A 102,866-nucleotide genomic window follows, 5' to 3' on the forward strand; every position below is an offset into this window, starting at 1 on the left:
ATATACGCGAAAACGCGAGACTTCCTCGTGAAAATCATCGCTTAGAATTATTTACAAGCGGGTGCAGTTGGTCGGCGACCTGGTGCAATCATATACGCGAAAACGCGAGACTTCCTCGTGAAAATCATCGTCTGGAATTATTTACCAGCGGGTGCAGTTGGTCGGCGACTTGGTGCAGCAATATACTCGAAAATTTTCATACTTCCTCACGAGTAGCATTGTCTGGAACAATTTATAAGCTGGGGCCACGAGGCAGCGACCTTCCGTGATATTTTAATTAAAAGTATTAGAAGAAATCTTTCCCACGCTCGCTGTAGCGATAATTTAATATATAATTTTAATAATTTATTTTTTTGACATAACTAAACCATATTCTTATACATCAATGTTTTCTATCTATTAAAACCTTTATTTTGTGTATATTTCAAATAGTCGATTTTAAATCAAATTTCAAATTTCGCGCGCGTTTCCGTTCGCAGCGTTCCGTTCTGCAGTCACTTTTGTGAACCCTGGTGTGCATCACATCGGTCGCGCGCGCTCCAGAGTGCGTATACGGCTCGACGCTGGCGGTGGCGGCAAACAGGTAAGCGAGCGAGCGAGCAGCTCCGCACGCTTCTCTCTCTCTCTCTCTCTCTGAGTCGCGCGCGAAGGTGAGCGAGAAAGAGAAAGAGCCCGAAAGAGGTAGAGAGAAAACGAACGGTGGCTCGCTCGCTCGGGCTTATACATACACACGCGCACGTATCCATATACATGTATACGCGTAGGTAAGCGCATATAAGCGTGGACGCGCGTGCCGCGGCACGTGTCGCGCGCGTGTCCGGTTTCTCCTACTCTGCAGCTACCTTTTGGACTCTACGGACTCGCCGAGTCGATACACACAACCGAACTGCGTGCGAGTGCATATTAGCGATCGAGCTTTTTCAATCGGACCGCGGCTCGAAAGAGAGAGAGAGAGAGAGAGAGAGAGAGAGAGGTGCATTTCGAGTACTATCGAAAGCTCGAGCCGTTAATATTCCTCTTGGCTCGCCGTTCGATACGGTACGGCTAGTCTAATTGCACTTGGCCCTTGTACACGCACTCGATACTCGGGCACGTTCCACAGGTTGTAGCGCGGCTCGCGTCGAGTGGTCGCGCGACTGCAGCGTGCTTCGAGCCGAGCAAAAAGTCAATCTCGATCGCTCGCTCGAGTCGGGAATCACCTGCGAACGAGAAGAGCGAATGTAAGAGAGAAACGGGAACGAAGCAAGAGCTGCCGAAAAACACAGCTGCCACCTGTGGAAAAATCGGAGCTCTTCGGTCCGACGCATGTTACGTTATGTTATATCGCAAGCCGCTGCTGCTGCTGCTGTTGTATGCAAGCAACACATGCTGCGCGCCTGCACACTCTTATACGCGTTGCATATAGCGGGGCTCGAGTCAAAAAGTACATTACGACGTTGAGGTGTTTGGAGGAAAACGAGCGAGGCTGCCTGGGACTTGTGTACTTTCGGCATCGAGCCTGCGTATGTTTCGCGATCGGTCGTGCAGCAGCGCCATCGCACTGGAACTCGTGCTATGCCTCGCAGCCCTCGCGGCAACGACGACGATTTAGAGGCGTTATGTGGAAGAAGAAGAGGAGACGCTCGTCGTGTTAAAGTCTCGTTTTCGGCCGACGTGCTCCAAGTTCGTCCAGATGTCTGCGTGGCAAAGCCTATAATAATAATCATGACGACGACGATGATAATAATAATAATAATCGAGCCTGGGCAAGGGCTGAGTCGACGCGTGATGCATACATAGGATATATAGAGGATATAATATGCGGCGCACACTAGGTTCCTATAGCAGCTCGAGTTGGCCACGCGAATCCGCACGCGCTGCGATTCTTCGGCTCGTGCAGCACAGGTGGTGGTGCTGGTGCTGGTGGCGGCTTTTCGTGTCGACAATCGACGTGTGGCTCGTGTGCGACATCTGCGCGCAGCTCATTGTGAGAGCTCTGCTCTCTTTTTCTCTTTCTTTCTCTCTCTCTCTCTCTCTCTCTCTCTCTCGTGCACACCTATGCTCCTATATATTCATTCCTGCACACATACGCGTGCGTCCATGAATAAGTCTACCTGCTCTCTTGCACTATGCTTTATATACAAGCGCTATGATTGTACCTGCCGAAACTATGAGCGAGCCGGAGCTCTGGCGCTTATCGAACTCTGGCGATAAAATTACTCCGGTTTACGCGCTATGACGCGTATTTTATAATGTACACGATCTCGCGTCGACGGGAGGTCAAGTTCTTGGCTCTTCGGGCCCGCTCCGCGTTACTCGCAGCTTGTGTTGTTGTCGGTCGCGTTGCGGCCAAAGACTCGACGTCGTTTAAAAATGTCCGCGAGGCATCGACATCTGCCGCAGCAACGACCGACGACTACCTGTGTCGCGCGCGCGCGTAATTTTTGGCTCTTTTTTTCGACCAACGAGCCATATGCCGCTGCGGTCTCTCCGCTGTACCGATAATTTGTCAAGACCGTCCTGCCAAAGCAATCGCAATCGCATCCCGAGTTCGTCGCCCCTGCCTACGTGCGCCATTCTCTCGGTAAGAAAATCTTGCGCCATCGTATAAAAAATCTAATACAGTTTGGCAAAATAACAACACTAATGTAGAGCATTTTTTGACAATTTTAAACTAGAAACATCGATCGATCCTCTGAATTTGAGCCAAGTGGAAAATTGGTGAATTCGTCTAAGAGTGAATTATTGCTGTAAAATAAAGTATTCAACATATGATCAATGTTAAAATTCCAAGTCGCTTCAGAGAAGAAGGCGTAAGTTCGCGAGTGCCATTATTCCGAAAAAGTTATTTTAAGCCCACGACATCAAAGCCTGCAAAGAAAGAAAGACAGAGAAAGAGAGCCTACAGTTACATTTACTCATATCGTATAAACGATACATATATTTTCGACTTGGGCCAATGGCAGTATTAGATATATCGTGACGTAGAACAGCTCTCAAGAGCCTATACGGGCTTTTAGGGTGCGCGTGAGCGGCTTCGTCTCGACGTTCAAGGCCGATTTCTTTGTTGATGAATGTGTGAGAGAGTAATTTCGTCGGATGAAATTTTGGTCAGTTACATAAATGCGATACGATAGCAGGATAGATTGCTGCGTGTATAAAGATAACTGCATTGGAATAGGACTCTATGCATTTAGTATGTCTGTGCAAGTACATAAAATGCGTCGAGAATTATGTAGAGCTCTTCAATGATTTCACCATATGTTCTGAAGAATGCGACTAACGCAATGTCTGCTCTTTTCTCATTTTTCATGTAAAAAAATATCAGTAGCAATAAAAATAAAAACATCATTTTGACTGTTTTCTATTTTTTAAAAGAAATATTGCTTCATAAAAGCTGAGTGGCATTTAAAGAAATAATTTCTTTGACGATTAATGCATTTAATATTGAATCGTGCCATGTCCACTGTTAAATATTCAAAATATAATTTAGAATAAGGAATACACGGATAAGTGGAGTTTGAAACTTCGAACAAGTGGTTGCATGTAGTATGACACATTTTCATCAACAAATGATATTTTTCGAATAAAATGAACGAAATCGAGAATAGCAAAGCATAGTCGCTCGACACGATTCTCGACTACGCTAGAGTTTTAAAAAGTGCGTGTATACGTGCGTGCGCCTTTGGCAGCGAGCGTCGAGTGATGGAGCACAAAATGTCTTACAGCATGTATAATATATGAATAAAAGAGTGAGCTAGCGAGAAAATCATGCAGCAGCAGCAGCAGCAGCGAGCGTAAGCTACGAAAAAGGATCCTCTTTTATATATTATAGAGAGATAGACTTTTTATACATAAAGATACGGTGGTGGTTGTGTATAGCTGGTAGCTCTCTTGCTCCTTGTCTCTCGCTACTTTACTCGTCCGTATTTAGCGGAACGAGAGGGAGAGAGAGAGAGAGAGAGAGAGAGAGAGAGAAAGAAGGGATCCGGCGAACGAGGGGAAGCAAAGGAAAAAAAGAGAGAAGTGGCGAGAACGAGAACGTTATACGGAGGCTGGTCTGTATAGTGTATACTACGCTCGAGACTCGGATCGAGAGAAAGAGAGAGAGAGAAAGAGAAGCAAGCCTGAGTGAGAGAGGCGAGAGGGGGCAAAGGGGGTGGAAGCAGATGCTCGTCGGACTTGTATGTTAGGATATAAGATAAATACAAACAGACACGTATGCTCTTTCTTTTGCTTTTATAAGTGATGCGTATGTATATAGCTATAGAGCCGGCAAGTTTCTGTGTATTATATACATACACACACGCGCGCGCACACATCGGAAACTCGAGGCCCTGTAGCAGCTCTCGCGCACGATATTATACATCGTATATATGGTAGGCCTCTGCCTGCGTGCAGCTCGTACACGTATACACGCACTCGTATAACATATAATATGTTTGTGTGTAATATACACATACACATGCACAGCAGCAACGAAACGAGGCCCGCAGTACAAAAATATTTACTGCGAGCCTATATAGCAGCGTATGTACGAAGAACGTGAACTTGCTGCTGCTGTTGCGCACCAAGTGCATGAATTTCTCCACAGTCCACACACACGCTTTGGATTCACTGCACCGCTGCTGCTGCTGCTACCACTGCACTTCTTCTTCCGCAATTTCCTTGGTAAGCTGCCAAAAGATGATATATCTCCGAGCCAGAGGAAGGAGGCACATTTTGCCCATAGCGAGGAGATAATAAAATATTTCGATTTGAAATATCTTTGTTTTATTCGCTGTTCGTTGTCCGACAGAGAACGAAACCTCTCGATGCTGCACAACGCGGGGCCTAGCTCGTCGAGGGAAATATGTCATAATCACGTATTTGGGCTTTGGATTTTGAACGACGATGCCTATGTATGTATGCGCATCGTTGCTCGAGGCATTGTTCGGGTATATGATTTGTCGCGCGGGCGGACAAAAAAAATGAAATATATAACGAGAGAGTCGCGAACGAGTCCATCATAATTAAGTGGGTAAAATTAAAAGGCGAACGATCGATGGGTTGCGTTATAGTATAGTAGTGGTAGTAGGGCTTCGTTAACGCCACGGCCCAATATAAACGAATCAAGGCAATTAATCTTTTTTTGCTCTCGCGAGAGAGCAGCGAAAGATGAATTATTGCCTCGTGTATATTATACTATAGGTACATTAAGGTAGCAGCCCCGGTCCACGGAGCGATCTCGATTCATTCGTTTTTTTTTATTATTGCCTGTTTGCCTCTCTCGCTCGCGAGTAATTGTATTTTTCTCGAGGCGCACGCTGTATTATATATAAAAATGACTCGGCTCGAAGCACAATGTAATATCTACATACACGAGTATATAGAGCAGAGTGTGCGTGTGCGCCCCGCGCATATATATACCTATACACAAGCTCGACAAAGGCAGTTAGCTGAAAAGGAGCCGAGGTGCTGCAGAAGAGAGCAGCAGCAGAAAAGCATCGGTCTTGGATGCAGCAGCAGCAGCAGCAGCAGGCCCAAAGTCGAGAATCCGTGCAAATACGCTGCCTGACTGGCCTGCGAGCCGAGGTGCACCTGATACGACGCACCTGCTCTTTCTGTCTCTCGCTCCAGCTCCTTCTCTCTCTCGCGCATAGCGGTATAATACGAACTAGCGGACTGTGCACTCGCAGCAGCAGCAGCAGCAGCTCTGCTTTAATCACTGCAACGCATATGAGCCGCAGTGCCGATCGAGCGTGATGCGCTTCGCAGGTACAAGATATGTAACGTGAAATTCAAGTAAATTAACTTTTAGGGGTCTTAGCTGTATTAGCTGCTGACTCAACGAAAGCTCCCTATATCCTTTTCTCTATGCATTTTTTGTACCAAGTTTGAGTTTCTCAACATCAAAACAGAATTCAAAAATTATGAATTCTCACGGATGACGGACTCGAGCAGGTTGTTGTAGTCTTTCTTACGGGATATAAGAAAAAGGATGCCATCGTATGATTGTTGAACACTTTGAGTCAAAACTAATTGAATTCCTGAAAAACGCTGAAAAGCGAGTCAAAAAAATCTATATCTATATAATAAAGCGGTATGTATGTGTGAAGGTGCAGCATTAATTCGGAGTCTCGTCTTGTCGTTTCGAATTGTTTCGCTGCTTTGGTATAGCAGCAGCATCAGCGAGCTGATGTCTCGATATCTGCACGAGCTATAAAGCAGAGGAGGCCCCAAGAAGCTCGAGTTTGGAGTTCGAGAAAGAGAGAGAGAGAGAGAGAGAGAGACAGCGCGAAACGAGGCAGGTGTGCGCCGCGGCTCGATGCAATGACACTCCCTCGGGCTCCCTCGATTCCTGCCAAGCTACACACATATATACGCTCGCTTATAAACAGAGAGGAAGAGAGAGAAAGCCTCGCTCGCATCTCGTCTTCGCACGATGCCACTGCTACTCGGACACGACTCGCATTAATTCCGAGTCGACTTTCGGCCAGTGGCAGTTCTGGCAAGAAAATCAAGCAGCACAGGCCGGCGCATCTTTCGCTTGGCTCGTTCATTGTCATCGTCGTTCGTAATACTCATAAGAATTGCATGGCGTAACTGGTTTCGCGCCTCCTCTTCGATTCGAGGTTACGTTTTCCTATTTTACTGCAAATATGAGTATGCGAATGTATTGACGCGCGCGTGCATAGTGCAGGAGCGAGTTCATCGACACAATTCACCAGCCAATTGTCACAAATCTATGCGATGCATCTTCATTTTTTAGCGTGTCCATATTAAAGTACTACATGTATTCATGCACTACTATAAAAACAATCAATGGAAACAGAAAATAAAGGCGTTGCTTATTACAAAAACGTTTAAATAACAAATCCGAGTCAAATTTCGTAGCTGATAGTCATTCATCGATTTAAATCGCTTTTAATTACGCTCCTATAATTATTGGATACACGCAGCTTTTGGCTTCGACGGCGAGTTTTCATTCACTTGTAACAAATGTCAACGAGGCAATGCCAAGATACACTTTTCACTGTGACATCGACACACCCCAGTCGTGCAAGCCCCGAAAAGTCAGTCGCTGCCGACGTTACGCAGCGAGCTAGGTTAGAAACCGTCGAGAGTCGCGGAAAATTTTAATGATCCTGACTCGAAGAGGTTGTCCGGTGTCAAGTGCGTTACAGGCTGCGAACCTGTTTACAATCATAAATAGAGAATAAGGAGCAGCAGCCACGAGAAGCTCTATGTAAAGCAGCAGATGTCAAACAAACATTGGCTTTACTTATATATAGTGGAGCAGCTGAGCCGAATGAAACATCGTTGCGGCACAACAGAGACTAGTTAAAGAAAACTCGGATCGGTTTGATTCGAACGAAAGACGAGATCCGTCAGTTTTGACACATTAATCAAGCCGTGCATTACATCATAGACAGTTGTATCGGCTCGTGGGCGCGAAAGCTCATGATCGTGTGTGCAGAAAAGCACGCGATGCTTGTCACTCGGAGAGCTCGAGCGAGAGGCAGCACCGTCCAAGCTCGAACGAAGCGACTGGTGCCAACGAACCAAAACACACGGGGGGCTGTGACGAAGAGCTTCAAAGCTCTCTCCGACCATCGGACTTTCGGCAGCGGTGAACTTTGCCCCGTTGTATAAAAGCCCAAGCCGTCTGTCGCGTCAAAATAGTAAACACACGAGCGCGCCGAACAACGAACAAAGTAGTAGGAGAGAGAGCGCGAAAAAGAGCGCGCGGAGAGAGAGACAGAAAGAGAAAGCTCGGTCGTGTTGCAGAAACGCCGCTGCACTGCAGAACACACGCGACTCGCGGGACAAGTCGTCGACGGTCGTCCGTCTTCGCGTCGCGCCTTCTAGTCTACTGATCAGTGTAATGCTCTGGGCCATGACTTACCGCTCTGCTTATTGGCGATTTTGTTGAAGCAGTTCTGAAAGACCTCGTAGAGATGCAGCGGCTCGTCGTCACTAGCCGCCATGTTTCCCCGACCGAAGCTTCCAACTGTTCGAGTCGAGGCTCTGGCACACTGCGTGCGGGAAATATAATCGGCCGCCTGCAATTCTACAATTCAAGTACACACTGACACTGCTGCTGCTGCTGCTGCTGCGGCCTCGTGTGCTTCAGCGAGTCGACCGCTCCGGGCTCGCGAGAGCAGCACCGACCAACAAAGACGCGCTATATGCGATGCGAGCAACCCCAAATAATAGCAGTCCTTGCGACGCTTGCGAGAACTGCAGACTGCACCCTGCAGCCTCCCCATTTGGTACGCAGCATCAGCAGCAGTGTAGAAGTAGTAGTAGTAGTAGTAGTAGTAGTTTATCTGAGCGATTTTGCACGTTGCAGCCGCTCAAAGCGCTTGTTCTCCTCGTGCGCGGCTAATATAGCCTGGTATTTACCAATTTCCATTTTATTGGCATTGGCCTTTCGGCTCTCGCTCGCGCACTGGCCACCTAACGACATCTTACGTCATAATTGACAATTATCGGCTCACTCGCACTTCTAAGCCGAATGGCGAGCACTGAACTCACTAAATAGTCGGGACAACATCAATTACGCTCCTTATAAATATTTTTAATAAAAACATTCATGTACAATTCGGTAACAAAACCATTTTATATTATTACAAATTTTTACGTGAGTGTATTGTTCGCGTACAAAACCATACAATTGAAACGTACAATCATTTTTCTGTGACGACAATTTTTTCATTACAATATCTACAATTAGCTCAAAAATGTGATTTCAATGTGTTTTTTAAGCACATATCTTTTTAAAAATTCCAATCGTGAAGTAGAGTACTTTTTTCTTCATTTTTGTACATTCTATTCTCTATGAAAAATATAAATAGTGTATTTTTTCTGTGAAATATATAAATTCATTGGTTTTTATTATAATATAATATATTATAAAAATTTATAAACAGCATGAAAACATATGCAGACTTTAATTTGTGAAATATTTTAATGATTGATAAAAATATTTCATATTTGCAGTAAAAATTGAATACAGCAAAAATTAAGTACAGCTTATTTTTGCCACTATAAGTTGATTTGTCATTGTGTCATTCGATACACGCTAATTATCACGTGACACTCTAATTAATAAGTATATACTATATTTCTACATAACAACAAAATAAATTACAAATTTAATATTCTGAACTACTTTTAAAAGTACAAAATAATATTGAGTATAGTTGGCAATGTTAAAAATTATTATACTTTCAGTATTAATCTTGAGAAAAATGTTTGAAAGTCTTAAAGCTTTTTTGTAACACAAAATTCATATCGAAATGGAAAATTTAGTAAAAAATTGATTCGTTTGTTGCATTTGGAAAATTATATAGACTGTTACTCATAAAAAGCTCATAAATTAAAAAAAAAGCTAAGTAATGCTCTTTTATATTAAAAGCAACGAGTGACAGAATCTGATAAAACTTCAAGCTCTAGCGAAATCTGAATTTTGTGGAACTGGATGTGAAATGTCTTCATAATCTTGTCTTCCAAGACCTAATACATTAAATTAATTTAGTAAATTAATAAATAATCCCATTATATTTATATTATACATATTATTTTTGAGTTTCTGTACCCATTGGTGAACTGGTGAAGATTGTAGAAAGAGCTCCACCTCTAGCTTGACCAATTCGAAGCAAATATATAGTTGTTAAAACACGTGCAATCATGTTAATTATGACCATGCTGGCGCTAAACTTGATATATGAAGCTGTAAGATATAAAAGTCATATAATTAATCAGAAATTGATTTAAATGTAATAATTGAAAAAGTATTTACAGCCGCTAAAAGGTGAGTGAACAATCAAATTGATAAAGTCCAAAAACTCTGAAGTCACACTAATGAACAGAGCCTGCAAATAAAATAAATAAAATTTTTAATAACTTGAATGAGGTATTTTGTTTTCTAAAACTATAGATCTTAACATGAGTATCACAATCAAAAAGTGAAATATCACTTGTACTTACAAATTGAATAGGCTCATCTGACTCAGCACTATGGACTGCCCACAATAAACATAGGAAGTATAACAAGTTATAAAATATCATGGACTCTGAGTAGTATGTACTGTCTATGGACCTGTGAAAAAAAATTGCCACTTGATTAGTAATGCTATAAAATTGTTTGACATAAAGACATTTAAAATAGTCTTACCATGCAACAAGTAGAAAATGTATTGCAAAAATGGCCTGAAAAATAATCAAATAGTTATTATAAAATGAAAAGATGAATAAAAATATAAAATAGCGTTAATTTTCATCAAGTTTAAGGTGAGTTTGTAACAGTAAACATAGTGCATATAAAATCCCCACAAGTGGAATTTCTGATGCAAAGTAGCTAGGATGTGTTATGTAAAAAGTTGTTCATCTCGTGAACTAGTCATGCAACTTGTAACATGATGCTAGATATGTGGTTTGATATTATTATGGTCGCACAATAAGTTGGAGTGTCCACACGGAGAAAACCGATATAAATACTCAAATTTCAAAGGACGAAAAAAGTATTTATTTGTCAATAATATGAGCTGAACAGAAGGAGCGTAGCGTAAAATATTTGTAGCAATAATAATTTAGAATTGCTATGGATAAAAAGAATGAGTAAGACGCGACGATCGCGCGCTCGAATATCAGCGAAACGAGCGAGTTTTGTTTTTGAATCACGTAGCCGAGGTTGGCGTGTTCAAGGCATTCATTACATCGTTAAGTAGGCGTGTTGTATTTGCCTTTATTAAGTCTCTATCGGGTGGGCTATTAATATATAAGAGGTGCGAATGGTGCCTTACCTTTAAAGAAAAGTGCGAGACATTTCGCGTTACGTCCCTCATGGCGATTTCTGGATAAGACGCCGTCGTTGTTGCAGTCTAACTAAGACGAGATTGAAATATAGGCAAAAGGAGGCGATCAGCGCTCTGGACACACGATCGCAACTGCGGCGCAGGAGTGCACGTACTACGTATACGATATCGTGTTATTGTCGCGCGCTGCAGCAGCACGGGAGCACTGAAGGCAAATTATTCGCAGCAGTCAGTCGTTGGTCGTGCGCACATATAGACGTACAAGCCTACCTACTTGCAGTCTGCAACGCGGCGGAGCTGGAGCGGTGTCGTCGTGCGTGTGCGATCGGCTTCTGCTCGCGCGAGGTGTGTAGGTATATTAAACACGCACACATGCATGTAAACACATAAGAAACAACAACAACGAGCGGCTCACCGCGTGAACGTCACTTGCAGCGCAGCACGCATAATATCGGATATACGAGTCTATGGGCGCTCAGCTATACGTCCAGTGTCCAGTGTGTGAGACTGGGGCTGCTGCACTTGTATAGTCTCTTTCGTCGTCGCATTTAGCTATACCCACACCATACATATACTTACGTATATCGCACGTTGATGTGCAGCAGAGCTATAATACGTAACGCGCCGCGAGAGACTCTATGCAGCAGCGTTGCAGGCGGATTCGCATTTCGTCTATACCTATACTTGACCGCTACCTATGGATGTATGTATATGTGCTTGCGGAAAGCAAAGCCGTGTATGTATGGGAAATGCATAGGTGTGCGTTGGTGAACTACAAGTTGTATTTACCGACCGGCGACTGTAGCCGACTGATATATAGGGTTCCGCGCGCGCGTTCGCTTTGCATTGGCCGAGACTGCTGCCATCTGCAGACACGCTAATTCAATTATAATTACGATAAAACCTCACCTGCTCGAGCTGAACTCGCGTCAAGTTCACCTGTGTGTTGAACTTTGCTGTTTACGATATGTGCGCATCTTCCGACGAGCAGTAAGGGCGCAGCGACAAGTCTTCGGTCATCGTACGCTTAAGCGGCATGGCTTTATCTGCAGATTATACGAATGACGGGGCTGTTCGGAGCTATATTCCTACCTATAGCTCGCTTGCTTTATTTCATTTTCCTTTTTCTATCCAACTTTCGCCTATCGTGTTTCGCATTCGTCCAAGTTGATGAAAAAAGAAAATCAAAGTGACGTGCGAGCGACTGAACGAGTATAAAAGCAACTTTCGATCTCGCAATTGCGGTTCGTTTCCGTCTGAGAAAAATAGAGTAGGCGGAGAAAAGTTGCTGCTTGCGAATGAAATATAGGGACCACTTGAAAACTGTAAAAAGCTCGCGATTATGTATAAAAAAAGTTCAAACTTCTAGTCTCGGATCGCACCAAAAAATTTGATTGCCGGCAAATTTTTCAGCGCGCGACAATTGACCATCGAAACTATGGATTTGTGATAAACGTCAAAAAAGTTCATTAAATCGCAGTTAAAAAACGCGTAGGCTTGCAGTATCGTATAATTTATAAATAAATCGGTGTTCCAGCCAACTCGAGACGAAATGCGAATTCGTAACTCGATCCTCGAAGGTGTCTGTGTGCAAGCGCGCGTTCGAGTATACCTACAAACGTTACGGATCGTGTATGGGAGGTGTACGATATACAGTATACACGGGAGTACTTCGTCCTTGCGGCTTGGCGGCCTTGGCTCCTCGGCGCGTCCTCTCGCACAGGCCTCTGCCCTCTCGACTTGGCAGACGGCAATTCGGCGCGCGACTCGACTCTCTACGCCGCGCATCTGTGCAGTGCTTCTCATGACATGCTGCGTATTGCAGTTGGCTGTTGGGTGCGCGTCGCGTTGCACTGCACGCTGCATCGCCGGTGGCCCATCGTTTAGGCTCCTATACGTCTACGTCTCCTGCGACTCGGTGAAACGCGGCATAAACAAAGAATCTAATTCGAGCATGAACGCGCGTCGATCGACTATTATTCAAAGTATTCTACCAACCGGGCAGAAATTAATGGCTAGAGGATTTATCGCAGCTGCAGCGGACCGAGTGAGCCTGCATTACTGCTGCCTGTTGACAAGTGTCAGTTGATTGTCAAAGAGCTCACCGGCGAGTGCCATTTAAAGCTCATCGTGGCTTCGGTCAAATTTCTCGAACGAACTACCTCGAAGTAATCCAAAACGACTATTCAGACAAGCCCCGGCGTTTACTATACCAGAGTGCAGTGCAGAACAGCAAGTTCAGTCTGTAGCAGTTCGCAGTGGATGATCGAAGAGCGACTGCCACTAGCAGAGACGCGCCGACATAACCCTAAATTGGCATTTCGGAGTCGCCGAGGCCAAAGACGAATCGCGTACGAGGTCAGCCGCGGAGAGTCGGCTTTCACTGCAGGGATACTGAGGAGGTGTGCGGTGCAGCGAGTAAAATTACCGAAAAATTGCTTGACAGCGGCGTGTCGCGGTGTCGACTCGTTATCGTGTGTCGCGCGCATGTATGCAGGCCGATTACAGTGAACTCTCGGTGACGAGTGATGCGTCGCACGGATTTGTTTTTCGCTCGCATAGAGGGAAAACTAATACGAAAGAGACAAGGACTGCGCAGATAAGAAAGGAGTCGGGCAGTCCTCGAATCCAAGCCGCTGCTGGCCCGACTGCGTTCAGCGGGTCACATTTGCAGTTGGCCGCGCGCAGACAGACAACTAGACGAGTCAGTCTCTCTCTTTCTCTCTCTCTCTCTCTCTGGCTGGCTATGGAACGGAGCATTAGCCTACGCCTGCCGACTGCTAAACTCGATACTCTCGGCAGCGTGTCGTCGTTCGCGCCTATAACGTGCAGGGGCCGCGCAGCCGACGAATAGAATAGTCGCAGCCAGCCGCCGCCGAGGCAGTCGAGCAGCGAACCTCTCGCTGAATATACACGCACGCATAGTACAAGTTGTTGGTGTCGTAGCCGCCGCCACCACCGCCACTGCCCCCCGTGTGAGAGTGTGATTGTTGTATTTTGTGTGTTTATACGGTATGTAACTAGTTAGGCTGCACTTGTCCGCTCGGCAGCCCTGCTACGCATCCATCGAATTTGGCAGCTCGTCGCCGAGTGCTCCGTACGTATATATTTTATACGCACCCACGCATCGAGTCGGACAGACAGCGCACAAACGAGCATCTCGAGATCGCGACCGAGGAAGATTTTACACGCAGGCGATTGCGATATATTATCTAGTAGACGGAGAGTCGTGCGCGGGCCCCGATCCGCATCGAGCATGTGGAGCTCCGAGGCAGGTCTGCTCTGCTGTCTGTGTCTGGCGACGCTGCTGCTGACGCCCAGCACTCTCGGTGATGGTGAGTATTTTTATTATTATACGAGATCTCGTCTGTCCGCGACTCCGACTCCTTCGTCTGCTATATGCCAGTAAGCGCACTCTGTTTACCCTTATACGCCGCGTCCAGTCTCCCTTATTCTCCGTCTCGTTCGAGTGTGCAATTTGAACATTCGACATTTTAACGTTTCCGACTCGTTTTCTTATTCACTGCTTCGTTCGTCTGCATTTTTACGAGGCAGACTCGTCATTGGCACAGAGTCATCAATCAAGTATAATAAACATTAGCTGCATGCACGCACTTCGCACGACGCTATAATAAACTTTGGAGCGTATCTCGCGTTGCGACGAAGCTGATGCTGCACATTGACAGACACGTCGCACATCGTGCGCCTCGACCATTTCCATGTCTGGAGAATTTCGTGTTTTTCCAGTTTACCGGATAAATGCGGATAAATGCGAGAGAAGCAGTAGTGGCGAGAGTCCATTAAGAATGCGGGCCGTTGCTGCTGCTGCTGCTGTTGCTGCTCGTGATTTTCTATTATTGCCCGCGCTGGCAGCAGCAGACTGACTCTCCGACACTTTTTATATATTATACATCCTATATACACGCGATGCTTGCCATGGATAATATAATATAGCACTCGATCACCGAGAACGCGCCGTGCGCGGCTGTCGACGAGAATTTCTGATTTTTCAATACATTCATTGTATTGCTGCTGCCTGGCTCCGTGTACTTTTTTTCCAGTCATTTTCGTCTAGAAATGTCCCCATTTTGTACCGACACTTTATTGCCTCCATATATTTCTGGCGTTGGCTGTTTTTGTTGTTGTCCTATCCACCGAGTTTTCGCATGTATACTCGCAAATACATTATATCTAGAGCATTGCGGCCTGCGTATTATTTACCAAGCGAATTGCATCGAGTCATTGAGTTAAAAATAACGTTCACGGCAAGTTTGATTATTATCTATATGAAATCGATCTCGTCCTAGTCTCTCTCAATTTTTTTCACTCTCTCTCTCTCTCTCCGCGCAAATGATATTTTCCACGAGGTGTATCATAACGAAAAAAAACTCGAGCTTCATCACTCGGCGATAACAGCTGCTTTTGAAATTATACACGAACGTCGTTGTTTGAAGCGATGTCGTGCTTTTAGTTTTTTTTCTTGTTTTTTTTACCGCGAGAATCAAATTGGACACCTTAGAAAGCGTTGACAATGGAAAATAGCGCGTGTCATCGAGCTGATACTCTTTGATTCGAAAAAAAATGTACAATATAATTGATCACTATCGTCGCATCAACTTAGAACTGTCTTTGCTGTCGAACGGCGAACGAGTTGCAGCGCAGCGACGGATCGAGTAGTCCCTTTTCCGTTGCGAACGACGTACATTTATCATTATCGCGCGTGCATATAACAGCGCACAGAGGGAACACGATTGCGCGTCTCGCCATGCGTTGCTCGGATACTCCGAACTGTATTACTGCCTCGAGAATTAAGCTGGCGCGCAATCGTGTACGGGCCGTCGTCGTCGTTGATGAGTCGCGCGATTGCCTCGATTCGCCCAACAACGGACTGCTTATACGTTACTATCCAGTCCAGCTATATCGTCCATGCGTAGCCGAGCGTGTGTAAAATGTGCCGCTGTATAGCTGCACTCGAAGAGCTGTGCTGGACGTCGATGCTGGACACAAACACGAACTGCACACAGACACGCGTCAAACAGAGACGAGTCTCAAGTGACGCCAATGGCCCGCTTCCGTTTCGTCGCTCTTCTCCGAGCTGTTTTCCCATTGATCGCCCAACAGCAGTAGCGGCAGCGGTTCGATTTTCGTCTCCCTTGTATACATTTGTCCATGCGACCATTGGGCTGCTGCTAATGTAATTGATTGCATCAACGATGAAGCGCGGCTGCTGCTGCTGCTCTTTCAAAATATCTGCTGCACTGCTCCGTCTTTTATCGCAGCCCAATTAACGCAATAAACACACACTTATCGAGAACGATAGGAACGGTGTATTCTCAGAGAGCGGCTGATAAGTTTTGAGTAAACACTGCCATGTACTTTCGTGTGCGAGTCTTCTCTCGCTCGTGTGATTATTTAGCCTTTTTACTCTGAATTTTCTGTTTGCTCTGTGCTATTCGCGTTGCATTGTATTTTCTATCTCTCTCTCTCTCTCTCTCTCTCTCTTGATCTTTGAGACCCGCGAGCATAAAGTGTCCACAATCGCGATCGATTGATTGTACTTTGAAGTAAACTCGTGTGTCTCGAAATGAATTAATTATTCGCTCGACTTACGTCACGGAAAATTTGCTTAACTGCACGCACACGAACGAACGCGCAACTCTACTATATATTACTAGCGATATTTATTTGGTGTAGCAAAAAAACACGATGCAGTCATTAAATAAGTCAATGCTCAGACTATAATACTTCTTTTCCATGCACAATTATTGCGTTTATCGCATTATTTGCGTTGAATCGGTTTAATCTGCCGTCCTTCGTGGATGAAAAAATATGCTTCGATGCAGCTCCAATTATCATCGTCATCGTCGTCGCGCTCGTAAACTTCATCAAATATTGTACGTATTTATTTCACGTGCGGAGCTTTGTCGAAGCGATCAATCGCTGATTTTGCCAATTTCTTTTTCTGCCAACAAAGAGCACATTTTTTCGCTTATCTTCGCACAAATATATAAATTATATACAACAGCCAGCATCGAGCACGACAAACTGATAAATTATTACGTGGAACTTATTCATCGCATTAAATATCGTCGCGCAAATCCTCTTGAATCATCAGCGCGTACTATCGCTCGTTGCTCGTCTCATCGGCGATGTAGCAGCATATTTATGCGCTCTCTTGCAATGTGTATGTGTATGCGTATGTTTTTTGTTGATAAATCGAGGTTCTCAATTGACTGATTGACAACAGCCGCTCTTCCTGGCTTTCTTTCTCTTATCTTGACCCACGCGTTGCCGCCGCTGCTGCTGCTGCTCGTTGCAAACGTAGTCATAATAATGAAGTAACTTTTACCCGCATCTCTTGCAACTATTTTTTATTTTTCGCCAATTCTATTGTCTAGTCTCTATTATGTTTGCGACGCAGCGACGAGTCACTGTAATTTGACTATATTTGAATACATAGTATATACATGGCAACGCTTACTTTTGCTTATATTGGCCATTCGTTGCATTCGCAGGTGCAGTACGACAGACTTACGGACAAAGCTGCGAGCTCGAAGTTTTCCCATCCAATTGCGGCGAGAACGAGAGATGCCACAAGACAAATCAGACCGACGGCGTCTTTCGCTGCGACTGCGAGTTGGAGTATGAATTCGACGGCAAGAAGTGCGTCGAGAGGCCTCGGGTCGTTCCGCCCACACCCAATTCCTCGCCAGTCAAGCCGGAGGCGGATCAGCGCAGAGCGGGAGGTAAGCATGTCTAACGAATGGAATTTTATTTGGTTCCGTCGCCCACCGCAGGAACAAAATCTGATCGCTCGTCTCGTTGGTTTTTTTCAGGCGGCTCCGTGACGGCTCTGCTGCTCGTGCCCACGGTCCTGGTGCTGCTGAGCGCCGCCCTGTACATAGGCGCGAGGCGATACAAGTGGCTGCAGCGCTTCCGCCAGTTCCGCCAGAATCGCTACGGCAGCGTCCTGGTGACGCGCGACGACACCGACGACGACGACCCGCCGATCGCGTAGAATTACCGGGTGCACTACATCGAGAACGTACACTGACCCCACCTGCACCTCTGATGCTATCCCGGCAAGAGGGCCGTGTACGTGCGCCAGCTCGATGGGTGCCCCTCCACATGTGTTCCCATATTCGCCATCAGAGACGCCGTCGATCTGACGGAATCCGAACTTGGCTCGCTGCTCTGACTTACTATGTGTAAAGCGCACAACGATACTAGATATTTCGTCGAATGTCTCGATAACCTTCGATATACCTGCGACGCCGCATATGTCTGCCATATCACAAATTTTCAACCTTAGTCTGGTTGTGCTTTTCATTTCGTATCAGTCGACGCGGCTGCAAAACACCGAGTGCGTGCGAAACTGTAACGAATCGAAGCCAAATGAGACCGAGTCACACACACACAAACACTGTACAGGAGACCAATTTTTTCTTGTTGTTGAGGCTGATATACATAGACACTGTAAAGTTTAGCTATAGTAAATAGGATAATTTCGTAATTAATTTTTAACCAATTCTCGACGCACAGCGACATTTTTGTCTATAGAGATATGTCTATAATGTTTAACGCGGAAAAAAGTTTCGAGCGTAGAGCAAAAAGTTTCGTATCGGTGTAAAAATTAACGAGTCGAATCTGTTTCGCTCGTATAGTCACACTTTATTCACTTTCTATAGAAACTTTTACAGATATAAGCAATGAGTATCGATAGAGACTAATGTTACGAACGTGAGTTTTTTATAAGGTGTACATTTTTTACGAATACTTGAAGCGGTCAGTGATTGTGACGAAACAACACTACCGCAACTAACTAATAATGCTAAGATGATTGCTAAACTTTTTAGGCATTTTTCAAAATGAAAGTTGTATTATAAGTACGCTACGAAGGAATAATATGAGAATTGCTCTTTTTGTCGGTTTATTTCTAAGATGGCCTCTCATTGTTATTTGTGATTGCACTTTTGATACCGTTTTGTGAGACAACGGTTTTTATTTTTTGTTAAAAAAAAACATTTTATTTCTAAACGGTTACTTTATTATCTGTAAGATTCTAGTTACCGTTTGATTGATATTTTTACAATCACAATTCAAAATGTTGCCGTTTTTATATTACATTAATTAATACAATGTAAATGTTATTTTACAATGTAAAACTAAGTATCCGATGAAAAATAGTGGTTATTTTAAAAAAAATTCGCACAATTAATCAACTTTTTTATAGTTCTTTATTTTAATTTTGAACTAAACTATTTGAGATACTGAAGAGTTAGTTAATGTCGAAAAATAAGTTTGAAATTCATTACGCCATTGAATATGACTCGATGAGTAGTTGTTTTATTTTATTATTAAGTATAGAATTTGATTACGGATTCTTCCTAATGGCCAAAGAAAGTAGATTTCTCATCAATACCTAATAAACAATGGGTTTTCTGCATATTTCGATGATTACATCATTGAATATAGACTATAAATGTAAAAATAATCCGGTCAGATGAAATTGATATTCAAGCGGTTTTATAAAAATAATTGTCTAGTGATTCGTTTATTTCAAACTCATCGGAAATATTGCGATCACAAAGCATATTTTACCAGGTACTATACAAATTGATGCCTTTCGCAATGCTATCGTGGCAAAGAATGTAACTTACTTGAACTAAGCATTATTCAGAGTACAAGTACGCAGGAGTGTACAAATAAGTAGCCACATTATAAGTTAACTTTACATATCAGTGTAAGAGGATCGAATATAAAAGCAAGTTGTTGTTTGAATAACTGCTTAATTATAATGTTTTATAACCTATTTTACTCTGTGATGTATACAATTTTTTAATCAATCAATACTAGTAGTGGACTTGGCTAAAATTAAGACTCGAATAACGAATTTACTAACTAATGATTGGTGCGATTTTAAAGCATATTTTAATGTAACTTCTTGAATTTTCATAGTGCCAGATGAATTTGACTATACAAGGCCATTTTTCGATTATAAGTTTTTTCGTACTAATTTGTTTTAATAAATACGATTTATTTTCATTTAAAGAAGATTTGTGAATAATTTATTGTGAGATTTACGTATGTTTTATTTGAAGACTACAATATTCATATTTTAACATTGAATCATAAAAAAATTCACTCATACTGTATTCAATGGATTTGAGATTTTTCGCATTGAGTTTGTAAATTTAAGTATACAATTTTTTGTAATTGAAAATAAGTTGTTTATAATAATTTCATGTAAGTCGATTCATGATCCGGTGAGAATTATATTGTTATGAAAAAAGTTTTTTCTTTACACTCGTTATGTACTAACTGTAAAATAAATGTTTTCCGAGCGTTATGATGAAATCCTGAATATTCAATTCACATTTTCCACTGACATTCAAGCTTTTATTTTGAAGTATTTGACCGTTCACTACTTGTAACGTACAAATTACACCTACATGTATCTGATCCTTCATATTTGAAAAAACCGCTCTTATTGGCCAATGAAACGTGAGATGAAACAATAGGACCTGTACCACACTTCAGATTTAACCGGTTTTTCGGGACCCCCTTTGTAGTGAGGTCGCAACCGCCAAATGCACCGCCTCCTATAATAGACTCTTTTATCGTGAATACTTTTTGTGTGTAACAGTTTTATTATTTTGTATTCTTTCAAGTTTTTGCGTGCGCTGTTGTAATTCAATGGAAAATATTTTCGTTTGATCTCAGTTAAAAAACCAGTTGAAAATGTTTTTATTCAAAAGAAGGGTCAGCGATAACCAGGATTCTTTGTCTGCTGGGCCATCGATAAAAAGCTGGTATAATGGTAAGTAATCTTAAAAAAAATATAATGACTCAATTTACACTGATATTGAATAAAAAGAGTCTTACGTTGATTAAGAAAATTAACTAGGAAAATGAAAAAATGAAACTCAAAATTTGACTTTATACTATTTATATTGATAAAATTGTCATGAAGTAAACATACAAATCGTGTACATTTTATGCAGAGAGATGTTACATTAATTTTACTAACTACTTTTTTGCTGAATCGATATCGTTCCTTCGAACAAAAAATTAAAATCACATGGACGGCTTTGAATAGTTTGTAAGTTAAATGATGTTTACAAAATATTTTAATTTAACAAAAAGTATTTTCAACATATTTACAGGTTCTCTTACGTAGAGCTTAACTTCATACGCTTTTCAATTACAACTCGATTAACTTTAATTTTGTCACCTATCGTAAGAATTATCGTCATACAAGTAGTCAAAAGAATTTTTAGGAGTAAAAACATTAATTATTGCACATATAAACCTAATGCGAACCTTAAACATTATTTAATTTTTTTTGTATTACGTCAAGTAGGCTCGACTGTTTTTTTTTCAATTTTTTTTATGAATGACATACAAGCTAAAATATTTCATAATTTTTTTTCGCAAGATTTTTTTCTTTTATCAAATAAATATTTCGAAATTAATTCCAAATCTACTTAATTCATACTTTATTTATACACACGAACATTTTTGTTATCTTAATCTGCACCATCGTCATTGGAAAAAAAGTAATAAAACTTAAAACGGTTTTATGCTATATTTATTAAATTGAAGAATGTACATTTAACGAGTAAGCTATTTCTCATATTGAGAGAAAGTTGAAACATGAGTAAAAATGAAAATTTTCAAACACGTTTTCGCTCAATGTCCACTGAATATTTTTTTCTTCAATTCGCTGCGCAGAGAATCACTATTATCATGATATCTACCGAAAATTGTTCTGAAAAAAATATTCAAAGGAGACGAGAGAAAAGTCGGTTTGAAATTGTTAGCGTATTCTCTGACTCTCCATATCAATAGCATTCGTTCTAGCATCGACATAATTATATTTATCATTTTTCGGTCCTAAGCCACGCCAGTTGCTTTTTCTCTTGTCAGTCATAGTACCCCGACAAGAGACACATTCTTACAAATCCAAACACTGACAAAGACATTCTTCACGAGCATAATAATCAGGAAAATAATCTTCTGTCATGAAATTATAAATCGCATGGATAGTATCTCGTGCAAACAGCGTCTTAAACGTAGAAGATTTATTATGAGTATTTTTAGAGTATTCCTTGATAACAAAGTCTTTACTAATTTACATAATCGATAGTAAGGAGGTTGTTTTTAAAAGCACACGAGAATCCGATCGATGCTTCCAACGCGGACGAAGCGAACAATTTTAGTCGAACGTAAGCGAGCGCGGAATGCAGCTATATATCGTGCGTTACAGCAAGATGTTGTCGTTGGCCTCGCACGAAAAGCTGCGCGGGGTAAGTGTCGACTCGATTGCGCGAATTCGTCAATCGGGTCTCTCTCTATAGCAGATTTGTAAAAGCAGTGAATCGCTATAATTGTAGAGCTCAGTAGGCCGTGTAGTCGGTCCAATGGGCGCGTTGAGGACGATATTGGCTGCCGCTTATCTGAATGGTTTCGGGAGCCCTGTAGTACACGGTCTTGCCCCTGTCGACGCTTCTGGCGATGCTCTGTGGCTGATGATGTTGCTGCTGCTGCTGCTGCTGGGGTGGCTGAGGTGCCACCTGGACCGTGGCAAAGGGTTGGTGCTGAGGTGGAACAGGCTGTGCCTGCGGCTTCTGCAGCTGCAATTGTAGAGCTTGCTGTTGCATCGGTAGCTGTTGCTGCTGAGGTCTGGAAAATTTGTAAGTGTTCTCAGATGGTTGCAGGGCTGCATCGCGTCCCCCGAGCTGTCGATGCAGCGGCAAGGCGAATCCAGCCGGTAGGCTCGTCTCCTGCGGCAAGTTGTTGGGCGCCAGAGCCTCGTTGAGGGTCACGTCGTACTCGCTCTCGGGTATGTCGTGCAAATTGTGATGGGTGACCTCGTTGATGCGATCCTTCTTGTAGGTCGCGCTGTACAGGTTGCTGTGGACGTTCTGGCCCTCCCTCAGCTGTTGCTGCTGTTGCTGCATCTCCTGCTGCTGCTGCTGGCGATGATGGAGCTGGGCCTCGTTGGGCTCGCCGCGCGCCCCTTGAAAGTCCAAAGGGCTCCACTCGGCCTTCGGGGACTGCTGATGCTGAAAAGTCTGCTGTTCGCTGCGTCGCTTGTTGTGCTGCTCCTGCATCGGAGCCGCCTCCTCGTAGTTCTTGCCGGACTTGCTTCTGTAATCCTCCGACTGCTGCTGAATAGGCTTGAGAGGCGCATTGTCTACGGGACCGCTGGTCAGCTTGATGTACTGCTTGATGGGTATCTCGTCGCGACGATAGTTGGGCAGGGCCTTGGAACCCACTGGCAGCAGACCCCTCGGGTTGGGACTTCCACCTCGGGACGGCAAAAACGGCCGTTTGGTCGTCGGTCGAGGCGTCGTCGTCGTCGTCGTGCTCGTCGTCGTCGTGGTCGTTCGTGCCGGAGGCGCAGGTGGTATCGGCACTACGGCCGGCTCCTCGACGTCGTCGTAATACTCGGACGAGTCGTAGTCAACGACCGCGGCTTCCTTCTCGCCTCGTCCTTGACTCGCGGTTTGCTGCTGCGGTTCCTCTTGCTGCTGCTGCTCCGAGCTCTTCCAGTACTTTCCGGCCGTCGAGTAGTCGTCCTCGTAAGACTCGGACTCTTTGTGCTGCTGCTGCGGCCGATGATCCAAGGCCGATTGCGGTTGTATGGCTACGAGGGATATCTTCGGTCTCGGCTCTTCGGGAGTCTGCGAGACCGAAGAGGGGCCCAGATTTTTCGAGCTCGTCATCGAGGTGATGACCGTGGTAGTGGTGGGTCTCTCGCTGGTCGTGCTGCTGGTGGTCGCGACGCTCGTCGCCGGTGTCGTTATCGTCGTCGCCGCCGTTGTCGTAGTCGTGCTGCTGGGTGTAGTCGTCGCTCGCTCGTAAAACTGCGCCGTCTTCTTCGTCGTCTTGTCCTCGAGGAAATCCTGCTGCGAGTCCTTGGAACGCGTCGGGTGGCGCGCTCGATCCGGTTCCCGTTCGGTCTCGCGGTCTCGTTCTCGCTCCTGCGCACGGACTCGCTCCTTGGCCCGATCCAGAGATCGATCCCGGGTGCGCTCTCGTTCTCGCTCGTAGCGATCGCGAGGCCGGCTCGGCAGCTTGCGCGGCCTTGTCTCCTCTTCCTCGTCCCGGTATCTCGATCTGCAAGAATTATTAGCTTCGATACACGTATCCTTCGAGTTTATTAGAGAATGATTATGTAAGCTCTGTCCGAAACCAGTCCACGTCGTTAAAGGAAATGCACTGAGAAACCAGTTTATAGTGAAGATAATTGAAAATTGAAGAAAAAAAAACATCTTCTTTTCAATTCGGGCGTTGAGATCAGAAAGTCAATGAAAAATATAGATGAGTTTGATTCAAAGGAAGAATGAATTGACGCTATGCTCGGATGCAGCATAAAGTAACCACTCGTCCAACTTTCGGATGAGTTCACGAATCGCCATCTGGCGTTGTAAATTGTAAAAATTTGAACAAGCGTGTCGATAGCGTAGAAATGTATGCGAAAGTAACGATTACGTCAGCAATTAATAGTTATCGATCTCGCGTCAACCTACTTATTCAGTTGCTTACACTTATAGACAGAATAAAAAATGATAAATTTCACGTAGAAAAAAAAAGGAAAGAATTGTTGGTCAAATCGTGGAGCTGCTCGAAATGGGGGGTACGCATTACCTTACCTGTAAGGTCGATCGCGATATCGCTTATCGAGATATTCGCGCTCTCTGAGGGGCCTCGTTCGCACGAGCCAACGCGGCTTGACCTCCTCGAGCTCATCGACGTAGTAGTCGTCGTCCTCGTAGATGTCCACGGGCGGCGGTGGTCTTCGAGCCCGTGGGCTATCCTCGACGTCGTCGATCGCGGCGACCGGACGACGACGCGCCGGTGGTGCTGCTGCTGGCTGCTCGTCCAGCTCGTCGACTATGGCGGCCGACGGTCTTCGGCGAGGCTCGTCGAGTTCGTCGACGAGAGGTCGTCTTCGAGGCTCGTCCACGATCTCTATCAAGGGTCGTCGTCGGGGTTCGTCCACGACCTCGCTGACAACCGGACGCCTGTTACGTGGCTCGTCGAAAACGTCCGCGGCGGGTCGTCGACGCGGTTCGTCGGCGATCTCCGGTACCGCCGCGGGTCTTCTCCGTGGTTCGTCATCGATGTTGTCGCTTAGCGGCCTCTTACGAGGCTCGGAGTCGGCGTAAGGTTTGCGGCGAGGTGGTAGCTCGACGTCCTCGTCCTGCGGCCCGACTGGTCTCGATCGGGGTTCGTCGACATCTTCGGCGATCGGCCTTCGATGAGAGTCGTCTAGAAAACGAAGGTTTGTCATGTTAAAGGTCAAATCTTACAGGTAGAATCGACGTTAATAGGCAAATAAACTCACCAGCAGTCTGCGGACGTACGGTCGTACTCGTGGAGTAGGCATACTTGTTTTTCTCGGACAGCGGCACCGGCCTGCGGAGCTTGGGCGGTGCTCGGGGTCTCGAGTACAGAGATGTAGGCGGCGCCGCGGGTTTCACCAGACCTTCACTGCTGACGGGATCAGAAAGAGATCCATAAGCGTATTCATCATCATCATCATTATAATACCTAAATCTACGTTGTAAAATTATTAATTAACGAAAATTCACTGCAACGATTGTGAAATGAAAGCAATTGTTCTTGCGATGAAAAGCATTAGTACGAGCTGGTTTTTCCCAACTCGGATCGTTCCCGGACTCGGAGGACACGTATTATGTCTCGGGCAGATTTTGTCGCATGTAAATGAAGTATTTTGAGAGCAGCTGATGGAAAATTATTATAATCAGTCAGTCGGTCATTACCTCTTGCGATCGTCGGTATCTTTGGCTCGTTCCTCGACGTCCTTGGACCTGGACGAGTCCTGATCCCGGAGGCGCGATCGAGGAGGCCCGTCGGCGTCGTCCCTCGGCCTCACGGGATCTCGGCGACTGGCCCGCGACGGCCCGTAGCGATCTCTGTCGCGATGCCGGAAATTGTCGGTTCTGTCGCGGTCTCTGCGCGAGTACTTGCGATCGTCGTAGTCGTCGTACTGGTCGCGTCTAGCGTAACCGCCGCCGCCACCACCGGCTCTGGGTCGCACCGGCTCGTAATCGTCGTCGTAGTACTCGTCGTCGTAGTAGTCGTAAGCGGGCCGCCTGTGAATAGGCCTCCTTCGTCTCAGCGGCGGATCTCTGTCTCTGCCTCGATCGTTCTTGTTGCCGTCGTGACTAGCGGGAGAGGGTGTCGTCGTCGTGGTGGTGCTCGTCGTCGTGGTGGTGGTCGACGTGGTGGAGCTGCTCGCGGCCTGGTACAGGGCGTCGTTGCGGTGCCAGTACTTCTTCGAGTTGGCGCAGTCCACCTCCGAGACGAAGTGGCAGATGAAGGTCTTCTGGTCGAAGGCGGTGAAATTGGCGCAGAGGAAGTCGTAGCGCGTGCCGTACAGACAGTGATGGTAGACCTGCGTAGATATATAGAGAGAGAAAGTCAGTCCGTGCTTAATCGGTTACGAGCAAAATTGCGCGACTTGTGCACGCGGCGCACATCGTGTGTGTGTGCGTATATCGCGCCTACGCCGTTCGGTGCCAAGAGATCGGCCGCGCGTTACTCAACAACGGGCCCGATGCGCGACTCGATGGACATGGAAATTTCTTCGCGATTGTGTAATTTTAGTCTGTTTTGACTACTTTGGGAGAAAGTTTGATTGATGCACGCTCGTCAAAAACCAGTTGGGATTTGAATCCAAGTCGCAATTGTAAGTTTGTGCCGATCTGTACGCCCGCGTGAGTGAATCGACGTATTAGTTTGTGTGCTTGTTTGTGTGTGGCTATTTCAATTATGTAAGGTAATGTTGCCTCGATCTATTCGATAATCCATTATCACCTACCGAACGATTCCAATTCGTTAGTTATAACGACCTTACGCGTACACTCGAAAATCGAATACCCATTAGAAAATTAACTAATACCCATTAGATTCATAACGTTAATCGGCCTTTTGTTTTTTGCGTCCTATACCTTCAAAAGACGGCCGACGGTATCTCAGAAAATGACAGAAAATTTGTAATACTCAAAAGCTGGAAAGCTTTCGACGACGTACGAGCGTGCTACAGCCGATCTACCGAACCGCAATGGTGGTGATGACCCATACGCGGAGCGAACGGACAAAGTCCGTGGAAGGATCGTTTCGACACGCAACGAGCTCCCTCGTCCGTATGCAGAGCGACGCATGTCAGCGGTATACGTAAGAAAGGCACATACACACGAGACACTCGTGGCGAATAAAAATTTTCCCAGTACAATACACGATGCTGCAGCGGCGGCGGCGGCGGCGGCGATTGCACATATTATATGCGGCGAGGCCCATGCGATGCCGAGGCACGTAACCGTATACCCGCGTAACGCTGCGAATAAACGGCGGTGGCTAGCGCGACTCATGGGCCTCGCGCTGCTCTTGATAACCGAGAATTCGTATGCACGTCATTTTCTCGCGTTATGTGCCCCCCCGCGTCCACTCCGGAGTGACTCCGCGGACTTTCAGAGCGAGTAAACAGCGTGAAATTCATCAGTTGATATATGTACTCTCTTGAAATGTTTACCTAAAGCCATGCCACCGTATCGCGAGGAAAATATATTTTACTTGCTCCGTGTCTATTGCTTTTATTCTCTCTCTCGCAAAAAATTTCGAATAATTTTAAAGGATTACGTAACGATTATAATCTCTAGAGATCACGTGCAAAACTCGAGAGAAATTTGCGCCGAAAATTGCCGCGTGAGCTCGCTTATAATACAGTAAAAGTGGGCCGAAGGTGTAATCAAATTACCCGATTCGATCGTCACTTCGAGCGCACTTTTACCGTCTATGGTAATTTTGACATGAAATTTCTCTCACTTTTAATCGGATAACATTCGAGCGATGAAAGGCTGACAATCGCTTATAGACGAGTTAAAATCTCTTGAAGCCACTTGAGGAAATATTTTCACTCGTTATTGACGAACGTCTATGTATTCAACGGCAAAAACATATATTGCGATTTGAGCATCGGTCGATGCCTTTCCTGAACGGATTACTTCATTTATTTATCATTTATATGTACGACTTCTCTCGTGAGAAATTTCATCTCCATCGCCTTAATCCATGAGTTGAGTTTTGCGAGTCAATAGCGCGCTACACATAGCTATAACGTAATCGCTGAACTGCATGTTTTAATCGCTATACACGAGACGCGGAGATCGATTTATTTATGGAGTGAGAGAGAAAAAGAGAGACCAAAGGTATAAACGTGTTGTGCAGTTTGTATATGTATAGACGACTCTTTGTATAAACGAAAGATCTGTCGTGTCCTGTTCCGAAGGTTCGAGCACATAGATTTTGCCGCGCGACGAGATCATTGGCCTCTTTCCCTTTCGCTCTCTCGAGGAGCCTCGCGGCGCAATTTCAAGAACATATAATACGTCTCGCGATATTTTTCCTTTTTTTACGCCCTTCGAAAATGAGCAATGGGTTTGCATGACCGACGGGTGATCTGCTCGCACACGCGAGTACAACGACGCACGAGTGGAATCTTCTCTTTTTTTTTCGTAACGCGAAAGATGCTTTATGAACACAAGAGGTGTCTCGATTGCTTGGGCTTCGATGTAGATTCTCGTCCGTGGGATGCGCAATCGTAAAGTTTCCATGAGAAAACGAGTTTTTTCTGCCTCCAAATCACTGAGAACTTTTTTTACTTCGTGTTTCGTTTGAATATTTCATCTTTTTTATAAGTTCATTGACTTGGAATTCTCTTTCTTTCAAGTGCGAGCCGTATGTATACACAAATATTGTAAATTTTTAAAGCAAAATTTCAAGGGCTTTTCCCCCCAAAAAAAAATCAAAATTGATTGTACACTGCTCTTGAGCCGACGGAGTCGAAGAAGCGCTCGCAACCGTCATTTTATATAAATCTTCTACTCGGCTGCTGCGTTATTTTTTCTAAGCTGCCTCATCCGCTTTCGAGCCGCGCACTCGATATAAGTCATCTGCGTGCGCGAATACACTCGAGATTGCGTAATATTTACATCTCGAGCTCGAGGGAGCGCATAAAGACTCGCTCGCACACAACATTTAATTTGAATAGACGATTTACTCGGGAGAGAATCAACAACGCTCTCGACGCCTACGGAGATGATCGAGCGAGCCAAATATTGATATACACTGGAGCTCGAGCAAAGGCAGAACTTAGATGCGTAGGCTCGGGCATTATGATACACGGTAAGTGTCAACGACAATAATGAGAATCGTCGCTCTTTTCTAGCGCTGGAAATTAACCACGAGTTCGTTTGACATGTAGCGCGGCGGCGGCGGCGGCGATTGTCAGGGATAACGCGCGTAGTAAGGAAAAATAACTTTTTCCCGACTTCTGCGGAAAGGCTGCGTGACTTCGCAGAAAGAAAGTTTTCTCTCTCTCTCTCACTTCTCTCTATCGGCGCGAAGCCTTTGGAAATTTGCATGACAATGATCAGAGTCGCGGACTGCTTGGCTGCTCATCTCGCCCGCGCGCGAGCCGCGAGAAAGGATATCGGCCAGAATCCATTTCTACCGGAAGTAAAGCATATTGCGCTGCAGCTGCGAAACGTTATATAGCTTTCACGCACGCCTATGTACATATAGCTCGGTGAGTCCTAATTTTTTGTCGATCGCGCGCGGCCTAACAATTAATGGCGCTCGAGCGCTCCGCATGCAGAAAACTGCACGAGGATATTGCCAGGAGTGAAACTTCGATCCGTCGATTAGACGAACCGTCGTAGATTTGGTTCGGAGCAATAACTCGAAAGGGTTAGCATGTAGAATTGCCAAGAAGAAGAGAAGCACTTGTCATCCGAGGTTCGGTGTTTATTTGGCAAATATTGAGGTAGACGCAGCTATATATACTACGAACCCGAGGGAAATGACTGTGTATACAGAGAGTGTGAAAGTAAGGGGACGCAAAGCAGAATCTTATTAGCTCGGCGATGCTATCGAGCAAATGATCGAATCCACCAGTGATGCTGTGTGCTTGCGTAATCGCGCGCGGCGCTAAAAGCGACAGATCTCGCGCGCGGCCCGCCCCCTCGGGAACATTAGATTAATTGACCGCACGCATGTTGTGATTCGTGCTGCAGCCCATTTATATAAAGTCAGCTGGATGTACGAGAATACAAATTGGATTTTAATCCCGATGCTCGCTTGTTTTTCGAGTTGAGCTTCGTATGAATGCGCTCGACAATCGACCCCGTGCGAATACGCGCTTTTTTGACAATATTTCCCAGTGGCAGCTACCCTGAGTTTATGCAATCATCTTAAAAGTCTCGAGTGCTTCGCAACGGCGGTCAAATGCACACGGATCGCTATTAACCAATAAATTTATGTCGCGCTAATGAATACGCGCGACGCATGTTCGTGGAAGCCACTTTCAATATTCGATCGTTTGATGAATTTGTCAGTTCATAATCTTCGAGATTCCGTAATATTGCGCGAGAAATGTAATGCGCTAGGATGAGCCAACGCGCGTCTATATGTGCGCGAATAGCATCGAATCGGCTTTTAGCCCTGGGGGATAATTCATCGGCGTTTCCATCGAGTAGCCTATAGCCGGGGCATTACGTTGTCCCATAAGACGTCGTTGGCGATTACGTATATGGAAAATAAATTGCAACTCGTGCGTATAAGTGCACTTACACGCGTGACTCGATGGCTAATGTCATAACTAATTTCAAGCGAATGTATAGATAAATTTCAGACGTTGGAAGCTCCATGAAAGCAAAAAAATTAAATGTCGCGTATCGAAACGTTGATTAGCAAAAATAACCAACGAAAATTATGACTTTGGGGCCAAGTATTACCGCGCGTTTATTAATTCTGCGCTCGTGTGCATGCCCATTTCGTTTTGATCGCACGACACACAACTGGCACGAATTTATACATTTCAATTTCGACCGATGCGAACAATAAAAAAGCAATAGCACACGATATTGCCTCCATTACGATTCATTTTTCAATATTTTCCCGCATACGAACAAAATCGTTTAATTAAACAAATTTTATTTTTACCTGACACTTGTGCGGCACACTCGCGTAAAATCCGTCATGAAGTCCGTCGCATTTGAAATCGATGTCCTTTGGCATGCTCTCGTAGAATGGATAATCGCTCAAGTTGTAGCCGTTTAGCTCGCGCGGCAGATTGGGATCAAAAATGTAATCGATCTGCGGGATCCCCGTGAGCGTGTGCGCCGTCGTCCCATTGGTTTCGCTGCCGGATGTCGTCGTTGCCTGAAAATTTGGTCAAATATCGTTAGCAAATAAATTACTTATGAAAATTTTCATTGACTCTCATTGATTCGTCTATTTTTTGCAAAAATTTTATAAACATTTTACAAGTACTAAATGAATGAGCCTAAATAAAAGTAGCGCGATTCTAAAAGTATTCGAAAAACTACTACCATTACATTGACAAAAAATTTCTTCATAAAAATAGAATTATTTCTATAATTATCTATGAATATCAACCTTGAAACCTATGAAAACTATTGAATGCGATACCAAATAACTTCGTTTTAATATATTTTAATGTAGCTTAATTTTGCATCTGTCTGTATCACTTAGCTTATTATCTGCTTATTTTCTTTGTAAATATGTATTATTGTAACTTTTACTGCTAATTGTATTGAATACATTTGGAGGATGTGTCTCTAATCTTCTCATGATATGTGTAGGCCTTCACATGTCGTTAAAACTACACTGAAATTGTAATGAAAATGTCATTCATGTAGGCGCAAACTTTTCTGAATCATACGAGCAATTTATATGCGGAAAAACATTCACACATACGAATATATCTCTGAACCTACATTCATAAATTACATAATGGTATTATACATGAGATGTGAAAAATAAAGCTCAATTTGTCATTGGAGCAACAAGTGGTAGTAAAATATCTATACAACAGCTGTGTTAATAATTCAACAAAACGTGTATTTTGCTAAAGTTGTTTTCGTAAAGAATTAAAATAAAGAAAAAATGAAAATGTTAAGTCTCCTCCCAAGCTCTAAGCTTAGTTCAGAGTGACACAAGAAAAAAAATTCGAGAGAGTTTTTTTAATGGAAACTTATCCAGACTATCGTCGCCAAAAATTCGTGAAGCTTTTTTACTACGTCAACTTATACTATCTAAATTTTTATAATGGGCTTTCAAATTTAAAGGTCACGAACAAAAATTGAAAGTATTGAAAAAGTGAAGAGATTGAAAAAACTAGGAGACCAAACGAGCTCTGTAATTGAGGTCTATTTTTAGAATCATTTTTGCTTATTAGGTATTAGGTAAAAGCAAGTACAATAATTATCGATTTTTAGCCACAGGGATGACTATTTACGCGATGCAATTGGTCGGCGCTCGGCAGGGTCAAAAGTCCGCTCAGTTTACAGTTTAGCCGCTAGATGGCTATCAGACCGTTTTGAAAGTTGTTCCCACAAGTGACTTTTCCTTGCCAATGTAGAAATTTCCCTAAACTTAAATGACTTTTTCATGAACGGTCGTTCAATCGGTTCTTTATAGATGAACATGGTTATATCGAAGCTCAATTAAATACAAATCACGCCAACGTTCTGCTGCAGAGCAGCGTGGATTTTCATATTATGAATTTTTTGCATAAGCTTATGGACTGTGGGAAAAAACGTTTGGTCATCCACCTACAACCATAATTGACAAAGTCGAGAAGTTTTTTTTTCATCCACTCTCGTTCGAGTGGATTATTATGTTTTGCATTTCGCTTCATCAGCGTCAACTCTCTGGGATAATCTCATGCGAGTATATATAACTTATAAAGCGTGAAAACACTCTACACTGGAAACCCTCTTGATGAACAGCAGCTCAACCAAATTTAGCTAATTGTATTGAGCTGTATGAGCCCAAAAATACAGTCCTCACAACTAAATGTTATATCGTTGCTGATCGTTGAACTGTCAGATGTTGCTATGTTCATTTTAATGAACATTCTGGTTATGTTCACTTACAAACGCGTGATATTGACGTGACGTGGCTCAGTTCACGTTTGTTGACATTGAAAAATATGAATTGAGCTGTATCAACTCAAAAAATTGCGTTGGCAGAGCTACACATCGAATCGAGCTCGTATAACCCGAGATTGAGCTCTGCCAACTCAACATGGTTTCCAGTGTACACCTCAATCTTGATACGCGAAGAAACGAGCCACTTGAGAGGCGCAAATCTAAACGCGGGTAAGAAGGAAAAAAGTTGGGCCACTCGGTTCGTCGAGTATATAAAAAAATAAAAAAAATAAAAAATTAAAACTCACCTCGGTGTCATCGTCGGAAGCATCTGCTGAGGCGGGCTCTCCGGTGGTGGACGTGGTCGATGACGTTGCTATCTTAAATTTCGCCCTCGACGCCTTGAGCGCATCCGAGACGGCAACCGCTATGAAAAGTCCTGCAATTGTACAATTTCATCAATAAACGTACGAAAAACCGTTCTGCTGAATACATTAATATACTGTCCACGTGTTTTGTAATTTTTCTTGTTTGTTTTTCAAAAGCAGCGTTAATCTTGGATGTTTTTAAAACTTGGGCATAGCATTGCGACAGTTATATACATACGAAACTCGTTTGTATGTCTCGGGAGATAAAGTTTTGATGTATATAAATAGCAGTTAAAATTGAAAAATCGGCAGGAAAGATCGCTATACATACATAAAACAGCAGCATATCTTAGCTCGTGTCGCATATTGCGAGTTGCGCCAAAAGCGTTTGCCGAGAGCAGCGATCGCTCCACGAATTGCGTATAAATAATATCGATTTAGAAACAACTGCAGCAATATTTTCAAGTGTATGCATAGACTCGCTCGGAGTGCTCGACGAGCTCTCGACGAGCGATCTCTCATAGTCGAGGGAAATGAGGAGAAGAAGAAGAAGAAGCCGAGTGGAGCCGTGTGGCGCTGCGGATTGCGAAAAGAGCAGCAGAAAGCGAGAGCAGCTCTCCGGTCGTGCGCGGTAATTTCCTTCTCTTTTTCTCAGCTTTTTGCTCGATGACGACTCATAAAATGCATCTCTCAGGTTGGGTAATTGCATTTGAATCGGATCAAGGCTGCTGCTGCTGCTGCTGCTGCTGCTGCTCTTTTCGCACAATCGTTTGCAGTTGTCGTTGGCAGACCCCGACACCACTCGACTTTTCGATAATTTTTGATAAATTTCTCGTTCGCGCCAATCGTACGAGTACACTCTCTCGCTGTATCACTCGTTCGGTCGATCGCGTTGCGAAAGCTTCGCATTTTTTGCCCAATCGAAAGTGTTGTTACAGCAGAGTAGCCCTTCGTCGCAGCGAATCGAATCGGCGTCCTCGCGGCGCGTAGAAAGTCTAGCCGCGGCCCCGCGCGCGCGTCGATCAGCGACTCAAAATTCGGACAAAAGAAAGTGGGCGCAATTATAAGTGCCTCACCGGGGGGGCCGTCGATCGGCCGCGGCGGACGAATGGAAAGGTGCTTATGTATCGCAATTCTCTGTGCTCAAGTGCCTCTGCGCTGTTGTACCGATCGTTTCGGTGTATATCGGCGAATAATTCGCATAGTTGGCCGGTTCGATCGATGTGTACATATTACGTCGATGCAATCAGTCGCGAAAGCATCGCGAAAGTTCAGATAGAGAGAGAGAGAGAGAGGCGAGCGAGCGAGCGAGCGATCGGCCGCGTAGTATAATGCACATCTACAGCTGCCCATACATACGACAAATGTTGCGGCGACGTATACTCGCGGAGGGTAGCTATGTGAATATTTATAGTAGTATGAGAATATTTATATAGAAGCTCGGGTGCACTCGTCTCGTTTCGCTCGCTCGTCTGTATAAGCGTGTCGCAAAAGATTTTCATGAAATATTTCTCAAGCCGATGCCTGCCTGGCACTGCCTGCACTGCATCACGATCACACGTACGTGTCGGCGGCGGCCGCAGCTCATTACATTCACCTCTCGGTGCAGTCGAACTGCCACGGTAAATATAATACGCAAGAGCCCACGAGAATGGGGCAACTTGCGCCACTACGCGCTTACATATTGTAGCGCGGATCTAGGGGAGCCGAATCGTTGTTGTTTGGCCGATCTCTCCTCGCCGCGGAGTATACGCGGTGAATTACTCGCTGCCAATATCATCTGCCGCGATCGACGCTACTCGTAGCGTCTGGGCCGTGAGGATTTTCACCCGAGATCGTATCTGCCTCGGTGTGTATACTTTTGTAGCACCGACAACAACAACGAGAGAACACGTAACAGCCGAAAAAAGTGCGAACCTTGCGAAATAGCCAGTACAGCGGGCGCTCGCTCGACCGGAAAGCTCTTATAGCTCGGCTGGTAATGCTTCCTTGCGTGCGCGGGGGAGGTGGAGCTCCCCGATATTGTACCATAAAACCAAAGCTACGAGACAAGTTTTCCTCGAGCCGGTCCTGCACGCACCGAAAGCCGCCGCGCATATCTAACTGGATATAACTAGAAAACGAACGCGCTTGTGCGCTATTTTGGCCCGGCTGAGCTAATAACTCCCGTGCCTGCCGCCGGCGATTTATGACTGCGATCGACGCCCCGACACATTGTCTGCGTGTAATAAGTGACGCGAGCTCGCCCGAACAACGCGTCCATTTGACGACTATATCATTACGTACTCGGCCCTCGCACAAATGCCGAGAGAATGTTTCGACACGTTTTTTGGCCTTTTGTTGCAATCGACCTGGCTGCTTTATGCATCAAAAGTTCTTTTTTTTCTCGACTAGCTTCGCACTGAGCTAATTGTCGTGTATTCGAATTACAATAGCCGAAAATGTCACGAGTAGGCAACCATCATAAGCGTTGACGTTATATTCGAGAAATGACGTGTTATTGCACCCATTCTGCATTCTGTTAACTGAGGCTCGCGTATTGGATAATTTTTTTGCCAATATGTTGAAATGCTAAGTATAAGACTTTTGCTGCATTCTCTGGGCGTGTGTACAGGCATATATTATTATCGTTTATTTATTCAAGAATATAATTGCGGCTGCATAATGTATGCAATTCGCAAGCAAAGAAAATCGATGGAGCTCTCGATGAGCGCGCGTCGATGAACGATTAGACCCAAGTGCCATGTAACAACGACTCGTCGTTCGCACTGAGTCCCGGCAGCTCTCGAGTTTTTTTTTATCTTACTATATTATACTTGTCGACTGCTCAATAAAAGCTCCTTTAGGTGTAAATGCATCAGTTATTAGGGCGACTTTAATATATATGAGCTATTTTTCCGGCTGTATCGTTGAATGCTCCGACTGTACGAGAGAGTAATCGATTCAAGGGTAGTGCAAATACTCGAATTTTTAATATTTTATTCTCGTTAAAAGTTTTTGTATAGTGCAGAAAAACGCTAATCGTGTACGTATTTGGAAAAAGTTATTATACTATTTTGTCAGCGTTTTTCTTAAAGTTTCATCGATTTTAACGATAAACGATCGAATTTTCAATTTTTTTCGATGATAAAACTAATACTCTCGTTCAATTCTACCGTTTTATTTGTTTAGAAAAATAAACTTTATCATAAGTTCGTTTGCAAGCGACTATTTGACGATTATGGGTGATTTTTAGTGAATATGGCTTGCAAATTGCACCGCATTTTTTAATAGAAATGCAAGTCCTGTTCCATATATAATAAGATATTTTTTGATAGAAAAAAAATGTAAGACACGGCATATATTTGGTAGAAAGCTAATGCTAATGACTAATGGTATGGTAGCCTTACTAATAACTGAAATAATATTTACTTCGTAGTCTGAAGTTTATAATAAAAAATATATACGTCGTAAATATAAAATTACTAAAAGCATGATTCTAGACTTTGACTTCGATCAGCGCATTATATCTTCAACTAGCCTCGTACATTCGTAACAAGCGATCGACATTTTTTGCAATAAATCATATTCCCCACACTACTCGTCGTCACTTGCGCGTGTTTTACAACAGATGATGAATATCGATATCGCGAGCTAAATGCTAAGCTCTTGGGACTCGCGCGCAAGTTGTCTGTCGATGCAATGCAGCGGTGCGTTAAATCCAACAGCTCACTCGAGCATTCCGGCATATATAAGTAAAGAGAGTATTAGAGAGAAACAATAGGAGCTCGGGCGAGGGAATTGAAATTCCTCACCTTCGAACGAGCTGCTGCAGCTCGTCAACGAAAAATGCCATCCCGTGACTCGTTCGCTCGCAAGTATGTAAGTATACTGTGCACGGGCGCAAAAAATCGAGCGCGAGACATAATAGCGAGCGGCGCTAATTGCCAAGTTCTCTAGGATGTTTGTGTACTCCTCGAGCTCTCGTCACTGTACGTCGCGGGAGCTATATAAGGCAGCCGAGCTTGTAAGTACTTATAACGATTCGCGCGGCTGAAATCTTCGATATCGATCCGCGTTTTGTCGCGTACGACGCGAGGGGGAGATCCCTTTAGGCCGATCTAGTCCGTTGACGTATCGAGCTTTATGCTCGGGTATCACGAGCAGCAGCTGTTTGTGCACAACTAATCGCTTGAGAGCATCGCGATTTCTCCCGTTTCCGAGGATGGCTTTGCACTCTATCCGCGCGGCTTATAAACGTAATAGCTTATGCACGATCTCAGCACAGTCAACAGCTTGCGTGCATACATCGATATACGTGGCTGTGCATTTTGCCTCATGCTTGAGATCGTCTTTCGTCCGATGATCTGCGCAGCTCACGAGCTACCCATGTATACGTGCCGATAATTGCGATGACCAGAAGCCGCTAATTGGCTCCAGCTCCATAGCGACGAAAATACGGCACATTCGGATCGCGACTCGTCGAGGCCGTGGAGGATCCGCTGCCGCGAAAAGAGGCGCTAACAGTATATTACGGAGTCGTGCTCCGATTTCGCGGGCCTCGCGTATATGTATACGTAACGTACCCCCGCGCGCGCGCGAGTTGCACGACTCGACGACGACGACGACGAGACCTTTTTGGTATTCCATAGTCGACTGTTGCTGCTGCTGTTGCCGAGGACTCTGTTGCGAGGAGCTCACACCGCTATAAGCGTACGGGATTTTCGACGGTATTGTAGCTCAATTTTTTCTTTTTATGCCTTCTTTAAAAGCCCTGGATCCTACTTATTTGTAACGGTAAAGCGACGAAACGGCGCAGGAAGCTGAAGTACCGCATATTATATGCAATGCGGCCCGATGCATTTATCTCGATCAAATATATAATACACATGCGTGCGGTGTCGCTGTCGAACAATTTTAGTTCGCGACGTCTCTTTTTGGGGCCTCGCAAATTCGAGTTCTTGGAATTTATTTGTACACGCGTCGAGCCTTGCCACTTACTAGCAATGGATATGTTCTTTATACAGGTCGCAAAGTGTCTGCTTGCACGTGTTTTTCTTCCTAAAACTTCTTTTGACACTCGATATTGATCTTTCAATCGTTGCAGACGCGTGCTGCGGTATACGTTTTACATACGCATGTGCACGTTTTGTAATCGAAATTAAATACGCGTAATTATTTTTGTGCTTTTTTTCGTCACACGCTGTCACAAGAAATAATGTCAATGTCAAATGTATAAACTTTTACGTACCATATAGAGCAACTAGCAGCCATCTCCTCTCCCGCATATTGGCTCTTCTGAAAGTTGAAAATAATAAAATTGCAATCATTATTATTCAATGGCGCATGATGTTTGCGTAATTCTATACATGTATATTAATGCGGTGTTGATAGCTGGGTTAAAAAGGCGGACTGGTATAATAAACAGCTCGAAAAGCCAAAAGTAGCTTCGTATAATTTGACGAGTTTTTAACCGCGATCATGAATTACATGCTTGCACAATCGGTCCCCGCGACGACGATCGATTAACGTAAATTTCGTTAATCTCGTCGGCGTATTAGCGATGTTTTCGTGCCGCGAACGTTCAACTGCTCGCGGACAATCGCGATGACAGCCGAGCGACTCGCGTGCACAGCGCTTATACCGCGCGAGAGCTGCACTAGTGCGCGATATCAATGTCAAATATCGCGGAGCAAACAGAATGCACGGCTTTTGCGAGGGGGGCCCACTCGAGCGCAGCGAGCTGGCGGCTTTTTCACCGCACCGGCACGATTACTTTCACGTGTCGATCGCGTATGCGCGGATAATTTTCGATTTCGAGGAGCTTTTGATCGATATACGTATTCGCTGAAGTGACTCGCGGCTCGCGACGACGTTGCCAAGCACGAGCTACGTACATACGCCGCTTAAATACGATTTCTCCCGGGCGCGCGCGCGGAAAAAGTTTTGTATACGCCGCCGAGGCGCGAATAGCGATTACCACTTCCCGCGGATAATACACATACAAAGTCGCTCGCGGTCGAGCCAGAGAATTACGCTTCTTACGTGGATCTCTATATACGCGGCTGTACGCGCCGAGCATACGTATATAGCTATATGTGGATGTGTGTACGCACCGACTGCGTAATCTCGGACGGATGGGCTCTCTTCGATCGACGCGTAGTCAGCTGAGAGCTTGAGAGACGACGACCGACGCCTTTCGCAACGTCGTTTTCAATGTGCCTCTCTCTCTCTCTGGATTTTTGCAGCGCGAACAAAATGGTACGTCGTGAGCCCGACGTACGAAGCGCGAGGATTGATATATAATAAGTTGAATCGTCGTGTCGTGTGTGTGTGTGTGTGTGCAGCATAAGGCAAAATTAGGTCAGATCGACGCCATTTTCTCATTGTACATAGAATTCAATAGAAAGGTAATAACAGGCCTGTGATGTATCGCACATGCTAGACAATCACTGCCGATTACGCCTAGCGCGCGAGCGAGGAGAGAGAAAAAGAGAGAGAGAGAGAGAGACCATCAGCGATTAGCTTTTTCTCGGGCGCGAGCTCGCTCGCTCGCAAGGCCGTACCCGTTAATTAGTATTGTTTTCTCGTGGAAAGAGCGCCGTGGCGAGTGCGCGCGTATATTTCTATTATTATTTGCAGTGAAGAACTACGTGTATATCTGCTCTCGTGGGCAACGAGAGGAAGAAAAAAAAATGAAACGAGCAGACGGAAAAAAGTGTCCACTGGCTTTGGACAGCCAACGAAGCTTTTGTCTTTTTTCGTCGATCATTTGCATTTCAGTTTGCGCACTACGTAGAGCTTGAAAATGTCGCGTTGGCGCGTAGCACTGCGAGACTCGAAACGAGGATCCGGAGTCGGGTCGCGCGAGCAGCAAATTAGCCGCCGATCTCTCGAGCCCCGGCTGCAATTTGCCTATACAGTACGACACATAATAATAATCGGCGCAGGCTGAAGTCTAGCTCTCGAGTTTGGCCGGGCGTATGTATGTACGCGGATAAAGGCGCAGCTCTTTCGATCGGTACGGCAGGCTGTATATAAAAGATAGTCGAGCACTTTCTCCGCCGTCGTATCCGTCGCATTTGCACGCTCGAGTGCTGTCACCGGTGCCGCGGCCAGGTAGACCTGCACCATATACCATATCGTACGTGTGTGTGTGTGTGTGTGTGTGTGTGTGTGTGTCTGTGTGCGCCCGCACCGCCTGCCTGCCTGACTGCAACGCAGTTATATAAAGTACGCGCTCGCGACCTCTCGTCTCACGTAATCTTTCGACTCGACGTTAACGGCGCTTTTTCGTACGTACTGCACGTACGTACTACGTATAACGTAGGCGCAAGCGATTCTCTCTGCCGCAAAAAGCCGATCGCGACCTGCGTGGAGCTTATATAGGGCTGCGAATATCGCGATCGGTCTGCGCCGAAACGACTGCGTCGAGAGAGAGAAGAGAGGAAATTTACATCTCTTCGTGTGTGCTCGAGTCGACGTAAGTTACGTCTCTGCAGCGAGCAACGATGCAATCGCGAGCGCGTACTTATGTACTCGCGCGGCTTTTTCACGCGCGCGAGCGATCGGCTTTTTCGACGAGACTACTTTGCTATTTCAATACCGAAGTAGCAGTGGCTGTCGAGCTATGAATCAAACGCAGCGGAATAAGGACGATCCGCCGTCGATTCTGCCGCGCGATCGTGTTCGCGAGCTCGAGCGATTCCCGTAACGCGCCGCACACGAGCTGCTCTGATATAACACGGCGCGCGTATACGCTTACTTCGTAGTAGCATCTAGTTTGCGCACCGAATCCTATCCTATCGATTACCGATCGACCATTAGCTCGTGTGGATTTCGGCAGAAGATCAAAACGCTTTATATTAGGAACTTTAGGCAATTCGCAACGATCTTGTATACGAATATAACAATTTCTCGCCGCGTGTAATTGACTGGTTTTTCAGTGCGCGCGTTCATTTTTTTTTAATTTAAAAATTTTTGCTTTCTAAACTCCTCATCGTGAGTTCGATATGAACCCATGTATAACGCACCATGCACACCCACTTTTGTGCGCATTATATATATTATATATACGCACATATATACCTACTACGATAATAAAAATATACATACGTATAGTAATTTCCATTCTGTATAGTTCTCACTTTCGCGCAATGACTTAATTACTTCCGTTTTATCCTCGATTCGCTGAATAAAGTTATGTTTATTAGATCCTACATCATACCTATTTATTTGCTCCGCGCGCCCAGTGAAAGTGAGCGCGATATTGAGATTAAAAAGTCATTCTCCATTCAAGAATTGTGTGCCGATGTGTGTGTTTTTCGCCCAGACGATCGCATCTTGTGTTGCTCTATCTACCGCAGTGCGCTCGACACAGAGTTACGATTTAATCTTTTATACAAAAATTATTTATTCTGGAAAATGTACCACGAAGATCGGAGATGATGTCATGTAACATTTTTTCTTGCGACTGTTACATATTGCAGTTAATGTAGTTGTAGTGCACTCGAAGGACACAAAGCTATTTAATTCAACGACACGTATAATGAACGTTGGAGTTTGTTCGGTAATATGCCACTGCTCTCGCGAATGTAGTTTTCGAAGAAAAGAAAACGCTGCCGCGAGGAAGTCGGTTGGTATTATATGCGGCGCATTTTCACCTCTTATAAGCGCGCGTCGGTGGAAGAAGCTCATCATCATTGGCAGGATAGGAGCTAAAGCGAGAGAGAGAAAAGTTTTGCGGCGGATCGCCGCGTGAAAATATGGAGTATTCCGCGCTCTGATTCGCGAGCTGCTGCTGCGCTCCGAGGCGCGCACGGATGTAAAGCGCCGGTGAAAAGTCTCGACGGCGAGGGCCCGTGGCACTTATTTAACGAGCTTTTTCTCTCGTCACCCAGACAAAAGTGCTGTGCCTCGATCCGCGTAATACCGAGGACTTGGCTAAATGCTGCTGCTGCTGCTGAGGTATGCTGATACTTTCGCGACGACGTCTTGTGCTCTCGAGTCCTCGAACGTATATCGCCGAGTGCTCTACACACGCACAGACACATACATTGTGGACGTATTTATGAAATTATAAACTCGGGAAAAACGATATACTTGCTCTCTCGGTCTGTGAGTGTGTGTGTGTGTGTCTACTCGAGCGCAAGCCTCGATACGTCGATTGTGTAAGAGCGCGAGAAGTGAAAGCATGATTAGCTGCCTCGGCGATCGCGCGCTGCGCTGCCCCGTGCCGCGCGCGTGTATCGTAATACACAGCAGCAACAGCAGCACATAAAATGATAGATTCGGCGGCGAAAACACGCATATGGCCGAAAATCTCGACCGAATAGTCGACTTCAAAGAAGCGCGAAATTTTATGTCTCTATTGCCGCTCGGAACGATAACGCCAACTTCAAATATGTACACTCGTCGCATTAGCGAGTCTATTTAAACGGTGCAAATAGTAATGTAGCTGCTACAGAGAGTAAGGGTAACGAAAGTTATACATTTGCATACATGTTAATCGTGCCGCGAGCGCAGCTATTTCTCCGACTTTAACTCGTTGAAAATTTTATCCTCCATCGAGAGCTAAATTTCTGCTCAGCAGCATGCGTGGCGTACGTATTTTCAATACGAAAATTGCTCAACGTCAAAATTACAATCAACAGATGCAACTCGATATTTATTGGTCTAAAAAAAAAAGAAGTAATTTTACACATTTAGAGCGACGATCCGGAATGCCGACTATGCGCATAATGACACGCACGCTCCATAGAGCTTACATAAAAATTAGTCACAATTATGAGCATCGATAAGAGCCTGTACGACGCATGTGTGACGTCGCGCTATTGCAGCACTGCGCCTGCTCGGAGCATACCGTAACGCGTACTTGTAATTCGCAAGCACCAGAGGTCACAGGAAGTCACAGCTTCGGTGTCACATACCGAATGCACAACACGTGCGCCGCGCGGATCGCTCGGTGCCGTATAGTAAGGGAGCGCGGCGGGTTGTCTATTGTTCCGATCGTGTATATGTACGCACGCAGCTACTGCGGCTCCGCTCCTCGAACTTGGTCGATTTTTTGTACACGATATAACCAAGCCGCGAGTGGATCTTCGGTCTACTTTCATGCTGGCTGCGTCGATGTTCGCTTGTCTCGTTTCTTTTGTACCTTGCTGTTCTTAACAAAAACAGTGCAAATTTTTTCATACTTTGGTATAGTTTTCTCGTTATGGGCTCGGCTCGGCTACTTTGTATCAAAGTCAATTTAACGAATTGGATTTTTTTCTCACACAGACAATATTTTCCACACATCGTAAAGATTTATTGCAACGACTATCTTTATAAGTACACCACATCGTTGATTATTAAAAGCCGAACGGCGAACGTTCGTTAATTCTGTATCCTTATCTTTGCTGCCTGTAGCAGTCAACGGTTGTAAAAAAATATTTGCTCCCGTGACTAGAATGAAAAATCATAACAATTCTATTTTGACATTGGCTTGTTTTGTGTGCTTTTTTAATCTATATAGTTGCGGGAATGTATTCAAAGTAATATATTGGCACAGTTTTGAAATCAAGTGTAAAACTCAACGTAGCGTGTGGAACAGCGCGGGTTCATACATCAATTTTGCTTTATTATTACACTTTCGATTTTCATATATAAGTGAGATTATAAGAGAATGTATAGTACACAGCGAATAAGTGCAACGTGTCTTTTTTCTTTTTTTGACCGAATAAGAAAATTCCTATCGTCGTCCATGGGCGCTGACTAGACCATTGAAATTATGCGCACAATAGCGTACGGCATGAGAACACAATAACAAATAGTGGCTCGTATGGAGGGCCGGGCGTATATTGCACAAAGCTCTCAAACTCTTCGCACATACATGCATACATATTTAAGTACGGTGCGAGCTGCGAGTCGAATAGAGAAAAAGAGAGAGAGAGACGACGACGAAAAAAGACCCGGCGAAGATAAATGGGCCTCGGCATTAGGTATTCAGCATTCACAGCTATTTGCGCGTATGCATAGAGAACTCGTTTATATACACAATATAGAAGGCACGCAATATCAAATTGGCGCTCGTGAAAAGTCGACAATCGGCATTCAGCGAACCGAGCGACTGCACAACTCGAGAGACACGCTCGGAAACGATTGACAATCGTGACTATACATAAACTAGCCGACACAGTGAAATAATTAATCAAATTCTAGTTTAAATTTTCAGCAGATTTAAGCTCTCTTTTATGTGGGTAAGAACGTCGCTAACGCGTTCAAGACCGTACCGATCGTGATGAAATCAGCGAGCAAAAGATCGAAATTTTTGCAACACAATTATAGCATAACTCGAAGTATATCTCGGAAGGGTCGTAGATCAATGGAGGAGATTTTCGTAGTATTTCGCGCCCCGAGGCCCATGCAACGAAATCCCAAGCACGAGAATAAAAGCCACTAGCATTAAAACCGAGATAACGGCACGGATTATAATGCCACCGAGCGTCAAGCGAGAGCAGCTTGGAAAAGAAAAAGGACCTGCAGCAGTAGCGGCGGCGCACGTGACGGCTTCGCCTTACACATTATGTGTATTGCAGGTATTACATTTGCGCGGCAGCGCAGGTTCAAAAGGATATACGCGTCCAGGTGAAGGCGTGGTTGTCTCTCTTACACACAGCGTATAACGCGTACAACACTCGATAGCCTTCAACGTTATACGCGTAGCGATCGCTCGGACTGTTGCTCAAGAACAAAGTGTATACAAGCTGCAATGCTGCCGCGAGAATATAATATATAACGATCGCGTGGCCTATACCTTCGGCGCGTGGTATATCGAGCGCGGCTTTCATTTCCTTGTCTCCTTTTTAAACAGTCCGCGCGGCGGCAATTAATTTATCGCGCGAGCGCGCGCCGTATTTTCGACCGAGGAAAAGTCGAGCTGTGCGCGCGATCTCGCGCTGCAATAACAACGGCTTCGCGCACAGCTGATATATAAATCGAGAGCCGACTTATCGCCCAGGAGACGAAGATGGTTCCCGAGCGTGCAGTCGAGCGCGCCGCTGCAAGCTGGGCCCAGAGGAACACTTGGACGAAGCTCTCTCTCTTTTTTCCTTTTTTTCGTACAATTTATGAATTTGGTCGTCGCGGTGTTACGTGAACGTGCGCGGGAGAGATAGCCAACGCGATCGCGAGGTTTACGACCGCGAGACTTTTTGCCATGTGGTCTGGATGCGCTTTAGTCGTTTTAAGCAAAAATGCATTACGTATATAATTCTTTTTATCGTTGAGCAATGTTGTAATTATTACGAGGCTCGCGCGCGCGCGCCTCTACCGCCGCCGCCAACATTCCGTATATAAATACTCGACGGGGTATTAAAATATTTCTGTAAAAGACAACGCGCATTAGCTCGGCAAGCATGGCCGTTGTTTAAGTTCTCGTTGTTGCGACAGCAAGAGATTCTCGAATAACGAGTGCACAAAGGAGCAGAATGACCATGTAAAAGCGTCGCGATTGGCCTAGGATTATAATTGGCGATGCCGAACGATCGATGCTCCCACAGGGTCGATTTTAAATTTGAATCTCGATTGGCGAGTCGGTGCAGGGCGCGCGAAACTAGATGCGTGCGGAGTTCCGCTGAGCTCGACGATCGGTCCAAGGCATATGTTGTGGGCTGCAAAGTCGCTTGGAGCACTCGTACGCGTTGAGCGAGCCGCTGCACTGTACAACGTTTTTGAAAGTAAATTTCCGAAACGATCGGCGTATAGGATAACGAGCTGCGACACACACATACACACACACACACACACACACACAGGCCATTATACGCTCACATTGTCATTGCGATATAGGCGAGAGCTGCAGCGGTGTCGCGCGCTGCTGCGTGTATACCGACTGAGTTTCGGTCAGCACAAATGAGCGTATAAGCGTATGATATACTCGGCACACTGGCAGTGCTGCAGTGCAACGCTGTGTGCATGTGTTGTTGGCGCGTTGTTGGTACGCGTCGAGGCTCGCGAGCGAGAGATTGGCTTTGGCGCTGCGCTAGAAAGTCTCTCTGATTGTACTTGCGTATATACCTGCAATGCCGCGGCGATACTTATATACTTACACGCGGGCTCGCACTCTCGCGAACGTCGCTCGACGCGATCGTATTATACATATAGCACGCGTACGAGCACGCCACATGCAACATAACATTCATTTTTTTTATACCAAACTCCATTTGGCTTATGCAGTACAATTTTCGTACGGTACACGTTTTGTTGCACGCGTATGGACGCATTGGTAATACCTCTCCTGCTGTACCATACGATTGTATGCATGACGTTCGCGAAGGACCTTTTTTCTCTTCGATCAACGCGATTGTTTTTATAGCAACAATCGGTGGTCATTGACTTTAATTTCGGACAAACTATCGAGGCAACTGTTGCTTCGAGCATTTTTTCAAATGAAACTCAATGTTTTCGTTTTTCAATTTGCCTAGTTTTTAAATTCTCGACCGTCGAATATAATCACGCAAGAAACACGTTTTTCTTCTGATACCTCGAAAAATCGGCATGAATCGAAAACGTTTTACAAAATACGTGTCAGTGTTATGATTCTAGAGTATACATACGATACATATGCTGGCAAGCCATTTAAATAGCCGACTAGACTGCTTTTACTTTTCATTTTGCACTTGCCGAGCGAGCAGGCGAACCATATTAATGTTCGTAATGCGCGACATAAGGCGCCTTAATGAATTTCTAAAGGCGAAGTCAACGTATGAGAAAGTGATCAAAAATCCAATACTTGTGTATATGAATAACCAACTTTTATTTTGGTCGCAGTTACTTCGGGCTTTTGGGGCCTCTACAAAAATATATGTGTAACAAATGTTTGTACTGTAACGTAGAAAAATATTGTCATATATCGATTCGTCCTTTTGATGACATACAAATACATTTTTTAATGAATGAAAGTAATACATAAACTTAATTTAACTTACGCGTGTAAATGTGCGTGAAGGGAACAATAAAGTGAGCTTAAAGTAGCTTGCCGTTGAGCGGAAACAAAAAATTATCGATACAATCTAACGTTGAATGATATGCTTTACATGATGCTTTTACAAGTTTGTGTTTCCTCATAGAATTACGTATTTTAAAAATTAACTCGGTGTAAAAAATGAAATTCAACATTTAATTAAATAAGATGTCAAACAAATTAACTTAAATAAGATCACGATTTTGATCTTAATCGTACAGTATAAAAAGTCACAGTAAAACGTTCATGTGTAGCTTAGTAAAAAGTGCTGTATAGTAATTTATACTTCGTTGTTGATCATTCGTTAATAATTATTTTATATACTTTAATTTAAAAATAATCAAGTATGAATATTTACTTGATGCAGCACAAAATTTTATTATTAAAAAACTATTATATTTTAATAACGATTCTTGATGAAATTAAAAGTTCAATGTTGGCTGATTTGTTATAATTATAATGAATTATAATATTTCCAAATTAAAATTTAATTTTTTGGAGCACACTCAAGGCCAATTAATTGCTTCATCATAAATTTAAAATAGCACTCAATATAACTAATAGTTTAGTTTTAAAGTTAAGCCTAAAAAATTTAAATAGGCTAAAAATTTTTGAGATTTCAACGTTTTAACAAAAAAAAAGAAAAAAAATTAACGGTAAAATGAGGGATAGATTAGGAACATTTTTCTTCACTCGCTATTACTCGCCAGGCACACAAAGAAGGATCTTATGAGGACAATTTGAAACACTGATCGAGGAATTTGCCCATCGAGTGATACAAATGAGTGCGGCTTCGAGCGATGTCGTGGGTCTCGTCGGTGTAAGTCTGCTGCTGGAACAGAATGTCCTGCTCCTCGAGCAACTTGGCGAGGAAGAGCGACTGCTGATAGTGCACGTTGTCGTCGAGGGTGCCGTGAATCAGGTAATAGTCCTTGTTGCGTATGTTGGCCACCTTGTTCAGCAGCAGGCTACGATTGTAGCCGAGCAGATTGTCGTCGCTGTTGGGCAGGCCCATGAATCGCTCGGTGTAGATGGAGTCGTAGAGGGTCCAGTCGGTGACGGGCGCCACCGAGATGCCGCACTTGAAGGTGCCGCGCAGATCCATGGCCAGCGCCATGCCCGTGGCGTAGCCGCCGTAGCTCCAGCCCCAGATGCCGGTGCGCTGGCTGTCGATGTAGGCGAAATTGTTCTGCAGGTAGGCGGTGACGTTGAGCTGGTCCTCGATCTCCACCGTGCCGAGGCTGCGATAGACGGCGAACATCATGCGGTTGCCCTTCAAACCGGTGCCGCGGCCGTCGATCGACGCGTAGATGATGCTCTTGTTCGTCACCAGGTACGTGCCCCAGTCGATGTTGAATTTGTCGGTGACCTCGTTGGTATCGGGCCCGCCGTACACGTAGACCAGCATGGGGTACTTGGTCCTGCCCGAGAGATCGGCGTTAGGCGGCAGCAGCATCTTCACGCGAGCCTCGAAGCCACCGGGCACGGGCACTCGCAGCTTCTTCTGGATGGGCAGCGACTTTTTGCCTATTCGTTTCGCGATGGCGCGGTTGCTCTCCCAGGTGACGATTCTCTTGGAGTCGCGGTCGTGAATGGTGACCTCGGGCACTCCCGGCCCGGCACAAGTCAGGGCGTAGTACGAGCTGTCCTGGGAGAACTCGGCCGAATTGTAGGTGCAGTCGCGGCGACTCTCGAGATCGTCGTCGTCGTCGTTGCCGCCGCTCGTGATATTGCAGCTGAGGCAACGAGGCACGGCGTTGAGTCCCTCGGCGCTCGACACCCGGTACAGATGCTTCTGAGCCGGATCCTTCTCGGTGTTGGCCAGGTAGTAGACTTGATTGTTGGCCTCGTCCCAGGAGACGATCTCGAGCACGACGAACAGGCCCGACGTGAGGGCGGTGGTCTTGGGAGCCGGACTCGTCGCTTCGGACACGAGGGTCACGTGTCGCCAGTAGTCGTTGTCGTTTTGCTTCTGCGGCAGGATCAGCAGGAAGGACTTGCCGTCTTTGCTGAACAGAGGCGGAATGAACTGCTCGACCCAGCCGTGCTTCTCTCTGTACTCGAGGGCTGTGGAGCAATTGTGATTGGCGACGCTGCACATGCGGAAGTAGGCCTGATTCTGGACTCGATTCATCCAGGTGACCGAGACCAGGTCCTCCGTGGGGAAGGCCACAGTGGCCAGAATGGCCTCCTGATTGGCTAGCGGCGCCGGGGGCTTGATCTCGACGAGTTCTACGTTGCTGCCTTTGGCCACAGCCTCCAGGTCCACGTGGAACAGCTTGACCGTGGGATTACGCACGCCGCTCTTGGGATAGTGCACGGGAATGACCGAGGGATACTGATTCCTCGGGCCCGGCAGGCCGTAGTAGGGTATGCTCATGATGGGCGTGAAGGTGTCGTCGAAGTAGCCGAAAGCCAACTTGTTGCCCGAGGGCGAGAACCACATGGCCTTGTTGGAGGCGAAGATCTCCTCCTCGTAGACCCAGTCGGGCACGCCGTTGTAGACGCGGCCGAATTCGCCCGTGTGCGTGATCTGATAGTCCTTGTCGATCTCGGCCTCGGGCCTGTAGTAGATGTTGCTCTGGTAGACGTAGACGAGGCCGTTGCCCTCGGGGGCCCACAGAGCCAGCTGCAGGGCTCCCAGGCCGTTGCTGCGCAGCAGCGTCTCCTCCCGCGTCTCCAAATTGACGATCTTGTACTGGGCCAGGTAGGTGTGACGGAAGAGCCTCTGATAGTTGAAGGCCAGCAGCAGGTACTTGCGATCGGCCGAGAACTGCTGGTCGAAGCTGGCCATGTTGGCGGTCCTGCTGATGTTGAAGACGCTGCGCGATCGCCTCGCCTGCACGTCGAAGATGACGATGTCGCCGTTGTCGTCCTCGTAGAGTATCTCGCGGCCGCTGAGCCAGGTGCCGTTGAAGCTGCGCGCGTTGAACGAGCCGTTGAGCCACTCGCGGAGCGTCACGCCGGGATAGGCCAGCGCCGGCTGATCGCTCTTCAGGGCGTCCACGTCGCTGGCCTTGTGGTTGCCCAGTAGGGGCACGGCCGCGCCGGTCACCACGAGCACCAGCACGAACAACAGTATCATGCCGATGATCCAATTGCGCCGCGAAGCCGTGTAATTCCGTGTCGTCATGTCACTTATATCGAACACAGAGTCCTTCATTCTACGATAACGCGCGGCCTTTTAAAGCTGCTGCTACTGCTGCTGCGGCTGCTGCGCAGCTGATCGTAGACTCGCACAACAACACAACACGCAGACAGCTGCTGCCAGTCTCGGATCGCGAGGCTCGCACTCTCGCCACTACGGACGGTACGACACTAAGCCGCGTAGTCGCGAGCGCGACTATGGCTTATCGAGCGTGTAGTGCCGCGCGCCCGCCGTGTAGTCTCTTAGAGAAACCTCTCGCTGCTCGTGCGTCGCTGCAGGCCCACAGGTAGAGAGAGAGAGAGAGTGAGAGAGAAAGAGAGATAGAGAGAGAGTGTTAATTTTTTTTTATCTTGCTTCTCTATATAGCTGATTACAGGCTGTGTGTGTGCGTGGTGCGCCTCGGCCTGGCTCTGGCCTGCCTCTCTTAGGTACACAGCGCCGCACGAGACTGAAAGAGGAAAATTAAAACGATTGGGTGCCAGGAGCAAAGTCAGATATAGACAGAGAATAGCTAGCTTCGCATACACATTATAATACTCAAATAGCACTCGTATTCACACACATGCTCATGCCACACACGTTCGGAGCATCGTAACGTTCTTTATTTTTATTATTTTTTTTCTATATGTGAAAACAAACAGTAGTCGTATTAAAACTTTAATGGCGCATGGAAAAGTACGATTATCGGTGCGTAAGTGATTATAAATTATTAGAAACGAGAGTGTATATACGGCGCAGAGTTTCGAAACAACTATATACATATGCAGCAAACATTGCGCAGAATTATTGAACGATTTGTGCTTATACGAATGTGAATTATTACGCGCGACCGTGATGACTTTACGACGCTCTCGGTGGCATGTGATTCGAGTTTGACGTTAAAGAGAAGTATTATTTAAGTCTCTATTAGAATTACAAGCTTTGTTTTGAATGTGTCAATTACACCGGTGTTACACCTATCGTACAATGACAGTGGTCTTCACATTGAACTGATAAGTACGGATCGGATTCGAGTCCACTTTTTTAGCACATTTTCCAGCACTCTGTGCGATCGATAATTAGAATTCAGATCAGCGCGAGTTTGAATGAATTAATATTCAAAGGACAGCGTAGCGCAAAAAATAAATGCCACGCTCGAGAGCTAGGAATTTTAATCGCTCGATGAATCACTTCCAGAACGAATTATACTTTTATTATAGCAAATTGATGCAGTTTAAAATGTAAGAAAATTAATTGCCTTCGTGCTTTACATGCAAGCGTAAAAAAGTTGCTGCGAAATGGGAACGAAATAAGTTAAATCATATAAGAAGTACTAAGCAAAGTCTTTTGTCGACGGTGTATATTATCACGGCGGATGCGACCTGGCACGATAAGGATACGCGTCTATACACGAAGGCTCCGAAAAGTCGGATATACGCCCAAACGAGTGCCGAGAAAAGAGTTTGAGGTACACACGAGGTGCGAGCGTAATTCGAGATAAACGTAAGGCACACAACACAACGAGAGAAGCAGACTCAACTGAGAAATATAGAAGAAGCTAGCTAAGAATAAAGCCGTACCTTACACAATAATCTCCATCCTGCCGAGATGGATCGGCGCGGGCAAATGCGGCGCTACTAGCTAGCTAGTGCTGGCGAAGAGACTCTGCAGCAGATCGGCGCATTGCCGCCGACAGCCGAACGGCTTTTCGGGTCAAGGTGCTGGCGGCGCGGCACTGCTTATTTGTACTTGCAGGCAGCGGCTCGCAGTCGCTCAAGCAGGACGTTTACCAGATATATACCTATATTTTCTTTGTCTTGCACTTTGCAGTAGTAGAAGAAGAAGCAGAAGAAAAAGAAGAAAAGCGTCGAGTTGTGCGCGAGGCTAGCGAGCGCAGGGCCGGAAACGCAGTGGTAGTCGCGTCGAGAAGTTATAGCTGCAGCTTTCGGGTAAAAGCGAGCGGCGCGAACACATCCGCGAGAGACAATTCGACATCCGCGACGTCGATCGAGCTCCGAAAATCTCTCGCACAGGCCGCTGCACAGTCCCACGCGCTGCAGCAGCTGCAACTGAAGGACACCTCCGCGGCTACTATCGATGCTGCAGCAGGAGAACTCCTGGGTCAGCCAGTCGCGCTGGGCTGCGGCGCAGGTACTTTCGAGCGGCGGCACTGATATATCGTGACTGCGGCGTGGCTGGTCGCTGCTCGCAGCTCGGCTCTGCAGTACTACCGACATGTCGGCTGTAGCACCTTTTACGTAATGGACTTTCGCATGTTGTTGGAATAATACCACCTACTTATGTGTGTGTGCGACTCTTCGTCGTATTATATATTGTGCGTAAAACGTTACACGTTACACACACACATACACATGGTACGACTCGTATGTCAAGGTATATATTATAATATGAGCATTGAATCCTTCCCTTCTCTTGTTGTACAGTTTTTCCCATATGGCGATCCTCGTTTACGCACGTTTATACATTACGTGCGTATTATTATGATACACACCTCGACATAAGCTCACGCGCGCGCCTCTACCCACGCGCACAGCACACACGGACACACACGCACACTCTTCCAATATATTATGATAGCTTACTCGTGTGCATATAAATCAGTGTCGGTACTTTTGTACGTATGTGTGTGCCGTGTGTGAGTGTGAGCGCACGAGCCGATCGCTACGCGCTAGATAACGAGTCAGACATCGAGGTCAATTTACTTGCAAGCTCTCCTATTTGAGCCGCTGCTGCTTTTTCTCTTTCTCTCTCTCGTTCCTTTGCTGCACATATATATATAGCCGTCAAGCGCGCGATTGCAGCCGCGATTTGAACCTTTGTGCGGTATAGTGCAGTTTCGTCGACGTTAAAAATAGCCAGCTCTTGCGCATTACGGGCCGCTCGCTGCTATTATAATGAGCACGTGTATGCGCGCGCGCGTCTCCAGCGCCAGTCCAGGCGCGAGCTTTTTCCGCGTACACGGGACATCGTATACGTAGATCCCGACTCCCGAGTAATCGCAAATATACAATTACAAACATGGACGAACGAGTTGTGTCGTCGTGTGCCGGAGAGCGCAGGAGCGAAAAATTTCTTTTCCAAGAACCGTATCGATGACTCGTGGACGAGAATCGATTATATTTAGTACAGCAGCAGAGAGATACGAAGAAAATGACGGGACAGGCGAAAATCGCTGACTGTAGCGCCGCTGGCTGCAGTGATTGAATCTATCAGAAAATCTTGCCGATGTGTGTATGTACGTGACAAGCGTCTGGCGCTGACGTGACTCGTAAAGCTCTAGACTGAAATTACATCTGCCAATAAACGTATTCAACGCGCCTGCAGGATGAACATAGTGTCACAATGAAATTTTCGACTCTGTCAAAAGGGGCAACGTCGAAGATTGAACTGTCGTAAAAATAAGGATATAAAGATGGTGTTTCAAACTTTTAAATAATTTTATACGCTAACTATAAATTAACCGGTCAACAAAAGTCGACTCGGTCGACATTGCAAAAACTTCCCTCTCTGCAGTGGCCTTTATACGGACATTGTGTCGAGATCGCTATCTGAGGCACCTCGGAAAATTCAGTCGCATCGAAGCGGTTTTTAATGCACATTTGCGGGATGAGAAAACCGGTATTCTCTCTCTCTCTCTCTCTTTTCTCTCTCTTATGGAGCAGGCGATATATTTCGTCGACAAAATTTAACCAAGCGTTAAGAAAATTCGCGCTCGTTTCTTCGCCTCTTATTAGTTTATTGTGTAAGTTGGCTGTGTACAGCGCATGCAGCAGACACAGCTAGCTCTATTATAAGGTAAAAGTGTCGGTGCGGTGGTTTTTATCCTTGGTACTCTTGGTATAACCGACTGACTCTTGCCATGCTATTTTTCCTCGTCACTGCTGAGATCTCCCTTTCGAGACAATTTATGCGAAATATAATTTTATGCATGGAGAAAACTTCTTGCGCTCAAAGTTTTAGCATGACTACTTCGACGTGTGTATGTGTGTGTGTGTGTGTATGTATCTCTTATAATGTATGTACAATGAATGATTGGCATTTTTACTTGCGCGCACACACACTATTCTTAATGTTTCGTTTTCTAAATACGTCTGTGGTGAGAGACATTTCACGCTCATTACACTCGCCTTCGCGTTATTATTTTTGTGAAAATCAAAGGTACGAGTTTGATTATTAATTTATCTGCATGACCTACATCAGTGCTTCGCCAATGATGCGAGGATTTTTTTTTCAAAAATGATTTTTGCAGAGAGCGCGTGGGAACATTTAGCATTACTACAGATATAAGTTAATCGTTAACTGCGAATTTGAAAATCATACTTTTCAAACAAATTACATCATACGCTAAACAGAAATTTTATAAAAATAGATTATGATTTGACAAAGCTGGTATTATGAAGAAGTAAATAATAATTTATGCAATTTTTTCGTGTAGATGCTATTGATTTTGCCACTACAACCGAAGTAAACTTTCATATTATTAGTTATTTTTTTTTTGTAAATTCTCAGAAAAATGTATCGATGCATAAATTTTGATCAAAATCTTATCCGAAAGTTGCAAATATTCATTAAAAAAAATGAACTATAAAGTTTGTCTACCCAAATGAGATTTTTCAAAGATTAGCATCGTGCGCTAATGATCACGCGACAATTGGGTAATTAGTTTCAAAAATTGAATAATTTAGCCGCGGCTACCGACACAAGAAGGTCGAGCCGGGAACATTGAAGTCTTGACGAAACAAGTTATTACAGTTGCTCGCTGAGTCAGTGTTGAGTGAAAAATTTGCCTGGAGCATTCGGCGCAAGGCTGCTGCCTCTTACCTGAGACGCGCGAGCATCTGTCAAAAGAAGCACTTGCTATTCTACTCGCGTACCAAATATTTAGTCGAAACCAATACAATAGCGTCGAGTGCATTGCTCTATTGCGTGTTTGTTAGGATTTCAAATTTCTAGGATCATAACTATCAGCTCTGCCATCTATACCCAACGTATTGCGACTCGAGAGTTCACTTGTCACGATACCCGATTGGAGCCTGCCTGTCCGTGGCTTTTGAATGACCTTAGTTATAAATGTATGTCCACGCACATATATTTTATATTCATAAATATTTATGAACGATTTTTTTTCGGCACTTGCATAGCCGCCAGTTTGGCAGCATCGGAATCCAAGAATACATTATAATGAAGCTTTAAAAATTCGCCTGACGTTCGTCTCAAGACCAATGCCATGTATCGAATACCTGTATGCTTTGTTATTTGCGACGAATCGATTTTACGAATCGGGGAATTTGCCACTTTCTTCATTTGTTGAACGAATGGACATTGAAAAACTGTTTCTAAAGTTATTTAAGTCCATGAGGTTTTTTCATTATCATATTTTCATGAATCTTCACGCCTCTGCGTCCATTTTTGCTCGTTTAAAAAAAAGAAAGAACCTAAGATGTATACTGATACCAGACATCGATGTAGTTGCGGTGAATTTAACTACAGAAACTATTGTCAATGATACGGACGAGAAAGTTTGACGCATATCATATACGAAATCGAAATCGTAGCTCGATACATTTTTACAATGAAATAAACTCTGGTTCAATAAACTCTGTATTAACAATGAATTTTAATGATAGACAAAGACACTACATGTCACTGAAGAAAGGCAATTTATATCATAACAATATTTTTTAACACTTCATTCATTATTGTAACGAATATAAGGTATTAAAAATTGTTGCTATGTACGAACTGTTGATAATTTTAATTTTAACGTGATGATTTAATTAGTTCCCCGTAAATCAGTAATACGCATGGTATTTTTTAGATATTTAATTCAACGGAATAAAAGAAATGTATCGAGATTAAAATTTTATTTCAAAATTTTCTGATTTAATTTTGTATTTTCGTCCAATTTAAAATTGGACGAGTATTTTATTTATAAAAGTCGAATCGGTGCAATGGAGAACGAAAAGTTTCATCATTGACATCTGAAAACTCGTTACCCTTTAAATAAAGCAATCGAAACCTTGAAGTCGTCGACACTAACGAACGCGCGACGAACACGACGATACTTTTGATAGCATCATTTTGCTTTTCGTCGTCCAAAGCAACGCAAACACGCCAAGTTGCGATATATTATATACATTTATCCGTTTAAATCCTACAGGCTGTAATATATATTTCTTTTTTTCGATTTTTTGCTCCGATCATATTCGAGCCCGATACTTTCATTTTCAACGGGAGCGCGAGCACAAGTTTGTATAACGTAGTAGTAGTAGCAGCAGCAGCGTGTTTCAACGAATGAAAAACGCAAAGTAACTGCTGCAGACTTAGCGCATTGATTAGAAGCGAGCGAGTTTTTCGTTAGAAAGCGCGATTTTTTCGCGTCGAATTGTCTGCGAGGAGAAAATATTGTGTATCGTTGTCGAGCACGGCAAAGAAACTATACGAGGATGCACAGACGCGAAAAAGTACCTGGCAAGCTGATCAAATAATAATAGCGACTCCGTGTTATAAAGCCAATACATATGTGTCTTGGGTGCACGAATGCACTTGGAAGGATAGTAGATGGTACGTTGAATCAAGGATGTGTCACTAACCTTTTCGTGTTAATCCCTCATGAAAAAGTGAGTCTAGGATGCTGCTCCGTGCACGGCTCTTGTCGTGAGCAGCGGTCAGCGAGACGCGTCTTTCTTTGCTGCGGAAATTTCCTTTTGTCCCAGGGTGCGAAGAGATATCACACTCGCGAATGAACACCGTGTGTGGATGTGTATTTATGCGCTGTGGCAAACTCGTGTACCTGCAAGGATATGCGTGTCTGTCCGTCTGTCTGTGTGTGTATGTGTGTGGTGCAAGTGTGAGTGAGTGAGTGAGTGAGCGCGAGCGTATGCGTAAGCGCGCAGTTACACCAAGAACGAGGGAGCGAACACCGATTGGCGAGTTGCACTGCACTCGGTTACTTTCGCGGGGAAAACTTTCAAGGCTGCTGCTACTGCTTCTGCTGCTGTCGCTGTCGCTGGTGCTGTTGCCGTTGCTGTTGCTGCTGCTGCTGGCGTCGTTGGCTGCGAGGAACGATATCCTCGCGCAAAAACACGTCTGCAGTTTCGAAAGAAGCACAACGGGGAGCAACGCGATCAGCTGAGTTTCGGGGCCTTGCGTCGCGGGCACGAAAAAAAAAAAGAGAGAGAGAGTATACTGTAGCGGATCGCTGCTTGCGAACTGCGGCTTGCTGCTGCTGCTGTAATTCACGTGTTCGTGCGGTGCGGCGCGTCTTAGTCCGGCTTCGAGACTGACGAGGCGAGCGCGAAAAACAAGAGACTCGAGTCGAGCTATAGAGGTAAAGGCGACTTATCCGCGGCCCACGGCAGCAGCGAAGCTTTCTACGAGTCGAAAGGGGCCCCTCCGCGAGCGGCTACGCCAGGAGGGGGACCCCAAGTGTGGGCCCATGCTGTACACGCGCTCCTGTATACGCGCTGCACGCGGAGCTTCGATAACAGGTGACTCTCGGCTGTTCGGCTTAAATTTGCCTCGCGTAAACACGGAGAGACGTTTCGCGGACGGGCCAGCGAAAGGCCCACCTGACTCTCTGCTGCTATAGGCGAAACGATTTAGCAGTTCGTTGCAGAAATTGCAGCGTTGACCTTATGCGATTCGCAGCTTTAAACAGTTTAACGCGAGCTTTGAGAAAAGGCTACTTATTCCAAGAGATAATTAAAATGACTTAATGAAAGGATTAATAGTGTCGACATTTCGGGCGTGATTGAGAAAGCCTTTAAAAATAACATGACGATTCAGACAAGAGATATTAATCCTTAGAAAATCCATCGCCTGGAGCAATATATCTGGAGATGGCGCAGTCTGAGATTTTTGAACCATGATAACGTCAGTCATTTCGACCAAGCTATGAGTCTAAATTTTATAAAGATTTTATTTTTAAATGTTTTTTTTTACGTGGATTCATATTGACAAAATAAATTAGTAAAGTTCCCGAATTTTTTGTCCCATTTGTAAAAACCCGCTTAGCTATAAATAAGAAGAGTTTTTGAGCGAGAAAAGGTTAATTTAATTTGAAGCCAATGTCATACAAATTTTCAACAAGCTGAAATATGTAGGTTTGGTATATATTTTGGTTCAATTCGCAGAAAATGATTTTTACTTAGCGGCGTTACTCGCCAGTATGAAATTTCGCAATTACTCCATTTTTCTCTCGATATTAATTAAAGATAAGAGTTTAGAAACAGGGTTAAGCTTAAAAAATTTTAGCCCTATACAATTATGCTTAAATAAAATATTTTTTTTTTCATCAAACCGATAATGCGTAATGTAAAAATAACATGTGTCAAATACCGATCTTATACTAGTGCTATGCGTGAAAGTAGACAGTTTTTCGATGGTCGATTTAATTAAATGATTTCATGGGCTAGGTTACTTTCACATCAGTTAGCACTTGTTTCCAAATTGTTTTGATAAATTCAACTTGTTTCAATTTTAGTAATATTTTTCATTGAAGAATAGAAACCCATATTTTTGGATATACTTTTATAAGTATATAGAATTTAGAAAATCTAGCATATTTTACTCATTACGATTTTTTCTTTTATTAACAAAAATTCAATTTATAAATGTTAAGACAATCAAGAATAAATCATTTTTCAAACATTTATATAACTTTAAAATCATCTTCAATTTAAATTACAGAAAACGTGTATGAGTATTTTAATTCCTTATTAATGCTAAAACCTTTATAATAAGAATTTTACCTATTATACAGGGGGTTTTCGAATAAAACAATTATGTATGAAGAAATCATTTTCTTTATATAAAGATTATCCTTTAAATTTTCAAAACTCACGACGAGCAAGCAATAATTTTTGCTTCCGGAATAAGCTCAATCACGCGTCGTAAAAAATGTCTTCAAATTTAATTTAATATTTTCGTTGTGCATTTCGAAAAATCTATTTATCGAACATCCCACAGAACTATATCTTTGGGGCTTTGGGCTCTTTGGAGTTGCTACCTAAAAGTGCCACAACATCAACAACAACAATAACAACAACTGAAGCTATGTACCGGATTAGAAAAATATTAGCTTTACGTATTAAAACCCTTTTTTCAAAATGTTCAATTTTGGCTCAATCGAACCTGATAGTCACTATCTAATAAATTTTTATTTTACAATTTTTTCATCTTGAAAATGTATGAAACTTCGGCTTGAAGTTTGATTACATTGAAAATTTGTTTATTGTCTCATTAAAAAATCTTCATTTTGTTTTTAAATATAAATTTATATTTTTCCTTTTTTATATTCAAGGTCGAAGTCCCGAAAACATTCTCGTTCTTACACATAATTATTGACGGCACAAAACGCTACGTTTTTTATTTTTTACTTGATGATTCTCGTTTTTCAAGTCTTCAAAAGTTTTATCGGCATTGCTTTTAGGATGATGTTTTAACGCAAATTTTATTCGATTGCCTACGTTTTGCAAATATTTCTTCTTCATATAATAATAATTTATATATATAATAATACTAGTATCAATAAATTGATTTATAATTTATAAAAAGCATTTTTATTATGACTTTTTGAGTTCTTTGTGAGTTCTTGAAAAATTTCCAGTAAAAATTGTATAGGACTTTTTCTTAAGTCACTCGGGACTGAGTCAAAACTATTTGAACTGTACAGAAATTCAAAGAATAAAAAAAATATTTCCAATGGCAAACACTAAACCATTTAATCATTTTAATACTTCACAAACATAATTTATGCAAATCATAATTTTTGTTTATTTATCAAAGCAACCGTAGATATTTTACCATTAATTAAAACTCCTATGACTAATTGAATTTAATTTTTAAGATCACATTTGTAATAACGTTATGCACTGTTCGGTGTGGGTTTTTATACTTCTTTTTTGTATAAATGTTTCTCTGCATATACAGCGCTTGTGTGTAAGATAATTTTGCGTCAGTATGAGTGAAATTTTTATTCCAATTTTGGTGTATATTTAATTATAATTAACATCGATATCGTCATCGATGTTATCGATGACGGTATCATTTTTGAGTACAGAGATGTTAAATTGGAATCAAAACCTTCATTGAAAACCACTGTAAAATCAGGAAATCAAACAAATGACTTGAATGAAAAAAGGCTGATAATTTTAATAAGAAAAGGATTCGATTACGATAATAACTGTCGATTTTGGGAAAAGTCTCAATTGCAGCTTGACGAATCTCAGAAGGTGAAAATATTCGAAAAAAGAACTCGAAAAAGTGTATAAGGTATCAAAAAAATAATCAGGGGAGAATCTAACTTATAAAAAAGAGATGGACCTAAAAGTGAAGCCAATCTATTCGGCCTCTGATTGGTCGACTGACTTTTGACTCGAGTCGAAACGTAATAAAGTGACATCTACGGTCAAAATAGCAACTTTTTCGAAACTGACTGAAAGATGTACGCGCGCGAAGCGCGCCTGAAAGTCACTATAACCTCAAAAAACGAGTGAAAAAATTAACACGCGCGGAGCGCGTTTGAAACATACTAGTCGAATTTAAAAAGGAATATCAAAAGGGCGTTAGATGACTCGAATGTGAAGTTTGCAACAAGTAATTTGCAAACAGAAAAAACCTAAATCATCACATGAATTTAGTACATGATCAGAATAAACCCTTCGAATGTGATATATATCACTAGTTATATAGCCAAATGAATTACCTCAAAAAACACATAAATGCAGTACATGATGGAAACAAACCCTTCGAATGTGACAAATGTCACAAATCCTATGGTGACAAGAGTGACCTCAAACGTCACGTCAATACAGTACATCTTCGGAGCAAACCTTTTGAATGTGAGATTTGTCGAAAATCATTTCGACCAAAAGGTCACCTTAAAATTCACATAAATACAGTAAATAATCAAAGCAACTCTTTTGATTGTGATATTTGTCATAAATTCTTTGGACAAAAACAAACGCTTGCAATGCACACAAGTATAGTAAATATTGGGAGCAAACCCTTTGAATGTGAAATTTTTCACCAATCATTTTCAGACATGTGTAATCTCAGTATACACATAAATACAGTACATAGTCGGAGTAAGACCTTCGGGCGAAAATATACTCTCAAACGTCATGTGAACTTAGTACATGATCGTAGCAAACCCTTAGAATGTAAAATTTGTCATATCATTTGGGTGGAAGAGTGGCTTCAAAAGACATACCAGTACAGTACATACCAGTATATAATCGGAGTAAGCCCTTTGAATGTGAGATTTTTCATAAATGGTTTGGACGAAAAGAAATGCTTGAAAGGCACATAAGTACAGTACTCGATACTTATACGAATGCAGTAAAAATTATTTGGATATCACAGTCGACTTGAGCGTTCCGTCAACGTTGAATATAAAGTGATGCCAGATAATTTTCGATAAATGATTCTAAAAATTTTTACTGATAAGACCTTTTGGGATTTTAATTAATTTTGTATTTCTGCATTATTCATTTAAAGAGAAATCACTTCAGGTTTTCTGATACAATACAACGTTTGAAAATATTTTTCAAACTAACAAAAATCATTTATTTTTGTAAAAATAAAGTAAAAATAACTGTTTATATTTCAAAGATAATTAAATTTATTGTCAATTTTCATACTGGTAATTTACAACGACGTCTGATAATAATAATGTATAAGTATAGCAAGCTATACCATACATTGGTTGAAAATTTTAGTAGTATATCTTATGCAGGTAATGCTGGTAAGGATGGTATCATTACTTTTTAACGATTCCGTCAGATGTCAGTGATACATAAATTCATGGGCCTTATCTTCATTTCTGCATAAAAAGGATATGACAGAGTTTTCATATTTTGGCGCATCACTTGACACTTTGGGAAGTTCATAAAAATATTTATACATTTTATATTTTTTGTTACAAATATTATTTTAAAAATCAACTAAATTCTATTTCCCCTCGCATCTTTGTACAAATCCTCATTTATTCCATATAAACGCGGAGAATCTTGACAATCAACCTGTATCAAAAATAAAAAAATGTAACAAATTTATTTATTTTATATTGTAACATAGATTAATTTAAAAATGTATACCTTGAACCACCAATCGCAGACACGAGTTGTTTGACTGAACACCGTACCATTGGGACAAAGAAAACTGAATTTTTGTCCACCGGGCACGCACCAATGCCATACCTAAATATTTAGTACATTATAATTGTTAGATCATTTAACAAAAATATTATTATTTCATAAAAAAACATTGTGCTTACTTGACATCTAGTATCAGGATCGGCATAATAGCCTGGTATTTTATTTCTACAGGTGAAACTCAAACCGAATGGAACAGTGTTGTAAATAGGGTAGTCTACTCCAGGCGTATATCCATCTACTTGCTGTAATATAAAATATCGTTATTTCTAGTTCAAAATGAGAAGTTTCTTCACATTAAATCATTAGTATTTTTTTTAAGTAATAGTAATCTCTAATTATATAATGTTTATAGATCATTTTGTTTGAATTAAAACAGAAAATAATAATGAAGTTATTAACATCGATGAATGTAAGTGAAGCCCATTAAGCCATTCAGCTTAAGGGGGGGGGGGGGGGNGTATTTTTCGCAAAAATTTTCGATACTTTTTTTATTGTCTTATTCGATTCTATATACATTCAAGAGTATTCAGTTAAAATTTTAAGCCAATCGGAGCAAAATTAACCAAGATATGGCCATTTTAAAGCACGTGCAAAAAGGAAGAAGGACTGTACCTCAAAATCTTTAAACGCGTTTCCTGAACAACAGCATTTTCAAATACGGTGTACATCATATCTCAAAAACTTATTGACCGATTTTTTTGAAATTTTACACCGTTATTTATTAACTATTTTATTAGGTAGTGACGTTGAGATATTTTCATTTTTGGGAAAATTTTCATTTTTTTCCAACAATTTTCCGAAAAAAAAGTGTTTGATTTTTCCCATTTTTTCAACTTCAAAATCACGCCAAATTTTCAAAAATGAAAATATTTTAAAAAACTCGACGTCTGTACCTTCAGAATCCTCTAAACTAATAAAAAAATGTGATTAGGCTTGTTTCTGATGATTCTGCGAGGAGTTATCGTGTACACCGCATTTTTCGACGTGTTTTCTTCAAACCGATGCTCCAGGCTCATTTTTCAATATTTTTCAACAAAAATTTAGCTGAGTACTCTTAAAGTGATGCTTTTTAGTGTACAAATCGATATTACGACATTTTCATTACTAGATTTCAAAAAATAAATCTCAAAAATGAGCAAAAATAACTAAAAATTAACTATACCCCCCCCCCCCTTAAAGTTAAAAAAGGAGTCCCAATAATTGATAGAAAAATAAATTAAGTAGATTATATCATGCAAAATAGGTCCGTATTTCTTGTACACCATTTGTTCATAGATTTTTGAAACATGAGAATATGTCGATTAAATTATTGTCTATTGTTTATTGTCTCTATTTATCACGAAAAATTTAGTAAAAGATTATTTTATTTTGCTAAAGTTCATTTTCAAGGATATTGCTTCCGGTGAATGGTCAGTCGACATTGACTAGTTTCTTGTTATGTTTTTGTATTCAACTCTTGTTAAAGATTATTTATCATGAGAAAGAAAGGATAATTTTTTAAAATCAAAAAATAAAACTTGATCTTGATAAAGACTTCAAATTAGAATTACGTTATCTCATTGTAAATATTATTGTTGAATGCGACGGAATAATTCTCGAAGACTTTTTTAGGATTTATAGTAACATGTATGCTCAAATGTACTACTGATATAAAAATACTAATTTTCGTAAAAAGAACTTACTAATGCAAGGTGAATATTCAGTTAAGTATTTGTTAGAAAATTAAATTTATAATAATTTTTTGGATTATCCTATCAAATAAAATGTCTTACGTTATTTTTTACGTAATTTCTATGTCATAATTTACTAGAAATTGAATTAAATATTTTCGAAATTCCAAATTTGATATAAAGTCTAATAATTATGAAGATCTAGATTTTTCAAAAAGATACTCAATAATGCAAAAATAATTTGCATTAGCATTGATTGCATACATTGAAACTATAAATTTTTATCAATGAAAAGTAGATTAATTAATTAATGAGCTTGAGAGCACAAGAAACTATGTGAAAATTACAAGACACGTTCACGCGTTCACTTGCCATAGTTACGCGGTAACTCGTGAGAATAAGGCGGGCGAAAAATGATGCACTTCTCGACACCCACGTTTCAAATTCACAGTTTCGTAAAGGATTTCATTCATCGGTTCATTTTTTATGTGTAAATCAACTGTTGCATAAGTAAATTTCTGCATTTCTCATAGAGCGAAATAATTTTAGTAATTGGTTTAGCGTTATGCTTCTTCTTGTAATTAATAAGTTTATGGAGAAGAAAAATTTGAGTATAGAGTAAGGAAGTATATTTTTCTCCGATAATTTTAATGGCGTAATTCAAATAATTTTTTTGGCCGATCGAAAGTAATAATTTTTTCAAGCTTTAAATAAATTAGTCTAAATTATAAAAATGTAATACTTACTGCTAAGGTAGTACGATACACCAGAAATAACCCAATGATAAAGATGATGCTTGCTGAGCAAAATCTTGAAATCATCTGAAAAGTAATGTTTCCTTTGTTACGTTCTAATTGAATCATTTTTTACTCTGCAGTTTTATTTTATAATTTTTTTTGGATTTTTCAGAATAGGAATGAATTGATACACAAATTATTTTTTGATTGACTTTGGTTTCCTCATAACTTTTACCGCTCTTTAGTTTTCCTATCGTAATAATACAAAGAAATTATTACTTGCAAATTATAACTTGCAAATGCTCGTTTTTCAACCAATTGAGTTTTTAACTAATTATTAAAATTGACCATTGAACTTTATGTACATTTATAATGTTATTGGATAATATTCCTAGTCTTTATTTCGAAATTCCCAATAATAAGGTACATATGACATTCATCTTAAACTTTACTATGAAAAATTTTAAAATCATATGATATCAACTCCTTTTTACAAAAAAATTAAAGATTGAAAATATGGCACTTTAGCTGTAAAAATTTAAACTAATTGAACAATTCACCTTTATTAATTTTTAGATTTCCAAATCTTAATTCTTCAACCAGTATCCTTGCTAATTACTTTCATTTATTATCATATTATTAATCGAACACTTTTATCACTAAAAAACATGCACTCGTAAACTACAACGATGAGAATGACAAAACTCAACTATTCCGATATAAACTGTTTTAACGAAGTTGACTCGGCATGCCTTGCGGCGCAAAGTATCACCGATAATGGGAATTCGGTACACGGTAGCAGCGAGTTTTATACATTCAACGGGTAGAAGAAAAAGAGGTGAGAAAGAGGGAGGGTTACATCTTCTTCAGAGAGCTCTTCTTTCTGATATATCCCACGCACACACACAGTCGTACAAAAACAGACGCATCTCCCCGCCTGCATAGGCCATAGCATGATGCACATGGGCGAATCGAAGTCTGTGTGTGTGCGCGGCTCTGTGCTGCAGCAGGTATTGCCTCGCGATAAATAGCCTTGCAATAAAGCCTCCCACCTAAAAAAGCATGTGTATATCAGTGGCGGAGTTGCAGTAGCCGAGCTGTGATTCTTGAAAAGGTGGAAGACGAAAAGGTGGAAAGACGCAATCTAATGACGATGAACCAACACACACCCGTCGTTGTTGTTGTTCCTGAAGACAATAAAGCAGTAGAGGCAGCATACACTGGGTGGGGGATCAGCCCGCCAAAGGACCAAGAGGCTACGGATGCGTATGTGTATACGTGCGTCTGTGTATGTCGGGACTACTTCAATGCACTTATGCAATGAGATACGGCGCGATGCGCGCGAACAGTGTTAAGAGGCGGACTGGTACACACTCGAGTATATGCTTTCTTACGGCTTTGGAGCTCGGCTATGGGCCAAGGGTTCCCCATGCTTCGTACGTACGCCTATGGTACCACCGATCAGCCTCATCCAAGCGTGACGAGAAACGCTCGATCCTTATTATGCTAATGCGGCGCGATTCGATGCTGCTGCGCGAGGCTGGGCCACACGTGCCCCATGTATAATATATAAGAAGCGGCAATCTGGTGCGTTTTCGTAATTGCTCCCTTCGTTATGCGTGTGGTGAACAAGCCTGTGGCGTAATATACAATACCCAGACTATGTACAACAACATATTTTCACGATGTTCCGCGCGCAGACAATGAAGATCCAGCCATCCAGATTATTTCGCGCGCCGCGAACGAATTCTCATCTCTGCACGGGCTTTCGAGTACCGCAAAATGTCTGTCTGACTCTTTTTTTAATCAGAGTAAATAAGATTGTCTCTCTCTCTCTCATCGTCCCATTTATCCGAGAGTTGGATAATTTTCTTTCTCGCCTATTGCTAAACGCTGCTGTACTTTTAAATAAATCGTAATGAGATATCCGAGTGTGGTCATTTTTATGTAATTCAAGAGGGATGTAAATCGAGTATTATATTTGTTGATGCAATTTAAAACGAGACATGAGTGCATTTGAATGAGACGAGTCGTGGTTATATTTTGCTGTAACTTTGGAACACGGCGATCTGATTGATGCACGGCGTCATGTATCGTTTCACTTAATTATCACTCGATACCATCTTCTTGACATAATTATCAAATAATATCTGTATAATATTGACTTATATAATTCGACATTTATATCTACTTGCGAATGTCATTTGAAAAACGATGAAATAAATCTCTGGTACTAATTATATTCTTTTTACTATTTTATGGAAATATAGATAAAGTTCTGTTTTTTAATAATTGTTTAAAGAGTAATTTAAAGACCCTGTTAGCGTTGGTTTTAGTGGATTCTATACTCAGTAGTCTATGACCTAAATATACCATGGCAGCAGTGGTGGTGTGGCTGTGATTATTTTTTGTTGAAGTATAAGTAATTACGAATATCAATTAATTGTAATAATATCTATTTATTTTCACAATATCTCATAATGAATTTCGATCTCATATATATGAGGCATTTTATGCCAAGTATTCTAGTACGGCGGCTGCATTGTACTTTGAAGCGAAATTGCTTATTTTCTATCTAACCAGAAAACCCACAAATTTCCTTAGCTTTCTGATGGTGTATTCCGATTTTTCGGAAAATTGAATGCTCTCCAGAATATGTTACAAACAAACTTCAACTTTAAATATCTCAGAAAAACTTTTTTTAAGATTTTTTAAAATAGTTTATAGATTGAAAGCTGAGGAAATTTCTTATTCAAATACATCTTTTTCAGAAAGTACATTTTATTACTAGCTATTCATATTGCAAATATGAATTTTTTCCTAAAACCATGCTTTGACTAATACAATTAATTTTGCTCAGCCACTTGCAGATTTACGGATATAGAAACTCGCCATCTAGCGGTGGAAGTTTAAAATGTTATATAGTTTAAAATGGTATTATAAGCAATTGAAAATTGATCCAAGTTTTTTGAAACAGTCAAGTTGTCAGGCCATTCAAAATGCTTTTAATATTTTAGACAAAATAGTTACAGAAAAGCAAGTCACTCAATGTTAATGTATTTCCGACCACCCATTTTTGCTCATTAGGTCATTATTAATGTTGAGCTTTTTTACCAGGGTAAGAATTAGATTGAATTCGAGTGTCTGTCGTGTGAAATTGTTGAAGTATAGTATTTGTAGTAACTTTAAATAATGCATTTATTAAATTGATATGAGGAGGAATCATGATTACGTACTCTTTGTTTCAATAAAATTGTAATAATCCGTAATTTAAATGTCTTTATGCATCTAACTGGGTATCTAGTCACTAGAGTCGGCTTATATTTTCGTACAAAGATTGATCAGACTAATTTGCAGAAAAAATTTTATCGAAAAATACTCGAGGAGGATTGCACGTTAGAAAGGAGGCACAGGATGTTTCGATTTCCTTGTTCTTCCGCGCAGTTAAATTTACGTAAAGCTCGGGCCAGCTCGGCAAAAATTAGAGAGGCACACAGGCGGACGGACGGACGGACGAGCGACTCAGCAGTGGTTTCTCAGCAAGTGGGCCCAAGTATGTATACATAGCTAGATATAGAAGCAAGTAGCGAACGCGCGCCTGGCACGGAGCAACAAACGGTCGCTCGGCGGTGGCGGCTGCAGCAGCAGCGGCGGCGGTTTAAACGCGCCGCGTCGGTCGAGGCCAGGCTACTCTGCACAGCTTTATTATCAGTAGACCGCGACACGGCACGAGCTGCATCGCGCTCGCTCGCTTGCCCGGGACATATACACACATATATATGTAATATACAGCTGCAGTGCATCGCGGCTCGTGCGCCGCAGTCCTACACACGAGCGAAGCAGTTGCTTTGGTTCGGTCTCTCTCTCTACTCGCTGTGCTGCACTCTGCGATCGCGTCCCACATTGTCTCGTGCGGGGGCTACATACGTACGTATACACAGCAGGTATACATAGAACAGACGTTGCCGCGCGATTATGTGCATGTGCAAGTGCGTGTCGTGCCGTGTATTATAAATACGGACTAATCGCGTGCAGCGGCAAGCATGGGCTCTGTTGGCCGTGCCGTGCCTGCGCCGTCGTCGTCGTCGTCGTCGTTGCATGTGTCCTACTACTACCTCGGCGGCGGTCTCTTGGGCCTGCTGCTGCAGCTCGTCTAGTCAAATCGCTTCCTTCCTGGACTGCAGTCCACGCGGCGCTCTGCTCTCTCTGTGTCTGTGTTTGTGTTGCCGACACTGCGCATTTATATTTTTTGGCGTTCCGCCGTTCTGGATAGCAAAGTTAGTACTTGGCTCTCTCTCTTACCAAGCTCCTTATACCTCTTTCCGTTATACACACCTCTATTCTAGAGATTTAAACTGCTGCTGCTGCTGCTTCCAACGATCGGATGCCGGAGCCTGTGTGAAATTATATACTCGGATGTTTATTCCTACATTTCCTGCATCGAATGGCAATTTTTTGAGAGAAAATATCCTTAGCTCCGGCATTGCTTTCATCGTTTGATTATTCATTTTCCAGCTTTGATTTACGTTTACGTACTTATGTTACATTGATATACTGTACTGACACTGCTGCTGATGCTATATTTCGTTGCTGCAGCATCGCGAGGCAAACACACAGTTTTCGTGTGCCACTTTCATAGCTCCGTTTTTGTCGCAACGAGCCAATTATTTTTTCAGGTTTGACCTTTATTTTTCTTTTAACACTGTCACGTTCGGTAACGGTCTCTCGGCTGCGATTCTCACTGATGCGCGCGGACGATGTGCATACACATACACACGTATACACGTGCTGCACATGCACACTATACATTCGTGTATTTTCAATGTCACGTCGAATTTGTTCAAATTCAGCCGTTATAATCGGTTAGCGCGAACGGATTGTATTACGATCCAGCCGTGCACACATTGCACTCGGGTCTTTCTTTTGTTTCGTTATATCTCGGCTCGCGATCGGTTTACATAATACGTAAATACACCGGATATAAGTAACTTTTAAACCTCTGCTGTAGCAGCAGCAACAGCTACAGCAGCAGTGCCCAATAGTTTATTATTTATAATTTGAAAGTGCGATTGCTGATCTGGCCTAAATATTTCTCTTCTCTCTAGGATATATTCATAAATGCCCGCAAGAAAGTTGCTCGAGCGTGCGTAAGCTTATATGAATGAAAAAAGGTCAGCCAATATATTTCACCGATCTCATTTTTGCATACATTCAAAAAAACATTTCTCTATTTAAGAAAAAAGTAATAGTAATGAAGGAAATGCACGAGCAGCCTTACTTAGCTGTGGTATTCATCATTTGATTCGGAGTTGCATTGTACGCAAAAAGTCTATTATCCGTCAATCAGTAATGCAGCAAAAAAATGGTGACGCTTGCCGAGCGCGAGAGACACCTGCACCTGCTGCAGAGAGTGGCTAATCTCGATCGTTTTTTCACCCTCCCCATTTTACTGCATAATTTTACTACGGCTCTGCGGTCTGCGTCGGCTCAGGTGCACACATTTACACACGTACACATGGTAACGATATAACACAAGCTTACTTTAACTGTATATAGCACGTAACGCGAAATGTACCAACAAAAGTGCGTTAAAACTGCTTCTTTTTTCCAAACGTAACAACGTCGACCAATGGCGTTAATAAATCATTCGTAGCTTCGAGTACATGCGCTATATCTAAGAGCACCACCCGTGTAATTTATAAATATAATACCCAGCAATGATACGTAGAGCTCGATTAGCACCTGATTACACTCTCGTATGCTTTGCCGCGCGCGCCAAGATAAGAGAGCTCGCTGCGCTATAATAGCGATCGGGTAGGCTCGGAGTCGCAGTCGCTGTTCTGCTCTTCGCTGCTGTATAGTGATATAGACTCAACGACGACGAATATATATAACACACACATTGTGTGTACTACATGACTGTTTACTGATTTCGCTCGAACTTGACGCGTAGTAATTTACCTTTTTCAAGATTCCACGCACACAATGAGTACGTAAACGCTTATTTATCATTTCTTGCCGATACACTCATGCATTGACATTTCATTTTTTTTTCACATCTACTATCGTTATTTTTGACGGAATAGTAATTATTATAATTATAATTGAAATGCTATAGGCGTGCCAAATAATTTCCATCCAGTTTCTTACTTTGTTTATTTTTTAATTCTATCGATTCTTTATATAAAATTTCATTTCATCTGATAACAATTATATCTCATTCTCTCAATCAATCGTTTTCTCAGTCGAGATTTGATTATAATTTATGCAAACAATTTCGACAACAACTTGCGGTTAATCGAGAACATTCATTCAATTACAGTACTAAAATCCATTAAAGTACTTTAGGGTTTAATAGCAATAGTACCCAAGTACTCAGCTGCTTAACATATATTTCGCTCTTGCATGTCAAAAAAATATTAAATGTAAGTCTTGGCATTAAAGCCAAGTCTGTTGCTCGCGGGTCAGTGCGGATGTACTATGATCGTTACGTGCCCATGCGTAACAGGGGGACAATGCTTTCCGTTGGTAAAGGGGACTATGTATGGTTTTTTTTTTGGAACCGATCGCAATGCGCTCGTAAGCAGAAGTAATAAGCTGTGCATATGTAGCTTTTTTCGAAGTAATCATTGGTCTTATTACAGTAAAAAATAGTAAATTATATATTCTTGAGTTGGGGGAACTGGGCTGGGTTAAGGAAAAACATGTAACATTTATTTATCACTTGAAGTCTAAGGAAAGTTAGAGAATCGAAATTACAACATTTCTAGGATTTTTACTCGGGCTAAAACAGGAAATTAAATGTGTAGAAATGTATCATGATTTTGTTTCCCTGCACGTTCCTCCTTTATCAAATAAATAGAATGACTCAAGTATAAATCAAGTGTATCAACTGTAGTAGACTGCAAACTCCAGAAATGAATGATACTAATTTTAACAATTATAGCGAAATCTCAATAAAATCACCAAATTAAATTACCAAAGAACTTTTTCTTTTCAATAACATTTTATTAAAATTACGAAAATAAAATTATTTTCTTTGTCTTTAAAGTAGGTAATATTAATGCTTCATACTGTTGTTGCTACGATCGTTGTCAATGAAACTGAATCCTGGATAAAATGCTTAGTTGTGCGATAGAACGAACTAAAAGCACGACCCTGTAACGCCGGTGCTATTTACATTAATGAATCTCTCCCTACTAGTAACTCTCTTACCTGACTCATTTCCTGTAGTTTCAAGAGCCTTTTCAAGAGTCGGAGATAAAAATTTCTATTTTCAAATAATGATTCTTTTAACGTTTTAAATGCCCTATAGAAAATTCCACTTGGGTATTGAAATTTTGTGTTTTTAATATGTATTTCTTCAATCATATTCGAATGGATTGCATCATTCACATTTTACAAGAGTGCAAGTCTGGGTTTTTAAATTTTTTAATACCTCATCCATCTGTTTTGGGCTAATTGCGAGTTCGTGTATAGTGGGTTCGAACGGACCAGTCAGGTGCAAGATGTTACACGTGCCACTACACAACAGCTGTTTTCCTGTGTTCCTTCGGAGACGTTAAAAAACTTTTACACATCCTCTCTAATTTCGCGGTTCAATGATCTCGATACAATAATAGTCGTTACGACTTGAACATTGTTTTGGAAACAATCGCTCGAGTTTTATAAATCGCATGGTAACACTTGAAGTATTGAATTTTTTGTTTCTTTGCTTCTTCATATCTTTTCACACAAAAAAAATGCCATCATATTCATCATATATTTCATACATAATTCTCAAGTGAATAAGTAAATTATACGGAATAGAAAATGAGCATGACATTGATTAGTGCAGAAATTATAATGTTAAATTGAGATTCTTAAAAATTTTTTAAATTTATAAAAAAGAAATGTATGAAAACAAATCAAAACTTAAATATGTATAACTGCTCTTAGTTAATAGCAATTTTTAACCCGAAAATCAATTACACCAATGCCTTTATGAAAAAGCACGTTAAAAAAGGACTTTCTTTTTATCGTAGACTTTATGGAAAAAGTCAGCGGACTCGGGCGAGCAGCAACAGGTGCAGTGATCTCGAAAAGGAACGTCGACGATGACACCCCCGAGATCGGGGGCGTGGCCTCGACTGAAAACGAATCGGCAACGACGACGACGGCAGCGGCGGCGGCAGCCGCAGCACCGGAAACCGGAAACGTCACGACTGGTAGTAGTGGCAACGGCGGCAACAGCAGCAACGCAGAGCCTCCAGCCGGCTCGAGTACCGCGGAATCAGGCCCGAGCGCCAGTCCAAGTCAGAAGTCAGAAGAAGCAGTCGACGGCGACACGCCCGACATACCGAACGTGGTAGAGTATCATCTGAAAGTGACGCCGCGCAATAACAACAATAGCAAGAAATCTGCAGAAAAGCAAGTGCAAGTGCACGAGTCTACTGATACTTCCTCCTCGCTAGCCGGAAATAATGTGAGTTGACACCTTACAGTCATGTTTCATGCATTTTTCGCTTTTTTAATGTTAATTTGTTGCTTATCATATTGTTAAATCACTTTCAAGTTTCATATACAGCTTAAGCTTTATTATTAAATAATTGTAATTAAAAATCATCGATTACCAACAAAATAGAGGTGTAACGGTTAATACAAGCGTAAAATCATTGCTAAAATGGCACGCACTTCCACCTTTCATGTTTATAATCAGTGTTATTGTTAGATTCAAAAAATTATAATGCTTCGCAAGAGCAGGTTGCGTAGCGATTGTGAACTGCTTTAATGCATATTATGCAGGTGGTATAGAAACCTGCGCCAAGTAGAGGCAATTTGTTTGTCTGTCATAAATTATTAGTTAAAGTTATCACATCAAACAAGTGCTTTATGTAAAAAGGAAATGATGCTGAGTTGATACCGATCACACTCGTGTGTTCTATAGACGTATATATCTATATCTGTAAAGAGAGAGAGCTCACTTTTGCGTAATTAATTTTTGTAACATTATTATTGATCTAATGACTGAAAAATTACCCTGTTTTGTTTTAAAAGAAATTTCTTTTTGTTCACTTGTTTAGCGATTTTCTGTTACGATTACATTAAAAATATTAAAAGAATTTTGTATGATCTGAGAATTTAACCTTTTGAAAAGACTAAGACCAGTTTTCAACCTTTTTAAATACGATAATATATTGGGGCCAGATAAGGTTATACCTAAAGGTCTCTAATAAAGATCAATCAATCAATATTACTTTAAAGCTCCACCGTTAGATGTCGAGTACCTACATATCTGTAAATCTGCAAGTGACAAAGTCAAAATAATTGTATAAGTAAAAGCATTTGAAATTATTATTCCTGTGTAATTATTTATAATAAAATTGATTCTAATTACGGAAACCGTGTTAAATTATATTTTCAGTTCTAAAGGTCTTTTCAGTCCAAGAAAAATTTTCGTTGAACTAAAACTAGCTATGAAACGTTAACCATTACCACCGGAGTATTTTTTTTTAAATGATCAAACGTTGATTGTATGCGTGAAATGGGCAGATGGCATTTAAAACCCCATACACTTTTTATAGCTAAACACTGCGTTTCCGTACTAAGTACTATAGGAAGCGTTTGCATGATGATCGAAAATAGACATTGATGACGAATTTATAATTTTCAGATGACTCTAGGAAACGGTAACGGCACGATGAAAGACAAACCAACGATCACAGAGGAGCAGCGCAAAGAATTAACGTTGCGCCTGTCGAAGCTCTCGATCGATAGTAATGTTTTCGAGGGCTCCAGCGATTTGCCTCAAGTTTTCCAGGTCAAATATTTAGGGTCACACGACGCCCGAGGACTCTGGGGCATCAGACACACGAGAAAACCAACAGACAATATGGTAGCAGCGGCCAAAGCTCTTCCGAGCGGCACCATTCTTCCGTTCCAAAAGCTCGTCGTCAGCGAAGATGGTATTGGCCTGCTGCCATTTGGTCAGCGTGGAAAATCAGAGAGCAAGATCTATCCGATCGAAACTATATCGTATGGAGTTCAAGACCTCGTTTACACACGTGTTTTTTCGATGATACTCGTGCGAGAAACCGACAACTTCCGAAGGCTGACTCCGTTCGAATGTCACGCGTTTGTCTGCGAATCCAAGCACCATGCACGCCAGATCACCTATGCTCTTGGAGCAGCCTTTAAAATTTATTCGCAATACGTTAAGGAACGGTCGGACGAATCGGAAACTAAAAATCGGAGTAGAGAATTCGCATTAGAACTCAGAAATCCTAATGAAGTTCAAATTGATGATACTTTGAAGGTTGATCGATAATATTAAAAATATTATCAATCATAGTTTATTGATGATACATACGATTCATATAATTTAGTGATTATATGTTCAAAAAGTGAATATTTATTTTGGTGTTTATAGTTTGTTGTTTTTTTAACTAAATTAACAAAGTAGAAATTATGTCAAAGTGTATAATACATGTATTATAATTTAAATACTTTAAAAATAGCTTGTATATTTATCAAGGATAAGGATTCTTTTCAACATTTTCTTTACGCCGAAAAAAATTTGTCTACTGCATCAAGAACGTCACATTTTATTCTGACTTTCATGTTGCATAATTCACATTCACATTCTGCATGTTTTAAGGCATTTTTTTCATGAGACGTAAGTTGTTGATTATCATGTTTCATACAAGGCAGTTCTCTGTATTAAACGAATTTTTTTCAAAGGTTCAATGAAATTTTCCAAGCCTTGAGTATAGTTAGAATGAGAACAAGCGAAATATATAAAATTACTTATAAAAATAATTTTAAAAATTAACTTCTCCTCTATCAAAAAATGTGCAATACGGATGAATTCTCGTTTTTTTTATTATAAATCTAATTTTATAAACGTATCCTTTTTGTTAATTACGATGTAACAATTTGTATTACACGGCAAAATGTTCAATTGTAAAAAATGAGTTTAAAAGAGTATAACAGTATAACGCATAATTTCAATTCGTCGAATGATTTGTCTTGACAAACTTAAAACTCAAAACAGCCTGTTGAATGCATATGCAGCTGTTGAAGATGGCTAGCTATCCAAAGAGTCTCTTTTTAAAGTATCAAGTAAATTTTGACTTGCTATAATTCTTATGCACAAATTTTGGGTGTTGATTGTCTTTATTATTGCACAAATTCATACATCGATTCATACAAATTTTTGTGACCGTATGTTTACTGTATTTAAGTAGTTTCAATAATATTAAGGATTAAGCCAGTACTTTTTTAATTTTAGAAAGAAAGAGTTTCTATTATATGTAAAATATTGTAAATAATTGTAAACTAAATAATGTAAAAAGTATTTTTACTAAAAACGTTATTATTCAATATATTTTAACTCGGATAATCTGTAACATGAATTAAAAGAAAACAGTCATATTCTCAAAACTACTTAGATAAGATTATATTAAAAGTATGAAATTGCATTTTACGAATTTACAAAAATAACGTAGAGAATTAGAATTTTTGGATTGATTATGATTATATTCATTTGTGTGTGTGTGTGCGTGTGTGTAATTTTAAGAATCGAATTTGAATGATATATTATGATATGATATATTACATGTAAAAAAGTATGCAAATCTAAATAAATATAGTAATTCAAAAATTAATAAATCTCGTTGTCTTTTTTAATAAAGAATATTATTTAGGAGGCTTATGTTTGTTCATTTATGTTCAACTTACAAATTAATAATAAAAAAATTTCAGACAAGATTTTAAAATAATGAAGTTCCTAGTTTTTTTAATTGATACTTGAAAATAATTAAATTTACAATAATATAATAGCAGGAGTTTATTTAATTATAATTTCTTTAGATGCCCTTTAAGGTTTAGTCCAAAATTAAATTGATTTATGTTCAATATAATGTCAACTGTACAACCTAAAAATGTTGTCTGAAGTAATTAGACGCTTTGATAGGATGAGGAATTCAACAAGGAACTCAAATTTACAAAAGGGTAGAAAGTTCTTAAATGCAGAAATTAGGAGACCCAAAAAAAAAAATTTGGAGCAAATGCATGGCTCAGAGTTCAGTTTGTCTTTTTGTTACTTTTAGAAGGTCAAAAAAATCCCCCGAAGAAATCGCTGCCACTTTGGAATTTTAAATTGTTTCAAATATTGTAAGGATAATGTATGAACGGATAAATTCGTAACTCAATTGTAAACAATATAATCATAAACGATTTTGACATTGTCCTTCGACACACTGATCATGTTAATAGTGAAAATGAATTAGTTTAGATGTTGTCTTCTTCGATGAAACAAGCCATAGTACTTAAAGATAAATTTTACTCATTTAATTTCTGGTACATTAAATCGACAGATTTATCGTTCAATTTAGGCCCCAAAATGAATGAAAGTGAGAAAAAATCCGAGCAAATCATTTCAAAATATAATTTAAGTGAACACGACATTGTTGTTTCTGACGACAAGAAATACGTTTGTGACATTTGTCAAGGGGCATGTACACTAGAATCAAGCATGATAACACATCGAGACACAATTCACAATAAACGAAAAGATTACGCATGTGACAAGTGTGAAAAGAAATTTGAGTTTCGAAGTCATTTGAGTAGACACCAAATATCAGAACACAAAAGCCGCAAAGATTTTGCATGCGACCAGTGCGAAAAGAAATTTGAGTTTCGAAGTCATTTGAGTAGACACCAAATATCAGAACACAAAAGCCGCAAAGATTTTGCATGCGACAGCTGTGAGAAAAAATTTGTGAAAAAATTGAGTTTACTTACGCACCAGAAATTGGTACACAAAGATCGTAAAGATTTTACGTGCCACAAGTGTGAGAGGAAATTTGAAAATAAATCAACTTTACTGAAGCACAAAACAATTTTCCACGAAGTTTTCAAAAATTACTTATGTGAATTGTGCGCGAAGAGATTTGGAAATAAACAGAATTTGCTCATGCACATAAAGGCCGTCCATGAGCATCGTAAACATTTTAACTGTGATGAGAGCGAAGAGAAATTTGGAATAAAATTAGAATTGATCAAAAACAAAAATACAGTCCATGATGGTTTTAAAAATTACACATGTGAAAAATGCGAGAGAAAATTTGGAAGTACATCAGATTTTTTAAAGCACCAAAGGGCAGTACACGAAGGTCAAAAAGATTTTGCATGTAACAGGTGCGTGAAAAAATTTGCACGAAAATCAGATTTGTTGAGGCACCAAAAGACAGTGCACGAGGGTCGTAAAGACTACGCATGCGACAAGTGCGAAAGGAAATTTGGATTAAAATCACATTTGCTTACCCACCAAAAGACAATACATGAAAAGCGTAAAGATTTCGCATGTGACAAGTGCGAGAAAATATTTGGACGTAACTTTTATTTGCTCCACCATCAAAAAATAGTACACGATGGTCGGAAAAATTACGAATGCGACAATTGCGAGAAGAAATTTGGGGATCAAAGCCATTTGAGAAGACACCAAAAAATAGCTCATCAAGGTCGCAAAGATTACTCATGTAACAGTTGTGAAAAGAAATTTGGACATAAATACCACTTGATCAGTCACCAAAAGCTAATACACGAAGGTTTGAGAGATTACTCATGCAACAAGTGCGAGAAAAAATTTGGACGAGAATCGCATTTGCTAATTCACCAAATGATGGTTCACGAAGGTCGCAAAGATTATGAATGCCTAAATTGCGAGAAAAAATTTGGAAAGAAATCAGATTTGTTGAGGCACCAAAAGATTGTACACGAAAATCGCAAAGATTATGCTTGCGACAAGTGTGAGAAGAAATTTGGACATAAACATAATTTGCTTTTCCATCGAAAGACAGTACACGGAGGTCGCAAAGATTAAACATTTGAATATTACGAGGAAATATCTGGCCAAAAAGGCATTCTTTTAATCACCAAATGACTGACCATGCAGATCGTTATGATTTTGCACCCGAGAAAAAATTTAGGGATCAAAAGAATTCCATTAAACATCAAAAAGCAGTACATGAAGATTTCAGCTATTACATTTGCGATGAGTGTGAGAAGAAATAATTTACTCTACCGAATTGAAGTTGACAACAAAAACAGTTTATGAAATTCACAGAAACTACCTATTGGGCCATTCTCGAAGTTTTTTAAGATATCGTACGTGATAATTAAAGTAAAATTTTTGCATGCAAATGCAATATAACTCCTCATATTTAATTTGCTTACAAGGGCACATTTTTTAAATGTGAATGTGTGAAAAGATTCAAGTACAAAATAAGAATAAATTTGACCGATCATAAATGAGTTATTAACAAAAAATGTGAAGACTCAGTTTTTGTGCTTATTTGTGGGCAAACGAAAGAACCAAGTATCTCAAGTGCTCAAAATGTTTATAATTTTTAAACAAAATTAACATTAGGAGGTGAAGTTAAGGTGGTAGAAATTTTATCAGCACAAAAATAGACATGACGCGTGAGTACAATAGCTAAGAGTTTTACTCGAAATATTAAAATCTCATATTTGAGAAAAAATTGAAGTTATTACAAGTATTTGTATATAAGAAAAATATCGCTGAATAAAAAATCCAAATTAAGTTAATAGAAATTAAATTCACTCCAACATGAAAAAGCGTTATCATGGGTACAAAATAGATTTATTTTATTGTTTTTTTCTCGGTCAATGTAAAACAAGTTTTCTCAAGAATTGCTAAGTCAATTTTATCCGTATCGATCTTATGAATTTTCATTCTTTGTAATGATGAAGCCCAAAAAAGTTGTGCGCTATTCGGTTAAATATTTCAAAAGCTTAGAATTTTTTTATTTTGTATTAGAATCTTGTTCATAAATCTGGTTTTATATGAAGTTTTTTGTTCTTTCCATTCAAAGCATCTTAAAAGCAAAAAAGGGGCTACCATCCTAAAAATCGATTTTAAACTTAATTGCGAATATTCATCATATGGATTCTTGAAAGCTCAACATTTTAGAATCATCTTTTTCTATGTATACTTTGAGGTTTAAGTTTAGAAATCAAAGTATTGGTACGAGCATAATTGAGGTATTTATTTGTACATAATAATACAGAAAATATTTTTTGGTGCAAAATAATTTTTTTATTATCATGGCATTTGTCGTAAAAATTTTTAAAAAAATTTTGAAAAAATTTTATTAATCTAAATACATTCAAACTTAAATACGTATTGAAGAAAATTGAATAAATCATCGGCTTTTCAAATGAAAATTATTTCAATTTTTGGAAATGTATACCTTACATACAGTAAGTTAACTATCCGTACATAACAAAGGCTTAAAAATATTTCTTGAGATAAACAATGAATCAGTCAATAATCAAAATTCACATTAACGAATTTTTCTTAATTTTTTTAAACTAAAAACCATACTTAAGAATTTTCCATCTGTACACCTTAAATGCTAGACTTAATCTATACATAAGTTGCTATGAAAATGTTGTTTAACAAAGTTCACCGCGAATAAAAGAAACAGTATTACATAAACAAATAAATATATATTTTTTCATTATACGATAACTAAATTCACGACTAAGTGAGTATAACGAATATATGTATATTAATGCGACTCAATTGCACACGGTTCTTATTTGGCGCAAAACAAATAATGATCAAAATCTACATGAAATGAATATCATTTTCTTTGTGAACGTGAATGAAATGAGGAATGATGATTGACTTGATTTTTACAATTGCGCTGACTCTTACAATCTCAAGTACTGTATCTCTTGTTTATGTGAAATTTTACTAAAAAAGACGAATGAAACAAAAACAAGTTACACGGGTACTGATGCATTTTCACCCCAATCAATGGTCGGGCGCGTATGCATTGTAAGCAATATCTTGCGGGGACTCGTCCGATGATCTGCCCCAAACTCCGTGATCGTCGTCGTGATCGTAGTGGTGTTGATGCTGAGCGTGCTCGTAGTAAATAACCTTCGAGGGCCTGTGGCTTTTTTTCAGATCGAGCCAGAAACGCGCCATATTAATCAATAAGCTTATGATGGCGATCATGTAAAACTTGAACTGGAAGTGTGTGGATATCAATTGCAGAAGTAGACTCAGCTTGGCCTTTACCATCATTCCGACCATCATGGCTTTGTGCAGATGCTTTTTCTTGCCTTTTCCTTTCTTTTTGCGAGATTCTGCAACATTTCATTGATTCGAGTGTGAACGTTATTCAAGTGTAAAAAATTATACTGATAAAAAATTTAGTGCAAGAGGTATATCAATAAAATATAAATTTAACTGCACCAATGCTTTTTATCCACGAAGAGATGGGTAAACAAATATATTTATCAAAACTTCTAACATCTTCTAAGCTGCTCTCAATTTAGTATATAGCATAGAATATAAAATGATTAGTAATTTGAATATACCAATTTTACGACATTAATTAAACTAAATTATGTATAAAGACATATTACTATATACGAATGACTGCAATGGATATTTCTAATAGACCTATAAAATTAAAAAAAAAATTTTACTGTCATTTTTCAAGTTTGTCCACACTATGCGATTTCATTGATGCGAAAATTTACCGGAACAGCGTACTTATAATTTGCGTACCGTTGATTCTTCTTACAGTATCAGGAGCAAGTAAGTTGAAGCAACTATAGTTTAGCTACACATATTGACTTTTCAGCCATAAAAGCATTTTATCAGCCGGGAAATCTACTTACATGGCGAAGGTTTAATGTTATAAATTCAAAGATCTAAAACAAACACCTGTTATACTGTCATTAAAACTGGAAGAGCATGAGCGTATGTGAGTTGCACTTATGATATATAGCATGAGCCCCGCGAAAGGAGAAATAGTAAACGAGCAAACGCGCTGAGTTTCTTCATCGTCCAGCAGATGTTCTTTTCTCACCACTTTTAATAATCTTTCACTTTGCAAAATTCACAATGTAATAAGTCGTATTGACCTTGAAATCTATTTTTCTACTTTGAAAAAAGGATGTTATATATTTTCACTCTTTAAATATCACATTATTACGAGAATGTCGGAGTGTTCTATAAAATGTTTCCATTAACCGACCGTATAATCTTGCAATCGATTGCAAATTCGTCCGTTAGAGGAGCATTTATTTTTAGTACGGGAAAAATCGTCCATCTATTCATTATTTAATCGTTCTATTGTCGTAAACGTATTATGAAAATGTAGCATGCGAAGTCCATCTATTACGGATATTACATACATTTAAGTAATTTCAAGAATGTCGAAGATATAGTGTGAAAAAGCTACTTTTAAACTAAATATTTTATATTAGTAATTACACATATTGTTCAAAAAACAATTTCATTTTAATACGGTCGGAAAATCCTAACCGCAATTTATTTAAGTTCCAATTGTATGATAAAGATAAATCAGGGATGACCCATATTAATTCCCGATACCGATCGCTATCTAAACGATGTTAGTAGACACTGGAAAGTCAAATCCACGAAAATTTTACCCTTGCCCGATGTTTTTCTTTTTGTTCGTGAGAATCGAATGATGGTTTCGTGGTAAGTTTATGCACCACTTGCTGGCGGTCTCAAACTTTCACGGGAGGTCTCTGTGTCATTAAGATGATAATAAGCACCAGGTTAGAAGAGAAAAGTGAATATTAAAGACCATTCAAAGATAATAATTTTTGTAGAATATATGAAAAATCGGTATATTTCTGCGTAAATGTCTTTTTACCACAATCGGACACAAGCGCAGTCATGTAATATTGACGCTGGGTACCTTCGCGTATATGCAACTCAAGATAGAGAGATGAACATTTTTCAGTCTTAAAGAAAATTATGCATTGATTACTTACTTTTATAAGTAATTTTCGCAATGATACTTTTCATTGCGTTAAAAACACGTTGTAAATTATGTATTTTCCAATTATGATGCATGATTTCTATAGTTCTGAATCTGAACTTTCCACCTATATAAATTTAGATTTATTAGTCTTGAATAGATAAAAAGTAACGAATGGCCAGCAACATTTTCTGCTTTAAGAAATAAACTACCACAACTCAAATTAAATATTTATTTTGTGTAAATCGTTGCGATTTCCCAAAACTTCTACCATTCAGTTGACTTTGTACAGAAGGTATTCATATTCGAAACAAAATTTACAAACAAAACAGCTAATTTTCATCTTTCCACCTTGAATGTCACATGGGAAGATTCCAGCACCAAGACTAATGATACTTAGCTTCGAAGTGAAAACAATTTCGAGTCTGTAATTTGGTGCATTGTCATTGTTAACAAAAGTGTGTTTTGCGATTAGTAAAGTATTCGTTTCGGACGAGCCGAGCGGAAATTGATCCTGCGAGTTACATAAGTGTATCGGTGTAATGAGAATCGCCCATATAAGCGCGCAATATAAACATATGAGCTGGACGCACATACAAATCGCACTCATCAATTTGAGAACGACGCGCTGCTACGGGGTTTTGACCGTTAGTCGGCGATTTATCGTGACGTCGCCTGCTTAAACGTAATACGCGCATATATGACCGTTGACATAAAAACACAATTTGTATCGCATCGCATCGCCACGCAGCAGGTAGACGGATGACGCTAGTTTTGCAATCGGACGAAATCCGAGCGCGCCCGTACCTACGCGGCGCGCGCACGAGTTCTTCTTTTTTTTCCGTTACTAATTCACCTTAGCAAACCATGTCACGAGCAAATATCGACCCTCGCTTCGTTGCACTCGAAGTAGCCAACTGACTGAATTTCTGGTGATTATTTTAAATACCTATTATTTATTGACATTTTTTTCCAAATGTCCCGTATTTCCTTATACACTGATGCTGCGGGAAATTCATAACGTTATTTTTGCGTCGTTAAAAATGCAAAGTCTTTCCTAAAATACACTTTTACAAAACTTTTATTTCCTGTTTATCGCGCGATCTCTCATCTACTTAATTAAATATTTCACTGTAGAATTAATTTGTATGTACTAACCGATGTACTTTATCGTGGAAATAACGAAATACAAAAAATACCGTTAAGTGTTACCAAAATTAATTTCATCTGATTTTATTTAATTTATTTATATGCACGGACAATTTAAGTTTTTAATATAATAATATTTCTGTTTGTCAAATTAAAATGGGTGACAAATCTTTTGAATTAATTGATAAAAAAATGTATTTTGTAGCGTCTAGACTCGCATTAGTTACTCTATAGTTTTAGTGTCGAATGAAATAAACTAAAATTTGATATCGCCTAAATCATTTGTAAATGTAAAATATTGACTCGTAAGTATAAAAGTTATTAACGCAAATTATATATTAAATTCTCACACTATTGCGGGTATAATGTATAACAACGGTTGAGGAAGTTTTTGCGACACCGACGTTTGCTTATGTTCCAAGAGTGTACCTGTTAAAATTATTACTGTGGTTTGGCGTATAAACTAAGCGCAAAAAGCATGTGAAAAGCTCGACCGCAAATAATATCAAGTTTTAGTACATAGAAATGGTTGCAGAGCAAAATTGAAGAATAAATGTTTTTTAGCTAATATAAATTACGTCCACGCAGATCACGAGCAGGAAGGAAAATAAATTTTCAGCATGACAAGTTCGAATGAACGCGGGAAAACAAAACTTACCAACTTGGTCCGCCGAATCGAGAGCCCTCGCGCCTTCACCAGCTTCGGTCTCATCTTGGCTTTTGGCTGGATCGTCCTTCTGTAAAACGGACTGCAAGCCCTCGGCGAGCAGACTGCCCGTCTCCTCGATGACTCGGCTGATGGGCGGGTCGCTGGGCTTGTTGCCGGTGACTTGAGCCTCGATCCTGTCGAGCTCGCGGCCAATTCTCTTGGTCGTGCAGGCGACACTGTCAGCCTCGTAGAGGCAATCGAAAAATCTGCCCAGATCGCCTCCCGCGTCGCTGCTCTTACTCGTCGTCGTCGTCGTCGTCGTCGTCGCGGAGCCGGTGGTGCTTTGTTGAACGGCCGCCTGCTGCGACAGGGTGGCGAGGCAGCAGCAGAGCGCCGCACTTGTCAGGAAGTACTTCATGATACCGATGATGATTCGCTGTAAGCGAGCAGCAGATTTGGCAAGAGGAGTCGAGTTTCGCGAGACAAGCAGCTACCGAACTGAACCCAAAGCGAACTGCGAGTCCGGTGCCGACCCGAGCTTCCGTGAGGAGTAAGGCAAGGAGTAAGCGCTTCGTTCACGCGCGTGATTCGCGACGCACACGAGTCGACGGGGACGAAGCGTACACGAGCGCGCGTAAGAAAGAAAAAGACGCGCGCCGCGGCCTATACGGTGGCCCCGTTTTTTTAATAACCCTCACTCTCTGTTCGGGCGCTCTCCTTTTCTCTCCTTTTTTTCTCTCTCTCTCTCTCTCTCTTTTCTGATTCCGAGGATTCGAGCCTTGTCCACGCTTACACACACACATACTTGCAGGTGGTTGTTGATGCCCGAGGTATACATAAAAATATGCTCGCTCGTCCACGACTTTCGCGCGCGCGGCCAATCCTCGCCTCGACTCTTTTTTTTTCCCACTCGCCGCGACGGGCGAGCGGGACAACGACGACGACGACGACGCGCACCGCGTGCATATGCGTGCTTTGATAAGTGTAATCTCGCGCGGCGGACTTGCAGCTGCGCGCGGAGTCAGCGGGGGGATGTGCGCGCCTCTCCGTGTGTTAATTCATGCGCGTGTCGTATTCGCATTGTGTGCGGAAGGCCTATATGCTTGCCCATCTCGCGCGCGATATAGCGACTACTTGGCCTCGTGGTATCATTTGCCGCTAGCTCTCGGTGCGTAAGTACGTCAAGTGGACCCACTTTTCCTCCTCATCAGCTTCTCATCTTGGATCCATTAACTTACCTTTGTTCTAATCGCTGAATCGCTTTTCTTTCTTTTTTTTGTTGTTTCTCAAATTTTTTTCTTCCATCATTTTGGAGTTTTCATGGCACTTCGTTCTCTACATGGCAATCGATAGTACGTCGATTTGTTTCCGCTTTGGGGCTTCCGCTTCATCGAGCTGCTGCTGTCGTCGAAAGCGGACTACTGCGTATGAAAGTTGTGCCAGATCAATAGTGATTCGCCGCTAAATTTCGCTGATTATCAATGATATGCCAAGCTGCGTCTGTTGTACCGTTTCGGCTGCGCTTCAATTCTGAAGCCTGGTTCTCGGTGATATTGCTCCCTTTACACAAAAAAGACGACTTTCTCACTCATGTTCTGATTGTTTCGAATTTTCAATGGATTCATTACGTGAGTTCGCTGCTGCTTCTCTTATATTGATACTGTATATGCGATAGTTGAAATTAAATAGTCTCGATCAGATTAATCATGTTTTATCGTGCCACTGTAACGCAACTGGAAAACTCATTTATTATAATATTATATGTTTCTTAGGATTACTTATTGTGTCACTATAAGATGTGTACTATTTTCAAATGCACCATTTTTTTCAATAAAACATGAAGCTTGTGGTAAAAAATAGTTCTATATGTTTTAGGTGTAACAATGAATTTATTGTATATTATCAATTAAAATCAAATTAAAACATTTTGGTTTATCCTATAAAATTATTGTTCAAATGAAATTTTCTTAAAATTTTTTATGAATAAATATCAAAGTTGAAACATAGTTTTTCTTAAAAAGTTCTTTAAAGAATTATGCTAATTATTAAATTAAAAAATAATTATAGTAATAAACATGGAGGTCTCTTATAATTAATGCGAAACGACAACTTACAGTTAGAATTACTTTCAATGTATGAATGATCTAAAGTTTAATTCTTTAAATTTATAAAAATAAATGATATTCATCAATCGGTGTGTATATTTACAACAATTTCGGAATGTCTAGAAGTTTTCTTGACTTATAATTAGGCCAATAAAAAATACACTTTATTTTCCTAACCAATTAAAATAATATCCTTTATACGGAACTTTTTCTGTCGTGGTCAAATTTTTTTGGGAATTTTCATTCTTATCGATACGAAGATTTTTGGTAATCGGTATATTCTCGCGATCGTCTTTTTGCCTCGGAACTAGAGTTATATTAGGTTGGTATCCAAATTCGTTCGATGTATATTTTACGTGCGTGTCAATCCCATCTTTGAACTTGGCATTGAACTCACCATCTTTTCTACCATCTCGAAAACCATCTTCCCAGTGACTATGTGAAGAACTGGTAAAATTGAATTTATAGAACAGATCATTGGCCATTTTTTCAAGAAGGGCTAGATTAACTTCATCATTTCCAACATTATCCTCTCCTAAGGTTTTTTTGGCCGCCTCGATCATGTCCCGGATAACCTCGTATGTAGCATTTTTATTGGGTGCATTTAATTCTTTCCCTAGTCGATTATAATATCCAGGTAATTTCTGAGAATCTTTCAAAGTATATAAGCTTTCAGCGTTCCCTGCAATATTTTAATTTACTCTCTAATCATAAGTATTAACAAGGCAACTTTCACGTTAATTGATTGTAATGCAAGATTAAAAAAAGATGCTATTTTTTTAAACGAAAAAAGTCTTTTGTATCAAAACAGTAGCAGTATCTAATATAATTTCAATAATAATAATGTTCAAAAACTGTGCTTTACTTATTCAATTACGTTTACTTTTTCACTAGCAGATTTAGAGATGAATCTACTGGCCATCTATTGAGGAAAACTGAATTTAATTTGGATTGAATTTTCATAAAATTTTTTAAGCAATCGAATCAAAAAATTAATCGTTATTAAAACATTTATTTCCGATCAAATTATTTGAATTTGTGTATAGAATTTCATATTTTTTGTTTATTACTGCATTGAAAATAATGTGTATGATTACCATTACGTGCATTTTTTGTTTGTTTTATGTAAAAAATGAATTGGTACTGATTGATGAATTTTCAACCAAGACTTAATGTAAAATTATATTGAATTATAAAATTCAGTATCGGCTACTTTTATTTTGATGTCTGATATAATATTGAATCTTCATTTAATCGAAGATTTATTAAAGATAAAATAATAAAAATGAAATAAATGATCATTACCTTTCAGCGTGTCTTCTAATTTTTTATTCAAAATCTTCATCATTTCTTTGGTCACTTGTTCAAATCGCTTTTCAAAACGAACATCATTTCTCCTCGGAGGTTGAGGGGTCGTTTCAACTTTAATAAATGAAGCTGACTCTTGCCTATCTAATTCACCAGTTTCGCAATCGGCACAGGGTCTCTTCATCGATTCTTCGAGTATCTTCGCTTGCTCGGGTTTGTCCTTGTATATATCTACTGCATCTTTCACTGATTATAATTAAATTAATGTCATTGCGTCAGGAGCAATTTTAATTAAGATTTCAATTGATAACTGAATTAAAATCTCAGTGAATGTACTTACAGCTCAAAACTTTTCTATGCTTCATTTTCGTTACGATAAAGTCTCCTTCTTTGTTCGTCGTGTAAGCAGTTTCGTGATAAATGCCGTCAGCTGTTATAAACCCATATTCACCAGAAATTAACCCATCGTCATCTGTTCAAAAAAAGTTAATTCAAGAATGTTAGAATGTTAGAAATGATAAATTACAATTATTTTAAGCGAGTGAGTTTATTGGAATGATGTTTTTGTTAAAAAAACGTTAAAAATTTAATCAATTTTTTTGATAAATGAGGAGATGAGTAGGCCGATTAATTGGGAAGGTGTTGGAGGAACAAAAAATGACTCAATACCTCTTTTTTCCGATCGATGTTGAAAATCGGCGATATTAAAAGTGAATTCGTACGGTCGAATTTCATTTTCAGTCAAGTTTTGCGTATTCTGCTGACCATTGCAAACGTTCACAAGAACAAAAAACAATAACACTGATTTGAAGCGATACATTTGAAACAAGAAAAATAAACAAATGTAAGTTTAATTGATAAAGCGATGGCCAAATCAAGCGTAATTTCTCAGACACAACCGACTGGCCTCACAGTGCAATGCAAAGTGATCTCGGTGGAAAATCCGTCGCGACGTGGGGAGCATGACACGAACCGAAAGGTATTTTCTGTACCCAAGTTCTCCACGGCGATGGAACTTACGAAAGGCAGTCGTCTTATTCAATAATGCTTGATAGTAAGAGAAACTTCCCTCTGCTGGTCATTGCTTTCACACACACATACTTACACACAAACACAATCTATTGTTTATGAGACACCAATAGATTTCTCAACCGCACCTTTAACTTTGCTTATATTGCCATTATTTGATGAAAATGTTCAGATTCTTCTTGCTGGGATTGAGTAATATTTTTAATAACGTCAATCGATCAGTATTACATACCATTATTTCAATTGGCAATAAATGTTTATTTATTAGATTCGTGTTAATAGCAAATTACGTTCAATATACAAATGAATCTTAATTTCTATCTTTCAGCAAATAAAATAAAAGTGTATGTACAAGATTCTGAAAATTCGAAGAGATATAAAAAAATTAAACCAAGTTAGACCATGCTTGTATGTGAATGATACACCAGATCAAGAGCTAACTGAATAATATAGTGCATAAATTAAAACCATTACAAAGATTACTTTTTTATAATGATATGAAAATATTTTTACTTCAATTCAGTTTCGACAATCACCTTTTTTTCAATTTTTGTCAATGAAAAAATTGTCATAAGTTTTAAATGTGAAAAATTGAAAAAATGTTATATAAGATAATTTGTAGTACTTTCGTACGAATATTGTCATTAATATTCTATATGCCACACTCCAAAGATTAAAATTTTGGTCGAGCAGAGATGACTGTCTTTTATCGTGTGCAGGCACACACAAATGCAATGATATAACTTATTTCGTCTATCGTACTTAAAATATCGTTAAAGTCTCTGTGAACTTTTATGCTCGAGACGTATATGACCGCAAAAGAGCTTTCTTTTTCTTCAATCCCGTGTCTGTATGAGAGCGTCGTCGTCGTCGTCGTCGTCGTCGTCGCTGTAAAGCTTAGGCATGGGAACGAGTTCTTTAAAGAAGAAAAAAAACAAAAAAAAACAACCACATTCTAGCATTATGCGCGATGTTCGCAGCGAAATAGATCCGACCTTTTTCATTCGATATTTGCACTTCATATATTTATACACGTATCCAAAGGCCTCTGCGCGACACTATCGCCGCTCTTATATCTTTGCGCACACATACACACCTTACAAATAATACACTCCCATCCACGTGAGTTAGCATGCATCACGTCAAAAGCCTGCTGATAGGATACCAGGGAGGGAAAAAAATAAGTATCAACGTAGAAAACGTGTATGAGCTGCAACAACATCAGCTAACGAGAATGAGTAAAAAGTGAGGGCAAAGTGCATTATGCGCGCAAGGCTCGTCGACGCTCGCGCGCAGACGTGTATATCTATAAATATTGAGTCACGTATATATCTACTTATAGAAAGGCATTTTACAAGCGCAAGAGAGACAGACGGTCTATTCCGAGAAGGAGAGGGACAAGGAGAGACGATTTGCACCTCACTCGCAAATCCGTGTTCATTTACACTGCGCACAGCGCACGAGAAGAAGGGCCATGAATCAAATAGATATTTTACAGTATGGAATATAAATGAGTTCAAGCTGTACGTATCAATACACATAACACTTTCAATGCGGTAGTTTTCAGTAGCAATTGAATTCTATGTAAGATTGGCCAAAGATATGCGCGAAAAAGCATGACTCGTCCTCTTCTTTCCTACAGGCTAACTTTACACACGTGGTGCAAATACTTATAGATTTTCTGGGTCAGAGAAGTTTTTTTTCGTCGAGCAGTTGCTTTTACTGTTTGATTATTAGTTAATCTGGCCAGAACATCGATTATATACCAGCCCTGATACGTCAATTGAATTGTTTCAAAAATGTTTTCAAAAAAGACCAGTTTCAACCACTTTACACACGATAATACCACTTCCAGTCTATGCCACAAGATGGCGAGTACCTTTATCTGTATAAATCTACAAGTGGCAAAGTTAAAATAATTGTATAAGTAAGAACATAGTTTTGGAAAAATTATCTTTCCTTTCCATTATTGCAATGCCTAAATTCAAATTAACAAATTTAATTTGAATAACATTATACATTCCAAATGTAGATAAATTAAAAATAGCTATTGAAAGTGTATTTAAATGGTAAAAGTAAATGAATAAACCTTGTTCTTTTAATTTTTATATTTCCAGTTTTAATGATCCTTTAAAATTAAAAAAAATTTTCGTTTGTCAAAAAATGTTGCGAATATTAACCGAAGAGCTTTTATTAAAATTAAAAAAATAATTTGGCAGCTCTTCGTGCTCACAACTTGGCATCACACTTTATTCATGAATTTTTACAACTGTAGTTCCTCAATAAGCTAAGAAAAATTGAAAATAATTAAATACATGTGATGTTTTTTATTCTTATTGTTATTAAATAGTTTTGATGTATGGATGAGTCGCAAATAGGAAAAATATTTTTGAAAGTGAAATTGGTATTGTCTAAAAATTATAGGAACTGAATGATCCTACTTGTATCACTCAATACAAATATTTTTCTCGGCGATCGCTTACTGCGAAACGCTAACGGTATCGATGTTACGCAGCTGTGGCGATTCCTCCCAAATTGAAATCAAGTAACAGTATAATCATTATGATAAAGCCCGTTCATTTTTTTGGCATGAAATTTTGAGATATTAGTTGAAAAAAAATCTGCCGAGGTTTTTATCGAATCTGGATTATAATTTCAAGGAGAGCATTAACTTCGAGACAATCACAGCTACTGCAGTTGATATATATGCAGAATAATAAATTCATTAGTGGGAGTGTTTTTAAAAGTAAAGCGATTATCGCAAATGTATCAATAAAATACAGGCGAATGCCTCATTGTTCTCGTGCACACATGTGCCGCAAACTCCCAAGTCGTGAATCTATAATACAAATTAATAGCATGAGGTTGAATTGGCAACAGCAGTGCAGTGTACTAGCAGTATGCGCCCGCATTGCTACGATCGTGTGAAAATTATTGTCGACTCTCGAAGCGTCAATGTGTACGGCACTAAATAATGCATGTTACAAGTGCCAATTCGAACCAATCGAAATTAATCCCATATAGCACGAAGCTCGCTAATATTAGCATAAAATGTTATTAAAATTCAAGCCGTAAAGGTTGGGTCTGCGGCGACAACCGTTACGGCGTTTATCACCTTCATCGTTGCGCGCGTGCACGATTGTATTATGCGGACGAATCGGTATACGTAAGCGACACCATAGACAAAATGGGACTTCGATCGGATGAACGATTTCGGCTTTCTTGCCTTCCTAGAGTAACCCATCGATTCGTAGAATCTCATCCGAGTCGCTATAAATTTCACGATGAATTATATACGATTTTTATTGAGCAGATTTTTTCGCGAATCGGAGGAGCACACCCACGCCACGCAATTGACAATAGCTAGGAGCAATTGAAGATAATACGCGCGTTTGCGACATTGGCTTACGGCACTGCGTAACTCGTGTTACTTTGAAAATAAAGAAAAACATCCTTTGAGAGAGGAGGATTGTGTCTCGAGCGAGAGTGAATATTACGTATAGGTAAGTGAAGGAAATAAATTAACGACAATAGGACTTTTAATTCGTAATACCTTTTCTATAGCGAGTAATTTATAGCAACAACTTCGATATTTTTCTTACACTGTCTCAGTTTGGATAAAAATCTCGTTTTGAACTACTTTCGTCTTGGTATCGAACAAGTGCTCGAGCGGTAGCCATCCACCAACATCCGTATCAATTTCTTCATCGCAGTTGGTCTTGACGCTACCTACCTGCCGTCGGTAATCCGAGTCCGGTGCGCACGTGTTTACGTGAATTACTTGCCGCAAGTATATACGTGTACTGGCCGTGTATAAACGCAAGCGCCTGATGGATGACCGCCGAGGATCCGCTGCTGCATGGGTATCTGGACCGAAATACCGTTACTAACGAGCTATAAATAGGACACGCCTATAATACCTACCGAATCCTGTGCGTATGACGCCAGAATTTTTTTCCTCCTTCTTTCTTTTTACGCGTGTAATGCAAGCGAGCAAGCGAGCGTGATACGTATTCGCGAGAAATTATATTGTTTCGTGCACTAGCCGCACGAGGGAAAAACTAACGCTTAAGAAAATACGTTATGCCTTACTTTGTTGCTGCGGCTAATTATTAGCTTTTGTTGACCAATTTAACATTAAATTCATCTTAGACCTACGTATGATTGAGATAAATGTCTCTATCTTTTTTTTTTGACATTTTTGTGTCAAGAACTATGGAACATAGTAGTCCTCAATAATCTGTCGATATACAATAAGTAGATATTTGAAAAAGTATCATTATAAATATTGTCTCAATCTTAAGCTTAACTGGCGAACTTCAGCTTTTTAGTGTCAATAGGAATCGTTTTAAAGTTTGCAAAAAGGAGGGCTTGCCGGTGATTAACTGCAATTGCAGTAATCTTCGTTAACGACAACACCTTTCACATACGGCAACGAAAATTATACGTCGATTTTATAGGTACTAATTTAACAGCAAATACAATTAATTATCATGACAACAATTTAGTAACCGTTCCTACTTGATCACATCATTAATGAAATATCTAATTTCTTTGAAAAATAATGGTGAAAATACATCTTAACATTGATCGATTCATTTTTCCAGTAATTATCTAATTTTTAGTCGCATAGTATGTATAACGTTTAACAAATACGTCTTGAAGTGAATATTCAGAGTAATAGAAATTCTAAGAAATGTACTAATTCAATAAAGTTAACCGATATCCAGTTCATATTCATCGGTACGAATTTTATCAGGGCTATTCATTTTTCAACGCCAAGTTTTCTTAAATCAAGTTAGTGTAAATCCTCTAACAGGGTAAACACACTTTATATTAAAAAAAAAGCTTTCACGGTGCGTCGGAATGTAAATGTATTACTTACAATTTTTTGCTCCTTGAAGTTAATCACAAAATTAAACTTAGCTCAAATATTTTGTTTCTGTAGATTTTTATGATCTATGCGGAATTCACATATCTTTTATGTGTTAACATCATATAACTCTAGTTATTTTTAGATGTTCATTGTTAATTTTATTTATGGCGTTTCAAGATAATTTTATTTTTTTCCACTTTTTTAACATCTTATGAAGCATAATGAAAAAATACTTATCAATATTATTAATACGTAAAACTTTTCGTTAATCTTATGTACTCTAGCTTACAAATTTAAAAAATTTAAAATTCAAAAAATCGTATCAAGAGATTCCTATAAATTTAAAATGCCTACGTTAATGAACAGAATTTTCGTTACTTAATAAATTAATGAATAAATTTTGTACACTCGTAGCATTTTGATTGGTAAAACTTGGACATCAACCGAACCAGGATGTTGGCTGACCCAACCAACCTGGTTTATTATCTTCTGGATCCTCCCATGGATGATAGTAATGATCGTGATGCTCGTGCTCGTTATGAATTTTGGCCGGAGCCCGGATAAGTACGACTTTGTGAGGCGGTGGTCGCGTGAATATCGTCCTCAAGAACAGCATAAACAAGGCCACTTTCGCTACGAGAATACTTCTTATAAGAGATGCTTTTACGCTGGCTATTGCCATGGGTAACTGAAGAAGCTGTAAATTCATCATAAATAAAGTATTCAATATACTATTGCAGATCTCAGTGCAATGATTATGGTCTACTTATGTATGAAATAATACCTGAAATCCAATGGGTATCATCATCATGAAGTTGCGAAGGCGTTTCATAATATGTATCCTTTTTATTTCCTGACTATCTTTCTCTTTACTCTCTGGTTTACTCTCTTGATCTCCATCTGTGTAGAGAAAAGTTAATTTGATGAAAATTAGAGTAAGCCAATTATCATTGAACCAGATTTGATAAGGTGAGAATGATTATTTTATATGCTAATGTCCTTTATAAAACAAAATATATTCAGTAGCCGGAAGTAGCGTCGAAGTGTGTTACTTGCTCGATGTTTTCACTACGATTGCGGAAATTAAATTGAGATCTCTGCAGTGTCAGCAGGCGGAATGTAGTCCAATTGAAAAATCAAAAGTTACGTTTACCATCTTGACACACGACTATAAATTATTCTCTACGTGTGTATGCATATATGTAAACTGAAATTGTGCACACGGAGAAAGCAGCGGAGCTATTAGGCAAATTGAATAATTGACATGCAGGATCGATTGCATTTTTATCGCGAACAATAGCGAACATATATGTAGCTAGCTACCTTTGCCGGTGCGTGGAAGATACTTGAGTAATAGATCCTGTTGATTATCATCGTAATTGACCATGAGGCCGTACATCAGCTCGAGCCAGGGATTCGTCGATCGCGCGGTCGACTTGCCGCCGACGAGACTTGACCCATTTCCATTGCTCTCCTCCTTCTTGACGACGACACTCTGATCGTCGCATTTACATGGTAATGCCGCGAGCAGTAGCAGAATCAAGAATCCAACGAGGCAGTTGAAGCACAAGCCGTTGCCGTACATAGTTCGTTTGGGTTTGCGGAAAAGCAGCTATTCAGTGATTTAACAGGAGGCCCCGCGGGCTATTTGACTTTCCCAAGATTAGGCATTCGGTGTCGTATACTCTGCAGCTGCTCGATCAGCGCGCGAAGAGTCTTCTTTTAGCACCGAACCAGAGCAAAAGTTTGGCAATGAACATGTCGCAGGAGATAATATCACTAGCACCACTGTCACAGGTATATGGGCCAAAAACGTGCGGAACGTCACCCGAAATGTCAGATCACGAGTCACTCGGCGCCGTGTCACTCATCGAACCTCACGAAAATTCGTCTCGTTTCGCTGAATTGTTTCGATGTCACGGGGAACGATGTCTTTGCCCTCTGATCGGCAAGAGGATCGCTGTCGAATATCGACGAGAACGGTGCCGTCGAGCGTGAAAAATTTCCCTATGAAATCGACTCGGCGCTGGCGCGATTCGTACCGAAAGCCCGCGGAAAATCGGTGCGCGCGTATAGATCGAGTTCGGGCGTAGCGCAAGGACTGCGCGTAAGCGTCGTCGTGCATACGCAGCAGCAGCAGCAGCAGTGCAGGCTATACCGGCGATGACGACGACGGTGGTGGCGGCGTCGGTGCCGAGTGTGTGCATACCCGAAGAGAGCTCTATATCATAGCTCTCTCGGGCATCCGTGCGAAACGAGATTTTTCTTTTTTTTCCGGTGTGGTCTCGAGCCAGCGAGCCAGCTAGTGCAGCTCTCTTTCTCTTGTACAAGAGCGTGGATATATCCCACTCTTATAACCCGATTCGTCCTAACTGGGTCTCACTTGCACACGATCGCCGTGTACATATATATATGCGTATGCACGCGTTGCTCCCGTGTGCGCAAGTGGCTCTTTTATATATCAACAAGTGGCCGACGAGCTGCGCACGCTCGAGTTAGAGAAAGATCGCAATTATATCGCGAGCAGCGATTCGGAGAATAATGCAGCATGTGCGGATCGCGAGCATAGCGTGGCATAGCGCACGAGCCTGGATTCGAGTCGTGTGCTTCTCGTATGCATGGGAACGCGCCTGCCTTACAATGAGTTGTGTACTACCTCGTCGACTGGGATGATTAACCAAGCCTGAAAAGTCAGTCGAACTAAGTACCAAGTAGCAGCAGCTACGACCGGACAACAGCCGGCGGTAATTCGAGTAAGCTCGCCGCGCATCTTAAACGATCGTCGACACCTATCCACTAGATAGACTGCTAGACTGCTAGAAATTCTAAACATGAATAATTACCTAACGACCAAAAAATAACCATTTAAAGTGTTTTTAAAAAGTATGACCATTAATTATAGACCAGTTTGCAATCACTTTAATGCGGTTGTACCGTTTTCAGCTTCCACCACTAGATGGCGAGTATCTTTATTTCTGTAAATCTGCAAGCGGTAAAGTAAATCTAGCTGCACAAGTCAGAGCACGATTTTGGAAAAATATTCTTCTAATGTCATTTATTCTATTATGAAGGAAAAATATTTTCGTTAGCCAAAAAACTGGCCTTAAAGTGTTGAGAATTTCTACTCGGAGTTGTATAGTCTATTATTACCGAGACTTTTCTCGCCTAATATTTGACGATTCCGATCGTCGTCGTTGAGTGCTGATGTGCCTGACGTGTGCCCAGCTCGCGACCGCATGGCTTCGTTTCATGAGCTGAGCAAGTGGTGGCGATGCTCGCACTTTTCCAAGACTTCGGCCAAGTTGTTAGAATAGCTCACGAGATTCTGTTTTTTTTTCGTCTCGCTTCCTTTTTTTTCTTCGTCTCTGCACAGCTGCAGTCAAGTTTACGCGACGGTGTACCGGTAGACACGTGAGAGATCGTGCGCGAGGGTAAACACGGAGAGCAAAAAATAAAATGAGCTATACTGCATTTTGCGAAGCAGATGATCGAATTGCGCTCGTGCATACCCGAGAATCATTTTACTCTTCGAGCCAGCCTATGACTCTTCATTAATTTAATTTGCCGCGTGTATAACATGATACAGTCATTTATTGCGTGATGTTTTATGTTAGCTGACCGAAGACCGCACTCGTTTAAATTTTATAAAATTAGACCGAGTGAGAAAACAAAAAGCTAGTCATTTGATTGATAATCTGCGGTGGTTACTGCTGGGATGCCAACCTTATTTAACATCGGATGATCCGTTCATTAACAAAGTTTTAAATTATTATAACATGGACGAGGCTCTGAAAGTAACTAAGGAGATCATTAAAGTCCGCACGCACATACCTATCAGTCAAAATCAACCTTACTCGGTCAAAAATCATTCGTAACTGATCGCGGCACTTATGGCTGAAACCCTGGAAAATGCAATGGAAAGCTCGACTGCCACCTCGGAACGAAAAGCTTAACGCGCGAAAAATTTTAATTGAAGTGCGCGTCCAGCAAAAATCGTTATGCACCATGAATCTCGGATTCTTCCTGTTGGTAAAAAGCTGCTGAAGCTGCGCGTAGCTCCTCCGCATATAACGACCGGCATTGTGAATCTCAAATTGACTGCTTACGTGCGAGCTAAATCGGGAACAGACATGCGATGGGAAATTTCGTTGCGCTCGCCTACTCGTCATAGCAAGCCAAGTGAAAAGACGATTACAATTATTAGCATTTTAGTTTTACCAGGTGAGCTGATGCCCCGAACGCGCGTAATTTGCTACTACTATGGCAACGCGCATAACTATTATTCGTTCAATGATGTAGTTTAGTCGAGAATTTGTGGCACGTCGAATACACTGATTATAAAAGTACGAAATAGGTCATATATATTATTATTATTATTATGCCTATTATTCTTATTAGTAGTAGTAGTAGTAGTAGTATTAGTAGTAGTATTGACACTATAAAGAAAGAATTCATGAAAGACTTCTAGTAAATGTTCAAAATTTATTAATAATCATAAAGTAATATGTAACAATAATAACAAAGAAACAATTATAACTGTATTAATTATGTATTTACAAAAAAATTAAACTATTACAATCCACTCAATATAATAGGAGTACGAAATGAAACGAAAAAATGTCAAATAGCTGCCGTGAATTTTCAATAATATAATGTACAATTAATTTGATTTTTTAAACACATAACGGTATTAATCTAATGATAGTAAATTGTGCTTAAGGTGATGCCTTGGCCACAATTTTTACCGACCGAGCACGGAAAATGTATATTGAAATAACTTTTTTACTAGACCGATTTTCGAAAAACGGCTCTATGGAGCCCTCCGTATTGATGCTGTGAACAACTGCACCAAATTTCAGCAAATTTCATCGGATAGTTTTCCCGGAAAACAGGATCAAAATTTTTTATCCTGCAAACATTAGTCAAAAATTTTGATCCTGTTTTCCGGGAAAACTATCCGATGAAATTTGCTGAAATTTGGTGCAGTTGTTCACAGCATCAATACGGAGGGCTCCATAGAGCCGTTTTTCGAAAATCAGTCTGAAAAAAAAGTTATTTCAATATACATTTTCCGTGCTCGGTCGGTAAAAATTGTGGCCAAGGCATCACCTTAATGGTAAGTTACTTCAAAAAATTTTAAATGATCATTTATTGTCATTAATTTTCATCTGCAGGGGGAATTATAATTATTTCAATTTAAATGTATTACCTTTCGTTATATTTTTACCATAAAAGCTATAAAACAAATTTTTTAATCAATAAAATTGATTTTACATTCTATTTAATACATTCGCTATTTTACATCGACATTTATTTCTTGATAAATTCATTTACAGTAAGTAAAAAAAATTCAACAAAAACAATAATAGTGACACCTTTTTTCACATAACGCATCGTTAAGTAAACTCCCGCGAGGTCCGTTGAGTTGCATAACGAGGAGTGTGAACCTGAGAAATCATGCAATAGTCTGTCACGAGTATATATACCTATGCAGTTAGCTTAACGGTAAGACGTACGTTTGACGTACGCACAAACTCATTGTCATGATAAATTTGCGTCTAACCGAAGATCCTACACGTACATCATTAGCATTTATACAGTATTCGAAGATTTAATTTACAAAATATATTGCGACTCACAAGTTCATTTAAAATTGATTGACAAGTAAGCTTCACTCGATTCCTCTACTCTCTATAAGTTCATTGATAAAATAGTAAGTCATTTTCCCGAAAAGCTAAATGAATATTACTTAAGTACTATGCATTTGAGTATATATGGCTGTATAATTTTTACTTTTACATTAAAAAAACGTAGTGAAATCATATGAAATGATTTGAATTACGTTTCCATCGTGTGTAAAAATATTTGAGCCTCTAAGAAGTCATGAAAAATTAATCGATCATGAAACTTCAACGAGATAAATTATAAGAGTACAATTGCAAGTCTTTGCCTATCGATCACAGATTATTATTGGCGCTTTGATCAATTTTTTTTCTTTATGTAACTGTACTGCCATCATTACTATATTATTTACTAGCATTAAACATATTTTTGACAAGTGTTTTCTTATATTACAGTATTTACATTAACCGCAAGTTCGTGTACGCCAAAAATAGGATTGGTAACGCACTGAATGTAATAGGTCATTGAGCGAGAGCACTCCTCGGAACAATTAAACATTCATCATCAAATTTCAAGAAACTATAATAATTTGCGAGTGCCCCCGAGCGCTGGTAACTTGAAGAAGAAAACGTCCTCTCGTTGTTTCCTTCTCTTCTTTCTCTCTCATTGCCTAATTTTCCTCGCGATCATATCCTCAGTAGTAGTAGGGGGCCTTGTGAATGGTCGGATGCGGAGGTTCGGCTTCGTAGGTCGGGCTGACGCTGTGCCAGCCGCCGTAGGCCTGCGAGTGTGGCCCGTAGCCGCCGCCGCCGCCGTTGTTGTGCACGTGAACGTGGACCGGTGGTGGCGGCGGCGGTGGTGGTTGCCAACCGGCCGAGTGTCCATAGGAGAAACTGCCTTGATGATGATGATGTCCACCGCCCAGTCCGGCGGCGTAAATTTTGCCGAATAGCGCGCCGACTTTCAGCACGAGAAGTATCACTCCTGCGGATCGAAACGGAACTGATTTAAAATATATAAACGCAATTTGCGGTTTTCTGCCTAACGGGGTCGTGTACTAACGAAGAAACATACGCCACATGCAATGTAAGTGAGTGTGTGTGTGTTGTATGCGTGTTTGTTTCTATCCGCCTCTTCCCCTCTCTCTTTTTTAACAACGCGCCGCGAAAGCATTGCACGAGAGAAAGATTATTACATCATTTCGCCGTTCCCTTTACTCTGGATTAAACGAGCGGTGGAAAGCAAAGGAAGACCGCGAGAGGAATGCGATTTTATTAAATTGCGCCATTGAAAATTCCCACAATGTACTCAAATATCGTCGTCTCCGGTGGCGGTGAATCGGAAAATTTCATGATTAATGGTTGGCTCTTTCTTTGAAATCGAAACCAACGCGTTAGATCAATGTATATCTTGTCTCTGCGCGAGAAAGTAAATAGTTAATATTATGCATAATGTTAAATGGCTAAAGCTAAAAAAGTAAAACAGCATGACGCGTTACGCAAGTTTCATAACAACGATGTGCTTACAAAATTTTTCCCGAATATGTGTAGTGTTATTGTACTTTTCAAATCATTTGGAGCTCTATTTTTATCAATGGTCGATGAAGGTAGTTCAATTAATTTTACTATTTATCAAAAACGACAGTCATTCAAAATTTTACCGCTATTTTGATCGTGAACGTTACGTTTTGTACGCGATTTATGTCGAAAGATATCTAGCACACTTTCAGCGCGACAATGACGTCCTGTGCTTGTGCACGGTCATCTTTAGAGATTAAGATTAATGTTAGTAAATAAAGTTGAAATACTTTCGATATTATGCAATTGTAAGGTACGTCACGCAGGGATAAATTTTAATTTTAATGTAGACAGAAAAATAGGCGCTGCTTTTTGAAAATCGGTAATTTCTCGCTAGATTGCGCAATTGTGGTTATTTACAAATATTAGAATACAAATCTGGAATATATTATAATCTAACGTATAGGTGTTAAAAATGAAAAAGTAGGTTTAGATACATACATAAAATAAAAGAAAGTTGCAAAGTACAACAAACGCCCAGTTCAAAAGTCTGTTGTCTTCGAGTTTTTTTTTCATACACGTATATCTCTTACATTTTGTCTTAGAGAAATCGGATCAGTGTTACAGATCGTATTGCGCAGGTTTATTTTGAGAGTGAAATGAAAGTAAAAAAAAGAACCACTAGATATTCACCTGAATTATCATTACAAATTCGAGCATACTCATAGTGTGACAATTTCTTTATAGTGAATCACGCAAAACGTTCGAATGCAAAGATAAATAAATCTGTTACCGTTACGGTTTTTTGAATGATAATCAAAATAGAAAGTAAAATTTACGCACCAATCATTAAGCCTTTGAGAGAGATGACGGTCAGCATGGTCAACATGGTTATGATAACTCCCATTTTATAGATCATCGGCATCATCATGAACTGAATTCGTTTCCCCATGCCAAATGTCCTTCCTTCATCTGAAAAATTTGTTTGAAGATTATTTTGAAAAATTTCAAGAAAAAAGACAACGATATAAAACAAAATACAATTCTGTAAATCAATTACTGTGATTTTGATAAATTGCCGAATGATTTGAATACATCCCAAGCTCCTGTCGCAGTTACGTGCAGTTATTGATAATTGTGCGGTCTGATTTATGGCGCTCGAGAATTTCCGACACCTTCGTAACTCGTTAAATAGGAAAGGATGCAGATATTCACCTGTACCGATTGAAGAAAATAGAACATAGAAAACCGACGTGCGCTCATACATCTTGCTGCACTTACACTTCTCTATACATGCGAATGGACGTTACTTTGCTAATTAGACACGCTCTGAATGAATATTTCTAGTCGAGTGCAAAGTTTCGAGGCGCACACAGAAAAGCTTTTTCTTTGTGTACATACAACATATCTAGTATTTTCATTGATTCTTACAAAAAAAGAGAGATTGCGCGTGCCTACGGTATACAGCTATGAAGAATGTCGTTGACATTTTATTAACATATTATGAAAAGCCCGTACAGTTACGTTGAAATCGTTTGAGAATTATCTCACGCGAGCTAATGTCTTAGAAGCTGTATCTGAAAATCAAAAGTTCGGTCTCGCATAAAAATGCCGCCGCCGCCTCGCGTTACACTTATCATTGCAATCGAGCGCTGCGCCCAATTACGCGTACCTGGGTACATTATGCGCACACAATGGGACGTGCTTTACAAACTCACCTGCGCGCGCCACGAGGAGGAATTCGCGCTATAATTTTGATGAAAGTCTGACGAGAGGCCTCGTGTAATGATATACCGTTAAACAGCTATAGAAGCGTTAAAATCCAATATACAGCCGATTAAAAAAATGCTAAATTTTCGAAAGTTTGTTTTCGCGGCTCGCTATAACGGTAGCACTTGCAGTGTCGATGATCGTCACCCACACACGTACACGAGCGTTGTGTTTTTCCTTATCGTTA

The 102,866-nt window shown here is 40.9% G+C and overlaps 9 protein-coding genes across 11 annotated transcripts; 2 read left to right on the plus strand and 7 right to left on the minus strand.

Annotated features, from left to right (window-relative positions):
- Window positions 1-9,155: 9,155 nt before the first annotated feature.
- LOC106651077 lies at window positions 9,156-11,561 on the minus strand. Its single transcript, XM_014369418.2, has 6 exons — window positions 10,770-11,561; window positions 10,142-10,176; window positions 9,955-10,066; window positions 9,767-9,839; window positions 9,563-9,697; window positions 9,156-9,480 (listed from the first exon to the last, which is right to left on the minus strand). Exons 1-6 carry the CDS (start codon window positions 10,809-10,811, stop codon window positions 9,410-9,412), a joined length of 468 nt encoding a protein of 155 aa, XP_014224904.1. The 5' UTR covers window positions 10,812-11,561; the 3' UTR covers window positions 9,156-9,409.
- Window positions 11,562-12,907: 1,346 nt separating this feature from the next.
- Window positions 12,908-20,130, plus strand: LOC106651076. Its single transcript, XM_014369417.2, has 3 exons — window positions 12,908-14,116; window positions 17,297-17,527; window positions 17,618-20,130. Exons 1-3 carry the CDS (start codon window positions 14,038-14,040, stop codon window positions 17,797-17,799), a joined length of 492 nt encoding a protein of 163 aa, XP_014224903.1. The 5' UTR covers window positions 12,908-14,037; the 3' UTR covers window positions 17,800-20,130.
- Window positions 20,131-20,367: 237 nt separating this feature from the next.
- Window positions 20,368-76,108, plus strand: LOC106650997. 3 transcript variants are annotated; one of them, XM_014369323.2, is made up of 3 exons: window positions 20,368-20,601; window positions 72,863-73,302; window positions 74,491-76,108. In XM_014369323.2, exons 1-3 carry the CDS (start codon window positions 20,523-20,525, stop codon window positions 75,142-75,144), a joined length of 1,173 nt encoding a protein of 390 aa, XP_014224809.1. In that variant the 5' UTR covers window positions 20,368-20,522; the 3' UTR covers window positions 75,145-76,108. The 3 variants fall into 3 exon arrangements, with proteins under 3 accessions (XP_014224809.1, XP_023317511.1, XP_023317510.1); XM_023461743.1 differs by lacking the exon at window positions 20,368-20,601 and adding an exon at window positions 69,021-69,115; XM_023461742.1 differs by lacking the exon at window positions 20,368-20,601 and adding an exon at window positions 70,685-70,827.
- Window positions 21,599-57,177, minus strand: LOC106650984 (zinc finger CCCH domain-containing protein 13-like). The gene is made up of 8 exons (XM_023461735.1): window positions 56,864-57,177; window positions 38,369-38,415; window positions 33,079-33,209; window positions 30,819-31,037; window positions 25,577-26,211; window positions 25,138-25,349; window positions 24,443-25,061; window positions 21,599-23,906 (listed from the first exon to the last, which is right to left on the minus strand). The coding sequence occupies exons 2-8, from the start codon at window positions 38,403-38,405 to the stop codon at window positions 22,181-22,183; spliced, it is 3,579 nt and encodes a 1,192-aa protein (XP_023317503.1). The 5' UTR covers window positions 38,406-38,415; window positions 56,864-57,177; the 3' UTR covers window positions 21,599-22,180.
- Window positions 46,897-52,378, minus strand: LOC106651073 (venom dipeptidyl peptidase 4). Its single transcript, XM_014369412.2, has 2 exons — window positions 51,830-52,378; window positions 46,897-50,718 (listed from the first exon to the last, which is right to left on the minus strand). Exon 2 carries the CDS (start codon window positions 50,283-50,285, stop codon window positions 47,850-47,852), a length of 2,436 nt encoding a protein of 811 aa, XP_014224898.1. The 5' UTR covers window positions 50,286-50,718; window positions 51,830-52,378; the 3' UTR covers window positions 46,897-47,849.
- LOC106651078 lies at window positions 62,006-65,502 on the minus strand. The gene is made up of 5 exons (XM_014369419.2): window positions 65,399-65,502; window positions 64,848-64,922; window positions 62,551-62,673; window positions 62,372-62,473; window positions 62,006-62,296 (listed from the first exon to the last, which is right to left on the minus strand). The coding sequence occupies exons 2-5, from the start codon at window positions 64,920-64,922 to the stop codon at window positions 62,219-62,221; spliced, it is 378 nt and encodes a 125-aa protein (XP_014224905.1). The 5' UTR covers window positions 65,399-65,502; the 3' UTR covers window positions 62,006-62,218.
- Window positions 76,109-80,661: 4,553 nt separating the features above from the next.
- Window positions 80,662-84,870, minus strand: LOC106650996. The gene is made up of 2 exons (XM_023461751.1): window positions 84,495-84,870; window positions 80,662-80,999 (listed from the first exon to the last, which is right to left on the minus strand). The coding sequence occupies exons 1-2, from the start codon at window positions 84,868-84,870 to the stop codon at window positions 80,662-80,664; spliced, it is 714 nt and encodes a 237-aa protein (XP_023317519.1).
- Window positions 84,871-86,721: 1,851 nt separating this feature from the next.
- On the minus strand, window positions 86,722-88,767 carry LOC106650995. Its single transcript, XM_023461757.1, has 4 exons — window positions 88,535-88,767; window positions 88,206-88,337; window positions 87,863-88,111; window positions 86,722-87,239 (listed from the first exon to the last, which is right to left on the minus strand). The coding sequence occupies exons 1-4, from the start codon at window positions 88,683-88,685 to the stop codon at window positions 86,722-86,724; spliced, it is 1,050 nt and encodes a 349-aa protein (XP_023317525.1). The 5' UTR covers window positions 88,686-88,767.
- Window positions 88,768-94,209: 5,442 nt separating this feature from the next.
- Window positions 94,210-95,850, minus strand: LOC111694276. The gene is made up of 3 exons (XM_023461752.1): window positions 95,094-95,850; window positions 94,555-94,670; window positions 94,210-94,467 (listed from the first exon to the last, which is right to left on the minus strand). Exons 1-3 carry the CDS (start codon window positions 95,353-95,355, stop codon window positions 94,210-94,212), a joined length of 636 nt encoding a protein of 211 aa, XP_023317520.1. The 5' UTR covers window positions 95,356-95,850.
- Between the last annotated feature and the right edge of the window lie 7,016 nt (window positions 95,851-102,866).

The sequence above is a fragment of the Trichogramma pretiosum genome, unplaced genomic scaffold, assembly GCF_000599845.2.
Source record: "Trichogramma pretiosum strain Unisexual culture from Peru unplaced genomic scaffold, Tpre_2.0 scaffold65, whole genome shotgun sequence".
NCBI classification, from domain to species: domain Eukaryota; kingdom Metazoa; phylum Arthropoda; class Insecta; order Hymenoptera; family Trichogrammatidae; genus Trichogramma; species Trichogramma pretiosum.

Excerpts from the sequence above, each read along its gene's own strand:
- LOC106651073 (XM_014369412.2), bottom strand. The coding sequence starts at position 50,285 with ATGAAGGACTCTGTGTTCGATATAAGTGACATGACGACACGGAATTAC.
- LOC111694276 (XM_023461752.1), bottom strand. The coding sequence starts at position 95,355 with ATGTACGGCAACGGCTTGTGCTTCAACTGCCTCGTTGGATTCTTGATT. Across the intron at positions 94,671-95,093 it reads TCTTCCACGCACCGGCAAAG|ATGGAGATCAAGAGAGTAAA; the intron begins GTAGCTAGCTAC and ends TTCTCTACACAG. Across the intron at positions 94,468-94,554 it reads TGATACCCATTGGATTTCAG|CTTCTTCAGTTACCCATGGC; the intron begins GTATTATTTCAT and ends ATGAATTTACAG.
- LOC106650997 (XM_014369323.2), top strand. The coding sequence starts at position 20,523 with ATGTTTTTATTCAAAAGAAGGGTCAGCGATAACCAGGATTCTTTGTCT. Across the intron at positions 20,602-72,862 it reads GATAAAAAGCTGGTATAATG|ACTTTATGGAAAAAGTCAGC; the intron begins GTAAGTAATCTT and ends TTTTTATCGTAG. Across the intron at positions 73,303-74,490 it reads CCTCGCTAGCCGGAAATAAT|ATGACTCTAGGAAACGGTAA; the intron begins GTGAGTTGACAC and ends TATAATTTTCAG.
- LOC106651076 (XM_014369417.2), top strand. The coding sequence starts at position 14,038 with ATGTGGAGCTCCGAGGCAGGTCTGCTCTGCTGTCTGTGTCTGGCGACG. Across the intron at positions 14,117-17,296 it reads GCCCAGCACTCTCGGTGATG|GTGCAGTACGACAGACTTAC; the intron begins GTGAGTATTTTT and ends TTGCATTCGCAG. Across the intron at positions 17,528-17,617 it reads GGATCAGCGCAGAGCGGGAG|GCGGCTCCGTGACGGCTCTG; the intron begins GTAAGCATGTCT and ends GGTTTTTTTCAG.
- LOC106650984 (XM_023461735.1), bottom strand. The coding sequence starts at position 38,405 with ATGCGGGAGAGGAGATGGCTGCTAGTTGCTCTATATG. Across the intron at positions 33,210-38,368 it reads GCTGCTAGTTGCTCTATATG|GACTTTTCATAGCGGTTGCC; the intron begins GTACGTAAAAGT and ends GTACAATTGCAG. Across the intron at positions 23,907-24,442 it reads TATCGCGATCGACCTTACAG|ATCGAGATACCGGGACGAGG; the intron begins GTAAGGTAATGC and ends TAATTCTTGCAG.
- LOC106651077 (XM_014369418.2), bottom strand. The coding sequence starts at position 10,811 with ATGAGGGACGTAACGCGAAATGTCTCGCACTTTTCTTTAAAG. Across the intron at positions 10,177-10,769 it reads TCTCGCACTTTTCTTTAAAG|GCCATTTTTGCAATACATTT; the intron begins GTAAGGCACCAT and ends ATTATTTTTCAG. Across the intron at positions 9,840-9,954 it reads CAGATGAGCCTATTCAATTT|GCTCTGTTCATTAGTGTGAC; the intron begins GTAAGTACAAGT and ends TTTTATTTGCAG.
- LOC106650995 (XM_023461757.1), bottom strand. The coding sequence starts at position 88,685 with ATGTATCGCTTCAAATCAGTGTTATTGTTTTTTGTTCTTGTGAACGTT. Across the intron at positions 88,338-88,534 it reads ACATCGATCGGAAAAAAGAG|ATGACGATGGGTTAATTTCT; the intron begins GTATTGAGTCAT and ends TTTTTTGAACAG. Across the intron at positions 87,240-87,862 it reads ATTAGAAGACACGCTGAAAG|GGAACGCTGAAAGCTTATAT; the intron begins GTAATGATCATT and ends AAAATATTGCAG.
- LOC106651078 (XM_014369419.2), bottom strand. The coding sequence starts at position 64,922 with ATGATTTCAAGATTTTGCTCAGCAAGCATCATCTTTATCATTGGGTTA. Across the intron at positions 62,674-64,847 it reads TGTATCGTACTACCTTAGCA|CAAGTAGATGGATATACGCC; the intron begins GTAAGTATTACA and ends TTTATATTACAG. Across the intron at positions 62,474-62,550 it reads ATCCTGATACTAGATGTCAA|GTATGGCATTGGTGCGTGCC; the intron begins GTAAGCACAATG and ends CTAAATATTTAG.
- LOC106650996 (XM_023461751.1), bottom strand. The coding sequence starts at position 84,870 with ATGAAGTACTTCCTGACAAGTGCGGCGCTCTGCTGCTGCCTCGCCACC. Across the intron at positions 81,000-84,494 it reads TGAGACCGAAGCTGGTGAAG|AATCTCGCAAAAAGAAAGGA; the intron begins GCGCGAGGGCTC and ends GAAATGTTGCAG.